The 144,179-nt window shown below is 35.8% G+C and overlaps 9 protein-coding genes and 1 pseudogene across 17 annotated transcripts; 7 read left to right on the top strand and 3 right to left on the bottom strand.

Moving 5' to 3' along the window:
- The first annotated feature begins 10,201 nt into the window (after positions 1-10,201).
- LOC127809257 (uncharacterized) lies at positions 10,202-31,562 on the top strand (annotated as a pseudogene).
- Positions 31,563-40,222: 8,660 nt separating this feature from the next.
- On the bottom strand, positions 40,223-44,930 carry LOC127809812 (protein NEOXANTHIN-DEFICIENT 1). Of its 3 annotated transcripts, none has more exons than XM_052348929.1 (11): positions 44,502-44,930; positions 44,023-44,160; positions 43,832-43,915; positions 43,682-43,745; positions 43,445-43,491; positions 42,962-43,016; positions 42,768-42,806; positions 42,244-42,415; positions 41,523-41,601; positions 41,379-41,435; positions 40,223-40,751 (listed from the first exon to the last, which is right to left on the bottom strand). In XM_052348929.1, the coding sequence occupies exons 2-11, from the start codon at positions 44,085-44,087 to the stop codon at positions 40,502-40,504; spliced, it is 912 nt and encodes a 303-aa protein (XP_052204889.1). In that variant the 5' UTR covers positions 44,088-44,160; positions 44,502-44,930; the 3' UTR covers positions 40,223-40,501. The 3 variants fall into 3 exon arrangements, with proteins under 3 accessions (XP_052204889.1, XP_052204891.1, XP_052204890.1); XM_052348931.1 differs by having other exon boundaries at positions 42,244-42,412; positions 44,502-44,928; XM_052348930.1 differs by having other exon boundaries at positions 44,526-44,928.
- A 2,714-nt stretch (positions 44,931-47,644) lies between these two features.
- Positions 47,645-48,442, top strand: LOC127809256 (uncharacterized). The gene has a single exon (XM_052348019.1). It carries the CDS (start codon positions 47,645-47,647, stop codon positions 48,440-48,442), a length of 798 nt encoding a protein of 265 aa, XP_052203979.1.
- A 6,900-nt stretch (positions 48,443-55,342) lies between these two features.
- LOC127809811 (coiled-coil domain-containing protein SCD2-like) lies at positions 55,343-71,318 on the bottom strand. Of its 2 annotated transcripts, XM_052348927.1 has the most exons (17): positions 70,768-71,318; positions 70,276-70,445; positions 69,879-69,954; positions 69,671-69,712; positions 69,494-69,556; positions 68,840-68,889; positions 68,700-68,727; positions 68,384-68,458; positions 68,151-68,261; positions 68,014-68,074; positions 61,743-61,859; positions 61,475-61,593; positions 61,199-61,268; positions 60,119-60,160; positions 59,134-59,174; positions 58,273-58,399; positions 55,343-55,879 (listed from the first exon to the last, which is right to left on the bottom strand). In XM_052348927.1, the coding sequence occupies exons 1-17, from the start codon at positions 71,161-71,163 to the stop codon at positions 55,707-55,709; spliced, it is 1,761 nt and encodes a 586-aa protein (XP_052204887.1). In that variant the 5' UTR covers positions 71,164-71,318; the 3' UTR covers positions 55,343-55,706. The 2 variants fall into 2 exon arrangements, with proteins under 2 accessions (XP_052204887.1, XP_052204888.1); XM_052348928.1 differs by lacking the exons at positions 55,343-55,879; positions 58,273-58,399 and having other exon boundaries at positions 59,139-59,279.
- Positions 71,319-79,661: 8,343 nt separating this feature from the next.
- LOC127809908 (RNA polymerase II C-terminal domain phosphatase-like 3) lies at positions 79,662-88,731 on the bottom strand. 2 transcript variants are annotated; one of them, XM_052349082.1, is made up of 13 exons: positions 87,705-88,731; positions 87,442-87,574; positions 87,293-87,348; positions 87,110-87,170; positions 86,632-87,033; positions 85,624-86,556; positions 81,905-82,501; positions 81,661-81,807; positions 81,295-81,563; positions 81,087-81,198; positions 80,748-81,005; positions 80,165-80,211; positions 79,662-80,011 (listed from the first exon to the last, which is right to left on the bottom strand). In XM_052349082.1, exons 1-13 carry the CDS (start codon positions 88,412-88,414, stop codon positions 79,936-79,938), a joined length of 3,801 nt encoding a protein of 1,266 aa, XP_052205042.1. In that variant the 5' UTR covers positions 88,415-88,731; the 3' UTR covers positions 79,662-79,935. The 2 variants fall into 2 exon arrangements, with proteins under 2 accessions (XP_052205042.1, XP_052205041.1); XM_052349081.1 differs by having other exon boundaries at positions 85,624-87,033.
- A 7,878-nt stretch (positions 88,732-96,609) lies between these two features.
- On the top strand, positions 96,610-100,057 carry LOC127809201 (trihelix transcription factor ASR3). The gene is made up of 3 exons (XM_052347960.1): positions 96,610-97,489; positions 97,611-97,652; positions 99,148-100,057. Exons 1-3 carry the CDS (start codon positions 96,820-96,822, stop codon positions 99,435-99,437), a joined length of 1,002 nt encoding a protein of 333 aa, XP_052203920.1. The 5' UTR covers positions 96,610-96,819; the 3' UTR covers positions 99,438-100,057.
- Positions 100,058-103,026: 2,969 nt separating this feature from the next.
- On the top strand, positions 103,027-114,893 carry LOC127810070 (protein MEI2-like 4). 4 transcript variants are annotated; one of them, XM_052349308.1, is made up of 16 exons: positions 103,027-103,813; positions 104,549-104,720; positions 104,918-104,963; positions 108,218-108,535; positions 108,730-109,142; positions 109,246-109,404; positions 109,514-109,630; positions 109,717-109,868; positions 111,088-111,185; positions 111,317-111,733; positions 111,941-112,583; positions 112,665-112,749; positions 112,853-112,921; positions 113,097-113,276; positions 113,967-114,114; positions 114,194-114,893. In XM_052349308.1, coding segments are annotated over exons 2-16 (2,925 nt in total). In that variant the 5' UTR covers positions 103,027-103,813; positions 104,549-104,642; the 3' UTR covers positions 114,196-114,893. The 4 variants fall into 4 exon arrangements, with proteins under 4 accessions (XP_052205268.1, XP_052205266.1, XP_052205267.1 ...); XM_052349306.1 differs by having other exon boundaries at positions 109,717-109,865; positions 113,967-114,893; XM_052349307.1 differs by having other exon boundaries at positions 103,028-103,813; positions 104,549-104,702; positions 113,967-114,893.
- A 1,176-nt stretch (positions 114,894-116,069) lies between these two features.
- On the top strand, positions 116,070-118,714 carry LOC127809457 (ethylene-responsive transcription factor ERF113-like). The gene is made up of 2 exons (XM_052348255.1): positions 116,070-116,605; positions 117,668-118,714. Exons 1-2 carry the CDS (start codon positions 116,386-116,388, stop codon positions 118,291-118,293), a joined length of 846 nt encoding a protein of 281 aa, XP_052204215.1. The 5' UTR covers positions 116,070-116,385; the 3' UTR covers positions 118,294-118,714.
- Positions 118,715-124,655: 5,941 nt separating this feature from the next.
- Positions 124,656-129,502, top strand: LOC127810462 (uncharacterized). 2 transcript variants are annotated; one of them, XR_008025455.1, is made up of 6 exons: positions 124,656-125,062; positions 125,949-126,312; positions 127,570-127,640; positions 128,528-128,626; positions 128,741-128,941; positions 129,083-129,502. XR_008025455.1 is itself a non-coding variant. In XM_052349971.1 (5 exons), the coding sequence occupies exons 1-5, from the start codon at positions 124,766-124,768 to the stop codon at positions 128,849-128,851; spliced, it is 942 nt and encodes a 313-aa protein (XP_052205931.1). In that variant the 5' UTR covers positions 124,656-124,765; the 3' UTR covers positions 128,852-129,502. The 2 variants fall into 2 exon arrangements, 1 of the variants encoding a protein (XP_052205931.1); XM_052349971.1 differs by having other exon boundaries at positions 128,741-129,502.
- Positions 129,503-138,976: 9,474 nt separating this feature from the next.
- Positions 138,977-139,471, top strand: LOC127809255 (LOB domain-containing protein 16-like). The gene is made up of 2 exons (XM_052348017.1): positions 138,977-139,270; positions 139,343-139,471. Exons 1-2 carry the CDS (start codon positions 138,977-138,979, stop codon positions 139,469-139,471), a joined length of 423 nt encoding a protein of 140 aa, XP_052203977.1.
- Positions 139,472-144,179: the final 4,708 nt, after the last annotated feature.

Here is a 144,179-nt window from a genome sequence, read left to right as displayed (position 1 = left end):
TACGCAATGCTCTTTCTTAATATTCCATTTAGTTTGCTCGGACAGTAGTTTCTAATGTAATTTATTGTTCATTCAATAATGAAGAATGACAAATGAAAACCTTATATGTGCAAGCCACTATGTGGACAGATGTCTATGTATGGAGAGAGGGAGAGGGAAATGGAGGGTTCAGTAGCGAACTAACTAACAAAAACAACAAACTATTAAGTACCAGTTAGCCTCAATTAAGAGAACTATAACTAATGTTGTTGTCAATCTTCAATTTTAACACACAACTACTTAGAATTGATCCACACTTTGAAGAGTGCTATGGAAACATGGCAAATGCTTGGAAGGTAGTGTTATACCTGATATAAGTGTTATTATGCTATGAAAGCAACAGGCTGAGTTTTTTTATTCTCACTTTTGAGACATCACTGCCTCTCTCTTTCTCTCTATTACACCTTTTCTCCCGCTCCCTCACTCACTGTCTCTCTCTCTTTTTCTCTTTCTTTCTCTCACAGACCCACCCACCCACCTACACTATCAACGGGTGCGATAGTGTGAGGGGGAAGGGAGGGTCAACGGCTGGTAGGGGGCCGACGAGTGAGACGACGATGAGGGGGGCGGGAGGGACGACAACGAATGGGGGCGATGGCAGTCCGAGATGACCCACGGCCCTCGATCGGCAGCTGTCGGGGGCTTTAAGGGTTCCGGTAGTGACTTATATGTATTGTTTGATATTTAATTTTTAATTTAATTTGTTCAAATTATAGAGCACTTACTGATGTGGTTTATTATATAGATTTAATATTTTTTATTATTATTATAAAATGTTAACAAGTATAAAATAATTTTAATTTCTATTTTTTGTTTAGTGTTTACAATTTTTTTTTGCAAAATTAGTGAACATTATTACATTTTAATGTTAATATTATTTATACCATGCCTTTAGGCATGGGTATACGCTAGAAATTTGAAGTTTATGCACAATTTATACAGAATAGTGTGACAATAGCATTTGTTAATTAATGGCAAGGATATTTTGAGATAATTAATAACTTTGTCATCATGGTGTTATATATAAATACTAGCATATACTCGTGCCTAAAAACACGGTGTAAATAATATTAACGGTGAGGGGGAGGTGGGCGAGGGGGCATTGGCAGCTGCCCATGATGGTCGCTGGGTTCGGGGAACATTGATGGCCGATGGGGGGTTGGTGGCAGCCAACAGGCGGCGTGGGGGGGGGGGGGGGGCGTTGGCGACCGCCCATGGCGGACGCTAGGTTTGGGGAAGAGAGGTTACCCAAATCCCATGTTCCTCGAACCTTGTGAGTCGGGGAACTCAAGTTCCTTGATTTTCAGGGTTCGAGGAACCTCAATTCCCTGAACCCATAGGCCGTCAACCCCTTCTCCTCCCTCCCCAACAACCATGGCAACCGCCAACCCCCCTACAGCCATGGCGCCCGCCACCCTCTCCTACCAGCTGCCGTTGATACCCCATCCCCCCAAGCATCGTTGATGGCTGCTTTCCCCTTCATGGTCGCAAACACACACATACGCACCCAGGCATATACATATTCTCACACACATTGTTAATATTATTTACACCGTGCCTCTAACGCATAGCCATCTCACTGTCTCTCTCCTTGTCTTTCTCTCTCTCTCCTTCCCACCCACCCACCCCGTCTCCAACCCCCCTCTTTCTTTCTCTCTCTCTCCCTCCCACCCACCCACCCATCCCCATCTCCGATCTGCATTCTTCTGAATAATTTCTAACGGCGAGAAGCTTGCTGTCTGTAACCTTCCATTAAAGCTTCTCCAAGAAGCTTATGCTGACAGCACTCCAACCCCACCAGCTCTCATGCTTTGAAATATATATATCACATATATATATATATACATGTAAAAGGAGAATGGAGGCTGAGAGAAGAAGACCGCAGGAATACTGTTCGACGCACCTGGAAGAACGGAAGAAGAGGAGAAAAAGAAGAAGATGCACAAGAGCAAGGGTTGAATCGGAGAAGAAATGCCCAGCGCACGCACCAGAGAAGAAATCGGAAGGAACCCATTAGCATTCAAAATTGAAACGAATAAAACGGCTGAAGTCCGCACTGTCCTTTCTCTTTTATTTCATTCATTAATTTATATCTATACATATTGCACGGCAGGCATGGACGTGGCCCTCCAGGCACGTCTCCTCATTTGCAATCTGTCTCCAATTTCTTTTACAATAATATATAATATCATATCATATTATATATATAGAAAATTTTGATAGTGCGCAACACCCACTGTCAATTAATTAATTATTATCTAGATAATAAGATAGAAAAATTTTAAAAAATATGTAAAATGTATGAGAGATATTTTAATGGGTAAGATAAATTTTAAATGTATATTGATGGTTGAGATTGATGGAGATAAATGAAGTTCCTACCCACTCACTCCCTCACTCACTGCCCCATCTCTCTCTGTTGCACCATCTCTCCCACTCTCTCACTCCCTTCATCTCTCACGACGATGGGTGGAGGAGGGCCTGCAGGTGCGACGGCAGTGAGGGAGGGTAGGAGGGACAACGGTGGGTGGGGGCCGGCGGTGAGAGATGGCATGAGGGACGACGGCAGATGGGGGGGCCAACGGGTGTGACGATAGTGTGGGGTGGGAGGGACGACGGTGGGTGGGGACGAGGCGTTGCGAGCAGCTGGCAGGGGGCGATGTGGTCCGAGAAGTGGTGGGGGCGACGACCGTTTGTGGCCGGTGGAGGAGGTGATTGAGCGAGGCAATGTGAGAGGTAAAGGGAGGGGCAGGACGAATGGTGCTCGCGGCAAGGGACGACGAACGATGGAGGGGACTGAGCAAGGCAGTGCGAGTGGTAGAGGGAGGGGCACGACTGATGGTGTTGGCAATAGGGGGTTACGGACAGCAAACGCTACTTGCAGCGGTAGGGGATGGCTGCTGTCAGGGGCCCTTGAAGCCCCCGACCAGCAACGGTTAGGGACTCCAATTTTTTTTCAAGGTCGGGGACTCTTTTTCAATTTTTTAAATTTTAATTTTATTAAAATTTAATTTTAAAACATTTAATACTTAATTTTTAAGTATTCTAAATATCAACAGTGTAAGTTTTTAAAAATTTTTAAATAAAAAAAACACCAACAGTGTAAGTTTTAATGTATAAGAATTTGACATTTAGAATTTGAATGATTTAATTCCAAAAGAAATAAAAACCTCTTTTAATCATTGATGATCAAATATTATTTTTAATGTAAAACTTTATTCAAATAATGATACTAAAGTAGAAAACTTAATTCGAAATTTAATATTTTTATCTTTAGGCGTTGAATCTTTAATATTTAAATAAATATAAAATTGATTAATCTATCCTATTGAGTTACTTAAAGATACAAATATTCAAAAAGAATTCATTTATTTTTTTAATTCTATTTTTATTTTATTAAGTCTATTTTTTTATTTTAGGCACAATAAAATATTTTTTAAATTCAAATAAAATGAAAATCAAAGAGTTCTCGACCATGCATGGTCAAGACCCAAGATTCGAAAACACAAGGGTTCCCAACCACTTACGATTGGGAACCCAAGGTTCTCCGACCTCGAACCAGGGTTCCCCCCCCCCCAATTGATGGCCACGATTAATACGTATTGTTTGATATTTAATTTTCAATTTAATTTTTTCAGATTGTAGAGCATTTACTCTTGTGGTTTATTATATAGTTTTAGTAATTTTTTTTTATTATAAAACATTAACAAGTATACAATAACTTTAATTTCTATTTTTTGTTCAGTGTTTATAATTTTTTTTTACTTGCTCTTATGTTTTGATTTGCAATATTAGTGAAAATATTACAAAATCTTATATGTTTGTTTCTTATTTGAGTTTTGTAGAGTGTTTAATACAAATAAAATTATTATAATATAATATGTATAAATTATAAATATATTTAATGTTAATATCATTTACACCGTGCCTTTAGGCATGGGTATACGCTAGTATATATATATATATACTATACTTCAGATCTATTAAGTCACACTTAAACATATTTAAATCTCTATTTATTTATTATTTATTTAATATATTTTTATTCAAAATTATAATCCAACAAATAATTATAATTAGTTAACATGTGAATACAACCAAATGTGACATTCAAATGGTGTTTCCATGGCTTTTCTAGATATGCCCCGTTTAGCCGAATCATCCATGATCTAAGGTAGTACTCTAAAATAACAACATTAAATCATAATATTAAGAAATAGTTAAAGGTCAAAAGGTATTATTACAAGATTCTTGTGATCACAAGTCTTACACAACTAAAAAAAGAGATTAATATTTTTTGTTACCTTATCTTGGTTAGGGGTGTTTGTGGTTCGGTCTGGCCAGCTTTGAGCCAATTTAATGCGCCAAACCGCAAGCTTGGTTTTCTTCATAATCAAACCGAGTGGTTTGATTTGGCGCAGAAAAACCTCACCGAATCGCACTGCATTTTGCAGTTCGATGCGGTTTCCTGCAACACAACTTACTAAACTTAGCAGCTTCGTGATGTTGAAGACCCGGACTACAACTCACCCAAAGGCTAGAGCACGCATTGTGTTCCAAACATGGCATAATCAATAGAAAGTGAGAGAGAGAGAGAGAGAGAGCATACGTATTGCGATTATGTCAAGATTCAAACAGCGACACGACTTGCGACCGGCAATGGGAATGGGAGGAGGAAGAAAATGGGGCGACTAACGATCGGAATAGGAGAGCCAAGAGGGCGCTCAAGCCTGTGATGGCGGGGGACTAGGGTGGGACTGGGGCCGATCGACGTTAGAGTGGGGGATCAGAAAGGGTGTTGCGGGCTGCGACAGCGTGGGGCCGTCGGTGGGTTGGGGCTGATCGGCGATGATCTGATGGAAATGGCAAAGAGGAGAGCAAGAGGGTGCAGCGAAGGGCTCTAGGTGCAAAATGGAAAATTTTAGGGTTTCTACGGGCGTTCGCCTTTTATACTTTATATTATTTTTTATTTTTTTATTTTTATATAATATATGCAGACAGTTCGGTTTTGAATCGAACCTCTGGTCTTCTAAACCACGAACCGTGTGGTTTGGAAGTTCTCCAAACCAAACTTAATCAGTCCGCCGGTGCGAATTTGCCGAAAATCGCGGTCCAACGATTTTTTTTAACACTCTTAATCTTGGTTGAATTTTATGCACATGGTATGAAATATGTGCTAATGCTATAGTAATTTTTTCTTTTTCTTGTGGAGCATATGTCTACCATTAAATAAATATCATAAATGTGATAGTTTAGATGCATATTTAATATCTAACTTGAGTCCATAACTCTACTTTTTCACAAAAAATCATAAATAAGACTTTCATCTACAGGGTCAAAATTGAGATTCTGGGGCCCTAAGTCGAAATGTAAAAATGGGCCCCTGAATCGTAAAGTATGTTCAAATTTTATTTTTTTTCATAATAAAGTATTAAAAAATAAATAAATATTTATACTATATCAAAGAATAAAATTGAAAATTTTCTAAATTATCAATTAAAAACTAATCTCCTTGTAGTTTTACAGGCAAAAATATCAATTAAGTTTGCAAATCAAGTTGTTTGAACATTTTTTTCTTAATAGACAACATAGCCAATGTGAAGATGTACTCAAGTCCATAAATAAAATAAAGTGTCATAATTGTGACAAGCTTGGTCCATTTGGGAAAAAAAGTTGCGGGATCTTGAAGGTGCAGAATATAAATAAATATCATACTTAAAAAGACATATTAATTGTTTAAATCAATAATACCTCTAGGCTAAAATCCTATCACAAAAGCTATAAAATTTAAACAAAACATTACGTTCTAATATCAAAAATCAAAATTAACTAACTACTGATCACTTGAAACAAGAACAAAAGATGAGAAAAACCAGGAATAACAAGTGAGTATGGTAGTGTAACTGTGTAAATACAGAAAATAATTGTGTTATAAAGATCAAATTTGTCGCTACCATTTCTGTTCTTATTTGATTTTTTTGGAAATTAAATTTGCTTTTATCAAATTTAACCAACATCAGTACAATAGACATAGGCAAGAGGGCCAAATCTCTGAATGAATCATAAATGAAACAAAAATGAAAGAATGAACAGTTGACCGCTAATTAAGTTGGATAGAAAGAAAGTTGAAGCAGATCTGGAAGTTTTGGCTTAGAGGCTCTGAGAATCAAACTTGATGAGTGATGAGCGGCAATTGAGAGGCAAGGAACCACTAGTGAGCGAGGGAGCAAAAGGTGAGAGAGAGAGAGAGAGAGAGAGAGAGAGAAAGCAAGAGCCAAGGCGAGCCGCGAGCGATCGAGGGGCGAGCCAACGAGGGCGAGCAATGGAGCGAGAGAAAGGCAGTGAGCAAGAGCGAGAGATAGACAACTGGCAACGAGTGAGAGCCAGGGAGCAAGAACGAGAGAAGGAAAAGGGCAGGGGTAGAGCATTGGAGCAAAGTTTTTGGGTTTGCTGCATTTCAGCATTTACAGAAGGAGTGGGCGACTGGGTGCTTGAAAGGGAGGGGTTTCCAAATTTATGGGCTCTGAGGCAACCGACTCATGGGCTTTATTATAGGTCCGACTCTATTTGCCTAGCACTTTGAGACATAAGGTGAGAAGTGGAATCTTCAATTTTTGGCCACTTATATATTATTATAGGCTTATTTTGATAACTTGTCAACGCAATTGTATTTTAAGCTTAAGCTATCATTAGTTTTCTTTCGTAATATGCTTAAAATAATCTTTCATCCATCACTACAAAAAAGTTGATCTTTTTTTACGGTTTTAAAAGCTACCGCAAAACATGGTATTTTGTGACGATTTTAAAAAATCGCCTCAAACTTTTTTAAATTTTAAAATAAAAATTTGCTACAGTTTTCGAAAAATTGCCTTTTAAATTTAAAAAAGATTAATAATTAAAAAATTAAATTAAATTAACATTTGCGGCGATTTTGAAGAAACGCCACAAAATTTATCAAAAATTTAAATTTTGCGATGAAATTTTAAAACTAATTTAAGAATTGAAAAATAAAAATAAATTTTGTGATAGTTTTTGAAAATCGCCTCTAAATTCATTTAAAAATTAAATTTTGTGGCGATTTTGTAAAATTGCCACAAAATTTAGAAAATAATTTAATAATTAAAAAATATAAAATTTTAATAATTTATAAAAAATTAAAAAAATATGTTAACTCTTCTTTTTTTATTTTTAATCAGTTAATTTATTTAATTTAATTAAATTAATTTATTCCATTATTTTTTTAAAATATATATTTTTAATTTAATCAATTAATTTATTTTTAATTTATATTAAAAAATATAAAATGTAATTTTGTAAAATAGTAGTTAAATTAGTATATAATTAATATGTGTGGATATATAACAAGGAGGCTTCGCAGATCAAATGGCTTCACGCACGCTCGCGAGTACAGGAGGTCCCGGGTTCGAAATCGAGGAAGAGAAAGGCTGCTGGAATTAAATTTCCAACATTGCCACGTGGCACAAGCGGTCAGGCCCGCTCGCGTGCGCACAGGAAAGCAATGTGTGTTAGTGTTGGGGCTCTAATACTAGATTTACATGACATTTGGCATTTATATTTATGGGACTAATGATGTAATTCTTACAATATGAAATAAAATATATTTTCATATTTAAGGTCATATCTTCATTCATAACTCTCCAATCATTAATATGAATGAGTCCTTAGATTTTTTGCTAAAGGTCTTATTCTTAAGTGTTAAGAATATGTAATAATTGACCTTTATAATAAGGATGTCTTAATGGTTATTTTCAATCCTTAGACTTCTCAGATGAGGACTATGATTAGTTAAGTACGGACTGGCACATGGGATATTACATTCGATTAGTATGAGATGCTAATGATAAATGATGGTGAGTTGCATGCCATAATCCATGAGATGGATATAGTATCATGTTGGTAAGTGTTAGTGGAACATTTAATGAATGTGACGCACGTGATAGATTACATGGCTAAGATGATCTATGGTTTATCACAGGCTTCGATTGTATTACTAGTCCTTCGATCGGAGGCAACACAGTTGTTTTGTGTGTCAATGCCAGGGATTTGTCATTGCTAAAAACCATCCAATTATTGGGTGGGAGATACACTGTATGGTCCATGTGTAATGGCACATGAAGGTAGGTGATTGCTATTCGGATCCATCGACCTCTGGTGTGAGATGAACATCCTATGCGATCAGTAGTGGCCTTGATTGTAGAAACCCCTGGCCAGGGTACAATTGATTGAAAAGTTTCCAATGTCGGAAAGAGTTTCGATGTGTCGTCTGAATCTCACCACAATGAGTTTGGCATAGTCATCGAGTTAGTGAGTTTGATCAGTCAATGACTCTCACTCGATCGGAGTGATAAAGGATGGAGGGATTATAGTACACAGGAATCGAAAGCCCAAATAGGTTATATTCTAAAGTAAGACTTTATTACTAGTAGGTGTAATATCCAAGTATTTTGAGAATAATAATAATTAATATTTTTGTATTTAAAATATTTTTTGATATCCATTAGAGATTATAAATGAAAAAACTAATGGACTTAGAGTTAGTGAGCTAAGTTGAAAAAGGAAAGGCTATGTAAATGGGCTTAGAGTTAGTGGGCTAAGTTGAAAAGGGAAAGGCTAAGTAAATGGGCTTAGAGCTAGTGGGCTAAGTTGGAAAAAATGAAAGGCTAAGTAAATGGGTTTAGAGTTAGTAGGCTAAGAAAATGGGCTTAAAATTAATGGACTAAATAAAAGAATAATCTATTCAAAAGAAGATTTAGTGAAAAATAATTAAGGTAACAAAATAATTAAAGATAGTGGGTGAAATAATTGAGAATTATGGGAGACAAAGTAGGGTGTGGATAAATAATTAAAGATTATGGGTGAGATTTAGTGAAAAATAATTAAGAAATATGACAAAATAATTAAAGATAATGGGTAAAATAATTGAGAAATGTGGGAGACAAATTAGGGTATGGACAAATAATCAAAGATAATGGATGAAATAATTGAGAAATGTGGGAGACAAAGTAGGGTGTGGACAAATAATTAAAGATTATGAGTGAGATTTAGTGCAAAAAAATTAAGAAATGTGACAAAATAATTAAAGATAATGGGACACAACAATTATGCTAAGCTTAATTTAACTTTCTATAAATAGAGAAAACTTGAAAGATTGGAGGACTTAAATTAGAAAGAGAAAGCTTGTAAGAAAGAAAGATCTGAGAATGAGAAAGAGATTTGAAAAAAAGAAAGAAAGAAATAGGGAAAAAAAAATATAGAGAAAAATACAAAAAATTCCTAGAAAAATCTTATAGGCTGGGTTTAGTAGTTCGTGTAAAAATTTGTGACAGAAGGCATTGTTGGATACGCAAACTAAGACTTAATTGCAATATAGAAGAATACCGAATTGCTCTGCAAAAATGTGAGTTATCTTCGAAAAAATTTCAAAAATTTCAGAAATATGAGAATAATATTTTAGAATTTTTTATGACAAAATTGGAAGAGAAGTGCATGATTGGTATTTATTATGGATTTTTGAGGCAATATGTAATACCCGAGAAATTCTAAAGGACTCAAGGGTAAATTATCATGGGGGGCAAAAATGAAATTTAAGAATAAATGAAAGGTATAACGGTAATTTATTACCGTATAAATGACCGAATTAACTGTCGGGAGTGTCCTGGAGCCAAGATACCAAAGAAAAATGATGTGGCATTAACAAGCACCCTGAAATAAGATTTATGGCATTGAAAGAAATCGGATCGGGAACGGTTTTCAGTACAGCTAAAATGCAGCTGCCAATTAGACTACAATACCGAATTATTATAGATAATTTTTGGGAAGTCAACGGAAGCTTGAAGGGGCTTCGATTTTTCATTAGGAACAACCCTTCAGTGGTTTCAGGAAGAAACAAAGAGGTTTAAGGCCAAAACGAAGATTCGGACCTAAGTGGAGTTTTCTGAAATTACCAGAGGGAGGTTAAAACGATGACTTCTTGGAATCCTCAGGAGTCAAATTGATGTTTTAGGACTTGAGGGTCTTGAAACCAAATTTGAAAAGTTCAGGGGCTAAGTAAAAAGGGGCAAAAAGGTAAAAGCCAAAAGTTAAGGGGCCAAATTGCAAAAAGCCAAAAGTTGGCCAATGACCAACACATGGACGGTCGGACATGGCTAATTTTGGCCACAGGGATGGCACGAGGGATGGTCAGGGAGCATCTTTTGTAAAAGGTTGGGTCGACAACGGCCCATGGGTTGCCAGAAAAAGCAAGAAAATTGATCAAAAATTCAGTCAGATTATCGCAAGCCTGCAACTCGCTTTTATGGACAGGAAAGGTCGGTTTGAGGTTAATCTAAGGTAGGTTTTAACTCCTAAGGCAATGGATTAGCCGAGCAAGGGCTTTTGGAAGCTCAAAAATGCCTATAAATAGGAATTCATAGATGGCCGAAAAATGGGGAAGAAGAAGCTTCAAATCAGCCATGTTATCGAACAAATTGGGGCTCCAAATTAAGGGGCTTTTGTTTTCCATGACGAGGGGAAGCTTTCTGGAGAAAATGGGCCATTTTGGTCAAGGTTTGATGGTCGTTCGAGGCCTCGCCGAAAAATGAGGCGGATGGCCAAACCGAAGCTTTGGTCGTCCGGTTGAGGGTCTTTGGGTTGTCCTTTCAGGCCAAGGATGGTGCCATGGTGATCGAATGAAGGAGGGCTTTCGAGGAGCGAAGTCGTCTCGAATCGCCAGCACGGCCATCGCCGGAGAAGACAACCGGCGCATGCCGGTCACGCGCTAGTCTCCACGTGCGCCCACTCGCCCTAGGCGCGTGTAGGTGCATGGCTAGGCCGAAAATTGGTAGAAAATCGAGAAAAATATTTTATGGAGATCCGTGTGAAAATATTTGGGTTTGGGATTCTCGATGTCTCGATTTTAGCATCAAATAGCCTCGTTTTACGTAAAAATGCAACATTCAGGTAAGTTCATTATTTTTTCTTTGAAGTTCATAGCCTATGATGAATTGTTGTGGAATTAGATTTGAGAAAAAAATCTCGATGGTATTTATTGGGATTTTTAGAAGGAAAAATGAGAAAAAAATGAAGAAAAAATTAAATAAATGGAATATTGAGGATATTTAGTGATTAAATATTATTTTATGATTGAGGTGATCGAGATAATGTGATTGGTGTAACTTTTGAGAGTTGACACGAGAATCGAGGTCTGGCACGTATATCGAGGCGATGTGCGCTTTTCGAGGTGTCCTGATCTTTGGGCAAAGGTGAGTTTTCTTATCATAACTATGGTTTTGTGAGTGATTTTCTCACAAAAACTTATGTTCATGATACGGTTGTTATATATGCATGTTGTTATGAATGCAATATTCATTTTGTCATATTGCATGGAAAGTCGTGATAATTGCATGACATAATATTATTGTCATATTAATATTTGTGCATGGGAATAGGATGTCGCCCCTAGAGTGTAGCCGTAATTCCCCTAGGGCAATGATGGAATAACGTTAGGCTTATCCTGCAAAGGTTCGGGATTTGCCTAGGATTTCGTGCTGAGCTGGTGGGCTTGGAAAGTTACATTAGGGGCAAATGTTGTTCATGTTATCGCATCATGTATTCATATATATGTTTTTGGACCCTCACTAGAAGTTTCATCTTCTAATGGGTTATGCTCCTAAAACATTCAACGTTTCAGTTTAGACTTACAGCTTAAGCAAGGAGCAGGTTTAGATATGACGGCATGTGATGACAAGGACGATGGATTCAGCGAGCTAACTCGGATATGTTTTAGCTGATACTTTATTGATGATTAATCTTATTAGAATATTATGGAATCTCCATGTATTTATGTATTTCATTATTGAGGATATGATGTTAACTATGGTATGGATTCTTATAAATAAAGTGAATTGATTATGTACCGTATCAGGTTTCGATTATTGCTTCTGCATTTTTAATGATTTGCTGAGGGTTTTGTTTGGAATTTGGTACTTAAAGTTAAGTTATGTACCGAGAAAGAAAGAAAATAATAATTTATGTATATTTTGAGCCCCAACATAGTGACACGCTCTGTAAGAGAAAAGTGGGATGTTACACAATAAAGGCTTGAAAATCAAAGAGAAAATAAGAAATAAATAGAACATAGATTTTGAAAATTATGAGAAAATTTTTTAGGCTTAGGAATATTGTTTTAGGAATTATTGTGAAGAGAAATAGAGAAAATTTTATGAGGAAGTATTTATTTCATAATCTTGATGAAATAATAAGAGGAAATGGGAGAAATTAGAAAAATTAGAGAAAATTAGAAATATGATTTTCTTAAGTAATTATGATGCCCAGGATACGTCAAGATTCATAATTGAGTACGATTGGAAGTCTGACAAGAATTTTGAGGCAAAATTACGCTAGAGGCAAAATTATCTTTTTTGCAAGGTAAGTGTTACGTTTCACTTGGATTTAGTTTTATGAAAATGCTTGGTTTGTATGTGGTTCGACCCAAAATCCGATTTTATGTAAATAATTTTGTCATGTTGTCATGCATTGATGTGAGTATGTCATGTAGATTGCATTTACATGTCTTAATGATGAAATATGCATATAAGCATGATAAGATTCACGGTCATACGTTGCACGGGTTTGGGATTAGGTACTAGCGCCGTTACTTTGTCAAGGGTGCACCTATACACCTCGGTCTGGTAGGGAGACTGTAAAAATGACAGGTAATCTTAAGGTGCGGTCGACCCAAACAGAGAGTTACGATGTCATGTGCATTGTATAAATACATGAGCATTAAATGTTTTATTCCCTTACTTAGATGATTCATTATCTAACTTGGGCTTTACCCCTAGAATATTCAAACGTTCCAGATGGAGATTGTAGCAGAAACGAGGATGAATGAGGTATGAAATGGCACTTAGCAAAGTATATGATAAGTTGAATGTATGTTATGTAGTCCATATATTTAAGTTCTGCTACTTTGAATTCGGAACGTTTTGAGAAATTATGATGTATAACCTTAATTATGGTTAATAAGAATGTAAGAATTGATTTATGATTAATGTTAAGATGTTAGGTTCGATTCTAGCTTCAGTATTTGATGTTTATGATAATTCTCTTTTGAGATAGATGTATGGAAATTTTGTGATGGATATAAGAAATGATATGGTTTAACAATAGTTTTTAAGAAAAAAATTTATTATCCCATAATTGTCCTAAGTTATATAGCACGCTCAAAAAATGGGGTGTTACAGTAGGATTGTCCTGACATAATACTAGTTGTCACTCAAGGTCTTTCAGGGTACTTTGAAGAGATTGAGAGATCTTCGTTGTAGATCAAAAGTGTTTAGTCAACGTCAAGGTGGTTGACGTGTCCTGATTGCTACTTAGTAGTAAACCTAGAGGGTCTTGAAGTAGATTTGGAAGTTTTGGCTTAGAGCTCTGAGAAGCAGATTTGATGAGTAATGAGTGGCAATTGAGAAGTAGGGAGCGGCTGAGTGAGAGACGAGAACAAGTGTGAGTTGCGAGCAATCGAGGGGCGAGCCAAAGTGGGCGAGTGACGAAACGAGAGAAAGGCAATGAGCGAGAGCAAGGCGAGTGACCTCAGCGACAATCCGACAGAGGCAGAGCAAGTAAGAGTGAGTGAGAGCTAGGGCGAGCGAGCAACAGTTGACAGAACAAGTAAGAGCGGAAAAAGGAAAAGGGCAGGGGCGGAGCACTGGAGCAAGGTTTCTGGGTTTGCTGCATTTCAGCATTTGGGCGCATAAGAGAGAAGGGTTTCCAAATTTATGGGCCCCAAAAAAATCACAGATTTATGGGCCCTGAGACAACTGCCTCATGGGCCTCCTTATAGGTCCAGCTCTGTTCACTTAACACTATAGGACAGATAAGGTGAGAAGTGAAATCTTCAACTTTTGGCTACTTATATAATATTATTGGCTCTTTTTGATAACTTATCAACGCAATTGTATTTTAAGCTCCAGCTATCATTAGCTTTATTTTGTAATATGCTTAAAATTATCTTTCATCCATGCACCACTCAGTCAAAGATGTGATTGCCTATGTGAGAAGTCCAATCAATTGTCCGACATACCTTTAATTCTAGCACTTAGCATTATGCACAAATCATTTTATATTGCACTTAACATTTATGCAATTAGAATCATGCACTAAGCATTATGTATGTGTGTTGGCTTAAACAAATTCAATACTAAATACAATAGGCATTAATCAATAATGAAACATAATTCAGTTCTAAACATAAAATGGGAAAATAATATTTACATGTTATTGTTCACAAAATACCATAACTCATTTAATATTTACACATTCCTAGGGATTTAACATGGCCTTAGAATAAATCCCTTAGAATGGGTTTTATAAACGAATGTGCTCATCACTTTTGTATAAATATATTGTAAGTGCACTTCCTTTTGTGCAACTATATCTCTAACTAAGTTATATCTCTAACTAAGTTATATCTCGTACCAATATGTTTGGTCTTTGAATGATACACGGGATCTCTTTTGAATGTGATTGCAGCTTCACTATCACAATTCACTATGACAAAATTTGATGTGTCATTTCTAACTCCCAAGTGATTCAAAAATCGCTTCAGCTAAATATTTTCTTGTATTACTACTGTTAATGCTACAAACTCGTCTTCCATTGTAGACAATGCTACATAAGTTTATTTCTTGCTAATTTAGGAGATAACTCCATTGCCAAGTAGGAAAGCATATCTAGATGTAGATTTTTTTCTTATCTAGATCTCCTCCCCAATCAACATCAATATATCCCTCAAGATACAAATATTTTCCTTGATAACAGAGGGACTAGTCTATTGCACCCTTCAAGTACCTCGGTATCCATTTTATAGGTATCCAATGAGACTAGTCTAGGTTGGATTGATATTTAGTACACCATGTCAACTACATAGCAAATATCTAGTCTTGTGTACATCATCGCATACAACTACCCATGATATTAGAATAAGGAACTATTGCCATTTGTTCCTTATATTATGGAGTTTTAGTGCACATTTTTCTATTCAAGCCTTCACCTTTCGCAATTGGAGTATCTATAGGCTTATAGTCTTGCATATAAAATCATTCATGTATCTTTCTAATGCATGACTCTTGGGAAAGAGCTAACAACATCTTTGAACAATCTCTCTTCATTTTAACACCAAATATATATGTTGTTTCGCCTATGCCCATCTCAACCAAGTGTATGCCATCTACATAAAGTGATAAGATCACAAACTTATCATCTAATCATTTAGCATACACACAGTAGTCTTCATCAATCATATTAAAGTCACATGAGATAATCACTTGATGAAATCTTAAGTACTGTTGAGTTAATATTTTGATGATGATGTTGATGATAAAATATTAAAGCAAAACTTTAATTAATATTAAATCAAAATTCAAGTAAAGTCCCCATGTTAAATCGAGTATCTATTTACCCTACTCGAATAAAGCTTTCTAGTAATCAAGTGATTGTAATGCAAAAGTTTTAACAAACTTTAAACCATTATTCATATGCTAGTAATCAAGTAGATAAGTGTTTGGGTTTACAGTAATCACGTATCTCAATAGATATTTCAAGGCTCAATCTAGTATATGCATATTGCACTCGGATATTGTTGGTGTTAGTATCCTAATACTAGATTTAAATGACATCTAGTATGAGTGTTGAGCCTAATGATATAATCATGCTTGTTATTTAGATGGTTATATCTTCATTCATAGCTCTCCATTTATATATAAATGAGTCCGTAGATATTCTGATAATCTTTATTCTTAAGTTGTTAAGAATATATGACAAAAATCTATAACACGTGATTTTTTAAAAGTATTCCTAATCCTAAAATTTCTCTAAAGGAGACTAAAATTAATCGATTATAGACTAGCACATGGGCTACTACATTTAATTAGTATGAGATACTAATGATAAAGGATGGTGAGTCACATGTCATATTACATGAGATGCAAATAGTAGACATGTGGGTCAATGTTAATTGAACATCTATTGAATGTGACACTTATAACAGATCACATGATTGAGAGGATTAATGATCTATTATTGACTTTAAATTGTGCATCTGGTCATTTAATCAAAAGTAACAGAGTTTTCTAGTACATTGGTGCCTAGAGTTTACCATTGAGCGGAACCATCAAGATGTTTGTCCCTTTACACACAATCGCCACTCAAGAGGATGGAGAATTGAGGATTAAAAACTTATTCAACCGAATTCTTCCCTTTTAAAAACTCTTGAGTTTTTCTTATACAAAGAAAACACTTGTTATAAATATATATGTTGTTTGGGAGTGATAGTAATATAAATACACAAACAAGCACAATATTAACACAAGATATATAGTAGCTCGGTGTCTCCAACACCTACGTCTATTCTCTCAAAGTCAACTCGACACTTGAGGTTCCACTATAACCATACTTAGCTTTTCCAACAAGTTCACCCAAGAAACTTTTACACAACACCGAGATTTTCCCCTTAGCTCACCTCAAAAACTAATACAACCCACCTAGATTTCAACGGGCTCTAGGATGCCACTCACAATCCACAATTTATACAAATAAACAATCTTATGTCCAAGAAACTTGGACTAATATGGATATGAATACAAGAAAAAATATTTCAAGGAAAATATACAAATAATACAAGAATTACCAACAAAAAGAAAACTTCTTCTTTACCTTGGGCTCTAAATTGATTGATCTTTGTAGCTTGAGCCTTGGATTGCTTTGAATGAGATCTTGAGAGCTTGGGTGTGCTTTAGAATGATAGATCTTGATAGTGCATTAGTCTTCTCTAAAAAACTCTTCTTGATATATATACTTGAGCTTCCAACGAATTTGTAACGGCTAGAAAAATCCGATTGTTAGAGTCTAGATTATTCTAAAACAAGAGTCAACTTCCATTTTAAGTGGGAGTCGACTCTAGTTATATAAGAGTCGACTTCTCCACTGCTAGAGTCGACTCTTCGAAATACACCAATGTTGTCGAGTCGACTCTGCATAACTTGCTCTCAGCTGAATTAACTCTGCATAACCCAAAGTCAACTGTCCCTCACCAGGAGTCGACTCTCAGTCCAGATTTTTAGAAAAATTAGGTTTGTTTGAAGATACAATCCATAGCATGTATACATTACATTATATTTACATTTCTTTAGTTTAAGTAAAATGTAAATAAGAAAATACCATCCATTTGAATTTAATAAAAATATCTAAAAAATTAAAATTCATAACAATAAGAAAATAGAATTTTAGTTTTAGTACAAATTCGGGATTTAGCGATTTTACCACCCCAAAATACATACCCTATTATTTCTTGAAAAATTCATTAAAATTTATTTTAATAACAATGAATATTAGCTATCAAAATACCGGGAGATAGTTTTTCAAAATGAAAATATTTTCTTTTATGTCTCCTTATAATATGTTAATCTTCCAGACTTAGAAAAATAACATTTCTTGGTTTATTTTGATACACAAAATACTATAATTATTAAAATATATTCTCCACCATAAGACATATTAAAAATCCATTAGGGGATTTAAATATATCAAAAATAATTTTACTAAAATTATATTTTGTTAAACATCAAAATACACAATAGATCGATTGGAGCAAATTGGCTCAACACGAGAGTGAGAGGTTGGGATGGTCTCTTTGTAATCTCTATGAAGTGGTGTATGGAGGCAGATGCTCGTTGATGGAATCTATTGTCCTCCATCAGATGGGGTGAACATACTATGTAATCTCGGTCAGTCGATGATTGTAGGAGTCATTGGCCAAGGCATGTATAATCGAAAAGAGGTTTTAATATTAGAAGGAGTTTTAATGTGTCATCTCAATCACCCCAGACTAGATCTTGCATAGTTACTAAGTTCTGTGAGTTTAGTCAATTCATGGCTCTTAATTGATCGGGATGTTACTCAATGAAAAGACTATCATGCACAATAATCAAGAGCCCTAAACAGGTTTATAAGAAATTCTGAATTCATTACCATTATGATCGTCCTAAGTCCTGTCTAGAAGATATTCAGAATCTTTCAAAATGCTTCAGGGAGATGGATAGATCCTATTAGTAGATTAAAGTGTTTAATCGATAATAAAGAGTTAACGTGTATTGATTGTTATATGACTGTGAATCTAAAAAATCACACCCTAAGTAGGTATAGCACTAGATTAGTTAATCTAACGTGATAGACTGTTATTCCATAATTAAGAGTTAACGGAAATTTAATTACTATTAAGAGTTAATGATTGATAAAAATATCATTAAAACTTAATGAGGTTTTCAGTGATTTAATAAATATGAGAAAAGTGTAATTAATTATTATATAATATTAGTGTGTATAATTGTTATATATAATATATATTATAAAAATTAATTTAATTAAGAGGAGATTTGAAAAGTTAAAATTAGCTTTTCAGCCAATTTCGTTGAAGGGACAATTGAACAGCTGGGGCACTGGGATACTGCAGGCGCATTATTGCTCCGGGGGGAGTTCTCGCCCATGGCTCCGATATACATACATATATATATATATTATATGATAAATAATTATATTGTTATTATTATTATGATTAAGAATCCTAGGCAGCAGCCCCTTTTCGTCGAATGCTTCTCTCTCTTCTTCTACCGTCCGTCCGTTCTGCTGCCCTGTTCTCCATCTCTCGGCTGATTGCAATATAATATATATATGATATATATATATATTTTTTTTTATTTATAAAGGGGAGAAGCAGTGCGACGTCGGGCAACAAGGAGCGGCTTTTGGTTTTCCTCTTCGTTCATTCGATTTTCCGTTCATGGGGAAAATATACATATGATATATATATATATATATTAGTAACGGACACAGAGCAGATTGGAAAAGAAGATAGATATTTGTAATGAGTTGCAGTATTAATGATGTTTTGATGGTAAAAAATTTTATATATTTAATATTTAAAAATAAATTATATTTTATTTTTAAAAATAAAAAAATCTATGTGCTTACGATGCTCATAAAATCTTATATATTTATTTTAAAATAAATTTTTAGTATTTGTTTTGAAATTAAATGTGTTAAAAGAATGTCAAAATATTTTTCATATCAAAAATACTGTTTTTGAAATCAGAACTATCGACTATGTTAGTAAAACTATCAAAAGTTTTGTACCTTTATTTTTTGGCTCTTAAAGACAAGTAAACTATTAACAGTCTTTAATATCAGTCAACTGTTTCCTTGAAAATTGTTGACCAGTCTGATATGCCTGTTGACCAGCTATTTGCATGCTCTCAGCCACCATCAATTGTCAACCTCTGCATCAGATTCGGTTACTCATTTTTGTAGCAAGTCAACCGATTTCTTCTACTTGTCGACGAGTCTATGTGCATTCTTGAAAAGTAGTTGATCGATCTTCTGAGTCGACTGTTTTATTCACAAATTTCTTTAACGGCTAGTTTTTGTAGGGTACAATGGCTAATGATAGTTAGTTTTTCTTCAAACTTTGAAAAAGTCCATAAATACAACCCAATGAAGCGTTGATTCAATTTGCTCATATTAATTAATTTTTGATAATTAATAAAAAGAAAATTTTTAATATATAAACTATAGTATTTTTGGTGATTAACAAAAAGAGTATTTTTTTAAAATATATTAATTGTAGTACCAAATTATTTTTGATTAATTTATAAAATATTTTTTTCATAGTATATGTAGTAGTACCAAAATTATTATTTTACATTAAAATTATTTTTAAAATAATTTTAAAATGCATAAAAAATTTCTATAAAAATATATTTTCAAAATGTTACAGTAAACAGTGATGCTACAATAAATTCGACCGTTATAGTGAATAGTGACGCTATAATGAATACGACCGTTATAGTGAATAGTGATGCTACAGTTCCGCCATCGCTACAGTATCCAACCATTGCTATAGTATTTTTTATACCATTGTGAACAGTGCCCAGAAACACCTATAAATACCTCAGGCTTGTTTTGAAGATAATTTATTGCACATATTGCATATCCAAAGCATTCCAAAACTCTCTAACGCTCTTAAGCAAAAATCCAAGCAATCCAAAGCTCTTAAAGTATAATTACACATCCACCAGAAAGTCACAAAGCAAGAAGAGAAAAGTCTTTCGAGTCTTTTACGACAAATCTGAACTTCTCCATTTGATAATACAAATTTATTTACTTTATTTATATTTCATTTTTCTTGTATAATTTGTTCTTAATTGCTTATTTATTTATGTCCAAGTGTGGACAATTACTTGTAATCGTTTAAATTATTGTTGTGGATTGTATAGGTTTCCTAAAACCATTAAAATCTAGATGAATCTAGTTTTCAAAGTAAACTAGAGAGAAAACCTTAGTATTAATAGTTTCTTATAACTCATTGTAATCTAAGAATGTATCTAGTTTTCAGGGTGAGTTAGAGAGAAAACTTTAGTAAGATTGATTTAGTGGAACTTCAAGGGTGGTTAGATCTTGGGAGAGTGAATTAGGTGTGTGTAAAGACATTGAACCATTGTAAATTACGCATTGTCTCATTTTATTTATTGTTGATATATCTTGTGGCTTACATAATCTATCAATCTCAAATACTACTCATACATATTTGTTAAATATATTATCTAATAAAATCATTAATTAATAATTCTCTTTAAAATTGTTAAAAATTTTAATCACTCAATTCACTTCCCCTCTTGAATGGCCATACCTCAAGGGACTAACAATTGGTATGAGAATAAACTTCTAAAATAGTTGAACCCTTAGTCAATACTTCAACTTAGAAGAGATCTAGATGACCTCATTCACCAACTAAACTATAGCGGAAGGACCATCACCCTATAGGCCACCATTCTTTGATGGCACAAATTTTACCTATTGAAAAATGAGAATGAAGTCTTATTTGATTTCAATAGATTTTTACTTATGAAAAATTGTTAAAAATGGTTTTGAAATGTCTAAACCAAAAGAGAAAGAACTAAAAATGAAAGAATTAATAGGAACACTTTTAACTCATGAATTAATATTAAATAAGATTAATGAAAATATTAAAGGTAAGAAAACCCTAGTCTTAAAAGCAAATGAGGAATTCAAGTCTACTGAAGAGAAAGAAGAGGAAGAAATAGCCCTTCTAGCAAAAGCATTTGCTAGAATAATGAGAAAAAAAAGAAAATGAGCGTAGGAGAATGTCTCCTAGTTGCTTTAAATGTAAGAAAAGTGTGCACATGCAATTTGATTATTTGGAGAATAAGAAAGAGAAGAAAGTAGAAAATAAGAGATTTAAAAAATCAAAGAAACATGTCTTCTTGGCATGGGATACGGATGCTTCATCCCAATCCGAAGATGAACAAGCACATATGTGCCTCATGGCTATAGAAAAAGACAAAGAAGATATGAAGTTAAAAGAATTACAAAAAGCATACAAAGAACTATATATAAAATATCAATCTATTAAGAAAAAAAGTAAAAACCATCAAGAAAAATCACAAAGAAAATGAAAAATTAAAGAGTGAAATAAAGAACTTAGAAGAAAAACCTCAAGAGCTTAAGAAAAAGAATGAAAATAAATTAAAAGATCAATTAATTAAACTTCAAGAAGAAAATAAAATATTAAAAACTCAAAATGACAAACTATTAGTATAAAAGAATGCCATAGAGAAAAGTTTAGCCACATTGATTTTAAAGAAAATTTCAAAACTCAAACCAATGTACAAAACACCTAAAAAAGAATGGAAATAATCTAGATGGAGACCCCAATCTAAGAGAAGTAATATAGTGCAAATGTGGATACCCAAAGGGGTAGTGCAAACAATGAACGATTTAGGTCACAAAATTTTAAATATTGTTCTTTATCCACATACATCAAGAATATTTAAATCATTTGATCCTAATGAAGAAAGATTCAAGGCACTCGTCTATAGATGGGTACCCGAACCTAAAACATGATATTTTAAATGTGCAGATGTACATGAGGACCACAATGGGCAACAAGTGATATATGGATAATGACTGCTCACGACTCATAGCCGATGAGAGAGATCTATTCTTAGATCTCACTCCCAAAGATGGAGGATCTGTCACATTTAGGGACAATGGGATTGAGTACATGTACACAGCTTAAAGACTAGTAGAACATCCTGAACTCTCCCTATGTGAAAAAGACATAGATGACTTTGACATGAACTATGATAAAATTCGGACTACTCTCACTAGAAAAAATGAGACCTTCGTAGCCGCCAATCATCTAGGGTCCCATGAGTTTTTAATTAGACCCAAAATATAGAGTTTTACACCACTTCATAGTCACTTCAATAAACATCCATGGAGGATCTTTTCACTTTGTCACCTACACTGATCTCCTCATCATGTGGTGTGCCATCCATAACATCCATTTTAGCCTTCCTTGTTTTTTGTTTACTAGAATGTATGAATCAGACATCTGAAAATCATCTAGCAAACTTCCATTTGGGATGGTTATCACCTTTATTCTAAATAAAACCCCTGGTCCTATTTCTCAAAGATCCATTCTGTTGAGAAATTTGTGGTTTTGATTTAATAAAAAAATTAGTAAATTTAGTTAAAAGATGATGACTAAAACAATTAAGAATGAGATATAAAGTAATCGAGTTAGAAAAGCTTTTAATCGAGTAAATCAAGTGAAAATATGACCTTTGTTAATCAAGTAATAAATTCTACTTGAGCCATTCAAAGAGATAGTTCCCAATTCATATTTTCTTTTATCCCTTTGTATTATCAAGAGAAGTCTCTATTGTCTATAATATCATTCTCTTCTCTTGAAATATTTTTCTTCAGATTTCTTTGTAAAATCTGTAAAGGTTAAGCCTTACCATGTAAAAGGCATTAGTTGTGACTAAACTAAATGAAAAGTCATAGTGTAAAGGTTTGTCACTACGCCTGCTCAAAAGTTACCCAATTAAAATTGATTTGCCTAAATCTTTAGTGAGGAGCCAAGGTAATGGACTAGACATAAGTTGAACTACTATATATCTTGTGTGCTGCAATTTTTATTTCCTTTTGATTTATGTTCTTAATTTTGTAAAGGTGAAAAATGCTTAATTCACCCCCATCTTAAGTTAACATACTCTACACATTCCTCACTCATCCTTTGATACTTACTCTAGCCAAACCCTCAAAAGAATGAGGATAAAATATGAGAATGGGGTTTGGAAAATACCTTTTAAGGAAGAGCAACCAAAACACCCAAAAGAGGGTAATCCTCCATCTGACCTTCCTACTCAAGGTGTTGGGACTTCTCAATCCTCCCAACCTTTAGCACCCTCATCATCCAACCCTCATCCTTAACCCACTCCAACCTTTCAAGCACCTACCTCATCATCGTAACAGCCTACACAACTTGCAAGGATTCACATAAATGACTTCCTCACAAGATCCATTACAAGGCTCTTAGATAAGCAAGAAAAGCTAATTGCAAGAATGGACAAGCTGGAGCAAAGACAAAAAGTATGGAAGAAATCCCAGCTGAAATCAAGACAACTATGAAGACATCTAGAAAAATCAAGACTACTATCCAAAAATCCTCCAAAACTACATTGGAAGAAGAATGAGGCAACGAGGATCCTCCTTCAACTGTAGACTAGGATTTCTATGTATTGTTTTTAATTTTAGATAATGTAATCGAACATTTTCAATGTACTTGTTTTGTATGAAATTTCAAGTTTAATGAAGTTGTCTTCTCTTGAAATTGTCTTATGTTCATTCCATACATAAGTACATTCAAATCTATAAGATAAGGGGAGCGAATCAACTAGAAAATTCATTAAGTCATTGGGAGCATCTGTGTCACCTCTCTTTTTTATTAGGGGGAGACCCTTTTGTTAATGACAAAAAGGAAGAGAAAAGAACAATGATAAAATTCTCTAAGAAAATGAGAGATTGACATTATTCATCAAAAAGAAAAAGAGTTTGCAGATCAAGAAGAAAAAAAGAGATTGAGATTATTCTTTCACATTCTTTCATCTCTTTGTAGACATAAGAGAAGAGTTTGAAGATCCTGGTCATTCTATACCTTCTCTTGTATCTTTTATTGACAATTTTTGTTGTAATCTTGTAAAGGTTAAGGATGATCTTATAAAAGACAATGGTTGTGGCTGGTCCTATTTAAAAGGGCATTGGTTGTAAAGGTTTGTAGCTAAATCTATTTTAAAATCTACTCAAGTAAGTTGGTTGGACAAAATCTTTACTAAGGAGCCAAGGTAGTGGAGTAAGCATAGCTAAACCTTTATATATCATGTGTGCTACATTATTTCGGTTTGTTTTTACTTTAAACATTCAAGTTATTTTTTTTTAAATGTGAAAAATCTTAATTAACCTCCTTCTTAAGCTAACAAAGTTTTACAAAAAATATCCCATTTCTAACAGAGAGAATTTGACAAGAAAAAATTAAGTCTTTAATAGAGATGGAAAATATGTTGTCCCTATCATAAACAAAAATAAATACTCATAAGTTTCATCTCTAATAGAGACCAAACTAGATTTCGTCTCTAACAGAGACTAAACTCAAGACAAAAAAAATTTGTCTCTCGCAAAGATGAAACTCGAGGTAGAAAATATCTGCCTCAAACAAAGATGGAATCCAAGGTAGAAAAATTCATAGAGACAAAATTAGCAACTAAAAAATTTCACTTCTAACAGAGGCAGTTTTGTCTGTTTATAAGTGTGCTTAAACGCTTACATGGTATGAAATCCAATCCAATAATGAAACACTTTCCTGATTCTGAATTCTTCTTTTGTAATGAAAATGGTCCAACATTAAAAGGTGAACTTTACTTAATTTAAAAGGTCTTGGGGGTCTTACAAGGGTAGGTGATAGATATTTTTGTAAACTGGTAATATATATAGTGTTATTAGTTTGTAAGATTAAATTTTGAATTTTCTAATTAAAAGTTTTATTACCTCCTCCTTTTTTTCTATTAATAAAAAAGCAATAGACAGCACTGCTTTATGCGAAATGATCGATTTTGTATTATTTTTGTTTTCTTTTTTTTTATTTCAATTCAATTAGAAACAAAAAATTTTCGTCTCTGTAACATTCCTCCAACAGAGACGAAATCCAAGACTAAAAAATTCAATTAGAGACAAAAAAAATTATAAAAATAGAAGCAAAAAGGTGTTAGAGATAGAATCCAAAATTGAAAATTTTCGTCTCTTATAATAAAGACAGAATTAAAGATAGAACAATTCCATCTCTAACAAAGACAAAATTAGGGTTGCAATCGAGCTGAGCCAAGCTTCGCTGAGGTCAGGCTTAGCTCAGTGAGTAAGTGTATGGCCTCGAGATCGACTCGAGCCTTAAGCCCGGCTCAAGCTCGGCAAGGCTCGAAGTGATGCGAATTAGATTGCTAAAGCCTCACAAGATCCGTTAAGCATCTATGGAGGTCCAATGACAAGATCAAGAACCAAGAAATTGAAGGAAGCATTAAATGAGCTAATTGAACACACCTCAAATTCAAACTTTGTTCAAGACTATAATTTGCCCGAATTGAGTATTCAAGGGGGTCCATGCTTTGTCAATGTTATCCAAGCTTCTTAATGCAATTTGGAAAGATCTTGTGAAGAAAAAAACAAGGCATTATCAAATTTGCCACAATTGTGGGTTGATTGATTGATTACCACAATTGATGGCTAATTAATTGATTGCCTAAATTGGTGGCTAATTGATTGATTGCCCAAAATAGTGGCTTTTGATTGATTGACAAAATTGGTGGTTGATTGATTGATTGCCTAAATTGGTGGATGATTGATTAATTGCCACAATTGGTGGTTAATTGATTAATTGCCCAAATTGGTGGATGATTGATTGATTGAGAGAATGTTTGACCACTTCATTTATCTTGTGTTTTTTTTTTTTTTTTACTTTGTTTGTGGCTATATAAGCCAATGTAACCCTATAGGGAAGGCACTTTTGATCAATACTAATAGTGAGAATTTTTTCTTTGGTTCTCCAACGAACTATTTCTAACTTATCAAGATTTCATCTTGTGGCATTCATTCTTGACTTATCACTCACAATCCTTCTCTTCTATCTTGAGTATGGCATCTATCCAACCTTCTTATACATTTGGTTCTTATCTCTTTATAGATAACGAGTCAAGGTCCTTTTGTTTTGCTTATTACAATCTATTTTAGAATGATCCTTGGCAAAGGAACCATTTTTAGAGTCAGGTCTCACCTTCCTTTGTGGGGTTTGCATTATTTGGCATCAGAGCTTTGGCTCTAAACCAGGTTTGATATATCCTTATTTGCTTTCATTGTCTATTATTTCTCTTTATTTTAGGACCTTTGTTTATTTTATTTTATTTTTTTCCTTTCATCTCTTCAACTTTGCCTATTTCTTCAGCTTGATCTATTCAAATTCTGTTATTTGTCATTATACACAAAAAAAAAAAAAGAACAGATAGTTAGAAATTCAAAAAAAAAAGAGGTATAAAAAATTCAAAAATCAACTAAATCTAAACTAATTGAAGTGTTGCTTGCTATCCATGTTTTGATTGTATAAAGTATGTATTATGCCTATTTTGCACAATTCAACCAAAAAAAAAAAAAGAAAACACCAATCCTATTATTTCCTATTCCTTGTTCATGCTGCTTCATAAATACTTCGTACTCTCTATCCTTTGCAAATTGACTCATTCTCATTCTTGGTAATCTAATTGGTTGAGTTTGGATTGTTGCAAGGAAAATTTTGATTGAGTTCGTTTAAGTTCAATAAAGAACTAAAATAGGAGACTAAAAAGTGGAAAAAGGCAAGAGAGTGTGAGTTCATAAGAGGGTAAAAGCCTGTGAGAATAAACGAGTGCAAATGCTGTCAATCTTAAGGGGAAACACGTGAGGGAGTGTTTAGGAGGTTTCCTAACTTTGTTTTTTGCAAGGTATTAAACATGTCTCGAGAAAACGAAGCTCAAGAAAAGATAGATTTCAAACTCTTTTTCAATCCTTGGAGCAAAAATTTGCACAAATGGAGATAAGGTTTGATGAGATAAATGAAAGAATAGATATAGTTGAATCTAGTTCACAAATGGGGCAGCCACATAGAGCTCCTACTATGTAACGAAGAGAGAGGCATCCACCTAGGTATGATTATGAATATGACTATAGGGATGACCTAGATAATGATGATCGTGCTTCTAATGTCAGTATAGGCTGATTTAGGCATGGAAATAGAGATAGAGGAGTTAGACATGAAGATAGGATTGATAACAACTTGGACAACATTAAGATGCAAATTCCATCTTTCTAAGAAAAAAACGATCCTGAAGCTTATTTGGAGTGGGAGACAAAAGTGGAAATGGTGTTTGATTGCCACAACTACTCCGAATTGAAAAAGGTAAAATTGGCGGCTGTAGAATTTACTGATTATGCTATTGTTTGGTGGGATCAACTTATTTTGAACAGGAGACAGAATCGTGAAAGGCCCATTGAGACATGGGAAGAGATGAAGGCTATTATGAGGAAGCGATTCATTCCAAGTCACTACTATAGGGACTTGTTTCAGAAGTTGCAACGCCTTGCTCAAGCTTCCAAAAGTGTTGAGGAATACTACAAAGAGATGGAAATAGCCATGATTAGAGCCAATGTGGAGGAGGATCAAGAAACTACCATGGCTAGGTTCCTAGTTGGACTGAATCATGATATTACAGATGTGGCAGAGTTACAACATTATGTTGAGTTGGATGACATGGTCCACATGGCCATTAAAGTGGAGCAAAAATTGAAGAGAAAGGGATCCATACGAATTGGGCAGAATTCAGGCTCTTCTTCAACATGGAAATCAAATTGGAGCAAAAAGGATGATAAGCCTAATTTCAAGCCTAAAGTCAAAACCTCCAAAAATAACAAAAATGGAGAAGCACCAAACAAGGTAAAATCTGAAACTCCACCTCCTAAAAATAAAGATATCATATGCTTTAAGTGTTTGCAGATAGGCCATACTGCATCTCAATGCCCAAACAAAAGATTGATGATATTGAAAGATGATGATGATAGTGAGACCGAAGATGAATCTGATAATGAATCCATGCCACCTTTGGAGGATGAGAGTGGCGTTGAGTAATAGTTGATGGGAAGCTCTTGGTGGCAAGAAGAGCTCTTAGTGTGTAAGTCAAAGTGGATGAGAAGGTACAACGTGAGAATATTTTTCATACTAGATGACATGTCAATGATAAGGTATGTAGCATGATTATTGATGGGGGGAGTTATACTAATGTGGCTAGTACTAGCTTATTTGAAAAACTGAATTTAACAACTTCGAAGCATCCTAGACCATACAAGCTGTAATGGTTGAATGATTGTTGAGAAGTTAAAGTAAATAAGCAAGTGCTTGTTTCATTCTCAATTGGGAAGTATACGGATGAGGTTTTGTGTGATGTGGTGCTAATGCATGCGGGCCATATTCTTTTGGGGCGACCATGGCAATTTGATAGGCGTGCAATTCATAATGGTTATACCAATAGATTCTCCTTTGTACTTAATGAAAAACTAATTACTCTTGTTCCCATATCCCTAAGACAAGTGTATGAAGACCAAGTGTGGTTAAAAAAAAAAATGAGTGATATGAAAAAGGAGAGTGAGAGTTCAAAAGCAAGAGAAATTGACAAAAAAAATAGAAAAAGAAAGTGAAAAGGGAAAAAGAGTTTCCAATAGTGAGGGAAAAAAAAAAGAGAAAACAAGTGAACTTCTATGTAGGAGAAAGTGGGATCAAAAAAGCTTTGTTTCTAAGTCAGTCTATAATTGTACTTTTGTACAAAGAGGCGTGTTTTAGTGCCGATGAACTTAGGAATTTGATGATGTATTCACTGAAGAGATACCTAATGATTTACCACCAATAAGGGGAATCAAGCATCAAATTGATTTTATACCCGAAGCATCAATTTCAAATAAGCCAGCCTACAGAAGCAATCCCGAGGAAACCAAGGAACTTCAAAGGCAAGTTAGTGAGCTCATGGAGAAGGTGTATGTGCGTGAAAGCATGAGTCCTTGTGCAGTCCCAGTATTTGCTTGTGCCTAAGAAGGATGGGTCATGGAGGATATGTGTTGATTGTCGAGCCATTAACAATATCACTGTAAAGTATCGACATCCCATTCCTAAATTAGATGATATGCTTGATGAATTGCATGGTTCTTGTGTTTTTACCAAAATTGATCTTAAGAGTGGATATCATCAAATTAAGATGAAAGAAAGTGATGAATGGAAAACCGCATTTAAAACAAAATATGGTTTATATGAGTGGTTAGTTATTCCGTTTGGATTAACTAATGCACCTAATACTTTCATGAGATTAATGAATCATGTTTTGCATGCTTTTATTGGCAAATGTGTGGTTGTCTACTTTTATGATATTCTAATCTATAGCAAAAACTTAGATGGGCATGTTAAACATTTAAAACTTGTTTTAGATGTTTTAAGGAAAGAAAAGTTGTTTACTAACCTCAAAAAGTGCACATTTTACACAGATAAACTTGTATTCCTTGGCTTTGTTGTTAGTGCTAGAGGAATTGAGGTTGATAAAGAAAAGGTTAAGGCAATCCAAGATTGGTTGAAACCTACAAGTGTAGGAAATGTTAGAAGTTTCCATGGTTTGGCTAGTTGTTATAGGAGATTTGTGAAAGATTTCAGTAGCCAAGCTACACCTTTGATTGAAGTTATTAAAAAAAATGTAGGCCTTAAGTGGGGAGATGAACAAGAAAAGGTATTTAGTTTGCTTAAGGAAAACTAACTATTGCTCATTTTCTCACTTTACCTAACTTTACTAAAACCTTTAAAATTGAGTATGATGCTTCAGGAATAGGTATTGGAGCTGTTCTAATGCAAGAAGGGTGTCCCATTGCATATTTTGGTGAGAAGCTAAGTGGGGTAGCCTTAAATTATCCTACATATGATAAAGAGATGTATGCATTAATTAAGGCATTGGAAACTTGGCAACACTACCTTTGGCCAAAGGAGTTTATGATTCATACGGATCATGAATCCCTAAAGCATTTAAAGGGACAACACAAGCTAAAAAAATGACATGCTAAGTGGATGGAGTTCATTGAAACCTTTACTCATGTGATCAAATACAAGCAAGGTAAGGAAAATATTGTAGCTGATACATTATCTCGAAGGTATGCCTTACTTTCTACCTAAGATGCAAAAATATTAGATTTTGAGTACATTAAAGACTTATATGTTGATGACTCTGATTTTTGTAATGTATTTAATGCATGTGAGAGAGTGGCATTTGGAAAGTTCTTTAGGCATAATGGGTTTTTGTTTAGAGAGAATAAGTGATGTGTGCCTAAATGTTCTTTGCATGACTTGCTTGTTAGAGAAGCTCATGGTGGTGGTTTGATAGGGCATTTTGGTATATCTAAGACTTTAGATGTTTTGCACAAACACTTCTTTTGGTCTCATATGAAACGTGATGTAGAAAAAATTTGTGAAAGGTGTGTCACGTGTAAACAAGCTAAGTCTAAGGTTAAACCTCACGGTATGTGTTCCTTTGCCTATCCCTAGTGAACCTTGGATTGATATTTCTATGGATTTTGTGTTGGGTTTACCTAGGTCAAAAAGAGGTAAGGATTCCATATATGTGATCATTGATAGATTTTCTAAAATGGCGCATTTTATTCCATGTCACAAAATCGATGATGCCTCACACATTGCTGATTTGTTTTTCAGAGAGATTGTAAGATTGCATGGCATGCCTAAGACTATTATCTCGGACAGGGATCCAAAATTTTTAAGCTATTTTGGAAAGACTTTATGGGGTAAGTTAGGAACTAAACTTTTATTTTCTACTACCTGTCATCCATAAACTGATGGTTAAACCGAAGTAGTTAATAGAACTTTATCTACCTTATTGCATGCTATAATACAAAAGAACTTGAAAACATGGGAAGAATGTTTATCGCATGTAGAGTTTGCATATAATAGGAGTGTGCATTCAGCAACTAAGTTTTCACCTTTTGAAGTAGTGTATGGTTTTAATCCATTAACTCCTTTTGATTTAACTCATCTACCTATGGATGAGCGTGTTAATTTAGATGGAAAGAAGAAAGTTAACTTCGTTAGGCACGGCAAAACATTGAAAACAGAACTAAACAATATGCTAATAAAGGGCGCAAGAAAGTTGTATTTGAGCCTGGTGATTGAGTGGTTTCCGATTCAAAGGCGTTCAAAACTACTTTTGATGGGAGATGGATCATTTCAAGTGCTTGAAAAGATCAATGATAACGCCTACAAGTTAGACCTTCCAAGAGAGTATAACGTAAGTGCAAGCTTTAATGTTGTTGATTTGTCTCCATTTGATGTAGGTGACAATTTGAGGACAAATCCTTTTCAAGAGACGGGGAATAATACGAATCAGGTTGCTAAAGCTTCACAAGATTCGTTAAGCATCCATGGAGGTCCAATAACAAGGTCAAGAACCAAGAAATTGAAGGAATCATTAAATGGGCTAATTGAACACACCTAAAATTCAGACTTTGTTCAAGACTATAATTTACCCCAATTAAGTATTCAAGAAGGTCCATGCTTTGTCAATGTTATCCAAGCTTCTTAATGTAATTTGGAGAGATCTTACGAAGAAACAAACAAGGCATTATCAAATTTGTCACAATTTGTGGTTGATTAATTGATTGCCACAATTGGTGGCTAATTGATTGATTGCCTAAATTGGTGGTTTATTGATTGATTGTCCAAAATTGTGGCTTTTGATTGATTGTCACAATTGGTGGCTAATTCATTGATTGTTAAAATTGGTAGTTGATTGATTGATTATCTAAATTGGTAGATGATTGATTGATTGCCACAATTGGTGGTTAATTGATTAATTGTCCAAATTGGTGGATGATTGATTGATTTGGATAATGTTTTACCACTTCCTTTATCTTGTGTTTTTTTTTTCTACTTTATTTGTGGCTATATAACCCAATGTAACCCTATGGGAAAGGCACTTTTGATCAAAACTAATAGTGAGAGTTTTTTCTTTGGTTTTTCAATGAACTATTATGAACTTATCAAGATTTCATCTTGTGGCATTCATTCTTAATTTATCACTCACAATCATTCTCTTCTATCTTGAGTGTGGCGTCTATCCAACCTTCTTTATACCTTCGGTTCTTATCTCTTTATAGATAATGTGTAACAACCCATTAGTGGGTCTAGGAGTTATTGGTATTTTATTTTGGGCATTAGAAATTTTTGCCTTTATTAATTATTTGTTGGAAATAATTTATGTGTTGATAAAGAATGGCGAATTAAGGGAAAATATTTTTATGAGAAATAAATGTAAGGAAAATTAAATTTGATGAACCCACATAAATGAGAATATAATATATATGCATATATGGGTGCATAATGCTTGATTAATTAAATGGTTAATTGGATTATATATATATATATATATGTATCATGGGGGTTGATTAAGGTAAAGGAGAAAGAAAAGGTAATAGGAAAAGTCCAAAAAAGGCTTACCTTGTATATAGGGTGTAGGAAAAAGCTAAGGATAAAAATAAGAATTCCCTAAATGGGGAGAATAAAGAAAATGAGAAAGACTAAGAGAAATAGAAAATGACCATAAGGGGCTTGGATATTTGTGTGATGTGTGTGCAATTGAAAGGCAAATGTGGAAATGAGGGAAAAAATTGATGGAAGCAGGTAGGGGAGACGTGCATGATATGCTCTTCTTCCTCTTTCCTTCCTTACTTGCATCTTCTTCTTCTCTTTTCATTTTAGCTCCTGATTCTTTTTCTTCTCCATCTTCTTTCTCTTTTTTCTTCTCTTCTTAGTGATCTAGAAGCTCAAAGAAGTGGGGCTTTTGTAGTTGGTTTCTTCTTCTCCTCTTTCTTCTCATTGGCAAGCAACTCCAAGGCAAGTTCTTTCTTGCACTTTTATTTGGATTGTGCAAGTTTTTTCTATTCTTCTTCTTTTAAGCAAGTCTAAATTATCTATCTATCCTCAAATGTGGTTTGAAGCCTCTTTTGTTGCATCAATGATCATAGATTGTTTCTTTGTGTTCTTGAAAAGCATTTTTGTAGTTAATGGGGTTCTTCTTCCATTTTCTTTCAAATGTTCTTGGATTTTTTCCTAAGATGTTATTGAGTCCCAATAAAAGTCTACATGGGGTTTATTTCACCATATTTTCTCAAAGGAATGGCAAAAGGGGGGGTTAAGAAACCAGACTTGGGAGTTTTGGTATGTTTATTATTTTTCAGCTCCGTTGTAATTTTGGTCAACTGAAGTTGCCACTTCAGTCGACCTAAGTCATCTAATAGCTTGTTTGTGGCTTCGGTTGATGTCTCGGTCGACTTAAGGTCATGGGTTAGCAATCTGCCCATATTCGATCGACCAAAGTTGAACTTCGGTTGACTAAAGTTCATAAGTCATCATTCTGGCAAACTTTAGTCAACCTAAGTTAGATTTTGGTTGACTGAAGCTTAAAATCCAGCATTCTGCCCAACTTCGGTCGATCTAAATTGAACTTCAGTCGACCTAAGATATTTAACCATTTTAGCACCCACATTTTTGGGACGAATTCATAATTAACCTAAATGAATATAACATATTTGTTTTTAGCCACTTCATTGAAAAAAAATGCTTCTGTACAATCAAACAAACTAATTGCATTCTATAGCCATTTTTATGTAAGATACCTAAAATACCCTTAATGATATTTTAAAATAGAAAGCCCACATTGCCATTAGCCTCATTTACTAAAATACCCTTGTCTCTTTCACTGACATTTCCCCTATCTCTTCTTTTCCAATATTCACACTCTTACTTTCTTCTCTCCATTGCTGAAACCATCAAATTTAAACATTCTTCATACATTCAATATTTTGCTTGTTGGGTCATTTAACTTCTACATCAATCATCACAGCGACCTCATAGAAGCCACATTCACAAGAAGTTTCCCTTTCCAACAAGCATTCAATGTATTGATTTTGATTTATATTTATCTTGTTTTTCAAAAGTATTTTTGTGTTGACATTGCTTATTAAAATTGTGTAGAATGGTTGTGGTTGTGAAGAAAACATTTTTGGTAGATATTCATTTCAGATCTATGTGAAAAAAAAAAATTCAGAAAAGACACACCGTCATTGGAATTTTTGAAAGTGGCACACCGTTATCAGGCTTTGTTGGGAAGCTTATCAAGTTTTGTTGCAAAGCCTATTGGGCTTTGTTGCAAAGCCCAATAAGCTTTGTTGGCTTTGTTGCAAAGCCTATCAAGCTTTGTTTCCCACCAAAGCCCGATAGGCAATTTCTTGCAAATTTTTCAATTTTACATTTTTTTTTCTAATGCGGTTATTCAATTTGAAAAAATTAAATCAGTGATTTGGAATTACATTTTCAAATTTAATTTTATAAAATATACTAACATCTACTTAATTCCAATGTGATGTATATAGTTGTTTGAGATGCATTTTCTATTTAATTAACCCAAAAGAACGTAAAAGATATCAAATTAATGGTAATTGAACTCCAAAAAAAATTAAAAAAATTAAAAAAAATTAAAAAATTGGCAAGAAATATCCTAAAGCCTACCGGGCCATGGAGATAGCCTATCGGGCTTTGTTGCATAGCCTATTGGGCCATGGAGATAGCATATCAAGCTTTGTTTCACAACAAAGCCTATCGGGCCATGGAGAAAGCCTATCGGGCTTCGTTGCAAAGCCTATCGGGTTTTGTTTCACAACAAAGCCCGATAGGTAATTCTTGCCAATTTTTAATTTTTTTTTTTTTATAATGGGTTTTTTTTTCTACTTTCCCAATAGTTTGAAAAAATTAAATTACTGATTTAGAATTACACTTCCAAATTTTATTTTATAAAATATGCTAACATCTATTTGGTTCAATTGTAAACACTTGATAGATAGAAAAAACACTTCATCATCCATCCATTCCACTTAATTTTAATGTGATGTATAGAGTTGTTTGAGATGCATTTTCTGTTTAATTAACCCAAAAGAATGTAAAAAAGATCAAATTAGTGGTAATTGAACCCAAAAAAAATTAACAAAATTAAAAAATTTACAAGAAATATCCTAAAGCCTATCGGGTCATGGAGATAGCCTATCGGGCTTTGTTTAATAGCCTATCGGGCCATGGAGATAGCATATCCGGCTTTGTTTCACTACAAAGTCTATCGGGCCGTGGAGAAAGCGGGCTTCGTTGCAAAGCCTATCAGGCTTTGTTTCACAACAAAGTTCAATAGGCAGTCTTGCTAATTTTTTAAAATTTTTTATAATGGATTTTTTTCCCTAGTTTCTCAATAGTTTGAAAGAATTAAATCACTGATTTGGAATTATACTTCCAAATTTTATTTTATAAAATATGCTAACATCTACTTGGTTCAATTGTAAACACTTGATAGATAGAAAGAACACTTAATCATCCATCAATTCCACTTAATTCCAATGTGATGTATAGAGTTGTTTGAGATGCATTCTATTTAATTAGCTCAAAAGAACGTAAAAGAGATCAAATTAGTGGTAATTGAACCAAAAAAAAAATCAAAAAATAAATAAATAATTGGTAAGAAATATCCTAAAGCCTATCGGGCCATGGAGATAGCATACCGGGCTTTGTTTCACAACAAAGCCTATCAAGCCATGGAGAAAGCCTATCGGGCTTCGTTGCAAAGCCTATCGGGCGTTGTTTCACAACAAAGCCCGATAGGCAATTTCTTGCTAATTTTTTAATTTTTCAATTTTTAATTTTTTTTTTATAATGGGATTTTTTTCCTAGTTTCCCAATAGTTTGAAAAAATTAAATCACTTATTTGGAATTACACATCCAAATTTTACTTTATAAAATATGCTAACATTTATTTGGTTCAATTGTAAACACTTGATAGATAAAAAGAACACTTAATCATCCATCAATTCCACTTAATTCCAATGTAATGTATAGAGTTGTTTGAGATGTATTTTCTGTTTAATTAATCCAAAAGAATGTAAAAGAGATCAAATTAGTAGTAATTGAACCCAAAAAAATTAAAAAATTAAAAAATTAAAAAATTGGCAAGAAATATCCTAAAGCCTATCGGGTCATAGAGATAGCCTATCGGGCTTTGTTATATAGCCTATCGGGCCATGGAGATAGCATATCGGGCTTTATTTCACAACAAAGCCTATCGGGCCATGGAGAAAGCCTATCGGGCTTCGTTCAATTTCTTCCCAATTTTTCAATTTTTCAATTTTTTTTTATAATGAGGTTTTTTTTCCTAGTTTCCCAATAATTTGAAAAAAATAAATCACTGATTTGGAATTACACTTCTAAATTTTATTTTATAAAATATGCTAAAAAATGAAGATAACACATCTCCTGAAAATACTTCTAATGAGACACCAGATAGTGATTTGAATTGACCAATTACCCTAAACAATGGAATTTGACTATATTGTAATTATTTTAGAAATCTCTGAAATTATTATTATTATTATTATTATTATTATTATTATTATTATTATTATTATTCTTATTATTATTATTATTATCTCTGAAATTAAAAATTAAAAGAAAAAAACTAATAATTTCAAAACATATACATGTCCCTTAAAAGCTTTGCAATAAAGCCTGATAGGCTTTTCAAATTTATAAAATTAAAATTTAAAATGTAATTCCAAATCACTAATTTAATTTTTTTAAACTATTGAAAAATTAGAAAAAAAAAACCCCATTACAAAAAAAAATTAAAAAATTAACAAGAAATTGCATATCGGGCTTTGGTGGGAAACAAAGCCTAATAAGCTTTGCAACAAAGCCTGATAGGCTTCCCAACAAATCCTGATAGGTTTCCCAAAAAAGCACGATAGGCTTCCCAAAAAAGCTTGATAGTCTTTGCAACAAAGCCGGATAGGCTTCCTAGGAAAACCCAATAGGCTTTCCAAAAAAGGCCCGATAGGCTTCCCAACAAAGCCCGATGATGGTGTGCCACTTTCGAAAATTCCAATGACGGTGTGTCTTTTCTAAAAAAAAAAAAAATTCCACACAAATCTGGAATGAATATCTATCAAAAATGTTTTCTTCATAACCACAACCATTTTACACAACTTTAATAAGTAATGCCAACACAAAAATACTTTTGAAAAATAAAATAAATATAAATCAAAATCAATACATTGAATGCTTGTTGGAAATGGAAACTTCTCGTGAATACGGCTTCAATAAGGTCGTTGCGATGATTGATGAAGAAGTTAAATGACCTAACAAGCAAAAGATTGAATGTATGAAGAATGTTTAAGTTTGATGGTTTTAGTAATTGAGAGAAGAAAGTAAGAGCATGAATATTGGAAGAGAAGAGAGAGGGGAAATGTCAATGAAAGAGACAAAAGTATTTTAATAAATGAGGCTAATGGCAATGTGGGCTTTCTATTTTAGAATTTCATTAAGGATATTTTAGATATCTTACATAAAAGTGACTATAGAGTGCAATTAATTTGTTTAAGTGGCTAAAAACGATTTTTTTTCAGAAAAGTGGATAAAAACGATTTTTTTTGTTTGAGACATGGTTAGTTTTTGCAATTTCCACCACATTTTTCAACACGAGGAGTTATGCACACCTTGCACTATTTTGACTATAACTTTTTGTAGAAATATCATAATTGAGATCCACTTTTTGCGTTGTAATCTAGACTCGATAACATTCGATTTGGTATAGGATTTGAACCATTTGGACAACTATTGATCGTGTAGGCTTCCTTGGAAATGTATGCTTGATTCAAAACTTTTCGTTTCACTAAATTTCGTTCATGCTTAAATTCTAAAAACGAATACTTCTATCATAATCCAGTTACCAATATTATCATATAGTTGCACTTAATTGATGTAGTAAAACCTATTTAAATGTTGAATTATGTGAAATAGCCAAGAATCTTAGTGGGGCACTGACCTGGTAGGTTAGCCGGTGAGTGCAAGGTAATGATATGAGCGGGTTGCGAGGCACGGACCCGATAGCTTAGCCGGTGAGTGTTAATCCTGAACCCAAGGTTGAAAGGTCTCATATTATATACATTGTTATGTGCTATGTGTAGTGTGATACAAACTATGTATGGTGAAGGCCTTGTGTGCCATTATATTAAGTATGTGAATATTATCTTATGGAGTTGAAACTGTGTTTTGATGTTATGAAAAGAAATCATAATCCAAGGAAGTGTTGTTAATAAGAAAGACATGATCTCATCTATGTTTATATGTTGGATAGCAATTTTCCTTAGCTCTACGTTATGCATGCCTTCATATATCGATTTCATTATGCTTCCATTTGCTATACATATACTTGTTGAGTCTTGTGGCTCACCTTGCTTCTTTTTTGTCATTCCAAGTAAAGGAAATGCATTAGTAGAGGGCGAATCCAGTAGGGTTGGAGCCCAAGGGTAGTCATGTACAAAGATGTCATATCCAAGAGGTTCTTGGGAGTATTTTGTATAGGGTATGTAGATTAAGAAATTATTTTTTAATTTACATTGATTACCCTTTTTTTTTTTTTTTTATAGAATGGCCATTACACCCAACTGGATATGTAAATCCAATTATGGTTGAACTGTTTTATTTTGGCTCTTGATATTCAATGAACAAGGAAAAAGAAATGTGTGAATCTATGTTTCATTTGAGTTATTGTTTATGTATTCATTTTGAATGGATTTTCTCTCAGACTTCCTATGCTAACGGGTAAATCCGGGAGCGGAACCTGACATAACAGATCAAGGTCCTTTTGTTTTGCTTATTACAATCTGTTTTAGAACGATCCTTGGCAAATGAACCATTTTGAGCGTCAGGTCTCACCTTCCTTCGTGGGGTTCGCATCACGGAGAATGGTTGCAAATGGTGAAGGCAGCGAATGGTTGGTTGTTGTAGGTGTCATTTCAATCGAAGAAGCAAATTGGTTGGAGAAGGTGAATAGTCATAGCCTCAGGCGATCGCCATCATCGGAGAAGGCGAACAATTAGCAAGCACAAAGTCGCATGTCGTCATCGGAGAAGATGGAGTCACAACACATCGTCCCCTACTAAATCTAACTCCTCATGTCGTCATCCTAACACATCGTCCCCTACTAAATCTAACTCCTCATGTCGTCATCCTTACTAATGCCAAAAGGAGAAAAAGAGAAAAAACAAGGAGGAATAGGCAAAGGCAAAGGCCACCAATGAGTGACGACTTTGCTGGAGAATAATGGAAACAGGCAGCGAGAAAGGGCAAGATGCAAGAGGGGTAGAGGAGAGAGAGGAAAACAAAGGCAAACTAACTAGGGTTTATTTCTTGGGTGTCTCCCCCACCCTGCTAAATCGTAATAAATACCTTGATATGATATATATAATGGCATGTGTGTAAGCGTACTTATGTTAAATAATATATTTATATAATTATGAATAAATTTATTAATGTATTTACAAATGAGCATGTTCACGAATTAATCATGAGCTTCTAATCAGGCCTGCTCGCAAGCCTCTAATTGAGCCAACTCTCGAACTAACAAATTGTTCTTTATAAAGCTCAAGCTTGACTCGTTTATAAATCGAGGTTCAAAGTAGCCTCAACCTCAATTCGTTTACCTTAATGAACGAATTTGAACAAACTTTTATTGAGTTGAACACCAAGTCACGCATGAACGACTCAGCTCATTTGCGATCTTAGACAAAATTAGTGATTGAAAAATTCGATCTCTAATAGAGACAGACTTCGAGGCAAAAAATTCTGTGTAGCAACAAAAAACATTCATCTCTAACAAAGACAGAATTCTTTTGTTTTCGTCTCTAACAAAGACAAAAATAAACACAGAATGGTTCCATCTCTAACAGAGACGAAACTCAAGGCAACAAATATTTGCCTCTAATAAAGACAGAATTAGAGACGAAAAAAGTCAGACTCCAACAAAGACGAAATTAGCAATTGAAAAATTCTATCTCTAATAAAGACAAACATATAGTGATGAAACAATTCCATCTCTAACAGAGACGGATATAGCGACAGAATATCTGTGTCTCCAATAGAGACGGGATTCCACAGACAAAAATAGACATGGAACGGTAAACAGAATTAGAGACAGTAAAATTTCATTTCTATGAATGCAATATGAGGTCAAAGATGTTGACACGGTGGTAGGATTAACTGATTGCATTTGCACAAGTAGCAATCAACAAAAGCAGTTTCTTTATATAGTAGCCCCAAAGCCTGTTTCCTTTCCTGAATTTCGTATCACAACACTAGACTACAATTTGCTGATAACGTAATGGACTAAGTCATCCCTTTTCAAGGGCACGGTTCATTATGTCACCAAAGATTCCTAATGACTTTTTCAAAAAGGGAATTAAAGGTATAATCTACAACTCTGGAATTTGCTACAAAAATTAAACTAAAAAATCCCAAGGACAACATAATTCCACCTACCATAAAGTAAGTAATTGCACGGCGTCAAGAACCTTGGGACGCATTGTTGGGGTTGGGGGGCGGAGAAACTACTTTGGGAGCCTCCACCTGCATTTTGAGACAATTGAACTGGAGTGCTAAAATTGGCTTTGATAGCATCACAGCGATGCTGAGGCTTCTTTCATCTTCTCCAACGTCTCTGGTTATGACATCTACAAGTCTTGAACTTTTGCATTTAGAAGAGTGGTCTTTCTCAGATGGGCCCCATACCTTTGCCGGTCTCACTGCTCTTATCCTGCAGGAGATATTGGCTATATGTTCAGACAGTATAATAATCATAGATAATACAGTGGCTACATGTTAAGGAGTAAAATCATTAACTTCTATTGAGCCAAGAACCAGGTTCAACTTTGACTTGGTTCACAAAAAGCCCATGTGAGATGAAGATAACATCCAAGTCTATTCGGAATCAAATTCAACTCAGCTTCTTTTACTGCACCTCCAGGATAATTGGACAGACAAAAAGAAACCATTCCGATTAGTTACTCGAAGAACTTTTCCATTTCGTTTGAAATCTATCCACTCGTGTCTTCAAAAAATGTAAAAAAGAAGAAAAACTGTGATTGGATACATCAAAAAAGGTTTATATGCAATGCAACAATGTCACAGAATTGATGGAGCTGGGAGCAAGTGCAAGCAATTCTGAAATTTTCACTGAATTCGCACCATAGGACAATCAGCCTGGTTTCGCATTAAGTCCAACTTCAACTTGTCTTTTCTTTTCATTTTTTCCTTTTCTTTTATGTGTGTGTGTGTGTGTGTGGGGGGGGGGGGGGGGGGGGGGGGGGTTGGTTCAATGGAAGACAACATCTAGGCCTAGGAATGGCATTGCCATTTAATTCAATTTTAAATCAGAACTAACCTGCATTCTATTTTGCAAGAGTACTTGAGAAGATGTGGATTATACTCGGTACGGCCGCTGCAATTTTTTTTGGGGGGGGGGAAAGAAAGATAGGAATCAGTTTTTGAGGCAGGCATTAGTAAAGCAACAAATTGCAGAAATTACCTAAAGCTTGGAAGCGACATCTTGACAACCGGCCCCATCAACCTGTCGGAATTTATCCCTGGCATTGCCTTTGCCAAGGCTGATATATTTGACAAAAAGGAAAATCAATGGACACAGAGAGAGAGAGAGTAATAATTGATAACTTCCGAAATTATGCTAGCTAAAGTTAACATTTGGATTCCTAAAACTAAGTAACATATCTTAGACCTTAAGAGTAGACTATTGATGTCAGATTTAATCGTGACACCAATGACAAAAAAACAATGAACAGGGGCAGAGTAATGTTACTCTGACTCCAGAACTCCCATATATATCATCAACTAATCAGAAGTCACTTTCTAGGGATAATAATTATCTAGATGAACACAATTTCGTAGCATAATTCCATTTACTGTCAAGTGACAAAAAAAAAAATCTCTATTTTGGTTATATGATCTACATTAACAATCCTACTTTCAACATGAAAGATATATAAACTGTGCGACCTAGAGAATATCTGCTAATATTAACTTGTAATTATAGCTTCCCAATTGCAGAACTGACAAAGGTAGCACTATTAAAAAATCCCACCATGCAAGTAAGCTTTAAAAATTGAAAATAAGTGACGTGATATCCAACTTTTAATTAGAAAACATGATCCTTCAGCCAATTCACACGAGAGAATAGTTGGGTTGCTTTCCCACTTCATTAGGAAACAGAACAAATGGTCTAAACAACTCACCAAAAGTACCAAGGTTGATGGTACAGATATCTGCTACAGCAGGGCCCTTGATTTCAGTCACTTGAATATCCAAGTAATTTTGTGGTTTATTGGGAGCAGTACCCACACCAACCATACTCAATAGCCGATTGCTTTTAACTTTTGATGGCCTTGGTATTGGTATAATTCTCTGCTGCATAGATATCACATTAACCAAAAATTAGGTCTATAGCTCAGGTATCGATGATGCAGGGAAGATAATTTCAATTCCATACTTTTTGTAAATAGAGTATATGCTTCAAGATGGCTTGCTCATAATTCTTTTCGAGTAAAATAAATATCTCTTAACCCTTCTTAGGTTTTCCTAATTAAGTTGCATCCAGATCCATGTGCTTATCTTGTAGAAATAGAATGGAAAAGAAACAAATCATTGTTTTAGAAAATTTTGACAATTTGAGGGAATCAGATTCATCATAGTTGACAATTTTGCCAACTATGTTCAAAATTTTGTACAACAGTCATGAAGTGCTTAGCTCAAGGCCAACCTTGGAAAACCTGGCAACTTGGCTTGGAAGTCCCACATGCTACAAGAATGAACGAATGCATGCAAGATAAGACGAAACATCAGAATCGGGAGAAATCTAATAATCATGAGAGCATTTAAAACCAGAATATTCCCCGTTGATGGGAAAAGGGGGGGGGGGGGGGGGGGGGAGGGGGGCACTCTCTAGCTTCCCACCTTTCGTCCATGAATGCATGCCTCATCACTGTTTACAAGCACTCGGGCAGCCCACCTGTTTAGTGAAAGAATTACTAGGCTTATTTCTTCCAAGGACAATACTATTGCTTTATAGTTTCATGGTCTAATTAATGTTCTCTGTATCTCAAAAAATTTACTCAAATTCTGTATATATGGATGGCCAAGTGCACATTCGACTTGGAGGCCATGTTTGGTTTTCTTTACAATACATGTTTACGGTGGTTTGAGACATACAAAGTAAGCTTTCATATCAATCCCTAAGAGTTCGAATGCTGGTATCCACTTTTAAGTAAGTCAGTGCAGCAGTGTAGTTTGGCACCATCACCAAACCATCCAGCAATGACCCTGAGCCAGTCCCATATTTAGGACTTTGCAAAATTTGTAAGTGGGTATTTTGTGAACAAAACTATTTACTATTGCAAAACGACATTACTATATTTAAGAGCTAGGTGAAGAACTTACGCACAAGATGTAGGTGGATTCCATACTGTTCCTGCAATCACCACAAGCTGAAGAAGCCACAATAAAAGAAGCAAGTTGTTATCCCAGTTAGTGATTATATATTAAACCTTGTCCTTTCTTGTAAATTGCTACAAACTTAATTTGTTTCTACCAACATTAGTACTGCTTATCTTGTGTTTTCCTCAACTTAAAAATATAGAATCAGAAGCAATTGAAAGATTTTTTTTGATATACGACCTCATCGAACATTCCTGCTGGGCTGTCATCATAATTGGCAAGAAAGAAGCCACCAAGAGTATACCTGTAAAATGTAAACTACAGTCGATTAATGAGCAATCAAAGTCTGTCATTTAATTAAAACCTTATTACAATAGAGCAAGAATATACCCGAAAGCTTCAACTAATTTGAACTCTTTCGGGATGAAAGCTCGAGCAGTTTCTGCTTTCACAAGATGAAGCTGATACAAGGCACTGACAAGACGAACAAAATCACTTTTACGAAGGGAAAGCGACAAAGCCAAGCAAAGAATTGAAAATGTATCTCAGTAAATTAATCGAGAAATGGGAAGAAATCTTGCCTTCCTCTGAAAACCCAGGGAGGTTTGCCATACCCTGAAGGAGGTTTTACTTCTTTAACATCCATGAATCTAAAGACGAGAAGTTTCGTTTGAAGGAGAGTCCAAATTCAAATAGCTTGATCTGTTTCGAGAGAACGCCTGCGGGGGGAAAAAGGAAAGAGTAATTTCATTATTATTTCTCAGTAAGAGGGAATAATGTAGGCACTAGGCAAAGCTGCTTCATTAATCATGGTGTCACTGATTATCCCGCAATAACTTTGAAAGTTCAAAACAAAAGTGAAACTATACTAGTAGCCTGATATAAGTTATGGATTAAGTGGTAAAAAAGGACTAATTTCGGGGCCTGGAAACAAACAAATAGCTAAAACAGAAAGAGCAAACAAAGCCAACGGAATAGGGCAGTGAAGTATAGACAGAGAAAGGTAAGAAGGGGGAAAAACACTACTCGTAATGAGATCTCAGCAAGTGGTTAAGCTTACAGAAAGGATATAGGAGCCACAAACCGACGAGTTCTGTAGATGGAACTGCAGAAATAAAAATCCATCCTTTGTTGGTCTGTAATTTCTCGTCTTGTGAGGGTACAAATGCAATGCCTGGAGAGAGACCAGCAAACTATCCCATTCAGAGTCTGGCTTGAATTTTGCCTCAGCTGGAGAAGAAGAGAGTGGGGGGAGAGGGAGAGAGAGAGAGGAGAAGGGGGGGAGGGGGTGGTGTGGTGGTGGAGGAGAGGCGTGACATCAGCAGGAAGTGGATAAAGTTGTTGAAATCCGCAACTTCCAATTTCCCATGTACTTCGTTAATGGTTTAGATTTACCATCTTCTATGATTCGGCGCCAACTGAATGGCAATCCCACCACACCAAACCAGGCAGCAGCTTCCTATCTTTGTCGGAAAATATTTAGGTATTATCTTCCTGTAAAAGTGGCTCATGCATATCATACACTTGAAAATTAAAACTTTTTTTAATTGTGTGATTCAACACTTTTAAGGTTAAGTAAAGTCAAATTTTAAAAATATCAGGTGCTTCTTACTTTTTTAATCGTCGTGCCATTGCTTGCCATGCCTCGCCTCGCCTCCCTTCCCCCCTAATCTATGTGTTAAATGCAGTTCTACCCTTCTATTTAAATCTAATGCTCAAACAAAAATTTCACTAAATTTTTTGTACTTTAATCAGTTTCAGCCTGTCCTGTCCTGTCCTGTCCTCTCTGCCTACGCTATTTTATTTTTTCTAGATACTAGATAGATATAATATCATAGTCTCCAGCGATTATGATTAATCTAAATGTGAATTTGATTGAATCTATAAAAACACCAAACAAAAGAAAGAAGGGTAAAAGAAAAGCAACAAAGTACGACAGTACAGTACAACATCTCTTCCTTCCGATCTCAATCATCACAAAAAAAATTAAATTAATATGCGAAGGGAATGGCCTGGATTTTAGTGTAATAAAAATTACTTTGTAATGGCTAATGGGGCTTTTGAAGCTTCGTGGTATCCCGACAGAGACCAAGCCCAAGCCCATGTCCATATCCATGTCCATATCCATATCCATATCCATTGTCTGTCTAATTAATGAACCATCTTATAAAAAGTGGTGGGCCCATTAAAGCTATAATAATAATCATTAATCAGCGCAGCAACAGCCAACCGCAAAAGCATAAGTTTTTTTTGAGGTACGAGTTCGTTCACTTTTAATTAATTTATTTAAAATTTATGTTTCAAAAGGTAAGGATTAAATGTTTTATTTAAAACCAAAAAGAAAAAAAGAAAGAAAGAACAAGAGCAAAAGGCTAGACTGGGGATTGGGCCAAGGGGAAGAAGAATGGTTCTTCTAAACTTCAAATAATCCTTCACATTAATTTAATATTTATGCGTGTTTTGTGCGTTAATTAATTGGGGGCTACAGTATTATTTCATTAGTAATTAATTAATTAATTAATGGATGATGAAACTGATGAGTCACATCACATGACTGACTAAGGGAAGCATGAAGCATGAGATGAGGGAAGTTGTCGACACGCTACGGTGGCTGGAATCTGGATCCACCAATCATATGGGATACCCACTTCCTCTCACACGTCCGTCCACCCGTCCATCTGTCCATCTCATAGTCTCAATCAATTTAGGGTTATTAACTTTAGTTGATCAGTTAGTAAAAAATAATATATTATTGAACTAGTTTCAGAAATTGTTACCAAAACATTTGGTTTGGCGTGTGTTTGGCGAAGAGGGTGTTTGTTTGTTGTAGTATATAACCAAGCAGATAGAAGATAGAAAAGGAAGATAAGAGGCCATTAGCGAACAAACTCAGCATCCACTACTAGCCAAAAGGTTGCGCGTGGCGTGGGTGGGTGGGGGCATCTCTCTGTCTCTATTGCCCTTTCAAGTTTCAATGACAATGAAACAATGCTGATCTGATTGAATGCATATCAGCTCTTATCTCCTTCCTCTTCCCCCTCTACACTTTTCTTCTCTTAATTTTCTTTTATTTGTTAACACATAAACATACTATTATTATTATTATTATTATTATTATTATTATTATTATTATTATTATTATTATTATATTTACTCAGATTAATGATATCGTACTATAGGTTATTGCAGTAAAAGCTTTCTTAAAATATATGTAAAAAAAAATGTTAATTATTGATTCAAAGAGGCCTTGTTGCTTGCTTTGCTTTTAACTCGCTTGCTTGTGCCATTTAAGGATGTTTCAGTTGGGATTATTAATGGTTGGTACTTATTTTTTAACTAAATTATGGCTCTTTATAATTGAGATTATTTGTACTTTTTTTCTTCCTTTGCTTTGAAATTTACTCAATTATAGAAAATTATATGTATTGTTTTAGACCCATAATGTTGTTGGGGCCGTGTAAGTGAGTGTAAGTGCATTTGTTGGATTTATTATTTATTGTTTATAGAAATTTGAACAATCACACTAAATTTCTTAAATTAAATTTGAGGCTTTTCATTTGTTCCAAGAATCACAACTTTTAATGAGTTTTATGATTTTAATTAATTATTGTATTGATTTTGTGGCTCTTGTGAGCCCTTGGTGCAACTATAAAAGGCTACCCAAGTTTCATTTTTCATCATCCAAGCATTCCAACATTCTCTAGTTCCATCTTGTATTTGCATTCACCTCAGAGAGCAAGTTCCTTTATTGAGTTCTGTCAGCTCCAACTGTTCGAGGCCGCCGTTCTGTTGGAGAGACCGTTTTATCCTACTGAAGTTTTCGCCATAGCCTGCCGGCTGCAAGTTGCAGGGCGATCTTGCTTTTAGGACAGTGCTAAGACGTGACTCGATCTATTGTGTCCCTTCGATTCGGCTGTTTCAGTTGCCATCAACCTCGTCTTGTCATCGGTTTGCAGTCCCTTGATCTTAAAGTTGTTGCTAATATTTGTTTTATAATATTGAGGGAGTGCTTATGCAGTTTTCAATAATTGCATTAAATATTATTGCAATTTAGGGGTTGGTGAGTTATTGCTTTATTTGCAATAAATATATTCTATAATTGTGACATACCTAGTCATAAATTCAACATTCTGAAAGCAAGATAGTATGGCTACCCCCACCCCCCATGCCACTATGACTAACACCACTACTGTCATGGGAACAATGGTGGCTAAGACAACTCCCCATGTGGAAAAGCCCCACCAGTTTAACGATGAGGACTTTAAGAGATGGCAACAAAAGATGGTCTTTTATCTGACCACTCTGAACCTAGCGCATATCCTGAAGGAAGCATGCCCAGTTACCCCGGAGAATGCAACTGCGGAGGAGGTCGCTGCCAAGGAAGCGTGGATGCATACGGACTTCCTGTGCCAGAACTACATCCTAAGTGCCTTGGCGGACTCACTGTACAACGTATATTGTACTGCCTACCCAACAGCTAAGGAACTGAGGGATGCTCTAGATAAGAAGTACAAATTGGAAGATGCTGGAACAAAGAAATTTCTCGTAGGGAGATTTCTTGACTATAAGATGGTTGACTCCAAGTTGGTGGTCAACCAGTTGGAAGAACTGGAAGTGCTCTTCAGTGACTTGCTGAGTGAGGGATTGGTTATAAATGAACCATTCCAAGTTGCCGCTGTGATCGAGAAGTTACCACCCTCGTGGAAAGACTTCAAGAACTACCTCAAGCACAAGCGAAAAGAGCTGTCCATGAAGGATCTGGCTGTCAGACTCCACATTGAAGAGGACAACCGGAAGGGAGATAAAGCTCCTCTCAGGCTGGAAGCAAGAGCCAACGTGGTTGAAGCTTCAAAACCTCAGCCCAAGAAACAACAAGGCAAGAAGAAGAAGGTGAACATGGGTCCCAAGAATAAGACCCTCACTAAGCGCATCCAAGGGAGCTGCTGGGTGTGTGGCAAGACAGGTCATAGGGCCATTGACTACCGTCACAAGAAGGGATAGAGCTCTGGCAACAACCAACGCAAGAACAATCAGACCAACATGATGGAAGAAGATGTTGATCTGATTACGGTTGTCACAAATGTCTGCATGGTGTCGAATTTCAAGGGCTGGTGGATAGACACTGGGGCTACTAAGCACATCTGCAGTGATAGGGCTATGTTCGCCACATATGAAAGTGCTAATGGCTCTGAGAAGCTGTACATGGGGAATGCTTCTGCATCTCCTATGATCGGAAAAGGCAAGGTCCTGCTGAAGTTGACCTCTGGGAAGATATTTACCCTCAATGACGTGTGCCACGTGCCGAAAATCCAGAAGAACTTGGTGTCTGGAACTCTGTTGAATAAGAATGGGTTCAAACTAGTGTTTGAGTCAGACAAGTTCACTCTTACTAAGGGGGGTATGTATGTGGGACGGGGTTATTTACTTGATGGTATGTTCAAACTTAATGTACTAGCCCAGGTTCCCAAGAATAATGAGAATAATAACAAGGCTTCCGCTTATTCTATTGAGTTGTGTGATGTGTGGCACTCGAGGTTAGGGCATGTCAATTATCGCTCTCTCCAAAGAATGGTAAATTTAGGATTGTTGCCTAACTTCAGTATTGACAAAAGACATAAATGTGAAGTTTGTGTCGAGTCAAAGTTCACGAGAATCCGTTTCCGTCTGTGGAAAGAAACAGTGAGTTACTCGATTTAATTCACAGTAATCTATGTGACATGAAAAGTACTCCTACTAGAGGTGGGAAGAAGTACTTTGTCACATTCATAGATGATTGTAGCAAATACTGCTATGTGTATCTATTACACAATAAAGATAAGACCTTAGATGTCTTCAAAACATATAAGGCAGAAGTTGAAAATCAACTTGGGAAGAAAGTAAAGGTGCTGAGATCAGACAAAGGTGGTGAATATGAATCATCGTCACTCTCTGAGTTTTGTGAGGTTAATGGAATAATCCATCAAACCACAGCACCTTATACACCACAACAAAACGGTGTAGCTGAAAGGAAAAATTGAACGTTGAAGGACATGGTTAATTGCATGCTTAACAGTTCAGGTTTACCCCACAACTTGTGGGGGAGGCTTTGCTTACAGCAAACTTAGTTTTGAATCGAATTCCACATAAGAAAACTGACAAATCTCCTTATGAAGTGTGGAATGGGAAGCAACCCTCGTATAAAATCCTCAAAGTATGGGGGTGTTTGGCTAAGGTTCAAGTTCATTTACCGAAGAGGATTAAACTTGGACCAAAGACGATAAATTGTGTCTTTATTGGCTATGCATTGAACAATGCTGCCTATAGATTCTTGGTGATAAAATCAGAAATTCCTGATATTAATAATAACACCATAATGGAATCTATAAAAGTGGAGTTCTTTGAGAACATATTCCCTTTTAAGGAAGAAAGACACAATGATGGTGGTTCCAAGAGGAAGTATGAGGCGAGCTTTTCTGAGGGTCAAGTTGGTCAGGAGATCGAGGTTGAACCTAGAAGGAGTAAAAGAGCTAAGAAAGCTACTTCTTTTGGACCAGATTTTCTAACCTATATGGTAGAAGATGAGCCTCAAACTTTTAATGAGGCTATGACATCGTCTGATGCTCCGTATTGGAAAGAGGCCATCAATAGTGAGATGGATTCCATTATGCAAAACCAGACATGGGTGTTGGTTAACTTACCTCCAAGAAATAAGTCAATTGGGTGCAAATGGATATTTAAGAAGAAACTAAAGGCTGACGGTACTATTGATAAGTACAAGGCCCGTCTAGTAGCTAAAGGCTATCACCAAAAAGAAGGGCAAGACTTCTTTGATACCTATTCTCTAGTGACGAGAATCACATCTATAAGGATGTTGATCGCAATTGCAGTGTTACATAATTTGGAAATTCACTAGATGGATGTAAAGACTTCATTTTTAAATGGAGATTTAGAGGAAGAAGTGTATATGGAACAACCCGAATGGTTTGTCGTAAAGGGACATGAAAAGAAAGTTTGTAAACTCATAAAGTCTCTTTATGGACTGAAACAAGCGCCAAAGCAATGGCATGAAAAATTTGATCACACTATGCTTGCAAATGGGTTCAAAATAAATGAGTGTAATAAATATGCTTATGTTAAAACCATAAATCACGAGTGTGTCGTTGTGTGCTTGTATGTGGATGATATGCTAATAATGGGCACTAATAGAAGTGTCATAGAATCCACAAAAGGAATGTTGAATTCCAACTTTGATATAAAAGACCTGGGTCTTGCTGATGTCATTCTTAGAATTCGAATAACAAAGAATGCCAAAGGGTATATAATTTCTCAATCACACTATATCGAGAAAGTGTTGCGTAAATTTGGTCATTTCGAGAGTAAGCCCGCGGTTACTCCGTTTGATCCAAATTCTAAACTAAAAAAGAACAACGGTGAAGGTGTATCTCCTTTGGAGTATGCTCGGGTCATCAGAAGTTTGATGTACATCATGAATTGTACAAAACCTGATATTGCCTACTCGGTAGGTAGGTTGGCAAGATACACGAGCAATCCTGGTCGTGACCATTGGGATGCTCTAGTCAAGATACTCAGGTACTTAAAGTACACGTTAGAGTATGGGTTACATTACACGAGGTATCCACCTGTACTGGAAGGGTTTAGTTATGCTAATTGGATCTCAGATAGCATGGAGACTAAATCAACCAGTAGGTATGTGTTTACCTTAGGTGGAGCCGTTGTATCATGAAGTCTTCGAAACAGACGTGCATTACACGGTCTACTATGGAGTCAAAGTTTATCGCTCTGGATAAAGAAGGAGAAGAAGAAGAGTGGCTTCGAAATTTCCTTGAAGACATTCCACTATGGCCTAAGTCTGTAAATGACATATGTGTCTACTGTGACAACTTAGCTGCTTCTATGAGAGCTAAAAACAGTGTCTACAATGGGAAGTCAAGACACATAAGGCGTAGGCACAATTCTATAAGGCAGCTGCTCACCAATAGAATAATTTCTATTGATTATGTGAAGTCGAAAGAAATTTTGGCAGATCCTTTGACAAAAGGAGTGACGAGGAACCAAGTCACTTCTACATCGAATGAATGGGGTTAACGCCTGTGAAATGAGTTTTCTGATGGTAACCTAACCCAGTTGACTAGAGATCCCAAGATCTGGGTTAAATAAGCAAACTGGCTGGAATAATTCATAGTCTACACACTAAGGAACTTATAGTTCTTCCCAGTTCCCAGCAGCAAGAGTGTGTATTCTGTCGATGGTACAGGTAATATTGGTATCTTGTTCTAAGAGAAGTAGTGATAGAGTGCTCTTAATTAATGATTACCTATGTGAGAGTAGAAGTGGGTCGCTTCTATGAGAACTGTTCTAAAGGCTTGGGTTCTCTAGAGCGCTCATGAACTCAAGATGTTGTCCAGGACCAAAATGGACACAATCGTATAGAACTCAAAGGTGTAAGATGAGTTGTGTTTGATATCTGTTGTCTTGATTTACCACTAGAAGGGTAGTTCAAGAGCTAGGCTCATTACTTCTTCGGTAAGTTCGACAGATACTCACTAAGCGAGGTTCAAGTCCAAAAGACACCTTGCCTGATGCATAACTTATTGTTTGCTCTCTGTGGTGTCGTGTCGGTTTATTTGGTTTGGAACACTTACACTTATGTAGGGGATTATTGGGCCCATGTAAGTGAGTGTAAGTGCATTTGTTGGATTTATTATTTGTTGTTTATAGAAATTTGAAGAGCCACACTTAATTTCTTGAATTAAATTTGAGGCTTTTCATTTGCTCCAAGAGTCACAACTTTTAATGAGTTTTATGATTTTAATTAATTGTTGTTTTGATTTTGTGGCTCTTGGGAGCCCTTGGTGCAACTATAAAAGGCTGCCCAAGTTTCATTCTTCATCATCCAAGCATTCCAACATTCTCTAGTTCCATCTTGTATTTGCATTCACCTCAGAGAGCAAGTTCCTTTATTGAGTTCTGTCAGCTCCAACCGTTCGAGGCCGCCGTTCTGTTGGAGAGATTGTTTTATCCTATTGAAGCTTTCGCCATAGCCTACCGGCTACCAGTTGCAGGGCAATCTTGCTTTCAGGACAGTGCTAAGACGCGACTCAATCTATTGTGTCCTTCCAATTCGGCTGTTTCAGTTGCCATCAACCTCGTCTTGTCACTAGTTTACAGTCCCTTAATCTTAAAGTTGTTGCTAATATTTGTTTATAATATTGAGAGAGTGCTTGTGCAGTTTTCAATAATTGCATTAAATATTATTGCAATTTAGGGGTTGGTGAGTTATTGCTTTATTTGCAATAAATATATTCTATAATTGTGACGTACCTAAGTCATAAATTCAACAAATGTAACCGGAATTTTTTTATAAAGTCATACGGAATAATTAATTAGTGGGTTCTTTTAATTTGATAACAACAATAAAAGATATTATTTAATTAACACCCAATAAAATAATTATAAGATTTTATTATTATTATCTAAGAGAATTTTCTTGGTAGAGTTATCATTTTCTTTCTATTCTATTAAGTGTTTGTGTACCAAAAATAAAAATAGAATCAAGTGGTTATTCCATTGCATTATTATTTGTTGTTACCAAGATACACCAATGAATTTATTTCATTAGAAACGTCGTCTTCAACTCATATGAATTTGCAAGGAAGAAAATAGTTAAATGACTCTTATACTTAAGTCAGATGCTGAGAATGTTGAAAACTTCATAATTCATTTCAGTATAGAGACGTACTCTTTTTAAAATGAATATCTACATATTTATAGAAATGTATAAAATAATTTTAAATAATTCAAAATTAAAATTTTTATATTTGACGTTCATCTCTTACAAATAGCGTTCAACCTCTCCAAAAAAAAATTTAGATATCAGAATTGTCCTGATTTTCGCATTACATGTACCCCCTCTCCCGATACCGAAGGAAATGTTCCCCGTGAGATTGCCCCTCCCCCAGACTAGCTCTTGGGCTGCAGCCAGTCCACGGCGACCCTGGGCCGTGGTCTGGCTTGCAGCGGCCTTAGCGGGGCAGGGGACTACCCCAACTCGGCAGACTCAGGGCCGCCTTCCACAGGGGCCCCTAGCAACCGCCATGGCTGGCCCGCGGGTGACCACCTGCCTCGGGAAACATGATCTCTCGCAGCCCTCTATCACTGAGTCAACCCTGTTAATCTGAGTTGACATGTTTATTATTATTTATTTAGTTAATTTTTGTCAGTGTGTACTTTTTCTATGATATATCATTTTTCTTATTCTCTCTGCCGAATTCCATCTAGCCAAATATCACTTAGGTTGTGTTTGATTACATTACCTAGAATTTAATTCTAGGTAATATTAGTTAGAAAACAAAAACCATCTCATCCCTTTAGAAAATGAATTCCATGGAAAAAAGCTTTAAATGCTTGTACCTTATATTTTTGAAAAATTAGAAGTGTTTGATTGTTTTCTATAGAAAATGTGTAATGATTACATATTTTCCATGGAAAATATATGCAATCAAACACACTCTTAGGGTGTGTTTGATTGTATTATTTAAAATTTAATTCTAGGTGATGATTACTTAGAGTGTGTTTAATTATATATATTTATCATAAAAAATATATAATTATTACACATTTTTTATAAAAAACAATCAAACACTCTTAATTTTTCTATGAGAAAATATATATGATACAAGTATTTAAAGGTTATTTTTATAGAATTCATTTTCAATGGGGTGGGGTGATTTTTGTTTTCTAGACAATATTATCTAGAATTAAATTCTAGGTAATGCAATCAAACACACCTTTAGAAAACAAAAAGCACTCCACCTCCATGGAAAATGAATTCCATGAAAAAAAATCTTTAAATACTTGTACCATGCATATATTTTTCATAAAAAAGTTAAAGGAGTGTTTAATAACATTTAGTTGGAAAGAAAAGTATTTTCCAACTTGTATAGAAAACAAAAACTATCTCCCCCTAGGTGAAATTTTCCATTAGACAAAAATATGCTTTAATGGTTGTACCATGAAATTCAATTATATGAAAAATATAGTGTTCAAACACCAAAAATAAAATTCAATTTCTTGAATGTGACATTTTTTATATATTTTTCATGCTATCAAACATACCCTAAGGGTGTTTAATTATTTTCATATAAAATATGTGTAATAATTATACATGATTAGACATTTTCTATGACAAATGTGTGCTATCAAACACACCCTTAGTTTTAAATAGAACCTGACAGTGAGTGTTGATATAGTAAAAGTTTAGTTGTGTCTATGTATTATTTATTTTGGCTTTAAAGAATATGACTGCGATTACATAATTTGATTCTTGAATAAATTCTTATGAAAAATGAGAGGGATTCTTTTCTTATAAAACACAACTTATTTTTAACTCACAATAACGAGTAATTGTCTCTACCCAATGTAAACATTAGCTGAGAGTGAACTGTGTGTGTAAGGGATCTGGAATGTATGTGAATGTGATTGTCTTCCCCTTCTTCTTTCTCTGATCTTTCCTTGTCACGCTAATGGGGTTGTTGTCGGATGGGTTCCAATCACAAATAAGTACCCAAATGCGGAACCAGCGATGCTGAGGTTAGATTCAAAGGGGACAGAAGCAGCCTGAGATCCAGAAACAAAAAGGGGGGGGGGGGGGGGGGGGGGGGGAACCTTAATCGTCTTCAGTCAATTGTCTTCTACAATAGTTCTCACTGGAATCCGCCTCTCATTCTCTCTTTCTAGTGATGGGTTTTTATCAAAAACCCTATCAGGGTCACAATTGGATTTAGCTAGGGAGTGGGAGCTATATTTTGAAATTTAAAAATTCAGGAGTGATGATGCCTTGTCAATTTACCTTGAAAGTGACACATGCAATTTACAACTTCAAATATGTTATAGGTTAGTTTTGTAATATATTATTTGACAAGGCTAAATAATTATTATTACAAAAGTCCGCTCATAAATAGCAACCTCTTCAGTGCTGTTTGTTAAAGCCTATGATGAACCTTGTCAAATTACTAATTGCGTCATACAAACCTCATGAATAGAGCAACGACTTTGAGCAGAGCAGGTTAAACAACCATGACATAATAGCGAAAAAACCCAAGCACATACAGGCACGTGGTAGTTCAACAATAAACTGCATTTTGTCCTTGTAATCTTTTGCAAGCCTGACCGACCGGCCGACGAAAACATTTGTAAATTACAAGAAGAAACCCCACAACGTATGAAGTATGACGCGCGGCGGGGCGGTTGAGCTAGCAGTTGGCGGTTATGAAGCAGGAACTTTCAATTGCACAGCAGATATTGGTTGAGCTTGAGCAGCAGCAGCAGCAGCAGCAGCAGAAGAATAAATGGAGTCGTCGTGGTCGATTTCTTTGCGGGATGCTTCCCAGAGTCGTTGCTCGATGCCCAATTTCCTCAGCTCCATCAACCCTTGCTCAACTATATATAATAAAGCACCCAATTCAGTCACCAACCATAAAAGCCCATTAATTACTAGTGCCTTATCGATTAATTAATCACTTGTTGCGAGTTAAGAATCACTAAACTGGATGATCATCGTATAGAGATTCTTAAGAACATTTTATGTTTCTGAGATACCATGCAGTCTTGTTTGTAATTTTTGGAACTTAAACATAGAACAATCAACAGTGCCTGGACTTTAGGGTCGCAATTCTTGTTAGCAGGTCGTGTTCAGATCATATACCAACAATGAATATAACAGAATGCAGGTTAACCCGAACAAGACATGATTAATTGGTCATGTCAAATACTTGAACCCGAATGCTGACAAATCACGTTAAATACCTGAACTAGAATCCTATTCGTTTACAATACATTAACATTTAACATTACATGACATGTATGACTGTTTATCTAACAGATCAGGTCAACATAAATTGATGCATCCTAACTCGTTAAAATTAATAAATAAATCACAAATAATTCATTTACAAATTTTAAAATGGCAACCCGTTTACATCTTATATAACCTAAAGAAACCTGCCTAATTTAAGAATATAACATTAAATATAAAAATTGCATACAAATAAGTAAACTATAAATCTACAGCTATTACAAATTTCAACTGCAAACATTAAATAAACATTACTTAAACCATACTTAAATAGTCAAGATTAAAGGGTTAAAATATATAATTTAATTTTAAAAATTAAAAAAAATATTTATATAAGGTTTGACACCATTAACTCGTTTAATTCAGCATGTTTTATTTCCAAGTAAATAAGGTCAATTGAAACTTTTTTTTTTGTCTCCAATGGAAGGCCAACCTAAACTTGAAAATTTAATTCAGTGTCAATTTTGGGTTGACCTGATCTTGACATGAACTCATTTAAACCTAATTCAAACTTGCTAAATCTGTGTCATGTTCGTCTTGTGTACCTATTCACCACCCCTACCTAACTGGAGGCTATACATGAGACTAGTCAGGTTCCAACATGGGATCAAACACTCCTATGTTAAGAGTATATTAAACAGATTTGCACCACTGTGGTAGTAGCCTAGTGTTTTGAGAGTTCTCATATCCCTTGGGTCTAGGATTTGAACCTTAAATCGGGCATTCCCTAATGAGGATCTGACCCTGTGCACTACAGTGAGGCCAGAGTGGCAGGCTCGCCTTCCGAACAGCAGCTATGACTCAAACCAGACATTTCCTAGAGAATAAGGGCCGTTATGGTCAACGCCAAAGGGTGTTGTTACACCAGTCACCCACCTTCCTCTTTTACTTAACAAAAAAAGAAAAAAAAAATTTGCTAGAGAAGTCTTATGGAAGGGTGTTGAAGAAAAAAGAGTTTGAATTGTTGATATACAAGTTATCAAGGACGTGTATCATCAAGAAATAATGTATGTTAAGATTTGCGGAGGAGATATTCAAGCCCGTTCTAATTACAATTGGATTACATCAAGGATCTAGATTTAGCCCTTAACTCCTTTTTGTGATGGACAAACTCTCAGAGCACATCCAAGAAGAAGTGCCTTGATGAATGTTATTTCCAAAAGATAGTCCGACAAAACAGGGCATGAATAATAAACATGAACAATGCAAAAATCAAACATGAACAATGCAAAAATCACCTTAGAATAAAAAAGTTTTAAATTAAGTAGGTTAAAAACTAAGTATGTGGAATGCAAGTTCATTAAAAATAGAAGTATAGATGATGTTATTGTGCAAAGCAAAGACCAATATGATGTTTGGATTAATTTTTCAAAGGAAAAAAATAAGAATATGGAGAATGTTACTCATAGAATCAAGACAAGATGAATAAACTGAAAGTACATCCAATATCTTAGAAATTTTTTAGGAATACAAATTTGAAGTTTTTTTTTCCTAATTTAATTTAACTTTCAAGTTAAGTTAGGATTAGAATGTCCTATTTTTGTTCCCAACTTTAACTTGAATTCCCACTTTGGTAGGTGAGCGTATAAATATCTCACAGGAACAGATTTGTTTAGATTTCAGTTTATTGATTATTCAATATAGATTATTGGATAACAGCTCCTGATTTTTCTATCTCCCTAGTCCTCTCTCTTCTCTAATTCTTCTTTACTCTTCTATCATTTCTTTTCTGTTTTTTTTTTTTTTTATTGCTGGGTATTTCTTTTCTGTTCCAGCATATCCTTTCTAATGCACTGTTGCTGCTATTCTTCTTCTATCAGATTGTCTTCTCTTCACTTGTTCTTCTTCATCTTCTTTGGTTCTATGACACTTATGATGAGTAATTTCTGAAGTTTTTGAAACATTTCCCAACATTTGTCCAATGGAATTCCTGAAGCTAAGACATAAAAGATGGGTTTTCTCATAAAGTAATAGTTACCATCAATGGCATCATGTGAGGAGGGTGAGTGCCCGCTGCGGCTAATCCAGAATTTAAGTCTTCTTTCAGCAATCTCCTCCTCTATACCATGGACTTTGGCTCGTCTCCAAAAATATGTCAGCCATGCCTGTGCAAGTTAAAAGTGACATAAAAATGAAAAATGTCACCAAGGTTAGCCCAAAATAGTTTAACCCAAGAAAAAAGTTGACAGGAATAATATTAATAAAATAAAGACGTGCACAGGACTCAATTGAGGGCAATGTTTGACCAATAATCAAACCAAGAGACTATGACTCTTCTTTGAATTTATATGGAGCCAAGGATGAATATAGAGATCTCCATAATCAGGCCATTTCTCCTTGACAAGGCATGCATGCAGAATATCCAAATACTTGAAAAGAACAGAGTTGGATAGATTTCTGTTAGTAGAAATGTTAGATACCTTGGGATATTGCTAGAATATTTTATATATTCTTTGTAATCTTTCCAAAGTTTTTTTATTACCTTTTAATATTAGTCAAAGGACCTTATATACCCGTTGTATACCTTCACAGTGTAATAGAAGAATACAATATTCCGTTACTTTAACAGTAACATTTCAGAATTATTTACTGGGTCAGATTCTCAGTTCAGATTCAAATTCTGCCATTCATACTTGGAAAACTAAAGTAAGTTGATAGTATAACTAGTAGGAAAACCAAATTTAAACAGAATCAAAATACAAATCATCAAATGAATTGCCATAGTTAGATCTGTTAACACAATAAAACATGTTAACTTTTAGTAGCAACTGCAAAAGTTAACATGTAAGTGAGGGTGCTTCAGGTGGAGCAAATGCCAAAATAGATAGAAACCACTGACCTCCTTGAAAAGAACATCTTCAGACTCTTCTGGAGACAGTTCTGCAAAGGAAAAAAAGGCCTCAAAAAATTTTACTCAAGTTCACCTGGGATGATAAGTAATGGTAACGACAGAAAAAGTTCAATAAATTTTGTTGATATTTGAGCCTGCAAAATAAAAATAAAAAATGGGACCTATGTTAAACATCCATGTTGGACAAGAAATATAGCATAGGACATGGATATGTGTCTGCTTAGAAATATCATGAAGAAATGGGATATGGAAACAAACACACATATGAACACAAAAGAAGTCAATGTGAAAAAAAACAAATGAATGAATAAGAATAGAATAAAGCGGAAAGCATTATGTTTTATGTTTTTTATTAGTAATGTTTACAAAAGCTGTATGTCTTCTCCTTGCTCACCATGTGGTAACAACTTACTAAAGAAGTTGAATGAGCATCATCCAAATGTCAACCTTGTTAGACGGGATATGTGAAGGACTGACCACCTGGCATGACAGGACTCACCTGAACTAGCTCAAGCTGCCCAACATAGCTCTAGCTTGAGCAAGCAGGATGATAATCATGCCAGGTCTCCTAACTCCAACTTACCTGATCTCCCTTAAAGGATTACCTATCTGTTGGCACATTGTGATTAACAGCCACAATTTGGGGATTACCAACCTCAAGTTATGAGATTGTCAACATTAAATTAGGAATTGTAATTGATTGGAATGATTTGTGCTGCTTTTTCTTTCAGTCTTGATTTCATCTGTTTTTGTATAAAAGGGGCATTCAATCAATGAATTAAAATATAAGGTTGTATCTTCTTGTTGCAAAGCTTTTTGACAATAAAACCGCTTAGTTGAGTGTTATGCCTCATAATTGCTATCTACTTAATGGTAGCAGTACTTTTCTGCATTAACTCTACATAGATTAAGAGAAATCCAGTACTGAAGTAAAGACTAAGAAAACCCAATGCATACAAAATGAACTACATACCAAATGGATCTGTAAACTTCGGATCACCAGGGGACTTGATATCTGCATATGAGAAAAACAAAGGATTAAGTAAAAGGGGGCAAGGGAAAAAAAGGAAAAATGGAATTAAAAAAGATTAAACCCCTAAACTTCTTCAACAAAATTAACTGTGGAAAAAATAATCTCTGATAATAAACATTATAAACCCTAAAACATAATCTAGAAGACAGCTGCATCTGGAAAAGCAAAAGGCTTCAGAAGCCTACAAGGGGTTGAAATTACAACTGTTCCTACGAGAAATTGAAAATACATTTGTTATCTGAAGAACAGAAAGCCTTAAACTTCCAAAAACTAAAAGAAAGAAACCAGAAACAAATTCCAGAACATAAGGTATATCAATGACCTTACTTTTCACACCAGTACAATACTTTTTGGCCTAAAATGCTCAGTTGACAATTATAGAACAATGGAATGTGCAACATGAAGATGAGATGGGAAAAGTAAAAGCTTATGCAAATATGACAAGGCCAAAGCACCCAAAAGAAAACAGATTCTGACTTAAATTTCAATGCACAAGACATCTAACACTTAGTAATATGGAGATAATAATGAAGTTTATAATGATATGGTGTACCATGTATAAAACTGCAAGGAAAGTGGCAATTAACTTTTACCACATTGCCACCCAGTAGCTAGAGTGAGATAGCCCAGGTTATGCCCAAAGAAGTCAGGGGGGTTTTGTTGCATGGAGTAGATATGCCTATGGGGATTTGACAATAAGGCATGAACAACTGCACCCTTATAAAATGTTCATTGCAGAGTAGGGCTAAGAGATCTGTTAAAGGTGTGAACAAACGATCTTTTGTTGAGTAGTTCGCAGATTTTGATATCCCTACGATATATAGGATACTGCTGGGTGTTAGTTTCTTTACTACAATGTGTGCATAATGTTTTACCCCCTTCAGGCGCCTTTTAGGCCATCCATACATATTGTTTTGTATGCAAATTAGTGCAATTTCCCATTCCAAACTATAAAATTCAGTACGTTACTAATGAAGGAAGACATGCTGAACAAGTACACAGGAAATGACACAGACAAACCTGAAAAAGATAGTCGAAGTGCATTTGCACGCCGTTGTTGTGCCAGTGCGAGAACAATACCATCCTCAACCTAGGAAAGAGCAATCATAGAAAAAGGAAAGTTGATACAGCAAGACTTGTGAAACAGGAAGGCTACACTACCATAAACAGAATTGCAATAAAGAAGAAACCTTGCAGCAAGTGATCTAGTCTGAATATTCAAATCATGAAAAACATTATTTGAAGATGAGAGATAAAAAAAGAAACAAGGTAAGTTCAGATGCCTCAGAAGGAAACCTTCAGAGATGCAAGCTCCTGCAAGCCCATTTCAACTGAAAGCATGCTCTCAATATTTCCTTCCCCAGTTAGATCATTCAAGTCCTGAACAAGTTTGATCCTCTCAGGATTCTCATTGCCTACAAAGGATTCAAAAGTGATTAAGTGTGACGATATAATAATGCAGAAGTACTTTCTCATTAGAGGAATAACAAGAATCAAAATACTTGCTACGATTAAAGCAAAAAATGATATTTAATATTTGATTCAGTGAGACATTGCTGCTAACCTTTCTCCCAGAATTCCTCTTTAGCCTTTTGCCCAGCAGAAAGGACGACTTCAAAAGGAAGAGGTGCTAAAGATGACCAGTACTCATGCTTTGACACAGCAATGTCTGCACAGATACCTATGGAGAAAGGACGAATATAATAAAACAAATTTGATCCAAGAGGAGAAATTAGGAACACCACTCACTTAATCAAGCTAAACTTAATCAAGAGCAAGCAGGCATCAACTTGATCTTTTTAATAGACATAACTTGAGAAATGCCAAACACCCAACTGCAGACAGTTTGAAACCCCTGAAAATCATAATATTTCCCATAGGCAAAAATTATTCTCTTGTTTTTGTAGGAAATCGGAATAAAACTCTTTTGTATTAAGAATGCACACATGTACATCATCTTATAGAGGAAAAGAAACACAACATAAGGAAACTAATCTAATTACAAGAAAGGAAGGAAAACAGAAAGGAAAGATACATATGAAGAAAGGAAATATACATATGAACATTCTTAGGAAAGTTTCCTAAGTCTGAAATATCCTATTTCAGATTTGGAAACTTCTAAAGATCTTTTCCTTCGACATATTTTCCTGAACCAACACTCCCCCTCAAGCTGATAAATGAATGTTTATCATTTCCAGCTTACTTATTAGAACTTCAAATCTTTTTGCAGTCAGCCCTTTAGTTAATACATCAGCCACTTGATTTTCAGATGACACATAGGGAATCTGAATTAGACCAGCATCCAACTTCTCATTTATAAAGTGCCGGTCTATTTTTATATGTTTTGTCATGTCATGTTGAACAGGATTGTGAGTAATATTAATAGCTAATTGATTATCACAAAATAGTTCAATAGTACCTTGAATCTTGATCTTCAAATCTTTCAAAATAATCCGTACCCACATCAATTCACATAAACCCAAGGCCATAGCCCTAAATTCTGCCTCTGCAGTAGACCTTACCACAATGCTTTGCTTTTTACTCCTACAATACACAAGATTCCTCCCCCCCCCCCCCAAAAAAAAAAAAAAAACACACACAATATCCAGTTGTGGATCTCCTATCAATTAGAGAACCACCATAATCTGCATCTGTAAATCCTTATACATTTAATTCAGCCCCAGTTTTATACAAGATGCCCTTACCCAGTGTGGCCTTTAGGTAGCTCAAGATCCTCCTCACTGCCTGCATATACTCCTCGGTTGGGTTGTGCATGAATTGACTTACTAGGCTGACAGCAAAAGCTATGCCAGGCCTAGTATGAGAGAGGTAAATCAACCTGCCAGTAAGCCTTTGGAACCCTCCTTTATCCACTGCTTTCTCTTCTGGGTTTTCCTACAATCTAATGTTAGGATCCACAGGTATGTTGACTCCTTTGCCCCCTATCATCCCTGTTTTAGTCAACAAATCTAACACATACTGATGTTGGGATAGGAAAATTCCAGCCTTAAGAGTAAGCAACTTCTATTCCCAAAAAATATTTGAGAACCCCAAGGTCTTTAATCCCAAATTCCTTAGCCAATTCCCTTTGAGGATCTGATGTTCTTCATCATCATTTCCTGTGACCACTATATCATTATCTCAAATGATGATGTTCTTCATCATCATTTCCTCCCGAATGTTTGAAGAAGAGGGTGTGATCCCCTCTACTTTGGTAGTATCCCATAGACTTCATGGCCTTAGAAAACTTGCCAAACCATACCCATGGGGACTACTTGAGCCCATACAAAGCCTTTTTAAGCTTGCACACTGTACTTGCCTCTCCTTCCTGAAATCCAATAAGTAACTCCATGAACACTTCCTCCTCCAAGTCCCCATGTAAGAAGGCATTCCTCACATCTAGTTGTTGCATCTTCCACCCAAAATGAGCTGCTAGAGATATAAGAATCCTCACAGTGGTAATTTTTTCCACGGGGGCAAAAGTCTCAAGATAATCTATGCCATAGGACTAAGTGTAGCCCTTGGCCACTAGCCTAGCTTTATACCTCTCCAAAGTTCCATCAGCCTTGTACTTTAAATTAAATATCCACCTGTAGCCAACTAGGGTGACTCCCTGAAATTCTAGACACCAATTCCCATGTCTGATTTTTATTTAGAGCATTCATCTTCCCTAGCATAGCTTGCTTCCAATTCTGATCTTTTAGAGCCTCATCTACTGACTTAGGAATAACAATGGTATCCAATGAGGTTAGGAAGCTTTTGTGGTTTTGGGAGAGACGACGGTAGGACAGGTAATTAGACAAAGGGTGTAAGGTACAACTTCTGACCCATTTTTCTTATAGCAATTGGCAGGTCCAAGTCATTAGAAACAGGGTTAGGAAGGGTTGAATCCAATGGTTGTGTAGATTCCATACCTGGGTTGAGGCCTGATATTGATGCAAGCTGAGAATCCACAATGGGCTACCTCCTTTTGAACACATAAAAAGAGCCCTTAAACCTAATTGGGGATGGTAATCGTGGGACTGCTTGCTCATTGCATGTTGCAGGTTGAGGAGAGATAGCAAAGGAAGTAGGTGGAATAGGAGTAGAGTTAGGATGCAGAGACTGGTTAGTGTGAACTAGAGAGTCGGCTAGATCACTTGGGCTAGTTGGTGTTGGTGCTAGTGCTAGGTTATGAAAGTCTTACCTAATGCTTTGGTCCCCATATTCTCCAATCTCCCCCTGGGGACCAATCTGAGGAGGGCTAAAAAATGGTTGAGATTTAACAAAGGTGACGTCTTTGGAGACATAGAATTTCCTAGAGGTAGAACTGTAACACTTGTAGCCCTTTTGAGTTGGAGAGTAACCAAGGAAGACACACCTAAGGGCTCTAAGATCAAGTTTGTCTTGGTGGATTTTAGGGATGTGAACAAAGCGCACACAACCAAACACTCGAAGTGGAAGAGGGGTATGCAAACTTAAGTCTGGGAAGAATGAGGACAGGTAGCAGAAAGGACTTTTATTATTTAAAACCTTAGATGGAACACTATTAATCACATAAGCCGCAGTTAGAACAGCCTCTCCCTAGTAATTTTTAGAGACATGGTGGTGATGGAGAAGAGCTGGCAACATTAAGAATATGTCTCGTCTTCCTTTCAGCTACTCCATTTTGCTATGGAGTATCTATACAGGAAGATTCGTGAACAATTCCTTACTAAGAAAACTTATGCAAGTGATTATTGAAATAATCCCTTGCATTATCAATTCAGAACTTCTGTATAGGAGTGACAAATTGAGTAGAAATAATTTTGCAAAAATAGGGCAAGACAGTTCCAATGGCAACTTTATCTTTTAATAGAAAGATCCAACACATTCAAGTACAATCATCTATAAAGGAGATGAACCACCTAGCCCCAAAACAATTGGGGATCTTGGATGGTCCCCAAACATTCGAATGGACTAAGGAAAAAAGTTTAGATGACATTTTATTGCTGACTGGATAGGACACACGGTGGTGTTTTGAAATTACACACACATCACATTAAAACATACTAGGATCTAGGGTTTTAAACAAAGCAGGAAACATACTCTCTAACAAAGCAAAATGAGGGTGACGTAGCCTATAATGATGGAGCCAAATGGTGCAGGGCCAGAATTTGACTGGGATGAGCAAGCAACCGTGTGCTACCCCCCCTTAGGATCAGTCTCCTTGTGTAAGAAGTACAGACCATTATGCTCCTCAACCACACTAATCATCTTCCCCATGCTCATGTCCTGAAATCCACACATAGAGGATAAAAAATAGCACGACAATTTAATTCCTTGGTAAATTGATGAATAGAGATAAGGTTGATAGCCAAGTTAGGTACATGAAGTACCTGCTTGGCAGATAAGATAGGGCTAAGTTTAACCTTGCCCTGGCCAGTGATGGGAACTGAGGTTCCATTAGCAATGGTTATATGTTTAGGGGTTTCAAGGGGCTTATTTGTCTCAAAAATATTCAAGTTAGGGGTCATATGATCAATGGCTCTTGAATCCAAGATTCACATGTTACTCTTATCAGTTTTAGTGGCAGAAAAAGACTTAGAATGTAGGAATTTACCTTGCTGAGCAAGTGAGCAAGCCTCGTCCCGGATTGTCCTTAGGAAATTCTAGAGTTTATTAATCTCCTCTACATTCAATTGAGGAAGGTCAAATCCAATAGGATCTGTCTTTTCTACAGATCCAGCTTCCTCTTGCTCCTTGTTGGAGATATAGACCTGGTTCTTGGGAGTTAGGTTCTTAAAACCTCTCATTCTGCTCAAGACAGCTTCTTTCCCATGGAGTTTGAAGCATGTATCCCCAGTGTGCCTTGGCTTCCTGCAATAGGTACACCACAGGCATTCACAGCCTGAATTTTTCATTGACACCTCTGATTTTCCTGCTCTAAATCGTGCTCCTTCTCTATTACTTGACACCATAGCTGAACTTTCGGCACCATGTTCATTGAGCATAGCTACCCTTCTATCTTCTTCCCTTCTAATAATGGCAAATACTTCATTAAGAGCAGGCAGTTTCTCCCTAGCAAGCACCTAAATTCTTACTTGATCATACTGTTGATTTAGGCATGCTAGGAATTCTACAATCTTATCCCGTTCAAAAATCCAATTGAGGGTGGTAGCATCAGCAATGCACACCATTTTGATGTCTTGATAGTGGTCTAGTTCTAGCCATAATCCTTTCATCTTATTGTAGTACTCTGTGATAGTCAAGGTTTCGTGTCTAGTGCTACTAATCTTAGTTTTAATCTCAAAAATTATCGAGGCATCTTGAACCTTAGAATAGGTTTGCCTCACAGTCTCCCAAATATCTCTCGCTGAAGTTAAAAACATGAAATTCTTACTAGCCTCTAGTTGCATGGCACTCTATAGCCAAGACATGATCAAAGAGTCTTCAATATCCCATGCTGTGAATATGGGATATGAGAACTTTGGAGGGGGTCCAATCAAGTGGCCAGTTGGCCAATCTTCCCTCGACCTTTGAGGAACATCCTCACAAGTTGAGCCCACTGCAAGTAATTTCTATCGTATAACGAATAGGAATGGTGCATCCCAGGCAACTCTCCTGCTCCAGTTGGCTAATCGATTGGGGTTGACTCTGCCATGGTCATGGAAGGATATTGTTTCGGATATTTCAAACATGGTTATCGAGAAAAAAAATGGTTGGACAAAGAGGAGGCACCAAAGGCTTGGATAGAGTGGAAAAAGAATGTGCAATGAAGGCACACTAGGGTTTTAGGATGGACAAGAGGATATTGAAGGCTCTAATACCATGTAGGAAATCAAAATAAAACTCTCTTGTATTAACAATGTATACGAGTACATCCTCTTATAGAGGAAAAGAGATACAACATAAGGAAACTAATCTAATTACAAGAAATGAAGGAAAACAGAAAGGAAAGATACATATCAACATTTTTAGGAAAGTTTCCTAAGTCTAAATTAGGAAATATCCTATTTCAGATTTGGAAACTTCTAAAGATCTTTTCCTTGACATATTTTCGTGAACCAACAATTTTGAAACTAGATAAGCTCAAGAGGAGGAGGACACAGTGCCAATAACTACTTTTAGGAAATTTATCACAAAATACCCTAGTTTTTGGGAATAAAAAGTATTTTTGCTAGTTTCAAAAAAAAAATGTTACAAAAATGAAAAATATACAAAAACAAATTTTTTATCAAAGTTTTCAGAGTATCCTAGCATGGTTGTTGAGGTGCTTGTACCTGGCATAAAATTCCCAACTTTGAGCATCTAAATAGGGAAAATGTGGAAAAGAAAGATATTTCACATCAAACAAACATTTGACGTGGAAGATAGAGGAAGAGGGTTCTTTGCAGAGGTGGAAAGGGGTAAGGTTTTTGGCTCGTTGCACAATAACTGTTGTATCTATTCCTCCCTAAGGAGTGTAGGGGTGAGGAATACTTCTCCATAAAGGAAAAGGGTGATTCTTTAGAGCTTAGCTAACAGGAGGTGATATCTGGTCACAGCATATGATTGATGCATACCAAATTCTTGGGTGGGTTTGTTACATTTTGTCAAGAAAAGGGCAAATAAGTGAAAGGAAAGTAGATGCTGTGACCAGATAAAAATTCACATGCTGGCATGCAGAAAAGAATATAAAAATTCACATGACACCTTAACATGCTGGCATTTTGAGATGTATTTGGAGACTAAATCCCTAGAGGGAAAGATTATGCAGATCTAATATTTGAAGATTGCCAAAGAGATTGATCCCCAGGAGAGATTGTGGAGATCTACACAACATGAACTTTTAAGTCTAAATATTGAAAAAAAAATAATCACAACATGCAGATTACCATATCGTGCAGCTAATCCCCAATAACGTGCAAGCCAACACCGCTTAAGGACAACTTCCTCCTGCAAGATGGCATGCAAGTGAATAAATCTTTAAGAAACGTAGTATGAAGTTCCAAACAACTATGGATGTGCATACCATTTCACTCTGGGTTAATACCATCCTTTGAGTCATAGAATGCAGAGCTCTAACTTCAGATTCAGTTCCCTGAAGCTGGTCTACAGCAGCTGTGGCCTCACTTTTGACTTTCTGGTCAAGCAAAAGTTCAAAAGCATGCAGTTACATTATGCAGTAGTAGTAGAAGAACCTAGAAAAAAAGTACAGAAAATAAACAACACAGAAGTAAACTTGCATGGGGTGGAATACCCTACCTTAAGTTCTGAGCGGAGGGAGGAAATCTCCTCATCTACTCCATCTTTTGTTTGTTTTGCATCTCTAAGTGCAGCCTGTGATAATAAATCATTTCTCCATTATGCTTAAATTTCAGAAGACAGGAAAATTAGAATCCATGCCATATACAATATGGAAGACATCAATCTGATTTTATAGTCAAGCAGATGGCTTTTGTATAAAGCTTAGTTGATCCAGTTCAAAATTAGGGACAAATGAAATAAATGGAAAGTTTGAGTACCAAATATTAAAGTTAAAAAGAAAGAAAGGCAGAAACAATTCAAATGTGCCACATACCTCTCTTTGACGCAATGCAGCTTCCTTTCTACAAATGATTAACACAAGATGTCATAATCAATTCAAAAGGCTTTCAAGGAAATATTTGATAAAAAAATAAAAAAAGGCAGAAATGAGATGGATTAATAACTCTAGAATACCTGCTCAACAGTTTTGCTTCTAAAGATACCCCTTCACCAAGAGCAGCTACCTGATAATCACAGATAAGCAGCAAAGTCCCATGTTACATTCAGAAGGAGCTAGTTATTCACGGGATACCACGTATGTAAATTTGAAAGGAAGAAAGAAATAAAGATAGCATTTTCAAAATGTAATCTCTCTAGTCCACAAAAAAGTATTTGATCACAATAGAATATAGCCAGAATATAATATTGAAATGATTTTGCAATACAAACTCACATGATAACCTCAAGCAAATATTTCCTCTGCGTTGCGAAAAAGCGTCAGCAGCAGCGAACTCAAAATTTTCAAAAGAATATGGATAACCATAAAAATCAAGACAAGAAAAACATAAAAACCATTATAGATAGTAAAATCAAAAATATATACATATAAAACAAGTCCAAAATTGCACTTGATGATCTTTATACTGCAATATCAGGAAAATCAATCACTTGCATAATCATAGACAACAAATAAGTCTGTCAAAATTTTGAAGCTACCATACTAACTTATGGAACCAAAATATCTAGCTGAAATCACTAATGTAAAACAATCCACCGATAAATTTCTTGTTGGAGTCTTGGCCACATTCTTACATTCCATTGTACTGAACAATTATTTAAATACATCACCTGTTTCTCAAGCTCCCTAACTCTAGCCTCTGCTTCCTCACAACCCTCTTCTGCAACCCTTAGCTGTACAACAAATCCCAACTAAATGTTAGTTCTTAATAGCATGTTTAGACAAGATACATGATTAAAAAAAAAAAAAAATTGGTGGGGATGCAGGAGAAAAGAAAAGGTCTGCACCTTTTCAAGAAGATTCTCATTTTCTTCTTGTAGCATATCAAGCTGCAAAAATAAGCCAAGATTAGCTTAATGAGAGAATCAACAACCAGAGCAAAGCATAAATCCTCTTCATGCATCTATAAAGAACAAAATCAAGGCACATATTCAGATGAAACAAGTAGCACACTGAAATAAAAAAATGTAAAAAATGATCCATGTTATAACATACTTCATCACAAAGGGCAGAAGCTTCCCGTTGATCTCCTGTGTCCTTCAAGTTCATTTGCCCCAAGTTTGATGAAAATCTGCAATTTGTACATATCAGGGGTTATATTCAGTTGATCAAACAAACAGCTATACCAAATATTTGATGCTGTGTAAACACCAGCATGTCTCTATATAGCCATCCTATACAGCTCACAAAATGAACATGAGAATATACAAGTGCATGCACGCATCTATATATTTCTTATGGTGATAAATAAAGTTAAGTCTATTCAAACACTTCACAAAGCTCAAATTTCATTTTCTTTTTTTCTTTTTGGCTTAGGCAAAGCTCTAATTTCGTTGCCCAATAGTACCTAAAAATACAGTGGAATTGGGGTTTGTTTTTACTTTTTTTTTACCTTTTCTCTTTTTGCCTATTAGTTGGAGGATCAATTGGTGGTATGGGAATTGGAGTCTTCAATGATGTTCTACTAGATGGTACTGATGGAGTTGTACGAATCGCCGCCGATGGTCTTCCAGCTGATGTTGAGCGAACTGATTGCGTTTCCTCTACAAATTTTCTGGCTGCCTAATTAAAGTAGAAGAAAACCCAGTTAGACTCATTGAGATTGCTCCATGAACTCAAACTTGTTTTCCATAAACAATTTATAATTAAATGTAAGAACAAAGACAATATAATCATGCTCATAAATATGAAATTATGAGTTTATAGCAGAGCAGTTCCAATTCCCTTTGTTATTTAATGTGGATTTCAGAACCATGATGAATCAAATTACACAATGTGATTGAGCTCCCAAAATTGCTCCAGAAGAAGAAGGGCCAAAAAAGGAAAATTCATCATTTATAAACACCAACCTCAAAGAAAGGCAATGGAAACACAAACTCCTTACCCCAGGAGAAGCGGATCTAGTGGTCTTAGTAGACGGAATCGAAGGCATAATGTTACTGCTGAGGTTGACTTTATTAGTGTTACTGAGAGGCCTGGTAAAGGACGGAAGCGGAGGAGCACCGAGAGGGAAGCCGAGGTCATCGTTATCGTCGTCATCGTCGTCGGCATTGTCGGTGGCCTGAGAAGCCATGACCTGAGCTAGGCGTTGGGCGGCAGCTTTGGCGGCGAAGTTCTGAGTGCGCTTGATGTTGGAAATGCCGGTGGCAGAAGAGGAGCGGGCGTGGTGGGGGTGATAGGACGAGGGCGACATTGCCGGAGAGGAGGAGCCGCCGGTGGCGCTGGATTCGCTGCTCCACTGCCGGCCGTACACCGGACTGTCGGTTCGTCTCCTATCCATCTATGATGTGTCGCCTAGATCACCGCAAACGCAGTTAAAGCACAATTTCTGGGCATACTTTCGCTGCCCGCTGCGGTGCGGGTAATCAATCTATCTAGTATTGTCCGGAAGAAGCCGTCAAAAGCCGTCGGTGATTGGTAATTACACTATGTTCCAAGTTGACCCAAATGTGCCGACTATCCATTATATATATATATATATATATATTTAGGAATAAATCCTCTTTTATGGTTAAGTAATTGTTACTTTTTTTTGTGTGTGTGAATTATTAAATAAATTATTATATTTTAGTCTGTTAAATTGATCATTATATTTTTAAAAAGTCAAATAATTTATTATATTTTAAATTGATGCCAACTTAATCATTATTATACTTTAAAAACAACCAAATAAATATTTTACTTTTTAGACCTAATGTTGTATTAGTTATTATAATAAATGTTTCCATTGCACATGTTAAAGTCAAAACTCAAAAATTTAAATTCAAAGAACCGCACACCGCAAGTGTAACTCGGTCATTCTTAAAATATAATAATCATTTTCTAGCCAAGTCTGAAAATACAATGGCTAATTTGACTATTTTTAAAGTATCCCTATTTTTTTTTCTAAATTTTTCAAAATCTCTCTCTCTCTCTCCCCGTATTGTAATTACACTAATTATTGCATCCTCTCTCTCCCCCAGCATTGTAATTACACTAATTATTGCATCCACTTATGCTAACTATCTTAATGTTTTTTTCTTTTATTACGTCTCATTATTAGCATCATAGTCACCCCACTTTTAAAACTACACTGAAGAGGTGAATTACAAAATGTGTCCAAGTGACCAGAGTAATAGGTCTTGACACCACTGATATTACTCTCAAAGTTCTCCCCAAAAAGAAACATTTTGTTTCTCCCAAAAATCAAACCTACACTGAGAGCCCCCAGACAAACTTTCAGCCTGCCCCTTTGCCACTCAACTATGTCTCGAGGGACATCTTTGTGTTTTTTTAAATATATTAAGATAGGTTATATAAAGTTAGAATAGTTCAATTTTATTTTGATCTTCAAAATTCTAGACCTAATCATAATTGTTCAAATCTAAGTTTATATAAAATTTAAACCAACCATACTTTATTCACGAGAAGCTTACTTCGAAGGTAAGGCATTAAATCTCCTAGATCAATTTTATTCTTAAAATTTTCTGAGGCACCACAAGAATCCTCAAGGTCATCATTTACATCAAGACTTCAAACATATGAGATTAATACTTATTTTTCATGTCCCCCTCATGCTTCCAAGTCACCTCATTTTATCTTCTTCTAGTTTCTTTATTAATGGCATGACTTTGTTACTCAAATTTTGCTCTACCATGTCTAAATGGACCAACATCTCTATTATTCTTCTTTTGAGGGTAGATCAAATCATCTAGGACTTTTGTGTCATCCTTCCAAACTATTTGGGATAGGTTTAGTGTTTCCTAAGTTGTGATACATGAAATATATTATGATGTTGGTCACTATTAGCTTTCTTTCTCTTATTCCAATTTAGCATATTAGGATGGTACACCTTTGTTCATAATATGCTTTGTAGACAAATTACTTTGATAAATGTAATAAATAAGTGCTCTTCTCAGCTATCTTTAAAATTCATAACACATGTTCATCAATGTCAGCTCAAGGCTTATGCCTAAGACCCACGAGAAAAGAGTAGGGCCCTAAAAAAATGAGAAGAGCAGGCAAGCAAGAAAAAATTGATTTAATTTGGTGTAACCTGTATCAAATAGTGTATTTTTCATATCAGTAAAAATTGTATCAAATAGTGTATTTGTTATATTAATTTGGTTTAATGCAAAAGACACCCTACCTAATCTAGAACAATATAAAAATAAAAAATGAGAGTGGATAGCCATGATCATTGGTGGTGTAAACAACCTAAATTAATAAACAAATCTGGAGTTATAATTAAACAAACTACTATTATGTTACATTTATAAGTTAAATTTATTATAATATATTTTCTCCCTCTAAATATTAGATAAGATAAGATATTCAGTTTTTAACAAATTTCAATTTATATGCTCCATTTGTCAGATAATAGGTCTAATTTGACTTTCGGTGCAAATTAATATAATCTATCCATAAATCTGAACCAATTGTTCATGTAACACTTAGTTTAGTTAAAATATCTCCTTAATTTGAAGAAAAATTATTTAAATCTTAAAATTTTTCTAAAATATGACATGCTCTATGATATTAATGGTTTAGATTTATTTTCATAATTAAAAGTTTTAAAAAAAATTATAACCATAGAAATAGCAACACCACTTGTCAAACTAAATTTTATAAAAACAGTAATTTTTTTCCAAATGCATTGACAGCTTATAGAATACTACTAATCTTTCTTGTTATTGTAGATTCAGGAGAAAAAAGTTTTTCAAAATTAAAATTCATAAAATTTTATTTACATTCAATTACGTTATAAAAAATATTAAGTAATTTGGAAATATTGTTAATTGAAAAACATTTGCTTTATAAACTTGAATACAAAAAATTAATTAATAGTTTTCATCTCAAAAAACAAAAAAAATAAATTTTTAATAACTTTTTATTATTTATTTATATTAGTAAAGATCCGCTAAAATAATTGTAATATCTCAAAAGTCCAAAGAATGGTAATATATATCGAGAATAAATAAGAAATGAAACAACACTAGCTAAATACTTTTTTGGCTGAATGTAAGTAAAAAAACTCCTGAGTTAAACGTGTTTTAAGCTAGGAAAGCTCAAAGATGAGTGACCCCCTAAGAAGTTTGCATAGGCCTATCAGGATAAGTTGTTTCAATCCTTCCTATTATTCGATACGGGATGTTACAAGTGGTATCAAAGCTAACCTAGACCGTGTGTTGGGACTGTGTACTAACCAAAGGCTAGGTACTAGACCGGAGACACTAGACGAGAAAGAGCTGAGACCAGTTATAAAGTCGCATAACGATGATGTCATATGATTAAGGGGGAGAGAATGTAATACCCCAAGAACCTAAAGAAGAGTAGTATATATCGAGGATAAATAATGAGGGAAACAACACTAGCTGGATATCTTTTGGATTTAATGTAGACAAAAAACTCCAGAGTTAAGCGTGTTTGAGGTGGGGAGCTCAAAGATGGGTGACCCCCTAGAAAGTTCGTATAAGCCCATCAAGGTAAGTTGTTCCGATTCTTCCTATAACTCGACGTGAGATGTTAGAATAATTGTCGCCTAATGCCTCACCTAATCTTGAACTGGCCATTATGCAAAGAACATATTCCCAAATTTTTTTGATGGTTCTCTTTACACAATCTCATGATAAATCTTTAGTCTTTACCCTAACCAATACTAACAAAAATGATAAGAAAATTTCATGATCTATCTCATGTGTAAATTGTGATTGAGCTAACTTGTTTGCTAAGATGTGTTTGGATTTTGTCAAATGATCCATGATGTCATATTGCAACACAACTACTTGCTGTCCTCTAACAATCTCATAATGAAATCTATTGTCATATATCGTTATTTTCCACTTGAGAATGTGTGAAAGTTGGAGCATTGATACTTTAATTTATAAGGATGCCATATATTGTGACACATTTGGTCATGTCTAATATAATTTTAATTATTATATTATTAAGCCACCGTTATTAGTCCATTTATTTATTCCACCAGTTTGATAATCCATTGTGTTCCATGACACTTGATTCTAACATTTTTTTAAGGTAAATTTCATCCGTCACCCTTAAGATCTATCTAAACTATACCATCCATCACTATATTTTTTAAAATGACACCGACCTCCCTTGGCTATAACAAACTCTTAAAATTGACCATTTTGCCCTTAAATATAAAATAATATTTTTCTACTCTTTATCTATCATCTCCCTTTCCATTACTCTTCTTTAACTCATCTGTTACATAAAAAATGCATATGATTCAACGATAATTGCCAACCAACCATCCTAGATCGTTTTTTCTATTATTTGTTTTTCTCTCATCCTCTCTTGGGGATATAAACAAACTAATACATTTAGGGAACGTTTGTTAAAATGAGCAAGATAAAGTGATATCAATATAAGATTAAGATACTTTCTGGACCAAAATATAGAATGGTCAAGATAAAGTCGGGAAACATTCCAAGATTTCTATCAGACTGTTTGTTAAATTTTTTAGAATCTACTGGTAACTATACTTTTTCTTGATGTGTTTGTTAATACATATGATAAGTACCAAGATAAGGGTTTTTCTTACTAAAATATCCCTATTACCAAATTTATGATTAAAATAGTATTTTATGATTAATATGAATTGTCAAAAAAATTAAGATTAAAATTAAAAATAATATTTTATTTTTTAAATTCATGTTCAAAAATAAATTAAAAAAGAGTTGAAAAGTATAAATAATAATTGTTAGAATTATAATAATTCCACCTACATAATTAAAAATAACCAAAACATATTTTCATAATAGATAATAAAATATAAAATTAAATAAAATAATTTAAAAATTGATGAAAGGAATTATATTAGTTAATAAAATATATATAGAGAGAGAAATTTAAATTTTAAAAATCAATGAAATGAATAATGTCATTTAAATTTTAAAAATTGTCAAAACATATAATAATTTTAAAATATATTAAATAATATTAATTATAAGAGTTAAATAAATAATTTTTTTTAATAAATTTAAATATTTAAAATGCATTAACTATCTTACAAGGGGTAGATAAATAATTGAGGCTTATCTTGAAAGAGCCAGATTAATTTATCCGATAAGAAGATCGGATAAATTTATCTTGAAACGGGGAGATAAGAGGTCATGTGAGACCTTTTCTGAAAATGGTCAGATAAGCTTAACAAACACGTTTGAAAAGACATTAAATGATAAGAGGGAGAGAATGTCAGATATGGGAAGCATCCCGGATGTTTGGTCTTTCCAACGTGTTTGTTAAATTTATCTGACAATTTTCGAAAAATCTCACGTGACCTCTTATCTCCCATTTTCAAGATAAACTTATCCAAACTCCCCCATCAGATAAATTTATCTGGCTCTTTTAAGATAAAACTCAATTACTTATATGCACCTTTTAGGATAGTTAATGTCATTTAATGTATTTTAAAGATTTAAATTTATTAAAAAAATTATTTATTTAAGTCTTATAATTTATATTATTTAATATATTTTTAAATTGTTATATGTTTTGACAATTTTTAAAATTTAAATGACATTATTCATTTCATTGATTTTTAAAATTTAAATTTCTTTCTCTCTCTCTATATATATATTATTAACTAATATAATTCATTTCACCAATTTTTAAATTATTTTATTTAATTTTATATTTTATTATTTATTATGAAAATATGTTTTGGCCATTTTTAATTATCTAGGTGAAATTATTGTAATTCTAATAATAATTATTTATACTTTTCAACTCCTTTTAAATTTATTTTTGAACATGAATTTAGAAAATAAAATATTATTTTTAATTATTTTTATTTTTTTGACAATTCATATTAATCATAAAATAGTATTTTAATCATAAATTTAATAATATTGATATTTTGCTAAAAAAAACTCTTATCTTAATATTTATCATATATATTAACAAACATATAAAAAGAAAAAATACAATTATCAATAGATTCCAAAAAATTTAACAAACACTAATAGAAATCTTGGAATATTTTCAAACCTTATTTTTTTCATTCCATATCTTGATTGGGAATGCATTCCAAACTTATCTTGATATCTCTTATCTTACTCATTTTAACAAACGCTCCCTTAATGAATAGCTTATTCATAAGTTCGATTTGAGTTCATTTATGTTCACTTATTAAATTAATAAACAAATTCAAGCAAAAATTCAGTGTCAGTTTAATAAAAAGTCATGCTCGAAAAAAAGAAAACTATTTAGCTCATTTATGTTCATAAACAAGCTAGTTTATAATTTTTTTAAAGTTCATCAAAAATTCATTTGTTTGTTTATTTAATAAGAGTATATAAATATCTCTAAGATGTGTTTATGGTTTATCTTGATTTTTTCTTGCTTCTAAATCTATGATTTTGGTGACAATATAATTATACAAACTATCATTAAAAAAAAATAGTTCATCTATAAATGCTTGTTCATAAACAAATTCTATAACTTTTTGTTCAAGAATAAACTTGATAACAAAGTCAAATCAATTCACTTATGTTATTCAAACGTAGCTCAAACATGAAAAATAGTCTAAGAACAAGTTCAATACTTTTTTATAAATCTTGACTCATAAGCAAGACGAGTTAAATATCTTTAAAAATAAACAAGTCAAACCTAAATAGAGCTAAACTAAACATGACTCAACTTGTTTACATCTTCATCTTCTCTTCTAATCTTTGTATCATTTGTGGAGTCAAACCTATCTAAATTTCGATCAAAACCCTCATAGTTTGAACAATTGATCGGTTTGCTAGAAATGGTAAAAGTGTCGCATTAGATTTGTGATGTTGGGAAGGATGACAATACGATGGTAACTTTCTCTCTTTTTCTCAAAAATATTTTAAGTTTTAATCGAAACTCAAATGCTGCTTAAGAGGGTTTCAATCAAAGCCATTGTATCTAGGTTTTGATTCAAACCTAGATGCAACATTGAACCCAATTGCAATTGCAATTTTTTTTTTGGCAATTTTCCAACTTCATCCATGGCCAACCTCTAGAATGATGGTTTTTGTGGCCACCGACAGCCACCAATATTTTTAGTTTTTTTTTCTTTTCAATTTTAGGAATATTATGGGCTTTTTAATAAAATTAACTGAGGATTATATTATACACAGTAGCTAACTTCAAAGGGAGGTTGGTGCTATTTTTAAAATTATAAAGGTGATTAGTGCAATTTAAAATAATATGTTAATTTATTTATTTATTTTTAATATGTACTACCTCTGATTTTAAGGTTCAACCAAAGTTAAAACGTTGGGAATTGGTTAAAGTGAAACTTGAGAGCACTTGATTTGAAAACAGAATTGTAAAACTTAAATCTGTGTTCTCCGTTTTTAGGTCGTTTTTAATTTTTAATTTTTTAAAATAATAAAAACATATTTAATTTCACATTTTTAAATACATATCTTCCAAAACAAAACAAAAAAAAAATCATAAAAAACTTAAAATAACAAAAACTCACTTTAATTATTATCACACTCAAAATTTTTAAAATACAAAAAACATTACAGACAAAAAAAAAATACATTTTCAACAATTTTAAAATAAACAGTTAAAACATAAAATTATAAATAAATTCAAAAACTAAAAAAAAAAAAAATCTCCTAAATATTTGTATATATACAGATATCTCTCCCTCTCTCATCAAGCTTATGGGCTATTTTTGCCCGAAATTAAATTGACCCAGTGGAGAGGAGTGGCTGTTCCGTCATCATACATTTGATGCAGTTAGGTGGCTTTTAATTAAAGAACCATTAATTAAAATAAAAACATCGCACTAACAAAACAATATTTGTGTGTATGTGTCAATGAAATTTTAGTTAAAGTAATAAAGCTAATAATAATAATAAGCTGCTGAAAGTGAAACCCACAGATTTTAACTCACATCAATCAATGACAGGGTAGGTGGGAGGGGGTTTAAATTTCAAAGAGGTAACAACTAACACGGTTTCTGAGGCTTTGCAAAGGCATTTACCAAAATGCCAACACCCTTCCCCTTCGTTTTCTCTTCGTTTCTCTGGTTGCTGCCTGCCTGCCTGCCTGCCTGCCAACTTCTCTACCATAGTCATCGTCATCATCATTATTATTATTATTATTTTTATTATTATTATTATTCAGTTAAGAAAATAATAAAAATATGATTAACTAGATAAACCTCTTCAATTAATATATTTATAGGACGATAAATAACCATTTGCCTTCAAATACCATAAAAATTCAATTCATCCATCCATCCATCCATTCCTTACACTTAACTATAAAAAAAAAAAAAAAAACTTTTTGTTTCAATATTCTTAAAAACATTATAAATCCCACCCAGTTAAATCCAAAAATTGTATTGACTTTACCACCACATTTGAAAATTTTATCATTCACTATTAACCACTCACTCTCACTCGAGCTGAACACCCAACAGAGAGCCCAGTTGAGCCCCACTCCGCTCATGGGTCGTTCTCTACCCTATCTAATGCCCACGAACTCTCAACATTTTGCAATGCTCCCTCCGTCTTCAGTTCCTTCCAACTCCAGCATTTTTACTTGGGATTTTGAGTATCTTCTCAAATTTGCATTTTAGATTTGGCCACACACATAAAAATAAAATATAAAAAAAAAAATTAGCCAAATCCAAAATTATTTGAGTGACGTGATGTGACGCAGTCCGAACCATCCATCCATCCAGTGTATTGGGTGTTACCTTCAGCAGCCTAATTCCTATCCGCTCTGACGGTGAAAGATGTTTCGGTTGTCCACATAATTTGAATGCCTCAAAACCGGTCATAAGTTTATCCATTCCTCGGCGGAATGCAACGACGGCACAGCGGCAGCACTTTTAAGTTAATTTCAAAGAAAAATCAAAACCAAACCCAAACCCAAAACTTAGGGCATCATTCCCATGTATGTATGTATGTATGTCCCATGATGCCTAGGCATCAACTTCTTCTTGTGCCTTCCCCCCTCCGACTCAACTTCAAAAACGATGGCTTTGATTTTTGTTTTCTTTTTCTCTTTTGTTTATCCCCTTTATCCGGTCAAATATTTATCAGGGTGGTGGGATTCAATGGTGGTTGTTTATAGTTATAGCAAAATCTTGTTCGTTTGCTCTCCGGTAAAGCAAAGCAGAAGCTTCCACCCTGTAATTGTTTTAGCCGTAAAAATGACAAAAACACCACACAAAAAAAAAAGAAATTAAATTCAAATATGTAAAAAAAGAAAAAAAAAAGTAATAAAAGACGACACCACTGCCGTCACATTTTCAAAACTATAGGCAATAATTCAATTCTTACCAGCCAGGATGGACAACATATCTTCCAGTTGAGAGAGCCCAATTCACCTGTTTGGAAGAATTTTTTAGGTTAGCCCTCGCGATGATCATAATACGTATGTTATAGGAAATCAACTCTCTTCATTTCACCCCCCACTTATCACATTTGTGCAGGGCAGTGTCATATCAAACTGCATCACGTCCACAATTATGTTAATATAGAGGGTTAGGATGATATGAATTGGAGGCACCTCCCCCCACACAACCTGTACCAGCACAGGTTCTTTTATTTCCCAGTCCACATCCACCCCCCCCATCAAAGAAAATTTCAAGTCCATACCATCCCCAAATGGACCGAATTTGTAAGATACCGGTCAAATTGGGCTGTAATTGCCATCCCTATCCAACAATGTCTATCCTCCATTCCTCCTCCGCTTTCAACATATGACAATTGGATGCTTAACCTTCTATATCCTAAATAAATTCTATACCTACCCTTATAAATGCCAATAAACTTCTCCGAACCAGGCTAGTAGATGAAAAAAATAAACAAATACCAGATGAATAGTCATAAAAAATGCAGGGAAAGAGTAAGCAGCAAATACCTTGTCGGTCCCAAGTGAATTGGCAACCACATGAGTGACCTGTTCATCTATCTGGTTGGTACAAACAGCACCAAACTGCTCAGCTGTCTGCCATAATGGATGTAAGTGAGGATTGGCTTCACCAATTGGGAACACCCTACTGAAGACAATGCGGCAACCAGCAAGAATCTTCCGCTGCTCTAAGGCTAGGATGTTTCGGACATCAGCTTCATCCAATTCTGGATGCGAAAAGAAGTTCTGATGTATTTTCTCAATGACCTATTGTTCAAGGCAACAAACACATAAACAGGGAGGAGAAAAACAATCATGTTGACAATTCTCATGGCTATATGATCTCACCGCCAAAGAGGATGCTAAAGTCCCATCTTCTGGCCTCTCGTCATGATCAATCTCAAGGAGAGAAGGACCTAAAAGCCCAAATTGTCGCCTACTGCAAGGAAAATAAATATACCTGCAAAACAAGTAGTTCATGAAAAAGAGCATTGGTAAAACAAGCAGATTGAAACTGGACTTCTAGTTTTTCCCTAAAATATGTCCATTTCTTTACCTTTCTACAACAATCATGTTTAGTTTGTTATGTGGCCAGACTTTAACAGAATCATCTATAATTACCACAGCAGATTCCATACCCAAAACCCCGTCCAAATCCTTGCTCTTAGGAACCCTCTCCTCACCATCTAGAACATCATTATCATCACCCCTAGAGATAACTCGCCCAGCAAACAAGGATCCTTTTGGATCAAGCAATTTTGCCATCTCTGTAGCATACAGTTTGTTCCCCATGGTGTAAAGATGCAATTCAAAAAGCTTACTAGCCTGAAATGCCAACACACATTTGTATCAGGATTTTCACAACAAACGCAAAAGGCAATTGTGGAAATTTGAAAAAAAAAAAAAAAAGCATAAACGGTACCTTCTCCAAAAAATTCCAAATCCCAGGCCGCAACTTAGTCCACATTCCCATATGAGGAAACCGAAAGAGATGCCTCTGTGGCTTTTCACGATCTTGTTCCTCTTTCTTCCTCAATATATCATCATGCACCGGGTCCACTTCAGTAAACTGAAAGAGCAGATAGAAGAATAAGCTTATCATGTTTCTAATCTTAAAAGGCTTCAATAGTAAGAACAATTGTATCCACTTGATGAAATTATTATACCTTTGCCGAATTAAGAAGTGTGTGATCCAGATCCAACACAAGACACAGCTTCCGTGCAGCAAACATCTTCTTCTGTTCTTCAATTCTCCTAGCCCTCTCTCTGTGGATTGCAGCTTTCTGCTGGTCATCAAATCCATCAAAAAGATGCTCAACATCAACCCAGGTGTTCTGTGATCGAGAGGGGCCAGCAGCCACTTCAGATGACGAGAGAGACCCATTTTGCAGGTGGCCTGACTCTGTTACTAAGCCTTTATAGTCCACTCTACTTGAGTGAACCTGTACCAGTGGTGAAGCAGAAATCTGAGAAACTGGAGTAATAGATGCTTGAGAAACAGACACAATGTCAGCAATATTTTTCAGATTTTTGGTGAGTTGCTGGGTAATATCTGGTCCCATGAACAACTGAGAAGATGTCGACTTTTTATCTGACTGGTCTTCTTGCTTTTGAGAATTCCAATTGCCCGTTATTTCCTGTGGACTAGAAGCTGCATATGTGTTGGATTGATCAAGTCCCAAGCTCCCATTCTTTTCAAATGATTTGCAATGTAGAGCTCTTCGAGGATCACGTGGCTTCATGCGGATTTTTCCAGAGACATCCTGCGAGTTTGGTAAATGATTGGACGTTGTAAAAACTTTAATGATAAAAGACAACCATTGACCCAGAAAAAGTTGCAAGCTGGAGGGAAAAGCAAGGTAGTCAGAGGTAAGGCACTATATGACATTACGTTGACTGAGGTGCTGGTGCCGGGGCGGGGGGGGATGCACTGGCCTAAGTAAGACACTAAATTGACAAAAAAAAATTAGTAACATATCTAACATGAACAGATAATCAGATAATGGATCTAAGACTTCTAAAATACTCTACAAATTCTTTTAATAATGTTCAAACAAATAACATTAGGATCTTGCAATAAATGGATAATGTTCAAGTGAACATCTTTGAGATCTCACAAAAATTTAAATTTTGAAGCTAGATCATATTTTCCTGCCTCCACTTAATGAAATAGATCTGTAAGCCACTTGTGGTGGCAGTAATAATACTGAAAAACAAAAAGAAATTTGATATATTATAAAGAAATAGAGAACGAACAAAAAATTAGTATAACTGTCGAAAGCCAAACTATAAGCCCAAATAAAGCAGCACACTAGAATTCCAAAGAAAAAATTAGAGATGGGGTGTCTGCCACATCACTAGGCCCACCATATCATATTAAAGGGAGAAAAATAGATGGATGTGCCTATCAGAGGGATCGCCCATCAACAGCCAACCTCCGGTGAGACTTCTCTAACTCACCTTCCTGGTATCAATTTCTTGGTGATATTTCTAGCTACAAAAGAAGAAAGAAGAGACAAGAATGAAAAGGCAACTACAATCTCTTTACTTTCCAATTTCCTTCTACTTTCCTCTTTCATTTTCAGTTTGTAAATGCCTCCTTGCATGCCATTTTTTATTTTTGGGGCAATTTTTCTTTAACCTTTCTTTACGCCTAGGTCAGCACCTTTGACACCTATTGCCCAGGTGTTGCCTAATTGAAGCCACCTTGCCTAGAGATAGATGAGGCTCATCCATGAGCCTTGATGAGCTCGAGTGCCTAGGTAAGTGAGCCACTCACCTTTGACTGCATTGAGGAATTGATGGTTTCATGGTAATATTAAATGCTTATAACTTTAAATTAGCCAATAAGGTAATAACCTGTCTTGTTAAACAATTTCAGAGAGGATGTAACCACACTCAGGCCATGAAGCACGATCACCAAGCCTTAATCCCATTTGGTCAGCTACATTAGTTCTACCTCACCAATCATCCCTCTATGCTTACAATCTATGACAAAAGATTAAGGGTTTTTCCACTAGTCGTTAACTACCTAATGCAACCATCTTTCTTCATCTGGGATTGGGATCAGCTATGATGAGGAATAACACTTTAATGATAAGAGTTATAGGGACTATTGATGCAGCACAGCAAAGAAACCCAGAGAAGATTGAAGAGGAAATTTGGGGAAGAAGGAGAAGAAGAATAGAGGGAGAAGCTAGCCAAGAGAAAGAGAGAGAAAGGAGAGGGATTCCAACAAGGAAGAATTAACAATTTCTTATTCAATCAATCAATTAAAAAACACTAATGATCCAGCCCATGCGATGCACAAAATTGTTAATTGATTTATGCATAATACATTTATTATTTAATTTTATAAAATTATATAAATATAGACTAACATATTTTGTAAAATTAATTAATTATCTATACATTAAATTAATGAGAAGTTTCAAAGTCTTTACTTATTTAGATACATGATCTATTAAATAGTCACAGAGACAAGGAAGGTGATATATATATGTGTGTGTGTGTGTATTAAAAAATTTGTGAATCTTTACACGAAGAAATAAAGGTTAGGAAGCAGAGATTAAAAGGTAAAATAGATAACTATAGATCTATTCAAATAAAAAACATATTCAAAGTTTAAGAATCTTTACAGGATAAAAACAAGCAGATAAGAGAGTTTTGGATGATTTTACTTTATTGACCCCAACTTGAGGGGAAAAAAGGGTGTTGAGATAATAGAATTTCATGCAGTTAGGATGAAGACCTTTCCAGGAATTCAAAATTATGACAGTTTCATTAAGATGTAATACCAAAAACTGGGTTTGTTTTTATATATTAGAAAAGATATTTGTGGAGATAAATTTTGGTGGTTGCATATTGTTGTTAGTGTTTATTTTTTTAACCAGGATGCATGGACAGCATTTTGGGAAATCAAATTATTGACAATTCTTCAGAACACCATTCTGGTGTTTGCTTATATATAAATAGGGGTTTGAAAAAAACTCTTAAAACAACTAAAACTCTTTTAGAACTACTCTTGCTTACTCAGTCTCAAGTTTTTGTCAATTTTCTATATTGAGAAGACTCGACATATTGTCTTCCGCTGTCTTGTTGTCGTAATTACTTTGAAGCAACAGCAATTGTAGAAGTGTAAAAAACTAATAACAGGCAGCAGTCCTGGCAACCAGTAACAGTGTATATGAACAGCAAGAGCGAACAGCGCATGCAATTAGCAACAGAAACAGTGACTACAATAGCTTGATGACAGTGAACTGGAGTTGTTCTGATACCAAATCTGATGCCGGACAACAAAGACACTTAGAGAAGATTGAAGAGAAGAAATCAGGGGAGGAAGGATAAGAAGAGGTATAGCGGGAGAAGGAAGCCAGATAGAAAGAGAAAGAAACGAGAGGGATTTCAGCAAAGAAGAATCAATAATTTTTTATCCAATCAATAAATCAAAAAAAAAAAAAAAAAAACATATCTTCATATTGCATTAATGAGCCCTATATATTGATAAAACTCCTTAAACACAAACAACTAAAATTCTTCAGAAGTACTCTTACCTAATACGGTAACATAGAACCACCAAGATTCCATCAAACAATCCACTAAAAGTCCTAACGAAACTAAAATATGTTTGGATAAAATTTGAAACTCCTAATGACAATAACTATTTTCTCTATTTGTTTTGATTCCTATCAACTACTCAATACACTCAAGCCAAGGAGGTAAAAATATTTAGTTGTACTTGCCCCAAAAAAAGTAGTTAGATGCACCAAAAGTAAAGTAAAACATATTACCATCCAGCTATCAAGGATACGTATTAAAATGATTTACGTGCATGATTACAGAAATATAGTTTGCTCTGTAGAATGGCCTAAGATTAGATCCTCACCACTGAAGCTGATTGAGGAGGAGCCTGAAGTATTCCTGACACTCTCTGCCCAGTCGCTACCGGTTTTGGAGTAATATTCATTGATGGAACTGCTCCCAGTATAGAGTTTGAGCTAGGAGTAAGGGTAGGTCTTTTTGTAGGGTCAATGGACTTCTGTTGTTCCATCTTAATTATATTCATCCACATGGACGGATTCATTGCAATATCTTTCAACAAAGATTGCAGGGAAGCTGTGGTGTTGGCACCTGCCCCTGACAAGTGCTTATTTATGGTAAACATTACATCAGGCGTACTGATGTCAGTACCAGTGGAAGTTATGGAAGTTCCAAATTTTGAGGGATCACCTCCTGTGTTTTCCACAATCTGGCTTACATTGCTAGAGAGCAGAGGTCCAGCAGTTCCTCTATCCTCTAACCACGCCCCAGATCCCGAGACAGTCTGCATGTCACCAGTGACATAATCTGTCAACCCTTTCCTTTGTCTTTTCATTGCAGGGCCATCCAAATTAAGCTCCTCAACCGTCTTCTGCTTCCTCAAGCCTGACACTTCCCCAATGGGGTCCAAGGTAGGCCCATTCTTAATAATAGGAAATGACTGCTGATTAATATCCATAGCACTTCCTTCAAAATTGGCATAACGAAGTCTAGGATCTCTGCTCTTTGCTGTAGATTTTAATGTAGGATTAGGCCCTGAACTCATCGGCCCAGTATTCCTAACATTTATCAGCCCTTGCCCACTGGAAATGCCAACCTGTGGCCCAAAAGAAAAAACTCGTTCTGGTACAATTGAAGCATTTACAGTTTTGAAATTGCCAACAATGGAAGAACTAGAAACCTCCCCTGCAACATCGCCACCTCCATCATCACATTCCTCTGAAGGGGTTGGACTTGGAAGTCTGTCACTCTTGAGGAAAGAACTATGGCCAAATTTTTGCTGATAAGAAGAAACAGCTTTTAGGGCATCAGGTTCATAAGGAGGCATTACAACATCTTCTTTCTCATGAATTACCTGAGGTACCAGTTCTGCATTAACAGCAACACTCCTAACAGCAAGCGCATTGTTCGCAGGGAAGAGCAGTGGGGCTGCCCGTGTTGGGGATGGAAGGCTGTCTTCATCATGATCTTTGTGAAGATCTAGAAGGGGAAGTAAGATCCCCCTACCCCAAGTACTTGGTCCTAATTTTAATGGTTCTGTATTCACATCGGTGTCATTGTGATGCAAAGATACAACAGAAGTTGATACTGGTTCTCTTCTCATTGAATCAACTAAATTGTGAGAAATAGTTTCAGATGAAGCATCAGAGTGTTTCTGATTCACCCTCTCAGTGATCTGTGCATTATTTTCCTCATTGTTGCATTTCAAAGTCCCAAAAGTGGTAGAAGAGTCCAAGGACAAATGGATAAACTCGATCTGTGACAACATAAATCATGTTAAATTTTGCCTGGTAAAGTTCCAGCATGCTGATATATGGTGCTAAAAAACAGACCTTTTCCATCTGCTCAGGAGAAAAAAGTGGAGCTTTTTGGCTTTTCGCGTGAGACAATAACCTGAAAACAAATCGAGAATAAAAAGTGGATATGTGACCTTATCATTGTGTGCTTAGGGAAGTGAAGATTCATAAACAATATGGCAAGTAATAGAAACCTATTTAAAAAAAAGTAATAGAAACCTTAAAAAAGTGCCCTTGTTTCGTTCTCTTTGATCTTGGTTCATGGAGCAAAATACCTGCAAGACATTAAATTTAGGCTCCAAAGTATTACAGTGCCTTCAGCACTACGATCCTATTACAATGCAAAGAAGAATTATGTGATATCTTACAGAATTCATGGCCTTTATTGCAGTAACGGAAAGCAGAACAAGAGAATCAGTGGTAGAATCTGAGTTTTCCAAAACCAGCTCATGCAAGCTGTCTAACGATTTCTGTATACGGGAACAAGCCGGATCAAATGATCTACAATAAACAACCAAAACAACGTAAACCCAAATTACCCATTTCACAACAAATTGTCAAAAACAATCAAATTGAATTGTTCTCATCAAACACTGCTCACAATTTTCAACCCAGAAAGCAATCAACTTACCCATCAACATAGTCTTTCTTGGTTACAATAGATTCAAGTGTTTCACGAATTGAGTTAACCCGAGCCGCCAACGCAATCTCTTTCTCTTCAGTGTCCATTTCATCTACACCCTCATCACTCATCTTCAATCCGCCACCTTCACTCAGAACCTCAGCGTCCATATCAATCTCTCCTTCCTCCAATTCTCCTTCCTCCTTCTCAATGTTTGGAACAATCTCATCCTCATCAGCACACAAATCAATTACATCTTTATCCATCACTTCCTTGTTACCCTGACTGGCCTTATTGTCCTCTTTGCCAGTCATCGACGGCGACGAAGACGATCGCTTCAACTTAAAGCTGGAGTCGTGATCACTGGATTTGCGGTCCCTAACCAAAACCTCATCGAGAGGTTTGTTCTGTACGGCCTGCGCCCAGGCAAGGTTATACAGACCAGAGGCGTAATTACGGGACATCGGATACTTGTACAGATCCTGGATCCAAACCCTAGGAGACTGCTTCTTCTGGTGGCTGTTAAAATTCTGCGAAGCCCTAACAGTATCCTCCTGCTTAATAAAGCCCCCTTCACGAACCCCTTGGGCCGGAACCGAATCAGAGATTTCACCTTCCTCTATATCCTCCGCCGACTGACATTCCTCCCTGCCCATTAGGGTTCGTTCTCGATCCTTATTAAACACTACAAATCGCTCCAAACCGGCTTCGACGAGCATATGTGACACAAAATCCCTAATCTATATCTGTCTATAAGAGCAGAAGATTTAAATACAAAGGCGATCTTAAATTTAGGGTTTTGTATAAATTTTTGCCCTAGATCTAAACGAGCTTATACGGTAAGATATTCAATGTTGTTATACAACCAGATCGTTGATCCCGGATCTATCAATTTGACGGTCGGAGATGATTTTTTATATTCCAACTGCACCGACGGCGCAGCGTAAGAACCAGCAACCCTTTGACAGCGTGAGCGAGCGAGAGAGAGAGGGAGACGCCAATTGAAGCCTGAGAATAATGAGAACAATAGAAGAGAAAATAGGGGTATGTGTGTGTATATATATATATATATAGAGAGAGAGAGAGAGAGAGAGAGAGAGAGACTTGGACTCAAACGTTGAACGCGGGATGAGGATGAATCTGGGCCGTACACGTGAGCAATCCGGAAAGGATTAGGATTCCGTACGCCTGCGGAGCGGTGAACTAAGATGCGCTGGCTTTTCAACCTCTTGTGTATCTTTGTTTTCTTCCATTCCATAAATTGTTGAATTGGGACTGTTTCAAATTTAAATTCCTTTAACCTCTTAAAGGAATGGTGATAAGATTAGATTCTTGTATTTTTAATCCAAATCCTAGATTTTTTGGATTCATGATTACTCCTTTATCATCTTATCAAATATTTCAAAACTAATTGAGTTGTTATAAAAATATAATAATAAATTTATTTAATTGAGAACATAATCGTCTACTTACTTAAGTTTGTAAGAAAGAAAATAGTCAGAGGACACAGAAAGGTCCTTACACAAATACTCTGATACTTAAATTAGACATTAAAAATTATAAGAACTGTAAAACATAATTCACACCAATATAAAAAACATATACTTTTTGGAATAAACATTTACTTATTTATAGAGAAAAATAGGACAATTCTAAATCTCATCGATTTGAGATTTTTTTTATAAATAATATTTATCTTAATATTTAATATTTATTAGAATTAAATTTTTTAATAAATAATATTTATTCATTTTGTACTAAGATTTTATTAAAATTTTTAAATAATAATGTTTATCCTTTTTATAAGACTCTCGAGAAAATTTACAAATATTAGAATTATTCAATTTGCGTGTAACGTGAGACCCCAATCAAATTAAAAATTTACACATTTTTAGCTCAAAATAATATTTTGGGCTTTTAAGTTTTTTTGAAACTTTTAATGAACTTTTGAGGATGACATAATAAATTTTTAATTTGGATGTGATTTGAATTAGTGTAATGCATCTTTTAGAGTCTGTTTGGCTTATCGATTTTTTTCACAGCTTTTAAGTTATTTAACTTTCAAGTTAAAAGTTAGATAGGGTTTAAGTTGATAATGTGTTTGGATAAACGTGCTTTTAAGCTATCAATTAATATTTATGTATTTGATTTGAAATAACTGATAAGTTATTAAAACTTGACAAAAAGACTAAAATAGACATGATATAAATTTTTATTATTAAAAGTTAATAAATTATACAAAATTATTAAAAATATATTAATACAATATTACTATATATTATATATGTTGTATATAATAATAATATATATTATTTTGTGTTATATATATACATATAACATATAATATATATATGTATATATATACACGTTGCACAAAGAACAACAAGAAGAACAGCGTTGCATAGCGAAAAGGAGAAGAACAGCGGCCAATGGCGGATCTGGAAGAGAGGGCGATGGCAGCAGCCCAGCTGGAGAAGGGGCGACAACGGTGGCAACAGCGGTAGCAATCGCCAAAAGTAAAGGGAAGATGGAGAAAAGAGCAAAAAGGAAAGATGATGGGAAAAGATGAGGGCAGAATAGTATTTTCGTTGGTCAACAGTGCAGCATTTTTTGTCGAAGTTGGAGGCACCAACTTTTGTAAAACGCTATTACAATAACTTTTAAACTACATAGCTTTTCAGCTGATTGTTATTGTCAAACACTTCGCACTAAAACACCACATAGCTTATACGCTGCATAAACAGCTTAAAAGTGGTCAAATTACTAAGCCAAACAGCCTCTTAATGGGTTAAAAGAAAGAAAAGTGCTTTTAAGATGTGTTAAATAGAAGAGAAACGATTGTGTTCAACTTATTTTGTCATAGTCTATGCAAATGCTGTTGGTCCCTTACGCCATGTTTGGGAATGGAGATTATTTCCGTGTTGTTTTGGGGGAGAGTTCTAAATAGAAAGGGAAGAGAAGGGATCATTTATATGTCATGTGTCCAAATAACTGGAAAGAAATAAACTCTTATGTTATTTTTCTTAACCTTTCTGTCACGTTTCATTAATAAAATTAACATCCTCACTATCCCAAAAAACTCATCAAATAAGAGTAAATCAATCCAGATTTGTCCTCTGTGACGTCAGTTGACGAACCTCCTTGACACAACCCTAGTTTGGAGATTGGCTTTTATTACTTACGTAGGATTGCATTATTTGGCATCATTCGGATGGAAGGACAATTACTTCCCTGGGATCCCAAATAGCTGCTTCCATATTTTTGGGTTTATCTTTTTGGAATTAACGTAATTGTGTGATTTTTCATCACTCGTATATTTGATTTTGACAAAAAAATTAAATCGCAAGTAGAGACTTTATCTCACTGCTCAAGACAATGAATCAAACCTATGATTTATTAGTGTGGATCTCAATTTATCATGATTCAACTACTCAACTTATATTTTAAACAATGTTTTAAAAACTAGACTGGAGAGCGAACCGGCCTATTAATTGGGTCATAGGTCAGTTGGTCCGACCGATTAGACTGGAGTGGTCCGACTGGATGATGTCATATATATATTTTATAATTAAATAATATATATATTAAATATATATTTAAGATACTAATATTCTATATATTATCATTATGAGAAATGCTATTGTTAACTAATATATAATTAATATTTTATATATAATTATTATATATGCTATTAAAGAATTAATTAATAATTAAAAATTTAAAAATAAGTGAGAAAGTGAAAAAAATCGGGGTCAACTCGGTTCCCGATTTACCGGTCCGATCGAATTTTGACTGGGTTGAAGGAGATTTGATATTTTATGTCAAATAGGACCGAATAAGCCACCGATGCCCGATTAAATCGGTTCGATCCGTCGATCTGATCTAATTTTTAAAACAATAATTTTAAATGCTCCGTTTATCTTTTTAATCTTTCACTAGTACCAAGACAGTCCTCAATCGTACGTCCAAAAACACCAGACCTAGTACAAGCCTATGCTCCTCAGTGCTATTCAACCTCATTTTCAACATGATTATCTAAGCCAGTTATGGGATTTACTCATCACAATAAAATTGTCCTTATTTGATAATTCTTACCCCTACTGGCCCCTCAATATACAGGCGAGCTTAACCAATCTGGAATAATTGCTCCATTCATTTACCAGCATGTAACGACTTGCCCATCGCACTTGCAATGTGGCTTAAACCTATGTCAGTCCAAAACTCTTGAGAAACATTATAAAACTTGACCAATATTGAAATTAAACAATGGTGCTCCTTAGCTAATGTGATACCAAGGACCCATTGTTTAAAGAGTAGTCCTCCTGTTGAAATCAAAGGGAAGACTCCTCATTTGTAGCTTGTTGGGCAATCTTAAAAAGTAAAAACCATTGGCTTTGACTAAGACCTCCTCTCACTGAAAACAAGCACATACCTTATTAGCAATATATTAAGGCACAAGGCATACATATGCCTTCTAACTCTTCTCTTATAGCCATTTGACCCTTCCAACTTAAGAGTGAATCTATCATGTCTCTAAATTTTTAATTTTACTACAATTACACACCTCATCTCCCAAATAAGTACACGTGAGATACACATACCTTTGTCAGCAAGTCATTGACGAACTAAAAAGGAGGAAATAAAAGTTGTCGGTGAAGGATGGTGGAAGAAACAACGACCTTGAAAGTTGGGCACAGTTGTGGCGAAGATCGGCCAGAGCTTAGCATTTTTCTTTCCAGATTTGGTGTTGGAGGAGGATCGTACTCCGATAGTATTGACAAGATCAACACAAGCATTTTAGAGGTGGTAGCTAAGTTTCTAGATCTGGAGCTTCATGGAATTGGAGAATGAAGCGAGGAAGCTCATATTAACTTTTTTGTTTTCTCCCCCCTCCCTCACTGACGGTCCATTGACAATGCATGTGTATCTCATGCGTATTTATTTAAGAGATGAGGTGTAATTGTAGTAAAATTAAAAACTCAGAGATATGATAAGTTTATTTTCAAGGTAGGGGGGTCAAATGACTATAAAGGAATAATTTGAATGCATATTTATGCCTTATGCCCATAGTCAAACCACAGGAAATGGTATCTTTTTGTCTACAAAACAGCCCACAAGAGTTGTTTGCTTCCAAGAGATACCAAGATGAGGCATATGGTTGAGTGGCTTAATGACTAGATCACTCTCATGAATATTGGTTAGTATTTTCCATATACTTGAGAGAAATTCCAAGGATTGTCTCCTTCCTAACATAACCAAAATATTGGATAGTAATTTCAGCTGATTTGAATGAAGATTATTATAGCCATGGACGGAAGTTTCAAAAATATTCATCAATCTTGTTAAATCCTTTACATTATAGTCTTAATCATTTTGATACTTAATAAAACAAATCATGGAAATATAGATGATAATCTCTTATAAAATTGAATTTATGAAGTGTCTTTAGGCTTAGAAGAAAGATAATCAAGCATGAGATGAAGAAAACAAAATTTGAGAGTATTTTTATGTAACCTAAAAATAATTGAGTATAAAAAAGTAATACTCAAATATTGTATTGGAACACCGAGAGAGTTTTAAGCAATAACAAAAAATACTCTAGTATTGGTAAAAAAATTACTTTGAGTATATGAAATTTACACTTAAAAATATGAAATAATGTTCTCTCTGCACGATTCTTAATTACACTATTTACAATACTCGAGTATTTAGTATCTCGCATTTGAAAATTTAAATTTCGGGCCCGTTGGAATGCAATTGATTCATTCTAATACATTTCTTAATGTGTATCTAACTTTTCTTTGATTATTGCAGACTTCAACTTGCTTATTTCAACTCAAAGAATAAGTTGAGATTATTAGTAGCTAATATGAGCATGACAACTATTACTCTTTATAACAAGTGTAGTTGTTCTGCTGATTATTTGGTTTATACAAGGACATGAAAAAAAAAAATGCTACTTGTACATTCTTATTGACACTTATATTGATATCTTATTAATCAATTACTAATATATCCCTAAGTTAAACTCTAATTTACAATTATCAATATACCCCTCATTATTAAAGTATCATAGATTGTAAATTAGAGTTTAAGGAAGGGGTATATTAGTAATTGATTAATGAATGTCAATAAAGATGTGCAAGTAAAATTTTTTCAAAAAAAAAAAGAAGAAGAAGAAAGAGAGCTTAAGCCAAAACAATATGAAAGAACAAGAAAGTTTCGCCTTCATTTTTCTTCTACAATTTTTTTTTTTTGCAACCTTCACTATCCAAAATCTAGTCTTGTTACAAATTTGAAAACTCTTACAGTGCGTATTGTAAAACACTTTAAGTGTTATTTTTTATGAAGGTTTCTTAATTATAATATGAATATATCTCATAAATCATTTTTCTTAAATCGTAATACTGAGTGTGTAAGGTTATTGGTTCGGAAAAATATTTATAAGATTTGTACTTAATTTGTGAAAAAAAGCACAAGATTTAGAGAATAGTGCTTGGCTATTCCAAAAAACACATTTGTAAGATTTGTACTTAACTTGTGAAAAAAGCACAAGATTTAGAGAATAGTGTTTATCTATTTCAAAAACACTCTTAGATAAATTGTTGAACTACTATAAATGTCGATGTCATCTCTATTTTATTCTCTTTATTCTTATTCATTTACAAATAAAAATTAATAGCTCATGGCTCTTTTTAGTTTTAAAATAAAAATTAATTTTAATATATTGTACTTATGGATATGTTTAATTATGAATAATAAATTTAAAAACTATTTTGAATAATAATGGGAGAAACCCATAATAAAGGGTGTGTAGAGGCTATCACTATTTCTCAAGTTTGAGTTGATTTGATTGAAATTTTCATATAAAAAAATAATATATATATTTCTTAAGTCTCGTTTACTAAAAAATTAGAGAGGTGATGTGTCTTACACACGTACGTGAAAAGAAACATTTAAATAAAAATTAGTTATAGTTTATTTGTTAATTTTTTTTTAGATAAAAATTTAAATAAAATAAACTCTGACGTAGTAGTAAATTATTTGTTTGAAAAATTATTTATTATTCAAAAGCATGAGTTTAAGTGTTATTAGTGCAATTAATTTTTATTTTTTAAGCAATATACGTAAAATGTATTTGGAATAATAATATTATAATATATATATATATAAATGACTCAATTCACTCTATATATCAAACGCTCATTTTAATTAAAGGGAATTGTTGGTTGACAAATCCTAATCATCCCCAAGCCCTTGTTGTTAATAGTGTGATGAGGCCCTACTCCTATTGAATCATAATACAGGCATAAGCATAGGCATAGTGTACGATAGATACTATATATCAACAAGTAAACAACAAGTGGAAACGTATAGTAATTAAAGTTGCATTATTGTAAGTGCATCCATCTTCTTTAACATATTGTAAGGGGTGGGGGTCCGGTTGTGTATGTGGCATGGAGTGAGGGCCCTTTGTGTATCACAGGCTGAATGTGACTGTGACACCCTACTAACCTTTACCCCCTACCCCAATTGACAAACCCTCTCTCAAGTCTCAACCCACCCCATGTCCATGCCCATGGGACATCATGTGCTTCCAAACCCATCTTTCCAAGCTTTCTTCCGTGATTTGTTTTCACTGCCTCGTTCGTTTCATCCTTTGATTTCATATGATTTAAGGAGTGTTGTTGTTGCTATTGTTGTTGTTCTCACAACAAATAAGTTAGGTTTAGGCATAATGTGGTGGTGGAGGACGACCATATATATATATATATATATATATTACATAATTCATTCATAGGATATATAGGACTTAATAATATATATTATTTTATTAACCCTTCTTAATATCTATTAGTTAATTCATTTACTCACTCTTTAAAAGTAGCAATATATTATTAAAAAAAAAAAAAAAACGACACTTAAGCCAAACAGCCAACCCCATTAATTAGATGCACGGTGAGGATTTCACTTGGTCAGTGTTCACAAAGCAAGCAACCAAAGGGAGGGAGGGAGGTGGGCGGTGGCCCCCTTTGGTAAGGTAAGGGACCATTTCCTAAGCATTGCATTATTATGTGTAAGATCATTAGGCTTAATGATTCCAGTCACATTTGAATACATGGTGGAGAAGGTTTCTTTTTACTTCTTGGTGGGGGTAGCAACCCTTATCATCAACTGAACTAAATCTCTTTGAGTAATACTTGATAATTTTTTTTTAGATATTTTATTAATATATGCGATCTTTTGAGAGAGATATTAATTAAAATTAAATAAGATGAGATATTTTCATGACTATGACTGATATACCTTTTCAATTCTCAATAGTATTTGTAATAAGAAGAATAAGTATGGGATTAGTTTAAAAATTGTTTTGAATAGTAAATGATACAATTGCTAGGGTAGTCCTTAAATTCATAAATATTTATATTAAGGGTTATTTTTAATATTGACTTAGACTGATATCGAATTATATAAAAGTAAGTATTTATCTTTCCGTAATCTTATTTTTTGGTATTTTTACAATCCAATAAAAGTAATTTTATGAAAAATTAAAGCAAACAGAGGTTAGGCGATTTTGATGAAAAGAAAAGTTGGAAAGGTTAATGAAGGGAGGAGTTGGGAATGGCAGCTGAAGGAAAGTGACAGAGATGGCGTACGAGAAGTGGTAAGCAAAATGAAATGAGCCACCCTTAAAAGTATTTTAATTAATTTAATGTTGAAAAATGGAAGCAAGCAAATCATATTGGCAAACAATAAAAAGAAAAATAAATATGTTAATGATGCGATAATCCTTTAGTTGGTGGAAGGAAATCTCCCAAAATAAATAAAGAAGATTTGGGGAAAGTCACATTAAAGACCCACAAAGCCAAGGGGAAGGGGCCTATAGCCTACTATATAGCAGCAACAAACACAAAACAAAGGGCAGCCAGCGCCCAGTCCCAAGGCAAGGCCAAATCAGAAAGCCAAACAGACCCTTACTAGCCCTCCTCTGCCCTTTCTTTACATTCAATCGCTCTTAATCAGTAGTAATCAGTAATCCCCTCTTCTTCTTGTAAACGGGCCTCCGTTCCTGAAAACGCCGTTAAGTCACGTGCCTTGGCGCTGGTCTAGTCCTGTCCTGTGTATGGCGCTGGAGGAGCGATTGACTCTCGACCCCTCGCCGGTCGACGCCGACCCAGACGCCGCTGCTAACGGCGGCGGAGACGACGGAAGCAGGACGCTGAGGCTGCCGCGTTGGACGAGGCAGGAGATTCTGGTGCTAATACAGGGCAAGAGGGCGGCGGAGAGCCGGGTTCGTAGGGGCCGGACCGGCGGGCTGGCTCTGGGGACCGGCATGGTGGAGCCGAAGTGGGCTTCGGTGTCGTCGTACTGCAGGCGGAACGGGGTCAACCGGGGGCCGGTTCAGTGCCGGAAGAGGTGGAGCAATTTGGCGGGAGACTATAAGAAGATCAAAGAGTGGGAATCGCAGGCGAGGGACGAGGGGGAGTCGTTTTGGGTGATGAGGAGCGATTTGAGGAGGGAGAAGAAGTTGCCGGGATTCTTTGACAGAGAGGTGTACAATATACTGGACGGTGGGTCCACGGTGGCTCCGCCGCCGTCGACGGCGGAGGAGGTTGAGGCCGAGGCGGTGTTTGACAGTGGGCGGAGTGCGGCCGTGGAGGATGGGTTGTTTTCGGATTTTGAGCAGTCGGCGCAGGAGGAGGCTGGTGGTGGCAGAACCCCTCCGGAGAAGGAGTCTCCGGCGGCTCAGGAGGTTTCGGCGATGACCGTATCTACGCATGCTCCAAGTTCAGGTAATTTGGATTAACAAATTCGTATATTGCTGTATATGGTTGCATGCTTATATGGCTTATAATCCGATTATCAAATTGGGCCGATCTCATTCTGATTCCCAATTGGATGTTTGGTTTACAGGAAAACAATCTCAACCTTTTGCTCAAGGCTCTCCGTCTCAAGGTAACATTATTCTGGCCGAATTGTAGGAACTTTACATGCAAATCTCTATACCTTTATGTTGGCGTTTGGATGGAAGGACTCCAAACCTATGTTATAAGTGTCATTTCAAAGGATTTGGACCCAAATCTAAATGTTTCCTGCCTAATAATATATACAAACAAGTCATTGGAGTTTGGCAAAATATAGGGTCAAATGACTTTATCCAAATCCAACGATATATTTATTTGCCGATTCTTTGGTGATCTTGATGATGCCAATTCTACCTGTTACAGCTTAAAATCCGTAGCTGATTTGTTTAAGGATCATTTTCCTGAACATAAACATAAAATTCAGTAGTTTGATGGTTCAGGCCTTACTTATTCTTTCTCGAGACTGCAAAATACTCCCTGCATTAGTCATTTATAGTTGAGAAAGATAGGGACATCGACTTCCTGTGCTGTGCTTTCAAACTACCTTCTTAGACGAATGGGTGATTGGCTCAGTTTTTCCTAAACCAAGTAGTTTAATTTTCCTACGCACTACATCCCCTGCCTTAAAAAATATATTGTTTTATATAGAATGAAGCTTGGGTTTTAAATTGTGTCCAACAATGGATCATAGATATTGTGTGCGATTCCTCGTGTGAGTGAACTCAGCTAGGTGTCCACTCCCTTTGCTTGCATTTGGGTAGCGGTCTTGAACACTATATGTACAAATTGATAACTCAAGCCTGTTTGATTTAGTTGTTTTCAAAGTTTTATTTTTGTTTTAAAAATTTTGGAAACGAACACATGAAACATTATTTATATTTGTGTCTGTTAAAAATCAGTACATGCAAAATTTTGAAAATTTCTGAAAACTTCGAAAATGACGTTTCTTTGTTGGGTTCATTTTAACCCAAGACATTTTCTTCACACAACAGTGAGAAGCCACCCATCCAAGCTTTCCAAACGAATGACTGCCAGCGCGACTGCCATCATTGTTTGTTGACGTGAGTGGGCATTTTGGGATTGGAAATTCTTGAGTTTTTTTTTTTTTTTTTTCTTTTGGGGGGTAATTGGATCTCTTTAGTCATTAGAACATATAACAGTGTGCATAATGGTTTGCAAATGATTTCATGGGACCAGGTCATTTCAGGTTTCTAGCCTGTCGCAGGACCAGATTGACCTCCTCATCTTCATAAGTTATCTGCAAATCATTATGACACCCGAGCCACAGGCTTCCTTTATCTCCCATTGTTATGCCATGCTTTTAGTCTAGTTTACACATCAATCTTGTGGTTGTGTTGAAACTGGCGAAATGCTCTTGAATATACCTCTTTTCTTTGTGTTCCACAAAGATGTACTTCAATAATCTGGAGTTGGCTTGTTTTTCCAACACACATCCATCCTGTCCTAAGTTGCCAATGTTTTACCTGAATACAAGCGCTCATAAATTTTCGGCAGTTGGTATATGGGTTCCTAGATGTTGTCTTAATTATCACCTCGCCCGTTCAAGTTTTCGATGTTGTTTATAGGTGCAACACATGGGAAACAAAAAAACAGCTACCCTGAGACGGGGGCGACTTCTCAGGAAGGACGTAAGAAGAAACGGTTTGCTGCAGATGGAGACGATGAAACGAACACCCTGCAAAGCCAGTTGATAGACGTCTTAGAAAGGAATGGCAGAATGCTGAGCGCCCAACTTGAATCGCATAACACCAACTTTCAACTAGATAGGGCTCAGCGCAAAGACCATCAGGATAGCTTAGTTTCAGTTCTAAATAAACTGGCGGATGCGTTGGGCAGAATTGCTGATAAGTTATAGTAAATTGGCATCAGAGCAGAGTGTATATAGCAACAAAAATTACATCAGAGTTGGATGGGTTTTCACATGATTCTTCTTCTTCTTCTTCTTCTTTGCCTTGGTAGGGCTTCTTTGGCATTAGAGATACAGTAGAATAATGGGGAATTAGAGAGTTCCTGGTATAATTTCATGTAATTCTTGTGTAAATATTATCAGTAGTATCATTGTCGTGCAGATTTGAACTATGAAGTTGAGCCATTACTTGGTCACTCCCCAGTGTTGAAAGGGTTCGAGGATGTGTTGTTGAGATGAAAGATAGCGATGCAACTGCAAGTGTCAGTGGGTCGGTTGCATGTTTACCTCCGTCGTTGAATGGAGGTTCGTATTCAACACTCTTAACGTCTAGACAACAGCAGGGGTAAACGTGTAATTTTACTGAGCCAGCTCATAAATTCGGTCGACGCTTTAACCAAAATCAATCGATGATGATGATGATGATATTAATATCATCAGTTGGGCTTGGAGACTTGCAAGGCGGCTACATGGCCAACCTTCACCCAGTAGGCTAGTGAGCAGTTACCACACCGATTGACTTCTTGGGAAAATTACGGCTCTCACGCATTTATATCAGAGAATAATATTAGAAATTATGATTAATAATTATATTATTAATAATATCATTAATTATGTTGTATCTTTTTATTAAAAATAAATTAAATAAATTATGTATTATTGTCTCCTCTATCTAATATTTTTTTAATAAAAATGCGACATAAATCATAACTCTTTATATTATTTTATATCGAAACTACACCCAATAGTTTAGAAAAAAAAATTTATGTTGTCTTGTAACACAGAAAAATATAGGTACATATATTCGTGGATGGAGTCTCAAATAAGGCATCATTATATTTTAGTTTAAAGATCAAATTAGTTTTAATCTCTAATTTAAAAATATAATTACTTATTTAACTTTTCTTAAAGTACAACTTCAATAACTAACGAAGGACAGTATGAAATACTGTTCTCTTTTATTCCTAGTTCGGTGTATGAGGTATGGTCACAGAAGGATCAAATGGTTGTGTTGTGCCTACGTGCACTCTTTTTAATGAGATGGCCAAATTGCCCCTAAGTGGTCAACTTCTTAAATTTTTTTGAGAGGTGTGAAAAATCAATTTTTGACGAATCTATAAATGTCTGTTTAGTAAGAATTAACCGTGTATCCGTTTAAAATTATATAAACTTGCAATCACATCCGATTTATCCTGAAATTAAATTAGACGAGAAGGCTGATCTCCTTTAAGATTAGACGGGTGAAGTCCGGATACCTAAACCATACAAAAAAGAGCCAAATTACAATAGTTTATTTGGTACTTCATTTATATATTTATCAAAAGTAATACTATTTAGGTTAAAAGATTAATTTGTTCTTATGTTAATATCTAATTTAATGTATTTTTTTTTTTTGTCAATGGAGTATTTAAAATTTTATGATTGTAACAATTTAGTCCCTATTGTTAATTAATCGTTGGTTTTTTTTTTTTTATCAATTAAGTAATTAAACTTTCACAAGTGTTCCAATTTAGTGTTTATAGTCAATTAATCGTTAGTATTTTCTTTTGTCAATTGAGTATTTGAACTTTCACTAATTTAGTATCTATTGTTAATTAATTGTTAGTTGGAGTGAGTAAAAGTTCAATTAAATTGAACTAACTAAATTAAACCAATGGAAATGTCGATTTGGTTCAGTTCAGTTAGTTTGTAGGATGATCTAGTTTAATTATATATTTCGATTATTTTAGTTAGTTTGACAAACAAACCCATTTAATCAAAATTGTCTAAATGTGAACAAAATGTTATGATATAATTTGTTTGATTTTTTTTTCTAGAATTGTTAATATTTTGAATTATTATTGACCAAATAAGTTTCATTTAATTTGATCAAGTCAAAATATAAAAATATGCATATTTTAAAAGTTTAATCTCTTTAATAAGTAAGAAACTTTAATTGATTGATTAAGTTATTAAGTCCAAATCGATCGAATGTTCGCCCTAATTATTGACTCACAATAGGTATAAAATTAGTCCATTTTAAAAAGTTCAAAATTAAATCATTTAATGCTAAAACTTTTATCAAATTATTTTATTTTATTTACTTGACTAAATAATGAAAACACGTTAAAATCAAGCCTAAATCTAGGTGTATATAATTCTAGAGGTGATTTTGACCAACTTATATCCATCAATTGATCAAGATTGATTTGTTCAATTGGGTTTGGTACTAACTATAGGGTTTGTTTGGTGTTAGTCTTGTGCTATGGTTGTTATATCATTATGTCATGAAAGTAGTGTTAATAAAAATAACGTTTTATAACTAAGTTAGTAATGTGCTTATTAATATTAAAAATACGTAATAAATATTTGGTTAATATTTTTTTTTATCATCCCTGCAAACATACAAAAATGACAACAAAAATGAAAATTACTATTCATTAAGCGTTTAAATAATTATCTTAAACTAAAGTTCTATTTGTTACGATATAAAATATTTTTAAGTTAAGTATCTTTAAGGGAAAGATATTGTACCAAATATAAAAAATTATATGCCATATGTATAGAAGAGAAATAATAAATATATATTAAAATAATTTCAAAAGTTTATGGGCCAATTTAACCCTCCCTCCGAAGTGAGTGACCAAAATATAAGGGGGAATCTCTAATAAGACATTTCATCGTATTATTAGGTGATTATAATAATAATTAAGAAATATGATTAAACTAAATTGGGGGGCTAATAATCAAAACAGCAAGGAACCTTCCGGATTTCGTCCTCTTGCGGGCATAGCTAGCTAAGCTAAGGTGGGACATCCACCAGTCTAGTCAAGACACGTAGCATCGCGAAGCGAGCCCGCAGCAGCATCACCAGATCATATATATATATATATATCCTCATACATACATAAACCACAATTTTCATTCAATTTGGCGAACAAATCGTACACGCAGCAGCAGCAGCAGCAGCAGCGCAACCTAATTTTGTTAGAGAGAGAGAGAGAGAGAGAGAGAGAGTGTGTGTGTTTGAGATGATACCAACAACTGCCCACCTGTACTTGTTGCTGTGGTTTTTGAGTAAATTAAATTGAAAATCATTTTATAGCACAAAAATGTTATTTTGAACAAAGAAAGAAACCACTTTAATTAATTAATGTATTAAAGAATAAATAAAGTATTCCTGATCATTATTATTATTGTAATGTATATAATTATAATTATTATTATTATTATTATTATTATTATTATAGTCTTAAAGCAACAATATATATAAAATTATAAAAAGTAAGTAAAGTGTTAATGTAAGACCCAAAATTATTATTGTTGTTTTTGGAATGAAATGAAATGAACATTAAAGAAGCGATGATAGATAATAAAGGAAAAAGAATTTTAAAGTATATTCAATTCAATGATGACATTTACGATCTCGAGGTCATGAACAAAATTAAATTAGCGCCTATGATTATTATTTATTTATTTATAATTATTACTGTAAATAAATAAATAAACAAATAAACAAACAAGAGGAAATGCGTTAACTAACCGGCTGTGGAGTGCCAGGGTGTCCTCGGCAATGGCGAAGAAGAAATATCAATCGGGACTTGCTTGTTTTTACTGGCGACACCCCAACAAAGCAACGGATTAGGGCGGATCCCCACCCCCTCTCTCTCTCTCTCTCCTCATCTGTGGCCTCGTCTTTCTCTCATCATTTCTGCGCTTTTCTCTCTCTCTCTCTCTCTCTCTCTCTAATACTCGTCGGTGGCCGCGTAATTTTAGAATCGGGTCTGGTTTTCTGGTCCCTATATTTGCTCCTCCTCCTCCGTTTTTCTTTTTTTTTTCTTTTAATTTTCCCTTTTGGTGGTTTGCGTTCTGCAAAGGCAGGGGCTGGGCGATCTGTTTCTCTCTCTAGCATTTCGGAGGCTCGCCGGAGAGCGGCGTCGCTCGCCGGAGGCTCCATGAATTCTGCCTGGACCGTCTGAATCGTCCGGCGAGGGGAGGGAGGGAGGCCGAGACGCTCAGATACATGCAGGGAAATTATGATGAATTAAAAAAATGGGGGAACACATGTGGTTAACGTGCAATGTGGGAAAAAATTACAGGAGAGACAAGGCATCGTCGTTTTGGAGGTTCTTGCACGCCACAGATGCCTAGATCTCTTCTTTTTCAATTCCAATTTCCTGCTTTACTTGCCTTTTCCTCTATAATCCATTCTGATTTCTCTCTCTCTCTCTCTCGCCCTTTGCCCTCCTTGCCTTTTCCTTGTATAAATTCTTCTCCATGTCTTTTTGTCTTTAAGTTCTGAGTCTACCAGAGATGGCGTTCGTGATCGTAATTTGAATCCAAAGGTGCGTGCTTTTTTTCTGCTTGAATTCTCTTTGCTTTTGATCCTACAGGTATTTTACGAGTCGATGATCCTTTGAATGGTTGAGATTGGTGTCGGTAGCTTTACTTTATCTAGCAATGGATTCTGTGGCCATTGCCTATTGAATTGGGGTCTCTTCCTTGTCTCATCGATTTAAGGCTGAATTTTCCTTCTTGGACGCTTTGATTCTAATTTTTCTCGCAAGAAAAATTAATAAACAAAAATGTAAGATTAGGACAGCACCTGCATTCGCATTTCTCAGAAACGAAAAATTAGTTTGGCAGCTTTCAGAAATATTTATTCCACTCTATGTTAACTACTTGAAATCCTTAGCTCAATTCTCTTAGGATGCTTATATTTCAGCAAACAATTTTCTGGGGCTCAAGCTGCCTTCTTATTGGAATTTAGGCTTCTTTTTTTACTATGATTCTTGTGTTGTAAAAAGAAATTAAATTCACCATGAATATTTGATTTCCTTTGCTTATTTTCTGCCACCCTCCCCACCCTTATATTGGGTATGCTTATTTACCGTTCTTCTCTAGATCAAAACATGGTGAAGATATCTAACATTTTTAGCCCATTTATATCTTTGTGAGTATGGCTTATAGAAAATTTCAGGTAGATTTCTTTTTGTTCTGACTATTTATCTTTCATTTTGTTGATTGAGAGAATCTTGACTTTCTAGATCCTATTAACGGATTTTATGTGCACTCTTCAGGATTTCTGCCCCAAAGCTGGAAACTTTTCAATTTCAATACAATTGATGAACAGTCTACCACGTTTGTGTTTTTGTTTTTGATTCTGGCTGCACAATGCCATCCAAAAAAATGCACCCAACTGGCTTGTCATCATCATCTTTCTTCTCCAACGAAGTAGGTGTTCCTAATGAGGTAGTGATATGTAGATAAATTATATTCTCTATGAGTAGTTATATCACATGTGTAAGCTTATAGTGAGGAACTCAATTTTTCTTCAAGTTCAGCCTTCAGTTCTTAGACTGACTTTCTTAAATTCTGTCATTACATTTTTGCTTTAGCATATTTTTATTCCAGTTATCATTTATCTCTTCTATTTTCATACTTGGCAGAGACAGATTGGGTTTTGGAGGTCAGAAACAATGCACGATCAATTTGGTGAGTAGCATGTCTGATCTATTCAATTTCAATGCTTGTGCTCTTAGCGGAATAGTTATTCTATGGGTCAGGAACAATGCTGTTCTACCAACAAGAATTGGAGACATTAGGTAATTATGAGACATACTATCTATGGTGTAAAAGAAATAGTTTCGGGTAACTATGGTGTCTAAATAAATGGTTTGGGGGTAAGCCCATGGAAGAATTTCTGATGGAGAGAAGAGTAATTTTATCTTTTTATATTATTGTTAATATACTCATCATATTTTATTGTATAACGGGGCCAAGTATGTAGAAGAACTATTCAAATATTGGGTTGGCATTGGGTTTGAACACAAAAACTTTCGCATCAACTCATTTAAACCATTAATCTATTAGAGAGGAGTGATTTTAGCCTTTTATTTTGTTACTTAAACTCAGAGCAATCATTTTTATAGTTTAATTTAGAAATTTAGCTAGTAATAGTTGGTCAATGACATGCCCGTTCTTCACATGAATACAGGTTACCTGTACTAGGTGACAAATTAGTGATGGGCATGGATCGGATTGGTTACAACTTTTAGGATAATTGTAATCATAACCATAGCTGTGACGTAACCTCCATAGCCTTGTTCATAACCAACTGATAACCCTAACTGCCAGAATTATCCATAACCGTGCTACATAAATAAAATTCTAACAACAAATAAAATAATACAAAAAATAACTAAAAAGAAACTTTTCTTACAGTTGGCAGTGGATAATAACTTAAAAGAAACAATAACGGTTATGGTTTGATGCATACGGTTACCAGTGGACAGAGGTTCTGTCAGTGTATCTTGAGATTGGAACTAGTTTTGTTAGCGCCCTTCCATCAAGTTTGTTTTGTTGTCTTGTTAGTGTTCTTCCATGGGGCTGGGTCTTGATTCTTGCTCTGGCCATATGCAGCCTGGACGTGGTTGTTTAGCCTGGGCAATTCCCAGCTGGTTTTTGGGTCTTTCTTCTGTATAGTTTTTTTGTCCTTTTAACAAAGCATTAATTACCAAAAAACAAGGACCTTAAACACCAAAAATAGATAAATAATAATCTAAACAACATTAACGTATAAACAAAATTATACAACAATTTATGTGCTACAACAAATAAATAAAATTATAGTAACTAATATTATTTAGGTTACAGTTACGGTTTTCTTGTTATGGTTATGAATAAATTTTTCATAATTGTAACCGTAACTATAGCCGCCTTGTTGGTTTCACCATGTCAACTAAGTGATGGAACACAACTATATCAATTATCTTCATTCATCGCCATCTCATGAAACTTCTTCATATGAAGATGGTGTTGAAACTTCATTTCCTCATTACTCCGCTAGGGGATGTTATCCACTGTTGGTCCCAAGCCCGGATAAAGGAGGAGGGTTGCGTTAGGTAGCCGACAACTAGCGTAAAATCTAGTCGGATCCAAATATGAATTCTAGACAAACTATCTGTTGGGGCGTAACCCACATGGAAGTCTAGAATTCATGTAGCCGACCCCACATAGTGGGATAAAAGCTGGATATGTTATTGTTGTTGTTGTTGTAATATGAAACTTGAGAAACATATATGATTACGATTTTAACTGCTGGTTTTTACATGTCCAAGCTATCTTAATTATGCCGTGCACATCATGTTACTGTGTGAAACATATTTATAATATGAAACCAATTTTCTTCTTTTGCTCCTACATAATTATGTACTTCCTGAATTAGTAGGGCATTTCATTCTTCATGAAGATGATAGTCAATTATCCTTCTAAATTTACCCAAGCAGCACCAACGATTAAAGCGCAACACTACACTTACCTCCTACCATCATTGTGGTTACAGATACGCTTTTTAACTGAGAGAAACGGACATAGTTATGGTTATGGATTTTTTTCTCAGTTTTAGCCGCATTGTTTTTACGTGGCTCTGATAAGGTAGTGCTGGGGCTGCTAGTAAAGAGTGTCCTAGTGCATGATATTCCCTACGTTGCAAGGTTTGGTGGCAGAGGGTGATTTTTTGTATCCAACTACCTTCCCCCGCAGATCTGTTTTCACAACTTGAAGCCGTGACTTTCTAGTCTCAATAGAGCAACCTTACTGTTGCTCTGAAGGTTAACCCTTCGTGGGGTTGCTGATAGACTTGAAAAATATATATTTATGTTTTGATTTGATTTTTGCACCAATGCAGCATGTTCAATTATTGCATTGCACTGAATGCTGCCAATGTTACTTTCTCCTTAAACATTGTTTTCTTTGAGCCTGATCAGATGATCCTTGCTACTAGCAACCAATGATTAATTTAGGAATCCTTTTCTACTGTGCTTAGTGATTTGGTTTTACTGGGAGAAATAAGAAATGACACTCTGAAAAGCATAATTTATGCAGTTGTTATATTTGAGTTGAGGCAGTGAAGAATTTCAGAAGAATTGCTGAGCACCAAACTGTAGTTGGTCAACCTACAACTGGAAATATATAGATAACAACAGCAACATACCAAGCCTTTATCCCACTATATGCGGGGTTGGCTACATGATTTCTAACTTTTTATTCATGTCTATCTATCACCTTATATTTTCTAAGACCTATATAATTAATATCAAACCTAGTTGTCTCCCACCAAGTTTGTCTTGCTCTTCCTCAGCTTCTTTTGCTAAATACTTATTCCATGCCACCCACCACCCTCATAGGAGCCTCTATTGGCCTTCTTCTCACATGACCAAACAATCTCAATCATGTCCTACACATGTTATCTTCAATAGGGACCACATATCCATCTTATAGGTGTCTTATAAAATAGATTGATACTCTGAAATAATTTGAACTGATTGAAATCTTAAAAATGGAGGGAGAAAAAATGGGATAGAAAATGAGAGGAAGAAGTTGAATTCAGGAGTTAACTATACCTGTTCAGCTGATCCATAAAATCTGAATGTACTAAATCAGTGATGTTCTTCATTTGCTTGTTGGCAGTAAGATTCTCCTGCCTTCTGTCAGGACATAGCCTTTTGGAAACCATTTAATGAATTTTTTTAATGTAGATTTATTTAATTTTAGTTTTAATGTAAAAGATTTATAATTCTTTTTTTTATACCATAATGTGGCACTGCCCAATGAACTGCAAGATATACTGAATGAATTCTCATTGTGTTTCTGCATTTCAAAGGCCTACAAGTTAGGCTGTAGCCTGCAGGCCTTTTGAGATGTTCCTTGAACTAATCTTTTCCCATGCAAATGCTATCTATGTTCAGGTATAAAGATGGATGCAGTATTGGGAACTGCAGGTAGAAATTCAGCTGCTTCGTCACCTTTTTCCGAGAAACCAATTTCATTTGAATCTCAAATGGTGAAGGACCAGAAAGTTAGCTTCAGAAACAATGTGGTGGGGGCCCAGAGAGCAGCCAGTCACGGCAGCTTTCAAAAGCCTGTTGGCCATGATCTGGGAATGAGATCTAATTTAAGTACAGAGCCAGAATCTTGTTTCATGACACGTGACCAACATGTTATGGGCACTCAGTATGAGAATGGTCTCTTCTCAAGCTCACTTTCAGAATTATTTAGCAGAAAGTGTAAGCCTCCAAAAACAAGAAAAATCCCGCTGCTAATTGCTGTTGATTTATTTAGAGATCTCTCAGCTTGTGCTTGCTGACATACTTGGAACTCTTAAATTTCTCTTCAGCAACTGTTTTGTAAAGCTAGTGATAGTTGCTGATTAATTGATAGGATTCCTTATTTTTATTATGATATGGGTTCTGTCATGCAGTGAGATTAACATCAAATCAGGCTCTGTATGGGCATTCTGTTGGTGCTTCTGCTGCCCAGTATGAGGAAGAAGAACCTTGCGAATCACTTGAGGAAATTGAGGCACAAACTATTGGGAATCTCCTCCCTGATGATGATGACTTGCTTTCTGGGGTGACTGACGGGCTTGACTATGTGGGCCAACCCAATGCTGGAGAAGATATTGAAGAGTTGGACCTTTTCAGCAATGTTGGAGGGATGGACTTAGGAGAAGACAGCTTCCCTCGTGGACAGAGAGATTCTGAATTTTCTGGAGCAAATCCTCAGCTGGGGGAATCAGTTGGTTCATTTGCTGCAGAACATCCTTCTCGAACACTTTTTGTTCGAAATATAAATAGCAATGTTGAAGATTCTGAGTTACAGGCTCTCTTTGAGGTGTGCTCTTTTGGTATCTTTATTCTGATGTTGTAATTCACAATTCGTACATGTCTTGAGTATTTTGCACACTTGTTGATTTCTATTATCATGTTATTTTCAGCAATATGGCAATATCCGTACACTTTATACAGCATGCAAGCATAGGGGCTTTGTAATGATATCATATTATGACATTAGAGCAGCCAGAAGTGCTATGAGAGAGCTTCAGAACAAACCATTGAGACGTAGGAAGCTTGACATACATTTCTCAATTCCGAAGGTACCATTCTTCTCCATTCATCCTTATGAATGCATCCATTAGGTTTTGATTTTCTTCTCTTGTAACTACCAACTCTGTTGCTCAGCTTCTTCTGGCTTTCTTCTGACAGGACAACCCTTCAGAGAAAGATATTAACCAAGGGACTCTTGTGATTTTTAACCTTGATTCTTCGGTTTCAAATGAGGAACTCCATCAAATTTTTGGCATCTATGGTGAAATTAAGGAGGTTAGATTGTTTTCCAGTTTTCTGTGTTGGAATCAAAAGCTCCGTTCACCTTTCAATGATTTGTCAATGCCTGTTTAAAATTGCAGATCAGCGAGAATCCACGCAGAAATCATCACAAATTTATAGAATTTTATGATATTAGGGCTGCGGAGAATGCTCGTTGTGCATTGAACAGGAGTGATATTGCTGGGAAGCGGATTAAGCTCGAACCAAGCTGTCCTGGGGGTGCTAGACAGTGGTAGTTTCCGATCTCAATCCTGCTGCTTTGCCTCATTAACTTTGATTTCTTATTCTTTAACTACAACTCCTTGGTTCATTTTCTTTATTCTTCTTGGCCTACTCTGGATCGGGTCTCCCTGACCCATATTGTAGTCATGAGTCAAGGATCAAAATCTTTTCTCATACAGAGACTGAAATGGTAAAAAACAAATTGGAAAAGTGAGAAATTGTTTGGAAAAACTTAAATCTAATGTGAACTTAATTATTAAGTAATTGAATAATTTTTATATTCAAATATCGATTTTCATATAGATGACAAGTTCAGAAGTAAATTCAACCTTGTTATATTAGTAAGGTAAAAGTTAATTATTTGTACCTGCAATTTTAGATGTTAAAACATAAATAAGGTTCCAATGAAATAAAATTTATGAGGATAACAAATAATTATGATATTAAATTGTAAATATATTTCAATCAAATCCCAAATGCCTGGGTGGTTCTTAATTTTCTTCTCTATAACATTAAGAATGAAGTTCAACGAAACACAATAAATTGTAAAAACTTGGAGTCCAAAAGTTTTACTAGTTGTATGGTAGGGTTCACAAATTGGTGCGGTAGTAGGTTAACCAACATTTTGATGACAACAGTTGTATGAAAAATGGTAGTTACCTGTAATAACAGAGAGAAGAATAAGTGATGTTCAACTTCTACTTTCTACCTCACCTCTACATTTTCTCTAACTTTCTAATACATTATTAATTTTCCCCCTTCACCCATATTCTTATACTGCAGAAATAAATAAACAAAAATGCTTTTTATTTTCTGAATGTTTTATAATATTCCAGTGACTTCTGGCATGTTTTGCTGGAAAGATAGGAATTTTGTTTTTCTGGTAAAATCTTCTGTTGTTTTCAAGGAAATGGAAATGTTTCTGTTTTTAACTCACTTTCCCCTCCCTTTAGGTCTTTGGACCTCCAATATACTGAAACAAAGATGTTTTCTAATCCCATCAACAGTTATCTGGCCCATTGGCTCCCCCTAAAAAAAAAAAAATTCGGATCTCTCACTGCTAAGCTCAGCATGTGGTGATATTAAATATGAGTTGCCTATTTTTGTTTTATGCAGATTTATGCTGTTGATATTAAATATGAGTTGCTTATTTTTGTTTTATGCTGATTTTACTTTGTGAGCTTTATGTAAACTTTTCTTTTCCTTTTATTGCCCTGTTTCCAATGCAGGTTGTTACCACTCTTTCCTCCAGAAACTGAACAAGATGAGTCTGGTGCATATCTTCAGCAAAGTATCTCACCCAGTAACTCAATGACAGGATTTTCTGGTATGATTACTGTTAATGTAAATATGTTGTGTTACCTTTGGATAAAAATGAAAATTATAGATATGGAGTTTACTCTGTGTAGATTGTATAGGACAATTCCTTTGCATTGCCTAAAAATATTTTGTATACAGGGCCACTTTTACATGGAGGAATCGCATCTTCTGGAATGGATAATGGAATTGTCCCAGGAGTACATTCTACGACTCGAGCCCTTGTTAGTTCAGCCCTGGAAAATATGTCCAGACATGGAATTTCATCTAGTGTTCCTAATGGGTTCTCTTCCCTGGTGAGAGTTGAATCACTTGGCAACCAATGCAGTCTCCCTGACTCTGGCCAATCACAGGGCCAGCTAAAAGTTGATTTCCAGGGAATTCCTACTTATCCTCATTCACTTCCAGAATATCATGATGGTTTAACTAACGGTGTTAACTCCAATTCTTCGGGCATGACTGCAAATATTAAAGCAAGGCCATCTGAAAGAATTGAGAACTGGCAGTTCTGTAGACTAAGCCCAAATGGCAGGCATCCATTTGAACTGAATGATGCTGGTAAGTGCTATGGATAACTTTATATCATCTTTCTGTTCTGTAGCTATCTGTTTTTTGTTATTTGAGTCGCTTTCAGGTTATTTTATACTAGTGATGGCATTTTGTATAACACAATATACAAGAAAACAATAAAGAAAAAAAGGTTTTCTAGAATAATTCCAAGCCAATCTTCTGACATTATAATTTTACTTGTAATTTCTCTCTCAGTTTTTGGTTCTCCTGGAAATGGGAGCTGTCCACCTGCTGGACATCATTATATGTGGAATAGTTCACCTCGTCCTCAGCCTCAAGGCTTGATGTGGCCAAATTCTCCAACATTTGTAAATGGCGTTCATCCCCCTCCCAGGTTGCATGCACTTCCCAGAGCACCATCTCATATGCTGAACAATCTTTTACCCATAAATAATCACCACGTAGGATCAGCACCATCTGTTAATCCTTCTCTCTGGGACAGACGACATACCTATGCTGGGGAATCCCCTGATGCTTCTGGCTTTCATCCGGGTTCTCTTGGGAATGTGAGAATTTCTGGTAACTCACCCCATCATTTGGAATTTATTTCCCCAAACATCTTTCCACATGTCAGTGGAAACTGCATGGAACTGTCTATTCCCTCCAACAGTGTTGGATTGCACTCCCCCCATCAGAGGTGCCTGATGTTTCCTGGCCGAGGCCAAATGATTCCCATGATGAGCTCATTTGATTCTCCAAATGAACGGGCTAGAAGCCGTAGAAATGAAGGTGGTTCTAACCAGGTTGACAACAAGAAGCAATTTGAACTTGACATTGAGCGCATAATGCGAGGGGAAGACAACCGGACTACGCTTATGATAAAGAACATTCCTAACAAGTATGTTGTACCTAAATATATATATTATTTATTGGATTTCTTTGAATTGTTATCTTATCTTGACAAGTTAATATATCTTAGATATACTTCAAAGATGCTGTTAGCTGCAATTGACGAACGCCATCGGGGAACTTATGACTTCATTTATCTACCCATTGATTTTAAGGCAAGTGAATTTTATAGGAGTTATTTGATTCTTTGTAGATTCTTTAAGTTAATTTTTGGGTTCCAAATAATTGAATAACCGTTTGCCTTTCCTTTTTGTGTAGAATAAATGCAATGTTGGTTATGCATTCATCAATATGACTGATCCTTCCTTGATTATCCCATTCTACCAGGTTTGTTTTATTAACGGTTAAAGGATACCTTCTCTCTCTCTCTCTCTCACACACACACACACACACACAGTTCTTTTCAAATACTTGTTGTTTGTAATTTAATGAGGAATATATAAATAAATTTTGGTAAGTGATGAGAAGACTAGTTTACAAGAAGAAAATCCACTCTTCACAGGCATTTAATGGAAAGAAATGGGAGAAGTTTAACAGCGAAAAGGTTGCATCACTTGCTTATGCTCGCATACAGGGAAAAGCTGCACTAATTGCCCATTTCCAGAACTCTAGCTTGATGAATGAGGATAAACGATGCCGTCCTATCCTCTTCAACACCGATGGACCCAATGCAGGTGATCAGGTACGGACATTAGCAAATGATCATTTTGAAAGACTTAGGTTTTAGAGCTATCCAAATTAATTTATTCAAAAGCATGTTCAGAAGCTTAACATGATGATGCCTTGTCAAGTTGGTGTTCATTCTGTCAAATATTTAGGCTCTGTTTGTTTTGACATAAAACATTTTTCGTTTGGTACATAATTTACTTGAGAATATTTTACGCACAAATTTATTTTCATGTATATATAGATAGATACATATGATCAAAAAGTGTTATGATGGAAGGAAAGATAGTTTACTAGTGTTGGTGTGAATGGAAACATGATTTACTGAAATTGAATTGGTAATTCATTTTTTCCATTTTGAGGTAAAATATTTTGTCATCCAAATACTAGAAAACAAGTAAAAGATGTTCCCAAAAAATGTTTTACGTTGAAAAAAACAAAGCCTGATGTTTATGGTTTTAGGGCTATTACATGTCGTGAAATTCTTGTTGCCAAATGTTGCTATTACGTGTCGTGAAATAAGAGTTGCTATTCCTATTTCATAGCCCTATTTCATGGCTTTAGGGCTATTCTTGTTGCCAAATCTTGTATAATATAATTGCTATTCTTTTGTACGTGAAGTCGGAGACATGAAATAGGAATAGCAATTATATTATACCAATAGGAAGCACAAAGAGAACTTAGGTTTGGCTTTTGCTATCTGCAGGTGCCCTTTCCTATGGGTGTCAATGTCCGATCTAGACCCAGCAAAACTCGAGCTATCGCCAGTGAGGATAACCATCAAGAAAGCTCAGCAAATGGGGAGGAATCTGACCCCAGCGATTTGTCTTTAAGGCCTACTAAAGATTCAGACTGTGAGCAAGCAGTTTTCCTTTTTGATGGCACTAACCTTATATAGGAATATATTTAGTTGTAACCACTCCAAATTTTCAGAACATCTTAGGAGTGGTTAATTGAGAGCAGATGAAGCGTTTCCGCAAGCAAGCAAGCAAGCAAGCATCCTGAAATCTAGAGAACAGGTGCTATGATCAAAGCTAAACGAGTACATTGTTTTTTTCCGTTTAAAAATGCGAAAACAATTACACGTGAAGGAGCGACTCTTGGAGCGTTCGAAGTTTTGGAATATGTGGATACATGGGGGGGTTTGAAGGACCAACACTAAACCTGCTACCCTTTCTATATTTTCTGGCAATTTGATTTTCTCCTTTGTTGTTGTTGTTGTTGTTGTTCATGTTGTTGTTGTTAAGAAATGGAGACGAGAAACATGGATCGGTGACCAGAAGTTTTTTGGAAGTGAAAAGCTGTTGCTGATGATGATGATGATGATGATGGTATATACAAAGGGCGATTGGCGTTTGAAGAGGAGGGACTAGGTAGGGAGGGAGGGAGCGAGGGTGCATTGTGTCTTTGCAAAAAGTGGTTGCTTAATTGCCCTCCCATCGCCTTCTCTTCCAAACGCAGATGCTCTGTTTTTGGATTTTGTATGTAACTAGTTATCTCTATTGTTTTGATCTCATAATCTAATTCTGCCTGCTTTATCTATTTACAATTGTCTTCTTCTTCTTCTTCTTCTTCTTCTGGATAATGGATGCTTTTTACACAAGTTTATATATAAACTGTACTACTTTGTTCATTAATTAATTGTTTAGATATTATAATGATATTGATTTTTCAAGGGTAAATTACCAAAAAGAAAAGTGTTAAAAACTTTTAGTATTGTTTTAATTCTATAATAATAAACTTTTAAACTTTCCAATTGTATACTGAATTTTTTACATTTAGTTTTAATTATATAATGAGTTTTCAAAACTGTTAATAATATATATTGAACTTTATGTTTATTTTAATTTTATAAAGAGACGAATTAGTCCTATAGTGATGTAGTTTCAGTCATTGGCATAAAGAATCTGTGATTTAAAAATGGATCAACAGTTACTAAAACTCTTAATTAAGCTAATTAAATCTAACTAAATGAAAAAATTAAAACATTTTAAAAAGTGATTGTCAGATGAAACCCATCGTAAAATTCCTTCATTTCCATCTTTAATAAAGAAGAAGAATAAGAAGAAGATAAAGGAGTATTTTTTTTTTTTTTTTTTTATAATTTCTGAACCCACCCCACCCACTGTTGGTGATCACTGTTTGTTAAGGATGTGTGTCATTACAAAGGGGGAGTGTTGGTTGAGGGCTTGTCCAACATGGGGAATTAAAGAACATTATTCTCTGCTACTTAACTTAGACAAAGGGTACCGATGATGAGTAGATGGAGGAGGGAGGGGGCCTTGAGATTGAGGGCGGTTTGGTGCTCACTGGCTTGGGGCGCAGGCTCTTTGTCATGATGACGAAGAGGTTTGGTGTGTTTGAGGGTGATCGTTAGCAGCCTCAAGAAGATAAAAAGGTTGATGTCGTCTACCAATTTAATTAGATAGATAGGAAGGGGCATGCAGCACATTACACGAAATTATTATATTAATTTCGTCGATTGTTGACGTATAAATTAAATTGAATATTGGATCAAACTAGTTTATTAGCTAGCTAGGGATCCTCCATGGGTCAAATTATTATTATAAGGTTTACCATTCTCTAACAATCATTTTTTTTTATTATTATTTAATTTTTTTTTCAGTTAAAAAAAAAAGAGTAGTTTAAATTGAGAGGGCTAATTATAAGTGACATTAATTATTTTTTGTGACTTTGTCCTCCTCAAATGTTTCTCAACTTCCAGTACTACTCTATATACCAAGAGTGAGTATTACCAGTAGTAGTAGGCTGTGGATGCCCTTTTTTCATCCCATTTTTCCGATCCTCTTTCCAACGCATATATAAAAAAAAAAAAAAAAAAGAAAAGAAAAAAGAGAAGAAAAGAAAGAAAGAAAGAAAGAAAGTGGAGAGATAATCAAGCTCAACTGCAAAACCAATTATAAAGCCCTTGTCTGTAACCCTACTTCTCCTCTCCTCTCCTCTCCTCCACAGACTTACAGATCCTGAAACCTACCTAGGCTAAGTATTTTAGGAAAACGATCAACTTTGTGTGCTTGCTTCACCAATAGGCCGAGCTAGCTAGCTAGCAGGAACCTTGAACATCTCACAAGGTGGATCCTTGGCATGGAAAGAGGGCACTTCCCATGGGGGAGGAGGAGGAGGAGGAAGAGGAGCAGGAGGAAGAAGAGCAGCCCGATGTGTACTTGCCTGAACCCTACACCTCGGTTCTGGCCGAGAAAGACACGGCCACCATGGTTTCGGGCCTCTCTCGCATCATCGGAACTAGTAGTACTCCTGTTCGTCAAGCACCGTCCACGGAGACACAAGCCCAACACCACCCATCTCGCCTCGTCCAACATCAAGGTAACAACCACCTGGCCATAACCTAGCTAGCTAGCTACCTGCTAATGGTAACGCTAGCTGGTGATCAGTTTTGAGTCTCGGAACACCTTCCAAGGATTTGCACCCAATTCCATGCATCTCGACTATCATGTCTCCTCAACTCTTTCTGACTCTCATCGTCTCCCCCGACCTCCCTCTCTACGTATGCATATGTACTAGATGTACACGGGTGCAGCTTTGACCATATATATGTTCTTAGTTTGTCAATTTGATCACGGATTCATCTCTAAATTAAACTAGGGGCCCTCTTTAATATCTCTCTCTTTCTAAGGGAAGAAAGCATCATCATGTCTCATCCAAATTCCACCAAGTCATATGTGTATCTGTGAAGGCAGTCATCCTATTTAATATATATATCGAGGTATATTGCACCTTTGTCGAATGTCAAATCTTCTCGCCCAACCAAACAGGTAGCGTGTGAGAATGGGGCTTCTTCTAACGTCAAGACTCATCTTTCCCACTACAATTAAATGTTGTTTCCCTCCTCCCTTAGCCTTCTTATGTACATACATTTCTATCACATCACTATGGATAGCCTTTAGGATAAAACCAAAAGACAATATTTCTCTGGTTGCCAATGAAATCCTTTTGTTTGAATTCATTGATACCTACTATTTTTGACTCTGTATTCATACGTTCATAACCGTGGCGTGGGTGCATATATGGTTATTCATGAATTTTTGGTCTGTCATTTCACTTCAAAAAATGTTTCATATGCGTTTGTGCGTGTCATAGCCTGTGTCAAAACTCAGTGGTTTTGTTTGAAAAAGATGAAATTAAACTTCATAAAAAAAAGGGGGGCTATACATGCAGGATGAGATGTGGACGTCCATATGCATGTCTAGACACTATCAAAGATGAGCTTATTAATGTGAAGCACATTGTTGATGAGCGCATGCATCGATCATCCATCATATATTAATGTTGGACTACCATGCACAAGCATATGTATATATATATATATAGATAGATACAAATTGAAGTTAGATTTCTGATTTGAATGGTTAATTAATTAATTAGCAGGAAACCAGACGAGAAGACATTATAGGGGAGTAAGACAAAGGCCGTGGGGGAAATGGGCTGCTGAAATTCGCGATCCCAACAAAGCAGCCCGCGTCTGGCTTGGAACCTTCGACACAGCCGAGGACGCAGCCATCGCATACGACGAAGCTGCTCTCCGGTTCAAAGGCACCAAAGCCAAGCTCAATTTTCCCGAACGAGTAGCAGTCCAAGGCTTCCCCTCCAGCGACACTACCAATCCCCGCGGCTATTATTTTGATCAGTCGACTACTGTTCCTCCTCCAACTCCGCCTCTTCCTAATTATTACATGCCTCCACAACCACAAGGAACTATTTATCCCAACCTTATTCAGTACGCTCAGCTTCTCTCAAGCAACGATGCCGATTTCCCTTATTTCACTTCGGCTCTCTACAATCAACCCGCCTTCTCCTCCTCACAGTACTCGTCGTCTTCTTCAACTGCACCGTTTTCCTCGAATCCTCCTGCTCCTCCTCCTCATCATCATCAGCAGCAGCCGCAGCATGAGTTTTTGGGTTTTTCGTCCATGTCCGAAAGCTCCTCCTCCAGTGCTGATCACATTCTCAAGCACGGTCGGTACTCGGGTTCCGGTAACCCAGGTGACGAATAATTTTCTTCATTTAAGTAAGGTTACATATCAGTCTAGACCTCATGGTAGACTCAAACTGGATCCAAATTCCACTACCTAGACTCGGGGACGGGCGATCAATGCATTATTTTACTTAGTGTTGAGTGTGTTTTGAACTACGTTATCAACGAAATATTTGGAGTGTGTGTGTGTGTGTGTGAATTTATGGAGTTGTAATCTTGTGTTAATTAGGCATCATCATGCTGCATGCAGCAGGAGGAGGAAGTAGAGCTTCTCAACCCCACTTCCGTCTGCCTGTCATATCTATCTTTGTACTGCTTGAATATATATATATATGTATCCGGGTCCACCCGAAACTGTTTGTTCAATTGGCTTTATTTATTTGTATTAAAGTTTGCTTGCTTGCTTGCGGGGCATCGGAAAGGAGAAATATATATATGTGTTGATTTGCACGCGGATTCCATGGCGGCTGTATAATCGCCCTCCTGCCTCCTGACTCCTGACTCTGGCCCTGCTTTTCGAGTCTCGCATGGATACAACTTAATTATCGCCCTCCTGACCTGACCTGACCTTTCTTTTTATTTCACTTTTGTTGTGTACTCTCACATTGGACTATTTTTTTTGTTAAGATACCCATTACCCAAAGGGACACATCAATACCTTGCATTGAAAACGTGATCTAATGTAAAAGAAAATGTAATTTATCGAGGATGTTATGTTGTTTGTGTTTGACAATGTAAACAAATTGGAGGAAGGGTTTGAACTCATAGGATTGTAACCTAAAAACTCACCCTTATAAATCTATGATATTCTGTTGTCTTATGTAAATAACATAATAATTTCGTACACTTTAATATAAAAGTAGAGCTAATTATAATTGTAACTTAACTTTTTTGAGTACTTTAAAATTTTTGTGCATCTATTTATTTTTTTGTTTCTCCTTTCTCCTCTCTTGAGAGGTGGAGAGTTAATTACTTGACATTGACAACTCTTGTACAGGATACTCAAATGCATCAACTCAATCCGCTACTTAATTAATTAATTAATTGACAGATGAGATGGGCCAGGAAAAACAGGAAAGATGAAATAATAATAATAATAATAATTAATTGTAAAAGACTTTTCTGTGCATTTTTACTATTTTAAAATATAAAAAGAAAGAATTAAAAAAATCATATTCAATTTAAAAATGAAATAAAAACACAAAATTGAAACCAAAAAAGAAAAAAAAAAAAAAAAAGTGTTACTTGATATAGATTTGTAACTTTGCCTGCAGTGGTAAACCCACCTGCAATCTAACTAGTCATTAGTCATTAGTCATTACCCACCAGCAATTAACAATGATTTTCTGTCCAATTGTGATGGATTGGTTGGTTGGTTGAGTGTAGCAGTTTGTCCACCACTTAGAACTCTTTTAACTTATTGTCCTTCAATTTCTAATTAGTTTTTTAAAATAATAATATTCTTATATTATTTTTTTTTTAATTTTTATATAAAGACAACATCAAAATGTTTTTAACTCCCTAATTATGAGTTAGTAAAATATTTAAATAAAGGCCATCCAATATGATGACTGGGTTGAATTAATAAATAATAATTGATGTTTTAATTAATACTTGTAAAAACAGAACAAATATATTTAACTTATTATAAATAAAAATGCCAGGTAATATATTTTATGATTATTTAATTTGGATAACTGTTGTAAAATGTAATTTAAAAGGAAAAAAAAAAAACAAAATGTCCTGATATATAATCAATCGTTCCTTAAACCCATAAGTCCCAGTCACAAGAACGTGTAGTGAATAGTGAATACCAATTTTGGCCCCCCGTTTTGCACTGAATTTACACCTTATCAAATATGATAGATAGGTTATTTAGTAAATTTTCCAACTCAATCACCCCAAGTAAATGTGTTAGGGTGCGTTTTATTGCTGGAATTTGGGTGGAAAAAAAAATAAATTTCAGGTAATTGAATTGCAGGTAAAATGAATTCTTGAAAATTAAAAATTTAAGCTGTTTGTTTGGTATAATTTTTTACCTAAAAAATGATGTTATTTTTTATCTTTTACTATTTGATTGGTAATATTTTTTATAAAATTTGATTATTTTTATTTTTTATTTCTATACATTTATATTTATCACAAAAAAATTAAAATAACAATAAACATTCTCTGTTTATTAATTTGTGATGAAGAATAATAATAAAATAAAATAAAAATAAACCCAATCAAACAAAGAGTGTTTATTCTTATTCTTCATCACAAATTACAAAACCTACCCTCTCACCCTTTCTCACCCCCAAACCCACTCTTTCATTCTCTCTGTCTCTCTCCCGCATCTCCCTCCTACCATCGCCATTGCTCGGCGTTTCTAAAGGTGCAGAAGATCGGTCATGTCCGACTTTACGACGCTGACGCCAAGTCTTCGTCAGCGTGCCCAACAACCAAATCCTCGCTATCTGCTCCTCCAACCCCATCGTCGCCATCTGGGTCAACTGCAATGTTGTCGTCGTCACTATGAGTCTCTATCTCTCTTTTCTATGGAGATGGCGACGAAGCCTAATATAGAGCTCGTCTTCGGCAGTGGATGATGACTCACAAGAAATCAGAGATGGCGACGAAGCTCGAGTCAGGGCTCGACTTCAATGGTGGATGGCGATGAAGAGGAATGGGACGAAGTCGGCTCGAATGAGAGAGGAAAACTCTAGAGAAATTGAGGTGGACAGAAGCGAGAGAGGTGCTATGCGCAGTGAGTGAATTCTTTGGAAATGAAAAATTACCCCCAGGAAAACCATTTCTAGCAAAAGCGAGAAAAGTGCCTCAAGTGACCGAAAATGAGAATTTAATTTCCTTGAAAAATTTAATTAATCAAACATCATAAAAGTTAGAACTTGGGTGGAAAATAAGCATTTTTCATGAAAAATAAATGTAATCAAACACACATTTAAAGAGAGAGCTCAAATTATATTATGTTTTATGAAATAATTATAATTAAAATTTAACTTATACATCTTTATTTAATTAAATTTATCTCACTTACTCAAGCAAGTAGTGCCTTTGTCAAGTGTTACAAAAATAAAATATATATATATATATATAGATATATACATTAGCCAAGTTCACATATCTAGAAAGTAGAGGGGTCACTTGAAAATCTTAACAAGGACAGGACAAGGAAGAGTCCCCGCCGTAGAGAGAGGACAGGAAAGTGAGTGATCTTTGGGATTGAAGATCTTAATGCGAGATCTGTCCATCCAATGCCCAAAAGGACAAATTAGCATCTGCTGCATCTGCATGCGCAACGCCCACATTCCCCGCACCCCGCATGGATTATTAATAATATATATATATATATAGAGAGAGAGAGAGAGAGAGAGAGAGAGTAACCCTAAGTACTCAATCTGTACCCACCAATCATGCAATGGGAAAAAAAACAAAGGATAATTTAATAATATCTAAACAAAAATATTTGCCAAAGAAAGAAAGACAGAGACACAGAGAATTATAAAATTTGAAAAAGAGAGAATGAAAGGGGTTTCTATATGAATTATAATGATGATATATTAGTAGTAATGGGGGGGTGCAATGGAGGAAAAGAAAGAAAGAAAAGACAAGAAAGACAAAGACAAGACAACCGTGCAATCGCATCGCATCGCATCTTATGCGCTCCAATCAAATCCAATTTGATTTTAGAACTCAGTTCCTTGTTCTTGCTGGATTTCCACTTCTTTTTTGTTTTGTTTCGTTTTTGGAATATGAACTTCAATTGAGAACCTACGAGACAGAATCAGTCCCACATCACATGTGCGAAAGCGGCTAAGCCAAAAGATATTAATAACGAGAGAGAGAGACAGACTCTCATCAAGTAGAATTCATTATGTTTAGTTGCAATTTTAAACAACAGCAGCAACAGCAAGAACAACAACCCTCCAACCCAATTCTTTAAGGAGGTAACTTCTTATGTGAGAATAGTGGTTCTTTTCAAAATCTGGATAATAAGATGAGATCGTTGCTGATGCTATATATAGTTGGGTTCCAATGAAGTAAATGCCTAATGGGGCCCCTCATTCTTTGTTTGCTCTATTCAATATTTATGTATGTATTTAATTATTTATGACCAATTTTTGATTTTAAACATAAAAAAGGTAATCATTTATTTAATTGCTTAAATTGAGGGAATGCTTATGCTTTCGGCAGGGCAGGCTTCCCCCCTTTATGCGTCAAATTTTGCGGCTCGGGAGGCCCACAACGGCCCGCCCGCACTGAATCCATCGCACATGCATATGATTGGGCCGCCACCCCCCAAAATCTGTTCCGCATTCGGAGCACCGACCTTCTCTCTCTCTCTCTCTCTCTCAGTTCTTCTTCCTTCTGATGCACTGTCATGCTGGCTTGTACACCCACATTATTCCATGATTCCATCATTATTAATATTTGTTCCTTCCGAACTAATCATGCACGCCACCAAACATTCACTCTCACTGTGGGATGGGATACACAAATACACAAGGGATTTGTTCCTTGGTTGCTCCTGTGTGATCAGTAGAGAATGGTGAGCAATTTAAATTTTTATATTTGAATCTATTCCCTACATAATTATTATAGATTGAACCCCCCACAAGAGAGGACCTCCTAGGAAATACATAACGTATTACATTTGCATGTTCATCAACTCAAAAAAAAAAAAAAAAAAAATCGTACTAACATCTTAGATACCATTCATTAAAATGAATAAGATAAGTGAATATCTAGATAAAACTATAATATTTTTCGAAACAAGATATGGAATGATAAAAATAAGACTAAAAAATATTTTAAAATTTTTATTAAATTATTTATTAAATTTTTTTAAAATGTACTAGAGGATAAAAGTATTTTTTTTTTTTTTATCTGTAAGGACTAATATATGCTGTCTTGAGGGGAGAAAAAATAAACATATCTAAAAAAATTAAGATAAAAAGTCACGTGATTTCTTTTTTAAATAGTACCAAATAAATTTAACAAATATATTAGAAAGGATAAATATTCGAAATACTTTCCATATTTGATCTTTTTCATCTTATATCTTAATTAATAAATATTATATTAATTAAAAAAAAACCATCCCTCTTTCAAGTAGAACTCTCACAAAATTACTTGAATATCTTTTATTTCTTAGGTACAAAAGGTAAAATTCCTCACCTTAAGAGCTCCCGCACTGTCCTACGCACATGAAATGAGTTAATCACGGTTCACGATAACATACTAGGTAGAAAGTATAGTGCATAATATCCACAAAGAATTACTCCCATAAAAAAATAAAACTCTCACAATGCGACTGTCACAATGCGACTGTCATGACTCGCGATATTTTTTATTTCTTGTTTCTTTTTTGGGTGGGTGGCGATGGCACGCTAGAGTGAGTGATGATTACCCATCCACAACTTTCCACCTTAGGCCCATATTTGGCACTTTAATTATGCAGATTGTCGGTCGATTCGGAGTGGAGGCTATGTATGTATGTATGTATGAGGCGTTACTTGTTAAGTTTGTTGGACGGTTGGGTTGGCATTATAATTATTAAGTTTTTTTCTTTTAAAGTTGGGTAGTGTTGTTAATGGCCGGCGTGATAGTATTTTGTTTTTATTTCTTTCTCTTAATGTAGAAGTCATATACGCTAATATATATATATATATATAGTTAGTATCGTACATGCAAGCATTTTAAATAAGTTGTTAAATTATTTTCCAAATGAACAGACTTTGGAACTTTAAAATAATGGATTTTTTTATTTAAACTATTAGAAGCAAATTTGCACACTATTCTAATAAGAATATTCAATATAAAAAATGTTACAAATTCTAGTGTTTCAAAAATTTTTTCTAGTAAGAATATCTTAAGTACTAAACTTCTTTTTAAGACTCAATCTAATATTTTTCTAAAAATACGTATGTTACTGATTTTAGAGTTTTCATTGATCAAAACAATTTTATTGTGCCCGAGAGATAATGCAAGTACTTGAGGTTTTATATAAAGTATTGAGATTCAAATTAGTATGACGATTTAAAAGATAGAATTATTATTAAAAGATAACATTTAGTTGAAAAGTAAATCTCGCATAGATTGGTACTAAATATTTAGTTATGAGTATGTATAGTGTTTGTATCTGAATTTATTCTTGAGGTACTAAATATTAATCCGTCGAAACTAGACACCTAATTAAGTGAGTAAAAAAAATAATCTTATCGTTAATTATAGTTTAACATCATAAACAATGACCGATTGTAACAGACTAACAATTATATGGATGGTACAATAAAACCTAAATCGTAACGTGTCTATGTGATAGGATAGGATAGGATGGGATACAGGCAGATAGATACGATAAAATACAAGAAAATGGTTTGGTTGGGCACTCGGCACGTGGCACTCGGTACTCGGCACTTGGCAGCCTCAATCTCAGCTCTGCCTGCTTCAAATTTATTAGCAGAACTTGACGCCGTCGCCCCGGCATGACCACCGCTATACCAGTAGCGTTGTCTGCAGCCGCCTTCTCGGCTGCTCCTAAACCAGCAACTTCCCCTTCCAAATTCAAACCCAAATCCCCCTCGCCCCGTGGGAGAATTCTTATTTCTCTCCCCCATCGTGCCGGTAGTTTGCATGGGTCGTCTCCCATCGGGAATGGACCGCCTTCTTCCTTCAAATCCCTGGCCCTCGGAGAAGGCTCCGGGAGTTCGTCTCCGGACCAGACAGTGGTATATGAAGGAGCATATGGCCCTTGGAGTGTCGAATCGTCCGACGTTCGAGAGGTACCCACTGTTCGTATACAGTTACATACATTCATACATACATATATATGTATATATATATATGCTATATGTGGATATGTTTCAATTCGTTGAGAATTTTAATTGTGTGTTTCCATTCGTTGAGGATAAGGATTGAGACAGGGGAAACCGTTGTTTAATTTTGGGACATACGAAAACCGGAACCCACATTTGTGTTAGAATCCTATCAAAGTTTGCTAGCTGCTGGCAGTTTCTAACATTCTAGGTTTGATTGTTTCCGTGAGTCTGCTGCAAGGTATCGCCTTTTATTTAGAACTGCAAGGGCTTTATTTCGACCCTCTTCACTTGAGCAATCCAAAATCAGTTGCGTTCGTATTTAAGCAGCCTCTTGCCAATAGAAATTGGTGGCTATGACCTGAAAACAAAAAGGGCAAATTACCTGTTCTCTTTGATTGGCTGTATTTTAGTCTAAATGTAATTTTTCCACAAAAGATTAGTTTTTGGGAAATTTTATTGAGCATTATTTGTGCATAAGTCCTCAATCATCAGAGACTGCATCAGAACAGATGTTTGTAAAATTAAATTCGCATGTTCCAACTGAAGGAAGAACTGAGAGTTTGCCTGCAATTGTGTTTGATTTATGGAAGCTCACGAACATATAATTGAGTACTAAATTTTAAAGCCCCATCTTCCTCTGGAGCTACTTAATTCGCATCTGTATTACTTTTGGAAGTGTATAGGTGTTAAAGAAATTTAGTCCATCCTAAAAACATATATTAAGGCATGCTGTACAGGATTAGTTAGATTAATATATTCATCTAAATACAGCTTAATGGCATACTTTTCAAGCAGCTTCAATTTTCATTGGCGTTTCACTGTTGAAGTGATTGTTCTCTTGCTGCAACAGGTGATCTTATATAGGTCAGGTTTGGTCACTGCTGCTGCATCATTTGTTATTGCTGCTTCTACAGCCTTTCTTCCTGATGACTCTTCGTTGAGTGGCTTAATAAAAAACAATCTGGATTGGCTTTATGCCTTTGGAGCCGGTGGGCTAGGCTTATCATTGTTGTTGATTCACATCTATGTAACAGAGATTAAGCGCACTCTTCAAGCATTATGGGCACTTGGTGTTTTAGGGTCCTCAGCAACATATATAAGCCTTGCTCAACCAGCTGGTGAGAACTTGATACAATATGTTGTTGACAACCCAACAGCTGTCTGGTTTGTTGGCCCGCTCTTTGCAGCATTGACAGGACTTGTCTTCAAGGAAGGTAAAATTTTCTAACATGCCCAAAACTTACCATTAGTTTTAGATTCCATTTATAAAATTTTATATGCATAGTCACATCTAGTCCCTCTAAATTTCTGTTCGGATGAAACTCCATAGCACTTGATCTCAACAAAAGACCCACACCCAGATTCCATTGCTTCTGATCTGCCTATCCTTGAGGAGGGATTTGAACCCTCAATATCATGTTTCATGGTGACATGCTCAAATCCTCGAAGGTAAACTATATGCATGGATGAAAGATGATATATGCATGCTTGGAACCCATACTTGTTTGCATCAAGATTTTCAAACAAATTGAGGGAAAACAACTAGCTTTCTTCCTCTCCTTCAACCTTGGTTAAAGCTGTCTTGTACATACAGAAGCTAACAACTGCCTGTAGCTTTGGGATTTTGGTTTGTAGTTGTTCTAATTCAAGGTTTAGAAGAGCTATCATATAAAAATAACTTACCATAAAATACTATCTAGAGAGAAGGCAGTCAAACTTAGATCTGAACATTACTTGTTTTTGGACATACATATGTATATATATAGGCATCTTTGGGTCTTTATAATAAGTGAAGGTTTAAATGTATAGGAATTCTAGAAGAATCCCTCCACTGTGACTGTAAGTTCCATTAGTTTGATGACCATTGTTGAGTGAAAGATAGTTAATTGTCAAAAATGAAATTTTTTGTTATTTTAGCAATTTTTTATGCATGCCTAGAACTGCATGCATGGTCATCAGGAAAAGAGATCACGGAGTTGTTCTTTACATTGGATAATTATGCAGATGTTTAGTTCTCTCCATTTATATGCTCAACTACTGCATGATTGACCGGGATCCTCAATATAGAGCTTTAAGATTTTGCCTGTCAAATCTGAATAGCTGATAAGACAATGGGTACATTACAGCATCCTTAGCAACTTTAAGCTACCCAATTTATGCTTCCATATTCTTAATTACTGAGTAATCTACTCATTGACACCATAGCTTACTTATTAGTTCATAGCCTGCCCTCTCATTTATAGATATCAGAATTTCTCCCTTTGCACCTTTCCCCAGAAAGCCAGTGATTGGACAATACCTTTGTTTTGTAGTCTCTCATGGAGCCATGTTGTAAAACATATATATTCGACATTGAACAAACTGATTTGCAATGAATCGGGAACACTGTAATCTCATGTACATTTTGTTTAACAAACGAGCACCTTTCATGCGGGATTCCTTACTTTTGGTTGCTGGCATTCTTGAGGCAGGTCTCTGCTATGGGAAGTTGGAAGCTGGTATCCTGACATTTGTCATTCCTTCTGTCCTTCTTGGACACCTGGTACTCTTCTTAAGCTTTTCAACTAATCAGGGAGCCCTTTAACACAATTAATTTTGTCAATGATTCCATGGCTAGCTTGTAATACAAGACCGGGAGTTCTATCCTAGGTCTAGAACAAAAGTTACATTAAAGTTGACTTATTTATTGGGAGTTCTATCCAAGGTCTAGAACAAAAGTTAAGTTAAAGTTGACTTTATTTATTCCTATGATGGCCTAGCAGCCAGACAGTGTCATGGCACTCATTTCCCTGAATGATTTCTACAGCCCACACCTTCCCTCCATTTGTTCTCTTGAAAATACGATCTTCTGTTTATAAAGTATGACATGGGAGATACAGAAACTGGTCATGAAAGTAGCCATTCCATTTGTTATGGAGAACTCCCATAAATGCATATGGTTGTGTCACAACCCCAAGGATCCCCAAGGATATAATAGTTATTATGTATATGTACTTCTTTTGGTGGTTGTATCTTTCAGTTGTATTGTAACTAAAATGATAGAACAGTCTATAAATAGGTTAGATTAGTTAGATAATGTTCATAGTTGAATGATAATTGAATTTCTGTTTTCTCTCTCAACTCAGATCTCTCTCTCATTCCCTTCTGATTCCTATATCCTTCCCTCTCAATTCTCTTTTCTCCCTCAATTCTGTCTGTTATCTCCCACTTTCTGCTCTCCAATTCTCTCTGTTCTCTGTATTTTCCTACTAAAACCCTAGTTAAACCCTAGGTACATGACAGGTTGCTACATCAAAAATGGCCACCTTCAAAACATTTTTATCTCACAATTCTACTATTAGGTTAAAAGCATTTAAACCATAGACTTGTTTTCTGTTCTGCACATTCCTCTTCACCTAGACCCTTGCGGGCTTTGTTTGGAATTCACAGAGTGGTCTAATGGATAACGGAGTAAAGACAACTCTACTGGGTCTTTGGATGGCACTGTTCATAATTTTTGCCGGGAGAAAATTCACTCAGCCTGTTAAGGTAGATCTCTTTTGTTACTTGAATTTGCTGAATAATCTTTCCTCCACCTAATTTATTTCCCATGGAATGTCAATTGTTTAAACATAGTCTGATTTTATGTTGCTAACTTTCCAGGATGATATTGGAGACAAGTCTGTTTTCATGTTCAATGCTTTGCCTGACGAGCAAAAGGCAGCCTTAATTGAGAAACTCGAGCAACAAAAATTCAGTCAGAAGCTTAATTAGGCAGGACTTCACACGAATGCATTTTCTGTCTTGAGGAGGATTTTCAGTGCAGATAATGTTGTCCGGGGCTTGCTTAGGTTGGGATCATTTGTAAGTTTGTTTGAACACATGCCATCCTTGTGTCGCGTATGAATACCAACGCATCCACAGTGCCAGCCATGGTTAGGGTGAACATCCGACAAGTTGATGCACAATTAATTGTAAAAACTTTTAATTTCTTGCTGTATTCAGGATGCTCGCATCGCGGACAAAGAGTAGATTGAGTTGAGAGGAGGAGGAGGATGAAGGACAGGTAGTTCTAGATATGAAGAAGCAAAATAAAGAATGCTATGATAGAAAGAGAACAGAGGGGGCAAAGAAGATGGGCATGCTGCTTTTGTAAATGGATTGCATGTCTATTTTTCAGCAGCCAGATATGGGTGCAGATAGAGATCACTGACTAGTTCAATATATATGTAATTGACCTTAAGAGGCTTGATAGGTGCTTGATATGATTATGTTGGTTTTGATTATAGAATCATCTGTCCAATTTCCTGCCTAATGTCATCCCTGGGGAAATTGTTTTTCCTCCAAGTAAATGGCCCAAAAAATAAAATACTATTTTTACTTAATGTTGCATCTTCACATCACAATAATAAAATATTAATTCAATTTTTGTTACTTCTTGTTGATATTGATCACGTGTGCTGATGCTGAAGTCATAGAGGCAGTGGGGGCTCACGTGGGATCAATTTGGTACAGACAGGCTTCTCTTTAACTTTCAGTTAAGAGGGGGACTCAGCGTCAGCGGTGATCGTCTAAGATCCTCCTTATGGACATTTTGTTGATTTTATTTTTATCTGCTCTGGGGCAAGCTCAATGTGAAGATGTGATGCATATTAGGAAAGATGGCAGCCAACAAATTAGCTCATTTACTTAGTCCAATTAGGTATGACCATGGTTGATTCTCAGGCTTGGAGGGATTTATTTGTGGCCTATCCTTCTTGTTGATTTGGTATAATTGAATTCTTTGTTCCTCGATAACACTAAAAGGCCAACCCCACCACCTACATCTTTTCTTGGAGAGTACAGAAATTAATCTAAAGCGGCCGACGCAAATGGCCCAAGGGGCCGATAACTGGATATCGGGTATCCTAATCTAAACTCCTCGTTTGGCTCCCGAGGACTGCAAGCCGTGAGGCCGAAGCCCACTAGTGACCACTAGTGAACAAGAAGCAAAAGCTTCAATCTCATCTCTTTTCATGGCGACACCAATCTCTACCACACCACTCCCATCCCTGCAGTCTTGAAGTGAAAATGCACCAACTGTAGCATTGGATACCAACTCAGGACCGGCTCGAGGGCTTAGGGGGCCTAAGCCATCATTAATTTAGCGGCCCAACTCTTAATAAAAAATTAAAAATTTATTAATTTTATTTTAATAATAAAATTAAAATAATTATTTATTAAGCTGATAGGGTTGAGGCTAGGCAATTGCCTCACTAGCCTACCCCATCAGCCGGCCCCTCCACTTTCGTTGGCGTCCCCCACCCAAAATCATTCTTGTAAAGCTGAAACCGATGCTACCCTGCAATGCTGAATAGCCTATCTACTCGCACAACCGACAAAAATGCGAAGCTGATCTCTTGCACCTTTCATCTTTGAAGCCACCCAAACCTTCACGCATCGCTTTGCTTGCCGTCGCCACCCCATCATCTTCTCCGGCTAAGTCATCGGAATCCGCCTCTGTGAAGCCGCAATGACGCAATTTTTGAAGAAAGTCGAAGGCACCGGAGGCTCCAGCCGAGCCTGCAATCCACGGGGAATATGAGATGAACTTTCTCGACCGTATTTGACGGATTTTAACTAAACAACTCCAGACGTAGCCTCTTATGACTGTGAAGCCCGACACGTGTTGAAAACTTTAAATCTTTTTGTGAAAACTATCACCCAACCACCAAGAGTAATCATGTCAAATCATCAAGAATAAATAAACAATAAACGGAAGCGTACCTGAATCCATAACGATTATATCTCTTTAGATCCGTGCGGCGAACCTTCCAGATCAATACGAATTTCTGAGAGAATCCTTTAAGTTTCTCTTCACAACTGATTTCTAATGATGAGATACAGAAAACAAGACTGATTCGTTCGTATGACCTGGAGACCATAACCATTGTATTTATAGAGGTAACAGCCTGTTACCCTATTGATAATTATGTTTCAGCCCATTAAGAAAACATAATTATCCTTTAAGTATCTACACATTAAAGGCCCACACCCTATTAGATACATTAAAACCCAAAACTTAACAGGTCACTTTTAATTGGGCTTAGATTATTTGACAGCCCACAATGCATAATTGTTCACATATGAGCCCAATGTTGGATTAAGGATCCAATAATCTCCCACTTGGGTCATATGTATAACCTCATAATTATGCTTTGTAAAACAAATAACCGAATGAGCTCAACTTTGCTGTCATTACCGAAATGTATCTATAACCAATCCCGCCCATCAATTATACCAACATAGGATCAAAGCGGCCTTTGTTACAACTATCGTAACTCAACCCATCAATGGTCACATATGCCGATACAATTAAATGACATGGATCATGACGTGGATGTGTAGCATGAAAATTTCATGTAATGTGATCTTAACATGCCTATTTCCAATTGGTCCACCCTTAAACCTTAGTGAGATCAAACCATAACAAAAACATAGTGTAAATAAACTGAAATTTCATTTCTGCAGAAAATAACCTCAACATATCCATTAACTGAAATAACTGAAAAATGTCTATTTCATAAAAGCATCTAAAATTACAAACTCCCACTAAATCTGAATATCCTCAATTGAAATGACACCCATACGAGCAGTGTGCTCATGAAACACTTTGGGTGGCAATCCCTTAGTGAGTGGATCTGCAACCATGGAGTATGTTCTGATGTGCTCTATAGACAACTATCCACTCTGAACTCTTTCTTTAACAACTAGGAACTTGATGTCTATATGCTTTGACTTCGTCGAGCTCCTGTTGTTGTTGGAATACATAACTGCTGACTTATTGTCACAAAATAATTTGAGTGGTCTTTCAACACCATCCATTATGCGCAGCCTCGTGACAAAATTCTACAGCCATATTCCGTGATTGGATGCCTCATAACATGCTATAAATTCTGCTGCCATAGTAGAAGAGGCTATAATTGACTGTTTAGCACTCTTCCAGGAGATAGCACCTCCAGTAAGCAGGTAAACATAGTCTGACGTAGATTTCATACTATCTTGGCATCCAGCAAAATTAGAGTCAGTATACCCAACGATCTCAAGCTGATTGACCTCCGATACGTGAGCATGTAGTCTTTTGTTCTCTGTAAGTACCGCATGACCTGTTTAGCTACTTTCCAATGGTCTGCTCCTGGATTACTTAAATATCTGCCCAATATCCCAGTGACATATGCAATATCCGGATGCGTACAAACTTAAGCATACATTAGACTCCCTACTGCTGAAGCGTAGGGAATCTTCTGCATTTCCTTTTCCTCAAAATCATTCTTAAGGCACTGATTGAGACTAAATTTGTCTCCCTTAGCCACAGGGGTATCACTTAGTTTGCAATTCTGTATGCCATACCTTTTGAGAACCTTTTCGATATAGCCCTTTGTGACAATCCAAGAACACCTCGAGAGCGATCTCGGTATATCTGAATGCCTAATACAAAATAGGCGTCACCAAGATCTTTCATCTCAAAATTTTGAGATAGAAATCTCTTGGTTTCGTGCAATAAGCCTATATCATTGCTGACAAGCAAAATGTCATCAACATATAAAACCAAAAAAATATGTTTGCTCCCACAAAACTTATGGTATATACAATCATCGACCAAATTCATCTCAAAACCAAACAAGATGATCACTTGATGAAACTTGAAATACCATTGTCGAGATGCCTGTTTGAGTCCATAGATGGATTTCTTAAGTTTGCAAACCATATTCTTTGGGTCTCCTGACACAAAGTTTTCTGGTTGCACCATATAGATTGTTTCATCAATATTACCATTGAGAAACGTTGTCTTCACATCCATCTGTTGTAACTCAAGATTGAAATGCGCCACTAATGCCATTATAATCCTGAAAGAGTCTTTCAAAGATACTGAAGAGAAAGTCTCTTTATAGTCAATGCCTTCTTTCTATGTAAAGCCCTTTGCAACAAGACGAGCCTTATATCTTTCCACATTGCCTTTCGAATCCCTTTTGGTCTTAAATATCCATTTGCAACCAATGGGTTTCGCACCTTCTGGCAATGGGACAAGATCCCACACGTCATTGTCTTTCATGGACTTAATCTCCTCATTCATAGCATCAATCCACTTTTGAGAGTTAGAATTTTCCATGGCTTGATGAAAGTTGATCGGATCATCTTTCATCACTCCAATGTCCACCTCATGTTCTTGAAGAAATACAATGTAATCATCTGGCACTGCACTTCTTCTTTCTCTAGTGGATCTTCTTAATGGCATAGGTTCTTGAGGTGCTGGAGTTTATTTTTTTGGAACAATTTCTAGAATGGGAGGTTCTCCGACATTGTTTTGATTTGATGTATCTTGAATAAGGTCAGGAATGAAATCCTGATCAATACCCATAACACCTGTGGGAATATCAACATATTCCTCTTCAAAAACAATGTCCCTACCTGCATCTCCCCCCCCCCCAAACTCGGCATCCTCAAAGAACCGTGCATTTCCAGACTCGAAAATCGACTTAGTCATGGGATCATAAAACTTGTACCCCCTGGATCTTTTAGAGTATCCAATAAAATAGCAACTCACCGTCCTTGAGTCCAGTTTCTTTTCATTCGGCCTATAAGGCCTAGCCTCAGCTAGACATCCCCAAATGTGCAAGTGCTTTAGACTAGGCTTCATGCCTGTCCAAAGCTCATAAGGGGTTTTGGCAGTCGCTTTAGTTGGAACTCTGTTAAGAATATATGCTGCAGTCTTAAGTGCTTCTCCCCAGAGTGATTCCGGTAAGGTAGAATGACTAATCATACTCCTTACCATGTCCTTAAGTGTCCTGTTTCATCTTTCAGCAACACCATTCATAGTGGGCGAACCCGGCATGGTGTACTGTGGGACGATACCACATTCCTCTAGGAACTTAGCAAATGGCCCTGGACGTTGTTCACCTGAACCGTCATATATGCCATAGTATTCACCACCACGATCAGATCTGACGGTTTTAATCATTTTGTTGAGTTGGTTCTCAACTTCAGCCTTATAATTTTTGAACACGTCCAGTGATTGTGACTTTTCATGAATGAGATATATGTAGCCATATCTAGAAAAATCGTCTATGAACGTTATAAAGTATTGTTAACCATTCCAAGCAACCGTAGGGAAAGGCCCACAAATATCCGTATGTATAAGTTCTAAGACGTCCATAGTCCTGTTGGCTTCAAATTTCCTTTTATTGGTTTGTTTTCCCTTTATACAGTTAACACAAAACTCAAAATTTGTGAAATCTAAGGGATCTAGAATTTCGTCTGACACAAGTCTCTCAATTCTCTGTCTGGAGATATGACCTAATCTCTTGTGCCATAACATAGCTGAATTCTCAATGGTTAATTTTCTCTTTACACCTCGTGTATTTAATTGCAGGGATTCATTATATGAAGCAATTGTATCAATTGAATAAAGATTATCATAGCCTGACAAAGAGCCGGAACCAACCAATTTTGAATCATGAAACAAACTAAATTTTTCATTTCCAAACGAACAAGAATAACCAAATTTGTCCAAAGTAGAAATAAAAATCAAATTCCGTCTAAAAGACGGTACAATAAATGTTTCATCAAGATCCAAATAAAATCCAGTCTTTAACAATAATCTAAATTTTCCTATTGCCTCAACTTGAACCGTCTTTGTAACACCCCGCTTTTCTCTTACCGAGCATGTCACTATGCTGGGGCCCAAAACATACATAATTTATTTTTTTCTTTCTTTCCCGGTACATAACTTAAACCTTAAGTACCGAGTCCCAAACAAAACTCCCAGCAAATTATTAAAAATACGGAAGCGATAATCGAAACCTAATATGGTACATAATCAACTCATTTTATTTATAACATAAGAATTCATACCATAATTAACATCATATCCTCAATATTGAAATACATAAATACATGGAGATTCCATAATATTTTAACAAGGCTAAACATCAATAAAGCATAAGCTAAAATATATCCGAGTCAGCTCGCTGAATCCATCGGCTACGCCATCATGTGCCGTCATATCTCAACCTGCTCCTTGCCCTAACTGCAAGTCTAAAATTGGAATATGGAATGTTCCAGGGGCATAACCCATTAGAAGATGAAACTTCTAGTGAGGGTCTAAAACCTATATACGAATGTATGATGCAATAACATGAACAACATTTGCCCTTAGTGTAACTTCCCTGGCCCGCAAGCCCGACTAGGAATCCTAGGTAAATCCCGAACTTCTGTAGGAGAAGCCTAACGTTATTCCCTCAACGCCCTCGAGGAATTACGGCCACACTCTGGGGGCGACATCCCACTCCCATGCACAAATATCAACGTGACAATAATATCGTGCCATGTAATTATCACGACTTTTCATGCAGTATGACAAAATGAATCATATCTTTCGTAAATATTATGCATAGCAAGGAAATCATATCATATATGAGTTATGGGGATAAAATCACTCACATTTACCCTAAAGATCAAGACACATTGAAAAGCGTGCGTCGCCTCGATATGCGTGTCGGCCTTGATTTTTGTGCCAACTCTCAAAAGTTGCACCAATCACATCATCTCGATCTCCTCAATCATAAAATAATATTTAATCACTAAATATCCTCAATATTCCATTTATTTTATTTTTCCTTCATTTTCTTTCATTTTTTCTTTCCAAAAATTCCAATAAATACCTCGAGACTATTTTCTCAAATCTAATTTCACAACAATTCATAATATGCCATAAAATTCAAAGGAAAAACACTGAACTTACCCGGATGGTGCGTTTTCATGCAAAACGAGGTTCTTTGATGCTAAAACTGAGACATCGGGAATTCCAAACCCGAATCTTTTTACACAAACCTCCATAAAATATTTTTCTATATTTTTCAGAATTTTTTCCATAATTTTCCTGAGATCCACGCGCCCCAACATGCTAGGGCGACTTGGGGTGCGTGAGGTTCAGCGCGTGACCGGCACGAGCCGGTCATCTTCCTCGACGACGGCGACGCCGAAAAAATTGGTCGACTCCACCTCTTGAAAGCCCTCATTGAGTCGATCCTGATGGCATAACTTGATGCCTGAAACAAGCACCAGAGGTGCCTCAAACGGGCGGCCAAAGCCTCGGCTTGGCCGTCCGCCTCGTTTTCCGGCGACCCCTCGAATAGCCACTAAACGTGCTTCAAAATGCCTCAAACTTAACAGAAATTCTCTACACCTCATGGGCTTCAAAATCCCCTTATTATTGAGCCTCAATTCGTTCATTTTCGAGGCCGGTTTGAAGCTCTTTTTTCCTTAACTTTCAGCCACCATGGATGCCTATTTATAGGCAAAATCAAACGCCCAAATGCCTTCTATCGGCCAACCCAAAGCCTTAGGAAGGTTTACCTACCCTAAATCGACCTCGAGGCACCCTTATCCAATCACAAAAGCCATTTGCAGGCTTTGATAAAAACAACCGAACTTTCGGTCGCTTTTCTTCCATTTTCGGCCACCATGATGGCTATTATGGGCCAAGCCCTTTACTAAAAGTTATCCTCAACCAACCCTCGTGCCATCCCTGTGGCCAAAGTTGTTGATTGAAAGGGCTGGTCAGCCATGGCTACTCCAATTTTCAGAAATTCCACTTTTGCCCTTCAACTTTGATTTATTGCATTTTTTCCCCATTTTCTCAAGCCCTTGAACTTTCTTTCATTTCCATTAGGACCCTCATGTTCTAAAACTCACACTTCCTCTTTTGAAGATTCCGAAAAATCATTCTTTCGACCTCCCTCCGATAGATTCGGTAAATTTTAAGGAATTGCACTTTGGCGCGAATATTCGTTTTGGCCCTAAACCTCTTTGTTTCTTCCTGAAACCACTGAAGGGTTGTTCCTTATGAAAAATCGAAGCCTCCTCAAGGTTCCGTTGACTTCAGAGAAGTCGTCTATAACAATTCAGTATTGCAGCCTAATTGGAAGCTGTATTTTTGCTGTACCGAAAACTGTTCCCGATCCAATTTTTTTCGATGCTATAAATCATATCTCGGGGTGCTTGTTAATGCCACATTATTTTCTTTTGGCATCTCGGCTCCAGGGCACTCCCGGTAGTCGATTTGGTCAATTTTTCGGGCTATTCAAATACCAATTTTCTCTGAATTCCCATTTCTCTAATAAATTGTTTCTTTTTAATTAACCCAAATTTTTCGAGTATTACATTCACCCCTCCTTAAAAGAAATTTCGTCCTCAAAATTTTCATCAAACCGTTAAAGTAACTAAGACAATACATAGCTCGTTACCTGAATACCTCAAATCAAACATTTGTTTGATCTTTAACAAACACCTAGGTTTGCGTTCCTTACACGTCTAACGCTTACAAGCATACCGTGTCATTCACATAATTTTCTGTCGTGGCTCTTTTCAGACGACCACACGTCTTTCAATCATTTTAGGCATGCACGTTCTTCCCCGAAACTTTTGAGAATGCCTTCTCGCATTTCAAAAATCATAAACCTTGGGCTGGCCATATCATCATTCCATAGACACGTACACTTGTCAACCACACATGCCTTCTGTATCTCGTTCACCAGATAGAGCTAAACGACTAGGCTAGCCATAAAAATAGACGATCATTTTGGCACTACCATCATAGTCAGCAGGCCAACAAGTCTCCAACTTCATCTGACACTCACAGCTATACACCAGGTCCTGCGTTGGGCACTTCTCTGCCACGCGCCCGGTGATACGAAGTAGTGCAGTCGTAGTCCTTAAGGAATTCCATCAATCGTCGCTACTTCTCGTTCAGCTCGTTCTGTGAGAACCCGAACCTTAGGCTCCTCGTGGTTTGTGAGCACATCAAATGTCCCACCATTCTGTTTCGGTAATGTCTATAACTTCGAGAGCACATACCACATTTTCCAACTCCAAGTCATATATCGAGTAGTTCTTTCTGTGTCTTAGCGAAATCCACACGTAATCATTTGGTCATGTTGCATTAATCATGCAACATGATCCTTTGAGCTATCATAAACTCTTACTGCACCCGGCAGGTTATTCTTATTAGACTCTTCTCGTGAGTCCTATTGTGGACATAATTATTACAAAGTGTCCCATCACTATCTTCTGACAACAGCTTGTCGAAACATCTTATTTTGAAGCATCTTAGCATTTTATTTCAAAATCTGGTTCGTAAAAATTTCATTTCAAACCTCATGTTACTCCATGTTTCGAAATATAGGGTCGGGACTATAAATACCTGAAAAGCCCTGAACTCGACTTTCATGCGTCCGGATAATTTTTTTTTTCTTCTTGCCAAAATCTCCGGAATAATAAAACACGTTTTCCCCATAAGGAAGAAAAATTTACTTTTCTTCTCCCTTTTCTTTTTTTTTTCTTTTCTTTCTTTTTTTTTCTATTCTTCTTCTTCTTCTTCTTCTCCTCCTTCCTTCCTTCCTCTGCGACGCACCGACCCTGCGCGAACCGCTGCCGGCTGCCGCCGCCTTCTAGCGTCGCCGCCACCTTCGACGGCCGCCGCTGCCCCCTCTGCAACCGCCGCCAACGCCTATTCCGCCATCAGCTGTGAACCGCTGTGCGGCTTCTCTGTGCCCCAGCCGCCGATCACCATCTCCGACGGCCCAAACGGTCCTCCGTTGGCCAGATCCAGTCGTCGCCATCGCGGCCAGCCACCTTGCGCAGCCACCGGCCATCGCCCGGCTTCCCTCGATCGCCACCGCGCCATTGCCGTCCTTGCTATTGCTAGATCCGGGTCGATCGAACCCGACTTGGCCCGACCTGACCCGACCCGACTCAATCCGCTTCTGGTTTGACCCATCCTGATTCGACTCATTAGATCTGACCCATATCTGATTTATTTAAACTTAGCCAGATCTCAGATCTATCATGCCAAGGCGCAACATGCCATGGGGCAACATACCAAGGCCCCGGTCTCGATGCGGTGCCTACATAGTCTTAAAAAAAGGATGCAATTCACAGTGCATCTTTGCTCCTTACTTCCATGGTGAGGATGGTATTGCTTATTTTGTCGCCATCCGCAATGTTTTTACTGTTAAGTATGTTGTCAACCTCCTAGCTCCGTTTGCGGTCAACGACCAATTTTGGGCTTCCGATACATTCCTCTTTGAAGCTCAAGCCCGGCTTCAAGATCCTGTCTATGGCTCTGTATCTCACATTCTCGCCCTTCAGCAGCAGGTTAGTGAGTTGCAAGCTTATCGAGCTTACTTGTAGGATTTACTATTTGCATATTATTCTTCACATCCCCAGCCTGCTCCTCAACCTAATCAAAACTCGAGCTGGAATTTCGATCTTCCTATCATTCCAGAGGATGCCCCTTATCCTGGTTTCTCAGAGGCTACTCTTCCACCTTTCCCTGGTGAAGCTAGCAGTAGCTAGATGCCACCCCCAGATGACATCGATGATCTGGGAGCTGTTGTGTTGGGAACCCGTCGTCCTCACTGAGCATAGGCATCATTGTCAGTTTTATGGTTTGCCATTTTTCCTTTGAGTAATTGTATGGCTTGATTTTCTGTAACCGTTTGAACATATGGAATGAATATTATGCTTTGGATACTTTAACGTCTCATTCCCTTATTCTTGATTGCATGTTGATCATAAAACATCTCAACCTCTTGTAGCTGTTTTAATAATTCATCAAATCGAGATAAAAACATTGGCTCTTAATCATCACCTGATAATTTACATCCTTAATCAAGTCACACATAGCTAAGCATCCAATAAGCTCGAGCTATCATTGGCAGTTTTATCATTTAAGAAATAATCCCGTTAAATCTTCCGAGAACATATCTAGCCATTTCCCAATTCTTCTTACGGCTTTTCATTAATCGCAAGTGCCCGTTCCATATCTCGACAGGCTCCTTATTTTCATAACTTGCTGACATCATCTTAATGATTGTCCAGCTATACATCTCTCGATTTGCCTACTGGCTACCTAGACCAACTGTCTAGCCATACGAGAGCTCTAATCTCCAAAATTGAAAATCTCGGATCCTCAATTAATTTGATCCTGCAACTTCTTCGACTGCAACTCGTCATCTTTGCATATCTTGATTCCCTTAATCACATCAAAGATTCGCATAAATTTCAAGACCTCGAGCGTGTCACTATGCTAGGGCCCAAAACATATATAATTTTTTTTTTCTTTCTTTCCCGGTACATAACTTAAACCTTAAGTACCAAGTCCCGAACAAAACCCCCAGCAAATCATTAAAAATACGGAAGCGATAATCGAAACCTGATATGGTACATAATCAACTCATTTTATTTATAACATAAGAATCCGTACCATAATTAACATCATATCCTCAATATTGAAATACATAAATACATGGAGATTTCATAATATTCTAACAAGGCTAAACATCAATAAAGCATAAGCTAAAATATATCTGAGTCAGCTCACTGAATCCATCGGCTATGCTATCACGTGCCGTCATATCTCAACCTGCTCCTTGCCCTAACTGCAAGTCTAAAACTGGAACGTGGAATGTTCCAGGGGCATAACCCATTAGAAGATAAAACTTCTAGTGAGGGTCTAAAACCTATATACGAATACATGATGCAATAACATGAACAACATTTGCCCTTAATGTAACTTCCCTGGCCCGCAAGCCAGGCTAGGAATCCTAGGCAAATCCCGAACTTCTGTAGGATAAATCTAACGTTATTCGCTCAACGCCCTTGGGGAATTACGGCCACACTCTGGGGGTGACATCCCACACCCATGCACAAATATCAACGTGACAATAATATCGTACCATGTAATTATCACGACTTTTCATGCAGCATGACAAAATGAATCATATCTTTCGTAAATATTATGCATAGCATGGAAATCATATCATATATGAGTTATGGGGATAAAATCACTCACCTTTGCCCTAAAGATCAAGACACATTGAAAAGCGTGTGTCGCCTCGATATGCGTGCCGGCCTTGATTTTCGTGCCAACTCTCAAAAGTTGCACCAATCACATCATCTCGATCTCCTCAATCATAAAATAATATTTAATCACTAAATATCCTCAATATTCCATTTATTTCATTTTTCCTTGATTTTTCCTTTCCAAAAATTCCAATAAATATCTCGAGACTATTTTCTCAAATCTAATTTCACAACAATTCATAATATGCCATAAACTTCAAAGAAAAAATACTGAATTTACCCGGATGGTGCGTTTTCACACAAAACGAGATTCTTTGATGCTAAAATCGAGACATCGGGAATTCCAAACCCGAATCTTTTTACACAAACCTCCATAAAATATTTTTCTATATTTTTCAGAATTTTTTCCAAAATTTTCCTGAGATCCACGCGCCCGCACGCGCCCCAACATGCTAGGGCGACTGGGGGCGCGTGAGGTTTAGCGCGTGACCGACACGCGCCGGTCATCTTCCCCGGCGACGGCGACGCCGGAAAAATTGGTCGACTCCACCTTTCGAAAGCCCTCATTGAGTCGATCCTGATGGCATAACTTGATGCCTGAAACAAGCACCGGAGGTGCCTCAACCGGGCGGCCAAAGCCTCGGCTTGGCCGTCCACCTCGTTTTCCGGCGACCCCTCGAACAACCACTAAACGTGCTCCAAAATGCCTCAAACTTAACAGAAATTCTCTACACCTCATGGGATACAAAATCCCCTTATTATTGAGCCTCAATTTGTTCATTTTCGAGGCCGATTTGAAGCTCCATTTTCCTTAACTTTCGGCCACCATGGATGCCTATTTATAGGCCAAATCGAACGCCCAAATGCCTTCTATCGGCCAACCCAAAGCCTTAGGAAGGTTTACCTACCCTAGATCGACCTCGAGGCACCCTTATTCGATCACAAAAGCCAATTGCAGGCTTTGATAAAAATGACCGAACTTTCGGTCGCTTTTCTTCCATTTTCGGCCACCATGATGGCTGTTATGGGCCAAGCCCTTTACCAAAAGTTATCCTTGACCAACCCTCGTGCCATCTCTGTGGCTAAAGTTGTTGATTGAAAGGGCTGGTCGGCCATGGCTGCTCCAATTTTCAGAAATTCCATTTTTGCCCTCCAACTTTGATTTATTGCATTTTTTCCCCTTTTCTCAAGCCCTTGAACTTTCTTTCATTTCCATTAGGACCCTCATGTTCTAAAACTCGCACTTCCTCTTTTGAAGATTCTGAAAAATCATTCTTTCGACCTCCCTCCGATAGATTCGGTAAATTTTAAGGAATTGCACTTTGGCGCGAATCTTCGTTTTGGCCCTAAACCTCTTTGTTTCTTCCTGAAACCACTGAAGGGTTGTTTCTTATGAAAAATAGAAGCCTCCTCAAGGTTCCGTTGACTTCAGAGAAGTCGTCTATAACAAGTCGGTATTGCAGCCTAATTGGCAGCTGTATTTTTGCTGTACCGAAAACTATTCCCGATCCAATTTCTTTTGATGTTATAAATCATATCTCGGGGTGCTTGTTAATGCCACATTATTTTCTTTTGGCATCTCGGCTCCAGGGCACTCCCGGTAGTCGATTTGGTCAATTTTTCGGGCTATTCAGATACCAATTTTTTCTGAATTCCCATTTCTCTAATAAATTGCTTCTTTTTAATTAACCCAAATTTCTCGGGTATTATAGTCTTGCCATCGCCCACATAGATGTATCTTTCAGCATCATTTGGCTTTCAGCAACTCAGGCAACCCTGCATAGACACACTGATGTGAGTTATTGCACCAGAATCTATCCACCACGTGTGTCTAGGTACCAAAATTAAATTAACCCCAGAACAAACCAAATTAAGAAGCATACCTTTCTTAACACGCCATGCGTGATAGTTGGTGCACTGCTTCTTTTGATGCCCTTCAGCCCCACAAAAGAAACAACCCTTACCAACTGAGTCAGTCGGTTTCTTTTGTTGTTTCTTATGAGGTGTTATACCTGCAACTTCTGTATCATTCTTCCTTTTCCTTGCTTTGTCCTTAAAGGTTGAGGCCAAGTAAGCACTATCTGTCTTATCTTGCTTCAGTCTTTCCTCTTCCTGAACACAGTGTGAAATAAGCTCATTCAGAGACCAAGTCTCTTTCTGACAGTTGTAGCTCACCTTAAACTAGTTAAACTGTGTCGGAAGTGAAATCAAAACCAGATGCACTAACAATCCCTCCGAGAGTTCAAGCTTAAGTGCTTTCAACTTAGAAGCAATATGAGACATCTCCATGATGTACTCCCTCATGTTGCCTTTACCCTTATACTTCATTGAAATTAGGCTTGCCAAGAGTGTACCAATTTCAGCCTTTTCATTCTTGGTAAACCTCTTTTCAATATCAGCAAGGAAATCCTTAGCCGTAGTAATCTTTTTAGATATTGTGCCCCTAAATGCTTCCGGAATGGTTTTCTTCATGATCATCATGCACATGCGATTTGATCTCTCCCACTTTTCCATCTCCCTCCTTTGATTAGAGGTACTCGAATCCGTAAGAGGTGTTGGAGAATTAACCCTTATCGCAAGGTCAAGATCCATGACTCCGAGAACTATCATGAGATTTTCTTGTCATGACTTGAAGTTCGATCCATTTAACATAGGAATAGAATTAATAGTGGCAGTAATATTAGCAGAAGCGAGTGCTGAACAAAGAACAACAAACAAAGCTCATATAAGTCTTAAAACAAAATTAAATTCAAATAAAGGCAAATTCCATCTCAAAATACTGGACACTCCATTAATAGTTTCATCTTTGGACAAAATATTAACTTGTAAGTGATATTTTGGTGTAGTAATCAAATACTGATAATAATAACATAACAAACAATAAATCTTCCTTTGGGCCGATTTATTGGTCATATATAAAACAAAATAATTATTACGTATTTATTACCACAGGTACACATGTAATTATGTTAAATATTTACCTTCCTTTAGGCCGATATATATTCACACAAGTTACATGCACACAACCATTTATATTTCAAAACAAATTAATTTTCACAAGAGAGGTCACTTTGACGACATATTATTTTAATTAATTTATTTCAAAATATATATAAAACCATGCCAATATCCAAAATTAAAATTGCACCAAAGGAAACAGTTTAATTAAAACAATCCCTTATTTAATTAAAGCAGTTAA

The sequence above is a fragment of the Diospyros lotus genome, chromosome 9, assembly GCF_014633365.1.
Source record: "Diospyros lotus cultivar Yz01 chromosome 9, ASM1463336v1, whole genome shotgun sequence".
Taxonomy (NCBI): Eukaryota; Viridiplantae; Streptophyta; class Magnoliopsida; order Ericales; family Ebenaceae; genus Diospyros; species Diospyros lotus.
The sequence above is the reverse complement of the archived record's forward strand: the minus strand, read 5'-3'. Positions and strand labels throughout refer to the sequence as shown.

Excerpts from the sequence above, each read along its gene's own strand:
- LOC127809256 (XM_052348019.1), top strand. The coding sequence starts at position 47,645 with ATGGTGGCTAAGACAACTCCCCATGTGGAAAAGCCCCACCAGTTTAAC.
- LOC127809908 (XM_052349081.1), bottom strand. The coding sequence starts at position 88,414 with ATGCTCGTCGAAGCCGGTTTGGAGCGATTTGTAGTGTTTAATAAGGAT. Across the intron at positions 87,034-87,109 it reads CTCCTGAGCAGATGGAAAAG|ATCGAGTTTATCCATTTGTC; the intron begins GTCTGTTTTTTA and ends ATGTTGTCACAG. Across the intron at positions 80,012-80,164 it reads TATGTTGTCCATCCTGGCTG|GGTGGAAGCTTCTGCTTTGC; the intron begins GTAAGAATTGAA and ends AAACAATTACAG.
- LOC127810070 (XM_052349305.1), top strand. The coding sequence starts at position 104,643 with ATGCCATCCAAAAAAATGCACCCAACTGGCTTGTCATCATCATCTTTC. Across the intron at positions 109,405-109,513 it reads TACATTTCTCAATTCCGAAG|GACAACCCTTCAGAGAAAGA; the intron begins GTACCATTCTTC and ends TTCTTCTGACAG. Across the intron at positions 112,922-113,096 it reads TGATTATCCCATTCTACCAG|GCATTTAATGGAAAGAAATG; the intron begins GTTTGTTTTATT and ends CACTCTTCACAG.
- LOC127810462 (XM_052349971.1), top strand. The coding sequence starts at position 124,766 with ATGACCACCGCTATACCAGTAGCGTTGTCTGCAGCCGCCTTCTCGGCT. Across the intron at positions 127,641-128,527 it reads CTGTCCTTCTTGGACACCTG|AGTGGTCTAATGGATAACGG; the intron begins GTACTCTTCTTA and ends TGGAATTCACAG. Across the intron at positions 128,627-128,740 it reads AATTCACTCAGCCTGTTAAG|GATGATATTGGAGACAAGTC; the intron begins GTAGATCTCTTT and ends CTAACTTTCCAG.
- LOC127809811 (XM_052348927.1), bottom strand. The coding sequence starts at position 71,163 with ATGGATAGGAGACGAACCGACAGTCCGGTGTACGGCCGGCAGTGGAGC. Across the intron at positions 68,262-68,383 it reads CCCTCCGCTCAGAACTTAAG|AAAGTCAAAAGTGAGGCCAC; the intron begins GTAGGGTATTCC and ends TTGCTTGACCAG. Across the intron at positions 59,175-60,118 it reads GAAGTTTACAGATCCATTTG|AACTGTCTCCAGAAGAGTCT; the intron begins GTATGTAGTTCA and ends TTTCCTTTGCAG.
- LOC127809812 (XM_052348929.1), bottom strand. The coding sequence starts at position 44,087 with ATGGATGTTAAAGAAGTAAAACCTCCTTCAGGGTATGGCAAACCTCCC. Across the intron at positions 43,916-44,022 it reads CCCTGGGTTTTCAGAGGAAG|TGCCTTGTATCAGCTTCATC; the intron begins GCAAGATTTCTT and ends TCGTCTTGTCAG. Across the intron at positions 42,416-42,767 it reads AAGTTGCCAGGTTTTCCAAG|CAGAGAATTATACCAATACC; the intron begins GTTGGCCTTGAG and ends ATATCTATGCAG.
- LOC127809255 (XM_052348017.1), top strand. The coding sequence starts at position 138,977 with ATGCCATGGGGCAACATACCAAGGCCCCGGTCTCGATGCGGTGCCTAC. Across the intron at positions 139,271-139,342 it reads TTCTCGCCCTTCAGCAGCAG|CCTGCTCCTCAACCTAATCA; the intron begins GTTAGTGAGTTG and ends TCACATCCCCAG.
- LOC127809201 (XM_052347960.1), top strand. The coding sequence starts at position 96,820 with ATGGCGCTGGAGGAGCGATTGACTCTCGACCCCTCGCCGGTCGACGCC. Across the intron at positions 97,490-97,610 it reads TACGCATGCTCCAAGTTCAG|GAAAACAATCTCAACCTTTT; the intron begins GTAATTTGGATT and ends TTTGGTTTACAG. Across the intron at positions 97,653-99,147 it reads TCAAGGCTCTCCGTCTCAAG|GTGCAACACATGGGAAACAA; the intron begins GTAACATTATTC and ends TGTTGTTTATAG.
- LOC127809457 (XM_052348255.1), top strand. The coding sequence starts at position 116,386 with ATGGGGGAGGAGGAGGAGGAGGAAGAGGAGCAGGAGGAAGAAGAGCAG. Across the intron at positions 116,606-117,667 it reads TCGCCTCGTCCAACATCAAG|GAAACCAGACGAGAAGACAT; the intron begins GTAACAACCACC and ends ATTAATTAGCAG.